Raw genomic sequence first — 115,917 nt, 5'->3', positions numbered from 1 at the left:
AAATGATGATTATTCATTGTTCAAACAGCTCAGTGCCTAAACACTTAATATATATATATATATTTTTTTTTTTTTTACATAAGATTAACCAACACGTTATTCTGTAGAATTCCCCTTCAACCCTTACTGCTTTAAATCCCGCGAAAACAAATAATGTGCAGAAAGTGCTTCAATACAAGGCAAACTTTTCGGATCTGCACACTGTTGCTCTCCCGATGTTTTCAGCATCTCCAATGTTATATAGAAAGCTGCCATTGGCAAAAAGGGGGCAATGCAGAGTTTGTAACGATATGAGCGCAAATCCATGACGATTGACGTTTGAGACGTGAGGTTTAAAGTTGTTGTAGATTATGGACCGTGATGGAAAAACTAACGCTCGCAAAGAAACTCCTCTGAAAATGACAAAATCACAACGAGGTCTAAACGCATTCTCGGCAAATAATTTGAGCCTCTGTGTCAATTGGACCTTCAATGAAAAGACACAACATTATCGAAACAGATGAAACGTCCGATTGAATTATCTGCTGCTTAAATACTGCGAGCGTGGTCGGGTTTAACTCAAACCTGCCATTTTTCAGGTTCGTTTCAGACCATAAGTTGACACAGTAACTAAACTGGACTTTCCTGATCTTTGTATCTGGAATCAACATTCCAGAATTCTGTGAATTTCGAGTTAAACGATATGGTTAACTCGCAAATCCTGATATCTGGAGCACACCCCAGGACAAGCAAGAGTCAGCAACAAGCAGAAACAGCGCAGGCTTACAAACAACCAGCAGGAACAAAACAGCTAAGACGCTGAAATGAACAGACAAAAAACAAAGAAAACAGCAGGGTATATGTAGGCAGGCAGATGATGAGGGGACGAGACACAGGTGTGCGGAACAAGCTTCAGGTGACGGGCGTAACCGAGTAACACGAGAGCGGGGAGGCAGGCGGGACAAGCAAACACAAGGACCTGTAAACAAAAACAAAAGACACACCCACACACACAGACAGACAGACAGGGAGAAACCAAGCAGCTCAGGCCAAAGTGCTGAAAATTTTTGTTCATTTTGGAAATGAAAATGTAAGAAGATTATCTATAATAAGGTATTATCAGACCACAAAGACATATAAATCCTGATGGTGGTGTTTTGTATTTATAATCGGTGTGTGAAACTAGTGTTCAGTGATAGCGATTCATATGATGACATATTATTTGATGCAAGCGTTTAATTTTGAAGGGTGTTAACATGGTTTTGAATCCAGTGTTTTGTTTTGCACAAGTTTTATGAAGTTTGCTGTGTTAAGAAACTGTTGAGCATTTTGTTGAGACTTTTGAGAACATGAGACATTTTTTCAAGATGTGAGTGTTAACAGTTGGGGAAAACTGAAATGCAGATATGCTCAGTTTCAAGCATTTGACACTCTGTCCTGATAGCCACTATAGGGAATATGTCTGCATTTAGCAAGACTGTAAACAAATTATCTTAAGGCTCAATTCTCTTTCTACAAAAGATGGAGCAATAGCTCAAGCACATTAGATCAGGGAAGACTTCAGACAGAATGAAAACATAATAGTTTTCATTCAGGTTATCCACAGTTCTCTTAATTGTCTTCAGCTTGTTCCCCTTGCCAAATATCTGGTTTGCACTTGTGGTGCAGGCAGTGGCACAAGCAGGCCCTTAGAGGGCGCAAGACTAACAGATACCGACCACCCAGAGCTGGGGAGTACCTCCGGTCAAAGCAAACTTGTGACGTTTCAGATTATTGTCTCTTAAAAACGCAAAGCGAGGAAATGACACGCCTTCAATTCTCACATAAGAAACTGATGAAGTGTGTTTGTGTTACATCTGGAAAGTCCAGCTCTCATCAGCAGTGTGGTTAATAGGAAACCCGGAGGCTGAACAGGCTAAATGCACAGGGCCCTGCACACAGTAAGAGCACATCAGCTGAGATTTCCAAGGGGAAGTCCTGCCTGTAGCCACTGTTGCCAAGCATGTAAATCCTCCTTTGTTTCCTACAACTCTACCTCTTTTAACCTTTACTTCTTTCCTGAAAATATTTCTTTCTACACATCTGTATTTATTTAAAAGCACCTTTCTCTACTCTTATACCTATGGTAGATGTGTAGCCAGGTAATGAAAATGTGGTAACATGAGTTCCAAGATATGAAAACAAGCAACATAATGGCTGTTTCCAAGTCAGAGCATGTTGGGTTTAGAAACACACAGACCTTAAACCCTCTTTCAGCAGCAATGTAGAACCTTCCAAGAATGCTAGCCACATGACCCTGTCATTGCAGACAGAGATGCTGGAGTGTTGAACTGTGAGGGGAAGATTTTGGTGATACTGCTGGGTTTGAGTAATGGTCTAAAACAGCGTTTCTCAAACCTCTCCTGGAGTACCACTTGCCCTGCATGTTTTAGATCTCTCCCTGCTCCAACACAGCTGATTCAAATGATCAGTTTGTTATTAGGCAGCTTCAGAAGTTCATAACGAGTTGAGCTTGTGCCTTCTCGGTCAGACCTGTTGATTCTTTTTCTTGTTGTTGCTTTCCACAAAGGCCGTGTGTGTCACTAGCCTGCCCGTCTAACTGCTCCCCTGGCAGACCCCACCCCCTTCCCCACCTGTGGCCACACCGAGGTTCACAAACTGGTCTGGCATCAGAGCAGAGGGGACAGGTCATCGTGCAAGGTTTGGCTTTCCTGCAGCCCTGGAGTGCCGTCAGGGACAGGGGTGGGGGATGTGAAGGGGTGGGCAACAGGGTCAGGAAACACCTGGTATCCTGTGTGTCCCAAACAATCACAGCTACATGCACGCATGTGTGGGTGGGGGCGGGGTTGCCTGTGCGTGCGGGGAGCTGTGGAAAGGGGTGGGGCCACCGGGAGACATGGATGGCCATAGTTAGAGGTTCCTTTTGTGCTCCTGTGCCATTATTGGTCTGTTCATGTCACTGCCCCTGCTCAGTGACAGTGTGTTATGACTTCCATGTCCTCGACAATGAGCGCACACATGGGCATAGGCACACACACATATGCAGACAGCTAGTGATTCTCAGTCAGGACTTTGGATACAATAGAAACAACTAAATAGAAACAACTGACAAGAAATAATACATAATATTTTATATGCTACAGAAGGCTTATGTATAGAAAAAGTTAATACAAAGACAGCAGCACTCCCTCTGTCTCTCTGTATAAACCTGGTGCTCACTGTGTGTATCGAATCAAGGCTCACTGGCTCTGAGAATAGTAGGGATTCGCTGTCTCTGTGTATAGAGTCGGTGCTCACTGTCTCTGCACTCAACCATACTCCACAGCTGGATGTAGAATGTTTTGTTAGAATATGTGATGCATCTACTACGTCGACAAAGTCAGCAGGAGGGCCACACTGCCAGTCAGTGATGCAGCCCCTTCTGGGCTAAAGCAAATACTATAATGGACTACAGTGAGTGTTGCGCTGTTCAGAAGTGTCTCCCATTCAGGGGGAAAGTGGAGTCATAATTTTTGTTCCACTTAACTTCTTAACTGTGACACACATTCAGTTAAGGAATCCAATTAATTAATGCACTGATATTTATGATTCCTTTCTAGTTTGCAGTGTTTTAAGATGAAGACTTAGTGTCTGCTGTTTATTTGGTGAGATGAAAAGGCACAACTAGGAGTAAAGTATCAGGTTTCTCATACTTCAGTTCAAGAATGCTGTCAAGAATGCTGTGCATAAAAAGAGTCTGAAAGCAGACAGTTGTTTAAAGTTATGTTAATTATTAGGGAGCAGTCTAGTTCACCAGCACAATAAGACCAAACACATGTGTTCAGATTTCCATATAGCCTATATTTAATTTTCCATTTGCCAGATGCTCTTATCCAGAGCGATTTACAAAGGTACAACAGTGAACTTATTGTAAGCAGACACATAAACAAGAGTACAGACAAGCATGTGCCTCACAAAACTGAGATATGTAAAAATTATATATATATGTACACGTATATACTTTCCCTTTAAGAATCCTCCCTGGTTCTCCGGTTCTCAGGTTGACGTCACGCGGTACATGGCGACCGGCTCCAGCCGCTGAGTGAGGAGGGGGGGGCGCTAGGCGAGGGAGACAGACGGGCCGCACGCAGACACTGCGGCTGCCGGCAACTTTTCCTCTCTTTTATTTTTCTTTTATTTTCCTTTTAGATTCGAAACTAAACTGATCCCAACACCCAAATTGATCGTTATCCTGCCTCCTCGCAACCGAAGGAGGCGAGGTCACACTCCTGAGGCTGTGTCCGGAGCGAGAAACGCAGATTGAAGATCCCGTTCTCCCGGAGCGGAGATCCGACTCCCTTTTGACCGTCGCTTCAAATTTTTAATCCGATCGAATCGAGATTCGTTCTAAACTTTTTCGAGACGCCACGAAATTCCGTGACTATTCGCGATCCGTTTTGATTTGAACATTTATTTGCGGTTTGGATTATTTTCATTTTTGTTAAGGACAGAGCGCCCCCACCCAACTTTTTTCTCTTTACTACCCCCCGCTCCCCCCCTCAGCAAGCTGGCATTGCCGTGTCCCGTCCCGTCCGAATCTGATGAGAGGGGTCAGTACCAGGTCGCAGAAAGGGGGGAAGTCGTAACAAAGTTAAGTTTGCGTTTTCCGCAATTTACCCTGATTCGCCAAGTTTAATTAACGGTTCTGGACATGGGTATCATTAAACCGGATTGAGTGTCTGAAGAAAAAATCCCAACAAAAGAAAAAGTGGCTGTCCTCCATTTCTGAGAAGGTAAGTCAATATCTGGCCCCACGAATAAGTTAGCTCGCTAGCTGGTTGGCTAAGCAGCTAGCTAACAAAAGTTTTGACTAAAGACAATTTGTTATTAAAAGAGGAAATAATGGATTGGATGGTGGATGAAAATTTCAACCCCATGATAAAAATCACGTTCCAATTATGTGTGACTAATACTTTTACGGTGCTCTTATGTTCAGACAGACTTTTACTTTATCGTCAGACATAGTCTGTCCGAATCTGGGAATGATCTTATCCAAAAAAACGTGTACAGACGGGCCCCACGCTCTCTGACCAGTAACACTGTCTGTCCGTCTGTCTGCCTGCCTCGAAGTCAGGTTGTCAGTGAGGCTTACCGCCTTGAGAGACTTCCAAACGTGTTCTGTGCTTTGCGATCTAAACATTTTGTTTCCAGTTTCCTCTAATCGGATTGAGTGTTGATAACTGAATTCCTAGCAGGAGAAGTAACAGAAGCTAACTAGCTAGCAAGATACATCTGGCCTGTGTGTTGGCTGGGTGGGGGGTCAAGTATTTTTTCCATTGATGGCACATTTCCCTATGTGTTGTTCCATCTGTTAATTTGCGTAAATGTCCACAGCCTACTTGATATTTGCCAAAAGAACAACTTTTGAAGTTCTGAAACAACCTGCTTTCTAGATGGTCTGCCTCCGTTTTCTATTAGCTAGTTAGTGAGCTAACGTCAACTATCTGGCTAACGTAACTTATTTTTTAAATACGTTTTGGCAGCAGACGATTTTTTTCGTCGGCGTTTGTTTTGAGAGGGGGGGGTCTTATTTTAAAGGGTGGAGTGGAGGGCGATCCATCGCTATCTTTAGCGAACGTTGAGAGAGGGTGTAGGTATGCGGCGCAGTGACGGGATGCCGCATTGTGTGCGTACAGACCGCAGGCGGATACCGGACTGACTGGGCCAGCATTGTGACAGCTGGAGCGACGGCTGGCGAGGGAGAGAAGGGCATTCATTTCACATTCCAGTGCCGGTCTTTACTTCTCTTCTCCTCCTCATTCTGTCTCCCTCGTCTCTCTCTCGGAACGCGTCATTCTGTTTGCACAAACCAAATGTGCAAAGAATAAAGTCACAGTTTAAATTACTGTAAATGTGTGTTTTACAATCGTAAGCCCTTTCTCATTTACCTTTCTTAATCCCTGCAATTTACGGACACTTTTTTTAAAAAAAAAAATTGGTCGCTCTCCTTTGAAGTAATTCATTCAGTTAGATTAAGAAAGAGATCGTGTCGGTTACAGTAGGTTTAGGCATTCTTGCCCGGCCTGTGGTCACACCGTCCTGCAGGTTGTTTACGGGATCTCTTCATGACGACATTTAGGTGTCATTGAGTAGGCTGTCACGTGCTCTAAATTAGTTTTGCGATTAGTGAAGTCGCGCTGTAAAGAAGCCAAAAGCGTTTCCGTCACTCCTCAACTTGCATTGCCTCACCCTAGGTTATTGCTTTATGGCTGAAGTCTGATCCCCCCCCCATCTTAAAGCTGATTGCCCCGTGATCCCCGTGATTCCGAAGCGGATACCAAGAGGTTACTCATCTTGTGTTTAAAATGCTTGTCCTGTGACGTAAGGGTACCCCCCCCCCCCCTTCGCTGGAACTGCATTCCTTAGTGTTCTGGCAGACAAGCCCTATTCTACCTTAGTACCATTGGAAGGGATCGCAGGAACTTTACAGCCATAACACACCCGTTTGATCTCCCGGCTAATGTCAATATTTGGGTAGCCCCTGCAAGTTTTGTGCTTGGATTGGGAGAGAGGATGCAGGATTTACAATATGTATTTAATATACATATATATCTTCTCATCATACTGTTCTCAAAGCCAGGCTAACACCCACCTGTGCTTTATCTTCTCGTGCTGAGAAGCGCATGCCAGGTGCTGGAAACGATCGCTCGGGCACCGGGCGCTGTTGTGTCAACATAAACGAAGGGGCAGCCGCTCGGGGTGGGGTGGGAGGTGGGTAGCAGACCGTGTTTACAGTTTGTGACAGATGGGCGAGCGGGTAACGCTAATCTGGCGTCCAGTTATGAAACCGTCTTGTCGGGCGGCGGGCGGGATCCTTCTCGGTTTGCGTGTTTATGAGGTGAGGCAGGATAGCTCGGCGATAAAGCACAAATGGAGCTCTGACGAGCATTGATTTGATTGGCCGGCTCCCGAGGTGATGCTGTTTACTTTATCTGGCCGGATGATTAAGCGTGCTCGAGGTTAGCTGGTATTGATCCAGACAACAACATGTCTTACCTCACGCCTAAAACACTAGGGGAATCGGACCTGACCGCATGGTCTGAGTGGCCTTCAGATCTAATCTGGTTAGCATATCCAGAGCAGTGTTGTAGTGTAGTTAATTATTCTCCTGTTTTGTTTCTTCAGATTTCAGATTATTCTGATTAGATCTGATCTTCTGTTTTCTTACCTTTGATGTTACCTTTGTTACCTTTCTTACCTTTGTTGTTTAATTTGGGGGGGTTGTTTTGTTGGTCCTTTGTGCTTGCTGTCTGTTCCACCTGTGTGCGTGTGCGCGTGCGCGTGTGTGTGTGTGTACGCCTGTGAGATCACCCCACTCTTCTAAGGGCAGCAGAGGAAGGGGATTGGTCTTGACGCTTGCTTTGTTAGGATTATTGATGATAAGTGTCCTCTGTCTTTTGCCTAGTGTTGTCAAAAGCTGCCTAATTAACAGGGTGCTGTAGTTACCCTAAAGGAACATCTGCAGATGTAATTCCCTTTGACGGTCCACCTCGTTTACGCTTACATTTCTTAATTTGGCAGGCACTTTTATCCAGAGCTTCTTACGAAAGTGCTTTCAACAGGGTTGGGCAAGTAGCCGTACAGATCCTGAATCGTTAGAGCCATCCTTTACATGTCACAGAGGGAATATGCAATATCATAACACGCTCAGCTATGACCAGTTTCCAACCTACTGTTGCAACAAGTGTGCATTGCTAAGAGTGTTTAGCACTGGATTTAACTGCTGCGTCTGGTCTCAGTGCTGCACAGCACAGCACAGAATCTTACTCAGGCGTGATGGTGAACATTGAGGGTCAGCTCATGCTCGGAGCTAATTAGAGTAGATGTTTTCCCATTTAGAGTCAATCATTAGTTTTTACACAGTGCAGTAAAGCTAAGGCAGTCATGTGGTTCCATGCGAAAGCCAAGTAAGCTGTTTACCCACCACCAGCTTCGTGGAGTAGTGCTCTCTCGCTCTAAATGTCTGTTTGGTTGCAGAGCACGATTGATTGATTTAGAATACACTCTCTCTCTTGTGGTGGCCGGGAGCTCCTGGATTTGATCAGTGTGCCATTTCACAGAGGACACAAAGGAAGGAAGCTGATGCTCTGCTGTAAAACTTGATAAAAGCTTGATGAAATGGTTAATGCCATCAGAAATGATGCAATTTGGTTTGTTTGTGATTTGTGTGATTCAGAGCTTTCTCTCCAAATTTTGTTCCCCTCTCAGTTTGATCCTTTACTGTAAGGATTTTAAAAGCCACCGCACTTTAATGACAGATTGTAGCAGATCGGGAGATGTGACTGTGATATTCAGCATTGTGCACATTGGCTTTAAAGGCAGTATAGGCAAGTTTATGTTCAGGCTGATGTGCTCTCATGCACACGGGTCCCATATCCTGATTTTAGCAGCTCCCAGTTCTGCAGAAACTGAGGATGTTTGTGTGTGTGTGTGTGTGTACATGTGTGTGTGTTTGTGTGTGTGTGTGATTTTGTGTGTGTGTCTGAATGTTAGAGACTCCAGGGATTGACACAGCACTTCTGTTGCGTAGCCATTTGAGCTATTCCATGTTTTACCAGAAACGGGTTGGAGTGGATGCCAGCTGCTTGTGTTTGATGTACACGTATCTGCTTCCAGTAAAACCTGGAGTGGTTCCAGCTGAGGTACAATGGGAGTGCCATGTCCAAGTTTTCTTCCGTAAACTTGTGTGTGTGTATGTATATATGTATGTGTCTCTGTGTATTCTGTGAGCATGCTTGGCACACATTTAGATACCAATGGAAAACAATGGGTGGACTTCAGCCATTTTATTGTGTGTTTTAGTGTCTGCTTGAAATAATACATTATTGCTTTTGCTACCTTTGCAATGCATTAGTGACCTGCTTGTGAAGTAATAGTTGGATGTTGTGTAAGTTACACTTCCTCAAAGCCCCTCAACTTATATCTCGACTGAACTGCAATGTGTTAAGGAGCAGGGCTTGTAACCAAAAGGTTGCTGGTTTGATTCCCCTCTGGGGCACTACTGTTGTCCTCTTTGGAAAAGTGCGTAACCCACAGTTGCCTCAGTAAATATCCAGCTGTATAAGTGGGTAACATTGTAACCTATTTAAGTTGCACTGGATAAGAGTGTCTACTAAATGTATAACAATAATGTAGTGTAATGTAATATAACTGGCTCTGGAGATAACAGAATGGCCATAATCTGCGTTACATTATAAGGGAATGTTGCACCCACCTCTGAAATGCATAGTATGGCCATTCCCGCAGGAATGTCGTGACCGTCATTTTAGTTTAATTGGCCCTAATGTGATGGTATGATCATCGTCCTATGAAATACTGGGAAATCCATAAGCAGACTCAGCTAGATGGTAGTGTTCCTGGTCAGTAATTGAAAGCTCCGTTCTGGGCCTCAAGTTCAGCAAAGGGTCCCACTGTGTCAGTTTACCCGCTAGGTGTAATTGCTTGAGGCTAGCCAGCCAACCAAATTAAGGCAGCTTCTTATCTCGCAAGCCAGCTATGTTTAGTGGATATTAACCCCTTCTAATAGATCCGTAATGTGAACACGCTTATTTTGGCCAGCTGGTTTTCCGCCTTTATAGCTTTGAAGGACGCAGGATGGCATTACATTATATTATATTATTTTCTTTAGTGGACGTTCTTATCCAGAGCAACCTATACAGGTTAATATTTTATCATTTTACACAGCTGGATATTTACTGAGTCAATAGAGGGTAAAATACCTTGACCAAGGGTACAACAGCAGTGCCCCAGTAGGGAATTGACCCAGCAACCTTTCAGGTATGAACCCCACCCTTTACCACTATGCTCATAGCTTGTGTGTTAATTGTGCATTTTGGCTAATTTGTGTCTAGATGTTGATTCTTTTCACATGGTTGAGGTATGGTTTGCACCTCATGAAGGATAATGCAGGAGAAAATAATAATGGAGTGGAAATGTGGATATGCTAGTACTACAAGGACCAGGCTAGTGGATTGGAATTTCCAATAGCCAGGATATAATTCTAAGTACTCGCTGTACCAAAAGCTAAATTTTGTAGGTCGAGACTCCACTTTTATGACCAGGTGCAATCCTTGAAACGAGCTGTTTCAAGACTCCTATAGAAACAGAAACTTTCAAAAGCTATGAGTCTGTGCGACTAATAGAATCCCTGGGATATTAGCGCTGCACACGTTTGTATTTTTAAAACGTTTGTTAAAGTAAAGCATAAACATTCAGTTTTGTAACATGGAAGTTCAGGAAGGTTTGCGCCGTGGCTTGCTGGGTTTTTGCTGAGGGTCATCTCACTTGCTGTCAGGTGTGCATGGCGGTTGTTATCCATGAGACCCGACTCCAGCAGTCAGAACTGTGAACGTGTCACCGCAGCCCCCTCTGGGAAAGCAGATTGCACCCTGGGAAAAAGCCTGGGGGGCTATGGAACAGGGGACAGCTAGCCCAGCAAGGAGGGGTTTTCTGTGCACGTGTTAGGTAATGTGGAGCTTTTACGTGTGTGCAGGACAGATGGAATTTCCCGTCTGCCTGTGAAGAACTTGCTTTAATGGCTTTTTTGGGAGGGACCTCATTACAGGGAAAACATGTTTAATTACAGATGTGCATTCCAGTGCAGTGTCACAAAGAGGCAGTGTCAGCACCATCCCTCTTTCCTCTCCTCCTCTCCTCTCTCTCTATTGCTTCCTCTCTCCTCATCTCCTGTCTCTCTATTGATCCCCATCTCCTCTCCTCTACTCTTCTCTCCTCTCTCCCTGTCAATCTTGCTCTCCTCCTCTCTTCTCCTCTGTTTTCTCCTGTATTCTTTCTCCTGCCCTCTTCCCCCTCTCCCTGTTTCTCCTTCTCTCCTCTTCTCGCCTTGACTCTCCTTTTCTCCTCCCCTTTCTCTCCTCTTCTCCCTCCCCCTCTCCTCATCTCTTCTCTCCTCCTGTCTTTTCTCCTTTCCACTCTCCCTGACACTCTTTGTCTCCTGCTCTATTTCCCTTCTTCTCTCTCCCCCTCTCATAAACAGAAACCAAAAGAAAGATGTGACTGCAGATTCTTAAATGGCTGAGTGGACTATATTCCAGAGGCCTTTGCTCTTGATCCAAGTTACATGTGCTGCACTGTGTTGCCATTTCTAGAAGTAGAGTGCAATAAAGTTATGTAATACCCCTGAGTGAGCAAATTGTGTCAAATTTGAGGAGGAAATAAAAAGCTCTACAAATGATGTAATTACTGTATACTTCACCTCAGAGTGTAGGTGCTCACTGTCATTGCAGGTCATATCAGGTAATGAGATTATGTTTATAGAGAAGAGATAAGCGCACAACCTGGAGACAACACTGCCATCCGTCCAGTAGTGTTGTATCCAGGGTGAAACAATCTGAGGACGTGGTGGCGGAGGTAGGATTTTTTTTCCTTTTGTTAGCTTCCCTAAACCTTGCTAAACCACACCTCAGGTCGAAGTTGATCAGCGCTGTATCCGACAACTCAAATCAATCGCTGTGCAAAGCCAGTAAACACCACCAATCCACACATCAGTCCAACTTCTTCACACCCAGTCATGTGAGAGTGGTTAACCTGCCGCAAAAACGCCATTGCTGTCTAATCATTTTTCTTCACCATTTCTTCTCAGTTTTGGCAGTCGAAGTATCAAGACCGACATTGAATAATTCTGTAATCAAAATTTGATCAAGTTAATTTGGGACAAATTTTCAAATTCACTTCAAAACGCAGTTAAATATATTTTTCATTCTAATTCAGTTATGTCCAAAGGTAGTGAGATGAACCAGTCCACTTCTTAGACATGTCAGCCAATCGCACGTGTGGGAGGTGTGACATGTCAACTAGAGTGTGGTGTCTTGGGTCATATGATGGGGGGGGGTGTGGTTGTGGTGAAATGAGTAGGAGATGGAGGCTTGCAGGTTTTGCCTGTCAGCCCTGATGGAGGAATGTGAGGGAAGCAGTAAATTCACCATTTAATGCCATTACTCTGCAGGACCCTGTCATGAGTCTGACTGTATTACCAGAAGGATGTGGAACAACCAGTTGGTGGTTTTCAGATCTGATAATGATACTTGTGAGACCAAGAAACAAACCAGCTGATATGGAGCTTCAGTTTATGTGAATATTTTGAAGAGGGAAATGTAAGATACTGGGAACTAGGAGCTAGGAACATATTCAGTTTAATCAGAAAGTTTATAACCAGGAATTAATTATGCCTTTCTCACCAATTAGATTGAGAATTTGGTAAAGAAATAATAATGACTGCTTTAAAAAAAACTATAAATTATCTACAAATATAAAAACAAAGCACAACAATGGTTAAAAATATACAGATAGAATATCATCTAGATTTGACCAAATGGCAGGCGTGACCTGGGCTCGGAGGACTGATGTAGCTAGGCATTAGTTCATTGACTGGCCGCTCTGATTTGTCCTTGAGACGAGCGCAGGTCTTCACTGCGTTGGGCTGGAGTGTTTGGGAAGGGCCGGTGGGCTCAGCTGTCTGACCACCTCCGCTCGGGCCGAACTCCGACCCCGTCACTCAGGACCGGCTTCCGTTTTGACACAGACCCAGACGGCGGCAGGTCCCGTGGGATTCTGTGCCAGGTCCAGTGGTTCCAGCTCTCCGGTCCACACAAGGCATTCCTTTCTCCTGGTTACCGCAGTGTCCAGGGCGTGGCAGTCCGCTTAGGGAGGTGCCGGGCGCAGAGAGCCTCGTCACTTTGTTCCTTTAACGTCCACCCCTCCCCCACTGGTGACCACGGTTTTATTTATTTTATTTTTTTTCTGTTTCCACACTTGTAATTTGCATTCCTCAGGCTGAACGTGTCGCAAAACAGATGTTTCTTGAGTGTCTCCTGTCCTGTCAGAAACAGATGAGCGCTTTTTTCCCCCTCCTCCCTCCACCTCTCATGTGACTCACCAGCTTGTTTTTCATGTGTGGATAAGAGCTGGAGCCCTGGCCTCTGCCCTCACTGACTCTAGAAAGTATACCGATGGGGGTCCAATTTGAATAAATAAATAAAATATCTTGATTGAGTTGAGTCCATAATTCACAGGTGTCAGGAGACAGTCAAGGGCAGTATTAGCCTGTTAGCCTACTGGATAATGTGTTGGTTAGTTCATGTATCCCTGCAGGTGGAATGTATCTGCTGGATATGAAATTTAGTGTGCACGTCATATGTCCGAAGACTTGCTGTGCTTAATTTTCGAGCTTTGAGTTAAGATATTTTCACTTTTTTTTTTTTTTTTTGGAAATGTTAAATAAATTAAGCCCCCACTAGATATACTATCATGCTATTGTTCTGGGAAATAATATAATTGACAATATCTCAGAGAAATGTGTCTCAAGGCCATAGAGATCCCTGGCTTATTAGAAGTGTTCAGATATTTTCATTTGAGGGTGTTCCAGTTAATATATCGTCATTTTTACTAAGTAATGGTCACGTGTGCTCATTTCTCATTTAAAATTCACCATGGAAACACAGGAGCTAAGATGTGGTTTCCCTGTTTTCCTGAGAGCATTGGCATTACTGTGCCCACAGTCTCTGAGTAGGGGTGGAATTGAGAGGTTTCCTCATGAGGTATTGCAGTGTCTCCTAAATGAAAATAATGTATTGTAATTGATGAATAAATGTGTGAAAAATAAGGTAGAATAACTATTTTTAATGCAGAGCCTCATATATTTATGCAGTTATTTATGTATGTTAGCATGCTTCATTTTACCTGAAATGTTAACCTGGAGCTCTGTATGTTGGATAATGAAAAATGAAAAAAGCATTCTTGTGTGAAAGGAATTTTGATTCTATGCATTACTATGCACCGTATTTATATGTTAGAAAAGGAGTAAAATCTGGAGAATAAAATGCTGCCAGTCCAGAACTATGTCACAGTTTAAAAGCTTCCGGTTCTTCCAGGTATCCCAGCACCTTCCAGAGTAAACAGTCATTTTCCAGGTATTGAGAAAATGTCAAAATTTCAAAAAACCGAACCCCTAGAATGCTTTGAGCCGTCAGCCGTTAAGCTACAGTGCTGTGTGAACTTGTAAAAATCATACAAATGCAGATCAGACAGAATTTTATGTGATTCTAACTGGGTATTGTTAGGATAATGACATGAAATTATATAACAGCCAACACTTTTAGTAAAAACGAAAAAAGAACAGAGGCTGAAATCATAATCTGGCCATTCATGGGTTAACAGGTTGCCTCTCCACCAGCAGACGTGGGAGTTCCCCCTCTGTGTCTGATGTTTGCTTTTTCATGTTGTAACTATGTGACTACTTTCAGATCTATTCCTAGGCTGAGTTCCTTCGCCCTTTTGTTCCAGTGCCAGGGTGTTTTTAAGCACAGAACTGTAACCTTTCTTAAAGAGCCTGCAGGCAGTTCTTGCCAAGGGCAGGCAGAAATAATGTGTGTATATATAAATATAATGCTGGGCTTTACTCACGGCACGGTCACAGATAGAAGTTCGAGGGTGTCTTTGATTCTGAAGTTGACACCAAGCTGTGAATTTTCACAACGTTCCATGCGAGAGAACATTAACTGCACCACATTCTTTGTGCAAAAGTAATTGCAAACTGCAGCTGTCCAATACTCCTATTGAAAATCTCCTCAGAGTTTGTGTTGTGCCACAGATTTCTTGCTTATATCTTGCCGAAGGACTCAGCTGGTCAATTAATTAATTTAGATGAAGACATCCACGTAGTAAGACTTGCAGTGGGTGGTGTGCAGAGTTGAACCATGACTAGGGCTTGATATCCTTTAAAATTTCTCGGTATCGGTGCCGGTACCAAAATGATACTTTTTTTCGGTACTTCATTATGCTCGTTGTTGTAAGCAATTTTTTTTGACAATAACCAAAATTTTCATTTCATTTGACAAAATAAACCAGCACTTCTAAATTTCCACAGTGCAACGAATTTAGCCTATTGTTCTCTTACTGAACGACTGTATGAACAGCTTTTATAAATAATGAAATATGAAATGTACAAAATTATTTTACCATTTTATTATTCTACCAAACAAAACGGTTTACGGTCATATTTTCAATCCATTTATAACAATAATGCCTAGGTAGCTAATGCTAGCTAGCAATGATTTGTGAATCCGTGTGGCCTGAACTAGCTAACGTCAGTGAAAATGCGGGTTATGAAAAAAATGACTTTATTTGTAACGAGCGAATAACATGTAATATTTATGTAACAGCTTTATATGCAGCTCACAGGAATTAAAATAACAATTATATATATATATAGCTTTATAATGAATCCTATTGAAATTAGTATAGCTGCCCAGCAAGCTAGCAAGCACAATTATAAGTGACAACCACTGCGCTAATGTTTCTGAAATTATCCGCTTTTAAGCACTGACAAACATTTGCAGCTAGTTAGCTGTATTTTTGTCTGAGATTTTTAGCTGAGAAGCCATTACAATGAAGAAACTAGCTACATATCTATGTATCAGAATGTCAGTAACCTTGGTGTAGTTGCCCACTCATTCATTCAGAAAGTTAAAACATTCAGGCCAGGAACTCCCTTGTCAAGGGAACTGTTTATGATAGCCTTGATAGCTACAAGACCGTCTGCGCTCAATTATCATTGACTGGCAAGTGCTGGCTCGATCCGTATATATCTCAATGTTCATACGCAGATCAGTAACCATTAAAGTGCAAGTCTTACGGCTGTAAATTCTTGTTTTCCTGTTCCAATCTTCTTGGTGTATGCAGTGCTGTGTGCTGTCAGCCAGTCAGAACCTTTGGTGCATTTTACAAAACTTCTGATATTTGATGAACGATCAAACGAGAATTTCTTTGTGAGCAAAGCCTTAAATGAGAAAGCTAATAGGGAGTCCTTATCACAAAGTACCGATTTTGATACTCGGTAGTACCGACGTTACCATCCAACGCTATTTGGTCGGTGCTTTAGAAGTACCGAGCCTCGATACCCAGCCCTAACCATGACCACAAAAGGAACGAGCAGTTCCCATTGGAGGAAAAGCGACTGAGACACGTGTGTGTGATGAATGGGGAGCACCATCTTCCCAGCACAGAACTACTAAAAGGCTACTAAGCCTAGACAGGTAGTGAATTTAATACAGCTTTGGATCCAGAGGTCATGTGTCAGTAGGCGGATGTGCGCAGATCCTGGTGCACCCCCTGCCGGATGAGGGGAGGGGTCTGAATGACACTCCCATGTGACAAGTGGGAGGAGTCGGCCTCTGCTTGTTGCTGTGTCGCGTGGGGCTGTAGTTTGCTCTGCTTCTCCAGGGCTGTGTGTAATACAGGAATATGCCAGCTATGCATGTTACGCAAGTCCGGTTGGGGGAGCAGGGGGATCTAAGAATAGGTCTGGGGGGCACTTGTCGTTTTGACTCTGGCTGGTGTCTGGCGTGACAGAGATTTAGGTCCCTACAAGAGAGCATCTGAGCCTCCCAAACGTAATCAAGACAAACAGTGTTGGAGTTGCAGTGTGGTATAGCGGTAAGGAGCAGGGCAGCAGTGTGGTGTAGTGGTAAGGAGCAGTAACGTGATGTAGTGGTAATTCAAGAGTAATGGAAAGAGAATAACACGTTATTATAAAAAAAAAAAATTACATGCAGATGGACCTTTAATGAGTGGCCATTGTAGTAGGACATAGGGGTTTTGAAGGGTTTTGTCATGTTGTTGTATGTACGCTACATTTTGTGAGGTTACGCTACTGCTTTGTGTGTGTGAGTGACAGAGAATGGGTGCGTGTCTGACAGTAGTGCAAACTCATGGTGTCCCGTAGGCTATATAGCTGCAGAGCTCACGGTGTCCCGGACAACCATAATTTAATGCTTCAGAAAAAATTAATCACTGTCAGGTCAGCAAAGATTTGTGTTTGTAGATAAAGCTTAGTATCATGTCTTTTCGATGAAGTTACACCTAGATCTGTGAGGGCTTTACCGGCCAGCACGGTATAGTCAAAATCCATACCGTAGGGCAAATTGATACTGGTGTACTTTCTATACTGTTTAAACCGTCCACCCCTAGCGGTAAGGAACAGCAGTGTGGTGTACTAGTAATGAGCAGTGCAGCAGTGTGGTGTAGCAGTAAGGAGCAGGGCAGCTGTGTGGTGTAGCAGTAAGGAGCAGGGCAGCTGTGTAGTGTAGCAGTAAGGAGCGGGGCAGCTGTGTAGTGTAGCAGTAAGGAGCAGGGCAGCTGTGTGGTGTAGCGGTAAGGAGCAGGGCAGCCGTGTGGCCAAAGTGAGTAATACCTAGCTAGTACATTGTGCACACTACACTTCTCTCAATATTTCCGTGTGTGTCGTTGTGTATTTGAGTGTGAGGCGTTATTAACATCTCAGTGCAGGATTGCAACAGCTTTAAGAGAGTATATGAGTGTATGTGTTCAGTGTTAGTAGATCTGTGGGTTTAGTACAGTGTGTATGAGCATTTGTGTGTGTATATGTGTGTGTATGTGTGTGTGGCATTATGGGCCTCTTGGTGTGGGCTTGTTACAGCTCTGTTACTGTGTATGAGCACATGTATATGTGTCTGTGTGTGGTATGGTAAGCCTCTCTGTGTGGGCTCGTTGCAGCTATAACTGCATGTATGTCCTGCGGTGTCATGGTTGCATGCTGGCAGCTTGCCAGTGCGGTTCACCTGAACATCTGAGTCATCGGAAACACCTGTCTTTGCCTCGAGCTGCTGGAGCTGGCACCTCTCTCTATCTCCTGCCCTTTCTCTCTCTCTTTCTCTCTCTCTTTCACTCTCTGCCACTCTCTCTCTCTCTCTCTCTCTCTCTCCCTCTCTGCATTTCATCCAGACAGGTGTGGCTGCCCTCTAACAGGATTAAAGGTGCAGTGTCTGGGGGAGTGGAGTCACGAGTCTATACCCTGCATTTTACACTTGTTACCCTGAGGTTATACAGGCCTTCCTGCAATTAATCCTGCTCTGAAATGAAATATTTCCCTTGGAGAAGAAAAAAAATCTCAGAAGGAAAAAAGCATAGACTTACCCTACGTTCACACCAGGAGCGGCGAGAGCGTCAAATTGACCGGAAGTCATTCATTTTCTATAAGAGCCAGTGTCTCGGTGGCGAGCAGCGGCATGACCGTTGGCAGCGTGTCTTGGGCGGTGTGGGCATCAGAATAAAGTTGAAGTCCGGGCAGCTTTATGGTAATGAGCTATGCCACGGTTCGGCGGCAACCAGTCAGAATTTAGAAGTGCTCCGCTCTAGAGAATTCTAGAGAACACAACCATGTAAACTTTTGTTCCCACCAAACATTAGTTCCCAAGCACAATGGATGGAGAGGTTGATAGGCTACATACAAATTAACGTTAATGTTAAAGACCAAGGCTAGTAAACCTATAAACTGCTATAAACTGCATGTTGAAATTTGACTTTGCACTTAGCGTCAACACAAAAGTCACACCACTCAAATGGCTTTTAATTAGTTTATTTCATTAGTTTATTTTATTACCAAACATGTCATTATAATTGTTCACTTTTTCCTTCATCGATTGATTTCTTACCTTCACATTTTAAAGATTTCATGAGGTTAATTTATAACAATTCAGTTCATCCCAGAAGAACTTTTATTGTTGACCATTTGATGATCGTTAGCAGCCTGTCTGTGTATGTGTTTGTGTGTGTGGAGGCAATAAAAACTGCTCCTGGCTCCAGAGTGGCTCAGTCAGCTCAGCCCTACGGCCTGGGTTCAATCCCTGCCGTGTCATCAGCCGACAATGACCTTAAGCCCACTGGGCCACAACAAATCGGCTTTGTCCCGCTGGGGAGAGGAGCAAGTTTGTCAGACGGGTCTCCTTGTTTTGCCTCTTTTGGGAAACTTGAGGCTCGTCAGGCACCAGTTAGCTGCTTGGATGATGTCAGTGGATACACACTTATCCTCCAGTCAGCTTTCACTCTACTGTGGTGCACTGTGGGACTTGTAGTGTGGAAAGTAATCGCTGTAAGCATGTGGGTGTATTGGAGGACTGTATTCGCTGTCTTCACTAGGGATGCACAATGATATCAGCACAACATCGGTATTGGCTGATAAAAACTTAAGAAGTTAATTATTGGCATCGGCAGATATGAAAAATTCTGTTGATGTGCCGGGCTGATAAGGTGACGCGTTAACTATGCGCACACAATGACGGTAAATGTTTATTATGAGCGCCAGCAACAAGCATGTATGGAAGTATTTCGAAGTATTTGAAACAGATAACAAAAGTGCTATTTGCAATGATTGTAAAGCACCAGTGATGCGAGGAGGGGTAAAATATATAGCTAAGTTTCTCACTCTGGGAGGATGCTAGCTGTGTGCTGCTAAGCTTTTCTCTGTTTCTGGAGGGTGCGTGAGAAAAATTTTAAATAACACGGCTCCGGAAAGCAGAGATGACAATGGGAAATAAGTCAACCCGCGATTGCGGATTGAGGAAAATATACACTGATTATGACCGTGAGAAAAAAGCCATCAATGTTGCAGTGCAGAGAGAGAGTGCAGAGGAAGCTGTTTGGATTCTGAGGGCAGGAATGGCAAGGTCCTGGGTTTTCCTCAGTATCAGGTGTGCGGTCATGGTGCATTCAGGGGGATTTAACTGGCTGGTGGAGGTCAGAACAGTGGTACGACACCTCCCGTGTTGGTAGGTGGGGTGAGTGCATCTGATCCAGGGGGCTCTAACATTGAAACCAAGGTGCACTCTAAGGTAGATGTTGGCGAGACTGAAACAGCAGCTTTCGGGAAAAATTGCCCTGGTGTTTCCTGAACAGACATTCTGAGCGAAACGCCACATCCAGGCATTTGGACACTCCAACATTAATGGGCCTAACATTAAACTGGCTAGATGTAACATTTGTGAATGCACCACGGTTCACAGATTTAGAAATCGCACCTGAACCAGCTGGCTAGCACTCCTCACAAGCTATCAAAGTGCAGATCTTACCTAGGTAGTCACTTAGGCACACCTAGAATATAATACTGAAAAATGCATAACTGAGCTGACAAGGCTGACAATGTCAGAGCGATGTGATATGCTTGCAGAGAACCTTGATTGGATCTGAACATACCATTACTGCTACCGTCTTCATCCAATGACCTGTTGGTTTTAGTGATTGTTGACATGATCATCTCGTGCCGCATTGGTTTGATCGTTGAGGTGATAATTCACTGAAGGTGATTTCCATCTGAATTGCCTGAAGACTGAACAGCCAACAAAGCTAGTATTGACCTCAAACCGTAGAGGTTGCTGTGAGGACTTGTCAGGTGCAGCTTCAAATACCTCCCTGGGAAAGCCTGCCCAGAAATACACCCAGCATACCAAGCAGATTGAGATCTGACAGCAGCAGGAGATCCGCTGTGAAAAGAAGGCTTCTTTCTGCAGGGTCAGTCCAGACCGGTGCTAGGAGGTGCTGTTGGATGAGGCCCAGTGACACGAGTGTTGTTGTGTCTGTGTTGTTTTCAAGTGTTTATTTCTGTTGTGGCTGCAGAGGTGTCTGTTTACACGGCTCTGAAGGGCCCCGTTTTTGCTGTTTATACTGCAGTCCTTACTCTGGCGGAGTAAGGCGCTTACACACGCACATCTTTATGACAGGCTTTCAGAGCATGATGCAGGTCACGGCCTCTAGCTGTTGTGCTTCACAGTGCCAGTACGCCAGGCCAGGCTGTGTGTAATGGTGCAGAATTCTGCAGGATGGTGCCTCTGTCTGTCTGTACTGTAAGGTCTGACTCAGCAGCAGCCCTGCTTAATACCCCCCCCCCCCCCCTGTCACATGTCTCCCATCACTCCTTGTCCCCCTCCGTCTGAGTGGACAAATTCCAGCTGACCCCCATCCAGAGCACCTCTCTGTTTATCTTCTGATGTTACTAGGGCGACAGGGCTGTTTCTTAACCATCCCCCCCTGTTCCTTCTTCTCTCTCTGCCCCTGTCTCTGAACACACAAGCCTGTCATTGTCAGAGCGGAGGAGATTCTGTGAGCTGGAGCTACGGCTTCATCGGTTTCACACAGCAGCACCAGCAGCAGCAGCAGTGGTGGCTCCACCATCCCGCCTCATGTCCAACTGCCATAGCTCCACCACTCTGTGTTCCTCTCCCTGTCTGCCAGCGCCATCCGCTCTGCAGCCCATATACCTTGACCACACGTCTCTCCCCCTGTGTCCCGCCCCCTGATCCATATGTCTCTCCCCTTGCACACTGTGTCTCTCCCCCTGTACGCCTCCCCTTGTGCCCTGTGTCTCACCCCCCTGGGCCATTCTTAGAAATCCTCCCACTCCGTACTGCATGACAGGCTGCGGGGACATAGAGAACCCTCTCAGGATAACTATAGATAAGCATCTCGAACAGCAGCCCCATGCATTCTGTACTTAGGCAGCCCAGTGCGTTTCTGTGCATGCAGCGGCAGCAGGGTGAAGCAGCTGAACCCAGGAAGTGCCCTCGGTTCTTGAGCAAAGCGCTGACAGCAAACACTGGATAATGCATAAAAATGTGGAGTATGTAACTTGCTCTGGATGAGCAAGCAAGTAACATAATAATAGCGTTATGCGCACATTCTTGGCCGTTTCCACCTCTGTGGTACTGGGGCAGGTCTGCGAGATCTGTAACTTTAGAACCGCACTGTGGAGGAGGTGAAATCTGAAAGCCTCATCTAACAACAAAAATAACGAGTAACAGTGAAACTTTAAAGCTGTGTATTTTACTACAGTTAGTAACCATGTCCCAGTAAAGCTTGTAAACTGTGTTCTTTACATGGCATCTCCACACAAGCCTGATGCGTATTCTGTCTCATGCCTGTGCTGGCACGCTCTTCCGACAGCTGGCCTCGGTTGTTTTAAGCACGGCTTTCTAATAGTTCTATAACTGTAATGGGCAAATTCTGTGTAACATTTCAGTATGATTAATGCAGTGCACACTACTGCAATCTTGAAAAGGGAGAAAAAATCGAAAATGTACGCGTTCAATCAAACATTAAAAGGTGAACAAGCGAGCGTGGTTATGGCCACGTGTTTGTGGTCATGGTCACAGTGATGCATGTGCCATTCCAGAGCATCCAACAGGGCAGTCTGCTGGGTTAATATAGCGGTAAGTCGGTCAGGGTCGTGTATTTTCGTGGTGTTGCGCGGTCGTGAGTCATCCGTGAAGTGGCGTGAAGCTGTAAAGGAATGATCTCAGCCTATGCAGTGGCACAGCTCAGCCGTCCCACACTCTGACCGGTCCGCTCTTACAGTCCCACACTCTGACCGGTCCGCTCTTACAGTGATGGTCATTGCATCTGTTTGTGCTTTGCCAATTTCTCTCAGAACGTCTGTTTCCCCCAGGTGCAGCATTTTTGCCCTAAGGCAGTAATTCAGCACTGAGCCAATGTAGCAAAGAGCGCACTTCAGTATCCCAGACCCACCTTCTTGCTGCTTAGGAGCTTGTGTCCAGATGTCAGCTTTCCGGTGTGAAATGTTGTCGGTCGTGGAGGTGCCAGTCAGATGCACCGCTTGTGCAGGTGGATATTGACTGACTAGGCCCCATTCAGCCCTGACAGGGACACTCCTGCCTTTCATCATTCCAGCGGCCTCCTCAAGTCTACCCTGAGGTATCTGTGGCATTTCTCCTTTCCAACTGTAATGAGTGCACATTGTCCCCAGTTTTTTACACCCACAGCTATACGTGCGTAAATATGTAAAAAAAGAAAAAAAAAGAGAGAGAACACCGTGGCTGCATTTTCTTTCACTGGCAAAGGGGGTAGCAATACTAACAGGTTAATTAGCCGCTAGCTGAGGTGGTGACAGGTACAGGAAGAGCCAACAAGAGCTCTTGCTGGTTTCTCTAGAAGTTGAGTTTGGCTGCTAGTAAGACCTGGTGTGGCCCAAACTGTTCCGCATTGGTAGTGCCCTTTCCATTACTGAGTCTAGCCACCTGTCTTTCTGTCAGCGTAGCCTAAAAGGGCTGTAATTCCCGCAGACTCCTCCTGCCCGGTGGTGTGCTTTTGCTGAAATTTCACAGCGCGTTTTGACAGCGTCAGCACGACGCGGCAGAGCTGGCCTCGGGACGTCCCGCACGCGATCCCATTTCAGCAGCACAGGTGCTTTGTGGGTCTAATTCCGGCTTTGTGGACGCATCATGGTCGCATTCCTGTCCGCATTGTTGTGCGGGTCTCAGCGCCTCGCCGCTCCGCGCCTGCTGTTCTCCGCTTCCCTGCACACCTGGCAAATCCGCCGAGCAGGGGGAGGCGTGGCTCCATCCAGCTCCTGCGGCGTTTCCCCTTCCCCCTTGTACATTATGGGGAGCAGTGTAGCATAGTGGTGAGGAGCAGCACTCGTAACTGAAAGGTTGCGGGTTCGATTCCTCGCTGGGACAACTGCTGTTGTACTCTTCGGCAAAGTATTTAACCCAGAATAGCCTCAGTAAATATCCAGCTGTATAAATGGATAAAATTGTAACCTATATAAGTCACTCTGGATTAGAGCATCTGCTAAATGACAATAATGTAATGTGATGTAATGTATGTTTGATGGACTGTAATGACAGCATGAAATGCCAGTGGAGTTCAGCCCAAACTCCCAATGCTGTCATTCGAACCAGCTGAATGGTGGTGTGTAATGGCCACCTGCTAAACCATAGCTATGATCACAGCTAAACTCCTCTGCTCTGCTGTGCTTGAAGGCTGTCTTCATTTCACACGTCCCCAACTTTTTCCTCATCCTGCAGTCGGGCCCAGTTTGTCATTCATTCAAGGTTAACTGATGCAATCTTGTTGACACAAGTTGGATGAATAATCAAGTCGGAATCTTTGGCCTCTATCTTGACAGTGTTTTGCTCAGCGCATGGATAAGGAATGTGCCTTCACTTGCAATGTTTCACATTCGTTAGGTGGGCAAAGCGGGAGGGATTGGTTCGCAAGTCCGAAATGAACTTTTCAGTCCACCAGCCAGGGTGGAAAATTCACCAGCCAGTAAAAATAATTTATTACGAATCAAGGGAGCGCCACATTTCAACTGGATCCTATGGCAGCAACACAGTAAAGCTAAAACACCTAGCCAGCAACGTAACATCACAGCTAAAGCATGACCGCTAAACCAGAGTAATGTTTGCTACTACTACTAGCTATTTAGTCTGCTAGCTAGACTTTATCTCAATAAAGCTGGAATCAAACTTACTCACAAAGCCACTCAAAATCAAGGGTCTCCCCGTTTTCCAAAGGCATGCACCATTCTGAATGTGGTGCTCATTTGCTGCTGTCTGTTTACTCAGTGGAGTTAGTGTCTCCACATTTTTGATTGATAGGAGAGCCAGCCATCAAAATATGCAATGACAGACATGATAAAGGGTAACTACCTCTCAGACCAAAATGACAAGTCTTTCTGCAGTAGACTAATTTGCATCACAGTATCATACGTAGCTTGGGGTTTGGACAACCAGTGATCGTACAGACATGACCAATTCCACATTTCATAACCAGAAAATGACAGGGGACCTGCTATTGCAGTAAAAAACTAATAGGTACTGGACTGAGAGGGGTGTGTATTTGGGCATCTTGCATTTTTATTAACTAACATAGCAGGGTTTGATAAATTTTATTTATTTATTTATTCACACAAAAAGTACTCGCCACAGTAGCTGTTGACCGGCAACCTTAACCTGACAAAGAGAAAATCTATTTGTGTTTGCAGACTGCCAGGTGTTCCTTTCAGACCCTGGTTCACTGTCTACCATTATTCCTGGCTGAAGCCATTTGTTTGGTTCATGTTTCCATCACTTCAGGCATGAAGCATTATGACTGGTCCTTGTTGTTTCTACCACTGTCTTTGATGTAGCTCTTTCATTGGTCCATGTTGCTTCCACTGCTGCCTCATGGAGTCCTTTGATTGGTCCATGTTGTTTCCACCTCTGCCTCGTGGAGTCCTTTGATTGGTCTATGTTGTTTCCACCACTGACTCTTGGTGCACTTTGATTGGTCCATGTTGTTCCCACCACTGCCTTGTGGAGCATTTCCTTGAGAGTAACGCTCTTTCTAATCTGTCTCTCTTCCCCAGGTCTTTTGTCATCACAAAGCTCTTCTTGCCAACACCCCCCTGAACAAAATGGCCTCCGCCTCCGTGAAGGTGGCAGTGAGGGTGCGGCCCTTCAACTCCCGGGAGACCGCCCGTGATGCCAAGTGTGTCATTCAGATGCAGGGCAGCTCCACCTGTAAGTACCAGACTCTCCCATTGGCTGTGCAGGACACAGACCTCAGCTGACAAATGACAGGTTTTGACACTACTTTGATGCAACTTTGTTTGCAGCAGTTGATGTAACATCTTTGGTGCTGTCCATTAATCTGTGCTTTGATGCCTACAGTTTAGAGGAAATGGAATATTCCAGTGGACTGAACCATTTTTAAAATCATAGGGGTTGTGTAACCTTGACTGTTAACTCTGATTAGCGCACAGATTATAATTTTTTTACTATTAATATTGACTGTTGGTGTGTGATGTCAGTGTGTATGGGCTCCTTAATAAAGCAGCAATCTTATTGCATTTGTAACGAGCTCTTTGGCCCTCTACCTCCTTTCTAGATGGGGCTGGAAGGATTTTTCTCATTTCATTAGAACTTGTAACCCCCCACCCCTACCTGGCTGATGCCATGAAGACACCACTCCCCTTTTTATTCCACTAAACCACCCAGCCCACTGCACTATTCCAGAGCCAGAGCCTCAGAGGCAAAACACCAGCCACACACACACACACACACACATAGGCACACACACACAGGCACACACACACACACGCACAATTCAGCAGCTAAACACTGTCTCCCTCTGTAGTCTGGCTCCCACATGCCCACTGTTTCATTGAGCGATGCAGACAGACACACATTAACAATGGGAATCAACATCAGCAACCTTCACACAGAAACAGCACGAACAACGCTCAGCCAGGCACAGGAGGACATGCCACTGCAGCCTGAGGGGCTGGCAGGGAACATTACCGCAAATAACGAGAAAAAATCACAAAGTGTTAGTAATAATATTACACTGTATTTATAAAGAGCTACTCCAGTAAGTCTCTTTCCTGTGTGCTTTTCCAAGAGCCCAGAGGCCAGAATTAAAACATGTGCTGAGTGAACCCTCACACAGTGTAAAGCATGACATTGTCTGGATGTTTGTGCGTGTGTGTATTTCTGTGTCTGTGTGTGTATCTGTATCTGTACACGTTGGGTGAAAAGCTCACTTTCCCCAATTCTTGCACACCAGGAGATAGATGGTGCAATCCACCCTCCCCACCCCTCCTCCTCCCTGATGGCACAGTCCAGTGAAACCCAACACCCTTTCATATGCTGCTGATAACCAGCTGACATTCCCTGTATGCAGTTCAGCGTATTCCGCCCTCTGTCCACTTTGCTGTGAATTCAGCTCTCAGGCTCCCGAGACACAGTCTGTTTCCACCTTCTGCCCTTTAACGGTCATCCAATCCCGAACACTGCAACAGTTTAACCACAAAGACAATGCGTAATTCCTCTCTCCCTCAACTTTAATATCCCTCCACTCCCTTCCTTTGTCTCTCTCTCTCTCTCTCGTTCAAAACGTGTCTTTGTTCCTCCTCCTCCTCCTCCTCCAGTTTCACTCCTTTGATGTTTGGCCTCCTCTCTCTCTCTCTCTACCCAGGTGCCTCACCATAAGCATATCCTTTGTACACAGTGTTTTAAGACTACCACGGGGCCATTTGGCTAAGTGTTAATCGTCAATGTTTCCCTAAAATGATGTCCTCATTGCAGGAACTCGCAGTATTCGTTAGCCTCCTTCAGTGGTCCTGCAAGCATGCCTACCTCTGCTAAATGTAGCATACCCATCAGCCACATGGAATACCTGGTAGACAACTACACCTGGAGCGACCCACTTTCAACCCCACCTGACCTACACGTGGCTGTAAGCGGAAAGGTCATTTTTTAGCACGGCCAGATTTAACCCGGGTACACGTGTGGGATACAAACATACATACACACAGAGCGCACTTGGATACTGGTGAGGGGAATTTTAATGTAAGATTTTTAGATAGCCAGGACCAGTGAATCCTCTTGTTGCTGTGGGACCTATGTACCTCTTTCTTTCTCTCATTGTGCCCCCCCCCCCCAACCCCCAGCTCCTTTCAAGCTGCGGGCAAAGAGGAGAAAAGACACCTGATATGGGAGTTTACCGAGGGAGAGAATCACAGAACAAACTCTGTCCCCCTCAGGTTTTAAACTGTTCATGATTTAAGAGAAGAAGCTGAACATAGAGAGCTGGAAAATGCTTTATGCTAGATGTCCACGCTCAAAGCTAGCGCTTTTTGCTGCCAGTGCAATGTCTGAATTCCACTTGCAGTGGTTTTCAGGCCAACAGAAATCTTGTCTTTTTCCTTTTCATCCAAACAATCTGACGCCTCTGGCGTTCCGAAACGGGCAGTTTTTCCCGCGCAAGTGTCGGAGGCTTCAGAATGACTCATGGACTTAACCGTCATAACTGTGCTTCAGTATTATGAGGTGCAGTAATTTCAGGAATATGTTTCCAACCACAGACTTGAGTTTTTTGTCAGTTTGTCAGAAGGTTTTGGTGCTTGGATCACTGGCACACAAGACTACTTACAGAAGTCTAAATATGGCTAGTAAATCCATGTAGATTCATGGAGAGAATTTATCAACTAGGTTTCTTAAAATCAAGCCTGAGGTTAAACTGTCATGGTGAAATATGTTTTCTTTGTACATGCTAATACTCCAAGTCAGCAAAGAAGCCCGATCTTCCTTTCCTTTCAAAACTCATTTTTCAGAAAGTTCATTTTCGTGGAGGTGTGAGGGAGGCCAAAGGCCAAGGGCCTCAAGGCCTTTAGTGATGCCATGATACCAGTATTTGGAACTTTGATATGGAACTTTGGAACTTGCAGTGAAATATGACAACTGTTCAGTTTCATTATATTCTATACATATAAATGCCATAGCAAAGAACAACAAAAAAACATCAGAAAATGGAAAATAGTGGAATTTTGCTTTTATAAATGTAAACAATTTTGACTTGGCTGTAGGTCAGATAGGTCTGGAGTTGGAAATATAATTTGCATAAAGCAATGTGACATAGGAAATGTCCATATTTCAATAACCGTTCAACTTGATTCCTATTGAAACTATTTAGCGCAAGTTCAATGTAGGATGTGGGTTGGGAAATCTGATCCTAGATCAGCACTTAAGAGTGAGTTCTGTGTATGGTGTCCCTGTACAGACGTATAGGGAAACTGTGTTAGCAATTGATTCCGTGTTTTACATGGAAGCAAAGAAGTAATTTTCATAATGCAAGTACAGACAGCTCTGATACCTTTTGATCATATCTGCTAAGCTGTGATTATTTCTTCTGCTGTTTTGGCAGAACCAAATACTTAATGAAGCTGGGGAGCTGTTTTCACATCCATGATCAACCTGATACCTAGGCAAGAAAGACCACACCAGCAACAGTACAGAACACACAGTACAGTACAGTAGCATCATAAGGGACAGCTTGGTAGGCTGTGGGAGGGTTGTTATTGAACCAGCTGATACTCCCTTTATAAAGACATGCCCATTCTCAAGGAGATGTTCCTTCCCATGGTCCCAATGCTCCACAGTGCCCCCTCTTTGCCCCCTCTGTGCCCCCCCTAATGACGGCTTCTGGCATATTCAGGATTCCCGCCGTGCTGGGCGTAGCTTGGGGCTGTTGGCAGGGTGGGTGCTGTAGGTGTGGGCACAGGGGCGTGAACGCATGCCTTGCATGGTTCTGCACCCAGCCCTGACCGGGATGCCCGGAGCCCTCAGCCCCCCACGTGCTTGCCTGCCTGCCGGGGCTGCACCGGGCTGGGGCCCCTGGCAGGCGAGGGCACGCCCAGACCTGTGAGGGGGCCGGAGGCGGGGAGAGGCTGCAAGGCTGTCAGCCCTGCATTTTCCCTCTTTGGTTTTTTTTTTCCTCACATTTTCACTTTTTTGGGAAATGTCACACGTACCTTAGTGTCACCTCACCTATAGCATCCTCTGCACCCGTGCTGAAGCACCAACGAGCGCGAGTCCCTCAGCACACCCACATGCTCAGGGACAGGAACGGTCTCCTTAGGTCTCTTAGCCTCTCACAACCACCTGTGGGTCACGGGGTGCCCACCCTGCCCTGGCAGAGCCAGGCCAATCATGTTCCACCACCATGATGTGGCCCCGCCTCAAACCCAGCTCTGAGCTGTAGGACTTGGGTGCTTTAGCCAGCTAAGCCGACTGGAGTATCACCACTCCTCCATGGTGCCTGCGCTGTGAACGAGGGCCCGCTTATTTGCATTTGTGTGTGTGTGTGTGTGTGTGTGTGTGTGTTTACTAGCTGTGGTCTGTGGCTGCTCCATTGCCACTGCGTTCAGTTCGGCTTGCTCTGGCCTGCGGGTGAGAGGCTCCAGCAGCCCAGAGAGTGACTGTCAGGGCATGAATGAGCACGAGCCCCAGGGCATGTCTGTAGTGCCGTTTCTATGTATAGGGCCCTGTGGAATCTGCCTACATGAACCATGCCATCCGGGTGCAGAATGGAATATGCCGACCCAGGGTCCCACCTTATAAACAGTCACATCGTATTTATCAACTGAGGGAAGGTGTTTCACAAATCAAAATCCCAGCATGTACTTGGCTAGCTGTGAAAAGATAACTGCAGCAACCTCAAGTTAAAAACTCATCTGGGGAATTGCTGGACAGCTAATATTGCAGCAGGTTCCCGAATTGCTGACAGACAGAACGCTGGCCCCTGACAGCCATACTGGGGTTGGAGGAAGGTTTTGCAGTTGTCTGTGAAGTGCCGGGGACGTTGAAGACCAGAATGTACAGAGAAGAGAGCTGTCTATGGGGCCTGACAGGGCAAAGTGTATTTTACTCTTCTCACAGACATCCTATCTCTTTGCCATCGCAAAATAGTAAACCGAAATGAGGTCTTTATATCATTCTGCACATGAGAGTATATCATCTGTCTGGGATAGTCTTTTTTCCATTTTATCAATTGTTTTCTTTCCAGTTTCTTAAAAAAAACATGAGAAAATATACACAAAAATGACCCAACTTGGAACGTGGACTCACTTCAAAGGCTGTGATGCTTCTGTGCTGAGTGAGATGGTGTGTGTGTGTGTGTATGCGCCTGTGTCTGAGTGTAGAATGAACAGGTCTGGTGTGTGTGTGTGTGTGTGTGTGTGTGAGTGAGAGTGAGTGTTGAGTATAAGGAGCAGGCCAGCTCTGAGTGTGTATGTATGAGAGAGAGAGTTTAGTAGAAAGAACAGGCCAGTCTGAGTGTATGTATGAGAGAGAGAGTTAGTTTAGTGGAAGGAGCAGGCCAGGTTGCTCTAGTGCCAAACCACATTGCCGGTCTGTCCCAGAGGAGAGGAGAGCGAGGGGCCAGCTGCTCCCCCTCCATCTAAAAATAGCCCGAGAAGAGGGGAGGGGCTGTAGGCGGTACGTGCCTCTGTCCTGTCGCCATGAAAACAGGCCTCAACACGGGACATGTGTGTTCTGGGAAAGGAGCCACTGCAACCCCAGAATGCCTTTCTGCATGCTCCATGAGTCTGAAATATTCTCTCTCTCACTCACCGCTCGCCCTCAGAGGAATCCACTGACCACCACTGTGTTATTATTGTTATTTACCTCAGTGCAGGCGGACCCCCCTCGCCCTCTGTCTGAGAGCGTCCCATCAGCTCACGTCCTGTCTGTGAACTCTTCCCCAGTTCCTGTCCAGTCTTACCACCAGGTGGTGTCCTATTATCATTCTTTCTGTGAGCTGTTCCCAGTATCCTGTCTGTCTGTCCACCAGACACTGTTCTGTGAAAGTCCAACCTGTGGGCTGTCCCCTGTTTCTGTCGACCCTGTCCACCTACCCATAGATAATGTCCTATCGTCATTCTTCCTGTGAACTCGTTCCCATTTCCTGTTACTATGTCCCAGCAGTGACCATGTCCCTTGCTTGGTCTGTTGCTTGGTCAAGGTGCAGGGTTTTTTGGGAGCTCAGTAAATCCCAGTTCTCGGCATTAGCAGCCAGGACCCCCACCTGTGCCGGGGCGGTTTCTCGTAGCTCCCCACTGATCTGAATCCTCTCCCTCTCTCACACGGCAACCTTGGGGACCCCGTGACATGAGCGAGGTTTCCTGTCTCATTACGTCATCTTCCTGTGAAATGCAGCTCCGAGGCTGCCTGGCCGTGACTCACCGCGCTAACGCTAGCGCTAATGTTACAGGAATGGAATGAGCAAATACAGTTGGGTTTTTTTCACTTTTTTCGTTTTGTTTCCTCTTCCCTCTGTAGTGATGCGGGATTGCCTCTCCATTGTTCTCTGGCTCTCCGCCACCATCCCAGCTCCTTCGATTACACTTACATTACCTTACATTACATTACATTATTTAACATTGCATTACATTACATTGCATTCATTTAGCAGATGCTAAGGTCCAGAGCACAAGAGAACAGAAGTGTTTCCATCCAAGTTAAATGAGCAACAGTGTAAGCTAATGACGCTCTGAGTGGACCAGTTCCGACTGGCCTGCTTTGGACCTCAATGCTAATTGTTTTCAGGGCTCGGGGGAGCTCAGGTTACTGTCGGGGTTGCAGTCGTGTCCTCGGTGGGTCTGCTTAGGGGTACATGTGTGCGCATGCGTACAGGCGCTTCTGTTTGTAAGCTCTCCTGAAGGCTCTTCAGCCAAAGCTCTCTTGTCCGGCTCCTGACCATTCCCGGCTGTGTCATTGCAGGCATCTCCAACCCCAAACAGCCCAAAGATGCACCCAAGAACTTCACATTCGACTACTCCTACTGGTCGCACACCACGGTGAGCATGCTGTGAGCAGCGAATGCTGTTCGGTTTAGAAATGAGATCACATGGACAGGTTTCTGTTTGTAAATACTAATATTTTCAGATATACATACATTTTACATTGTAGATATAGATTTTATGGATGTGACTGCAGATATACTTGTGTGTGTATAAACCAAACTTATATAGATATTGCACTCAGAAAATAATATGTTGAAATGTTTCATTTGAGATCTATGACACACGTGCCTCTCTCTCTCTCTCCCCCTCCTTCTTCTCTAGCCCGAGGACCCGGCCTTCGTCTCCCAGAAGCAGGTATACCTGGACATTGGGGAAGAGATGCTGCTGCACGCCTTCGAGGGCTATAACGTCTGCATCTTCGCCTACGGACAGACCGGCGCCGGCAAGTCCTACACCATGATGGGCAAACAGGAGCCTGGCCAGCAGGGCATCATCCCACAGGTACAGCGCTGCTGGAGGAGGGCATCATGGGAACTGTAGTTCCCACCTTGGCATGGAATGTGCACCAAAGATTGTTTGTTCATAGCCTCAGTTATGTCTGACAAATATATACTGTCACACTGTTTTTCTTCTCAACAAATTAACTTCAAGGGGAGTGTGTTTGCTTTGTTGGCATTCAGAAACGTTTTTTTTTGTGTGAAGTTGCCAGCAGTATAGTGTGTTGAGGCCTTGATCATTGAACAGAAGTGGGCAATGAAATCCGTATCTTTAAAATCGTTAGCATCCGTCTGTATTTGTTTCCATGCATTCATTCCTCTGTGTGTGTGTGTGTCTGTGTGTGTGTGTGTGTGTGCGTGTGTGCGTGCATGTGCAGGCAGGAGATATGTGATCACAGTCTCCATCTCTTGTGTCTTCCAGCTCTGCGAGGACTTATTCAAGCGCACAGTGGACAACGCCAGCCCAGACCTGTCTTTCTCTGTGGAGGTGAGATCAGTCTGTCTGTCTGTGTGTCCGTCAGAGAATGGTCTGCCTACCCAGGCAATCTGCCAGACTCCCTGTGTACCATACAACAGTTGTTTTTACTTTGTTCGTATACATACTAGCTTCCGCTGAGAGCCAGCTGGTGCTCTGAATTTTGTAATGTAATGGGTGCTTTTAACTGATGCAACATTCTGTGCTGTTGTATCTGTCACTCTTATCCTTCTCTGTTCCCACGGTAATAGTTCCTCACCCTGACACTGGACAGTGTAGATATGTGGGCTCTTTGCCTGGTACAGTTTGTCATTCCACTGGCCTGATATTTACTGAGAGAATTGGGGTGAAGTACCTTGGCCTTGGTACCTTGGTAAAACAGTAGTGCCCCACCTGGGAATCAAACAGGGGTGTCAGCACACCATGTCAGCACACCTCAGGACATTTGGAGTTGTGTAACAGTAGAGTGTGATTGTAAATGTGTTGGCTTATCTGCTGGAAGTTTTCAGTAATCTAGCTGGGGCAGCTCACTCATTCTCATCACTCACACCCCTCAGAAATCACAGTATTTGAAAGGACATCTGAGGTAAAAAAGGCACAAAAATGGCAGTTAACTTCAGTTTACTTGAGTGACCTGTGAACTGGACATGCTGAAATCTCCAGACAACAATTACAGTCCACCTCTAAAGGTCGTTTCGCACGGAATGAGCCTTTAGCTGACTAAAGCTGGAAATGCCCCGCTCCTGACCGCTGCACCACACTGAAGGCCTGCAGGCAGGCTGGCTTGAAAGCCATAGACACCGGGATCCATGTGATCTGTGGATGTAGCCTCTTCCCTCCCTCTATATCACATTTTGTGAGGCTCCATCAGTTCTGCGGCAGGAGTCCTTAGTTATAGCCCTTTCCGGGTCATCTGTTCGCACAGCGTGATGTTTACTGAGGCCTTTCAGGTTAAGTGCCCCCTGCTGGTCGTTACAACAGCAGCGGCTCTGTCTGGGAGCTGACCCGGGCAGAGAGCATTGCTCCTCACCGCTCCTCACCGCTCCTCACCGCTCCTCATCGCTCCTCATCGCTCCTCACTTCTCCTCACCGCTCCTCATCGCTCCTCACTTCTCCTCACCGCTCCTCACCGCTCCCTGCCGCTCTCTGCCGCCCCTAGGTGTCCTACATGGAGATCTACTGTGAGCGTGTGCGCGACCTGCTCAACCCCAAGAGCAAGGGCTCGCTGCGGGTCCGCGAGCACCCCATCATGGGCCCCTACGTGGAGGACCTGTCCAAGCTGGCCGTCACCTCCTACAGCGACATCGCCGACCTCATGGACTGCGGCAACAAGGCCAGGTGCGGCAGCGGGCGCCCGCGGGGGGGGGGGGGGGGGGGTGGGGGATGACAGGGCATATTTCAGAGAACCGACCCACGGCCAGTGTTCAGTCCCGGGGTCATGAGTTGTCACCACACCACATGACTTGAGTACGTGCGCAGCGCAGTGCATGAGATCTGTACAAGTACAGTACAGTGCACTGCAGTCATCACTGGCCCCTTTGCTCGCACGCCACAGGCTATATCACAACAATCGCAGGCCACAGATCATGGTTCGAGAGTGGCAAGTCCTGCGAAAAAGATCCTAATTCTCAGATGCAGCCTGGGGGCCAGTAGAAACAAAAGCCCTGTTCCCTTGACTCACCTCCACCAAAGGCTGGTCCCGTCGGTGACAGATCTCAGGGCTGAGGGCTGTGGCTGGGTGTCCGTGAGCAGAGGGCACAGGTTGGCTGTCAGTACTGCAGTAATAAGCAGGTCCTGGACGCTGCGCTGGTTTCTGTTTGGCAGGACGGTGGCTGCGACCAACATGAATGAGACCAGCAGCCGCTCCCACGCCGTCTTCACCATCGTCTTCACACAGCGCCGGCACGACCAGATGACCAGCCTGGACACAGAGAAGGTGTGTGTGTGTGTGTGTGTGTGTGTGTGTGTGCGTGTGCGCAGCGCGTGCACACGCACGCTTGTATGTGATCACACACATATTTTTTTTGTGTGTGCATGTCGTGGGAACAAGATGGAACAACCTTGTCTGAAAGTACACATACATGTATGTGCATTCCTTTTCAAATCAGAACCATGACTCTCATGAAATCTAATTTCTCAAATCAGATTGCAGTAGCTTGTGGAGAACTCCCAAACAGCCTTGTTGTTTTAGCTTATCTGTGAGCTGCTGTTCACACTGAGCCAGCAGTTCATAAAACCTGTGTTTTTTTTATGAGGCCATCTTTCAAATAGTTTGAACTTTCAAAGGCCCTATCTGTCCTCATGTATAGGACGTTACAGCAGTTGTCACCTTTTACCACATTTTAACATTTACTGATTCTTTACTGCCCTCTGGTGATAGACTCATGTAACAACAGCCTTTGGTTTCCCAAATACATTGTATCCCAGATGCATTCTTAGCTTGGTGTGTGTTTTAAGTTCTCAGACAGTGTGTACATGAGTTTGTATTATTGAAAATGAGTTGGCAGTGGAGGTTGTTATTCTGAACCTGTCTCTGTCACCTGTCCTTTCCCCCGGCAGGTCAGTAAGATCAGCCTCGTGGACCTGGCTGGAAGCGAGAGGGCTGACTCCTCAGGGGCAAAGGGCATGAGGTTAAAGGTGAGCACAGAAGGTGGCCAGCCTTAGCTGGAGAGAGCAGAGCAGGGCAGACCTGCCGCCGGCTCATAACAGCCTAATCAGGTTTAAAACCAGGAACAGATTGGACCAGTGTTTGTTTTTTGTTTTTTTTAAAGTGATCTGGAGATAATATCACATGCCTGACCTCCACAGCTATGTGGTGCTGTCTGACTGTGTCTGACTGTGCTCTGTCACCCCCTGCAGGAAGGAGCCAACATAAACAAGTCCCTGACCACGCTTGGGAAGGTCATTTCGGCACTGGCAGAAATGGTGAGTCCATGCTTGTTATAGTGATATAAGCACAACATTTGGCGGCATATGGCGGCAGTGTAGCATAGTGGTTAAGGAGAAGGACTTGTAATCGAAAGGTTGCTGGTTCGATCCCCGCTGGGACACTGCTGCTGTACCCTTGGGCAAGGTACTTAACCCACAATTGCCTCAGTAAATATCCAGCTGTATAAATGGATAACATTGTAAAAAAAAAAAAAAAAGAACTGTAACCTATGTAAGTCGCTTTGGATAAAAGCGTCTGCTAAATGAATAAATGTAAATGTAAATGTAAACATTTAAAATCATAATGTAGCTCTGCTTACTCCACCTCTGCCCCCCCCCTGTGGCACTCATAGGATTTCTCCCTTACAATAGTCTTTAGGGGGCTCGTCTGACATTAGTGGACGCCCACTAATTTCACAATGCACCACCACCCCCACTCAGTAGGTGGAAGTAAAATTCTGTAGACCACGCCCCCTCCCCCTCAGTCCCCCCTCCCTTCGGTCATTCAACAGTTCCCCTTACTGCATTGCGTACTCCTACTATGCAGTCTGTACTATACTAAATGGAGAACAGGGGGTAGGCCTGGTGCTAGCCAGGGGAAAATTTCTTCTTTTTTTGCCTTTTGCTTGTTTGACAGTATAGAAAGTCATATGTTCATATGTTCAGTTGTCAACATCTTTTTGTATGCATACATCTGGGGCCTTAAAGCAACAAAATGAAAACTTCAAAGCTACATGCTCCCTGATGCCTGATTTCCCCCTGCCCCTCCCTTTCATCTTCAGAATTTTCCAGATAAAGAGTACAGGAATTAACACATTTAAAGCATGCAATATCCTGCAAAGAAACACCCCTGAGTTACAAAGTTCTGAGAGCCAGCAGGACATCGACTCAGATGTTCAATCACGAACCCAGTGAAGAGTTCCTGCCGGGATCATAAGTGATGTGTTATGTCAGGTCTTCTTCCTCTTAACGACTCCTCTTCCTCCTCCTATTCCCAGCAAAGCAGCAAGAAGAAGAAGTCTGACTTCATCCCATACAGAGACTCCGTGCTGACCTGGCTCCTGAAGGAGAACCTGGGTAAGACACAGAGAGAGACAACAGGAAACTTGTCACTTTTTCCATTCTTCTCCGCTTTGCTCATGGTGTCACATGTGTGTCTTTGCACATTGAGACCAAATGGTCAGTTGTTCAGATATTTGATTTGAATGTTAGATTGTTGTAATCATTTATCAGTGATGTGAATCTGGGTGAAAGGGCTTGTTCTGACCCTGCATTCATGCATCTGACAGGTGGAAACTCTCGCACTGCCATGATCGCCGCCCTCAGCCCAGCAGACATCAACTATGAGGAGACGATGAGCACGCTGAGGTATTGCTTTGGCCCGCAGTGCTCCCTGTCTGCCCCTGCATTCCCACAATCCCCCACTCTTCCACAAGTGCCCATGTCTTACTATGGCAATTTGCATATGCTGTCTTTGAGCTTTGAGGTACTGATTCTGATATATCTGTGGGGCAACAAAGCAGAAGCTCTGTGTTAGCGGTTACTGTAGTGGACTGCAGTGCTGTTGGCGTACATATGAGGGAGTGGCAGTTGCAATGTTGGAATTTTTGACCAAGCTTCCCACCTGCAGAAGAGGTGAGCTGCTGTTCCAGGTGTGTGTGTGTGTGTGTGTGTGTGTGTGTGTGTGTGTGTGTGTGTCTGTTGCCCCTTTTCCACCAAGGCAGTTCGAGGGCTGGTTCGGAGCCAGTGCCTAATCTCGAACCAATTCTTCGCATTTCGACAGCCAAAGAACCGGCTCTCGGCCAGAAAATCTGGTTCGAGAGCAGCACCAACACTTTGCTGGTCTAGAACAAAGAACTGCTACGTCAGGGGCTGGGGGCGGGATTATCGTGACCAGTAAGACCAACTAAAACTTTGTGACCGCCATTTTTAAAAAAATTCAGAGCTAGTGTATCATCTAGTCTGCCTAAAACGAAGAAGAAGAAAAAACAGTTTTATTTTTCAAATGTTTCGCCTTGTTGCCAGCCAGCTATGTATTTCTTAGCTGGTTAGTGAGCTACTAATTTCTCACATCAATGTTACATTTGACGTTCGTATCACTGATGTGAGAAATTAGTAGCTACGCTTGCTTGGTTAATGATAGCTGACCAACAGCTAGATAGCCCACTACTGTAACCTTGGTAACAGTAGCTAACGTTAGCATGCTACTTTCTCACATTGACTCACCTACCAATGTCACTTAACATTTGGCTTCACAAAAGGCTAACATTGCATAAAGTGTAGTGGACAAGTTTTTTTTTAAAGCACTGTTCTCTTGTTTTTGTTGTTTGTTCCCGCTAGCTTGAAGTAGCGGCTGCAAGCTAGCAAAACACTATGCTCACGAAACACCACAGATTGTCTGAAATTTGTGTGCTATTGCAAGAACTACAGCATGAGATTGTTTAATTAATAAGGATGGCAATTTGAATAATGTAGTGGCAAGTAATCCCAAAGCTTTCTCTTAAATGTGTCACATAGCTTTCTTGTGTTACAAAATTCAAATTACAAAATGGAGCTAAATTTAGTTAAATCGATTTAAATTACTGAGAATAAACTTTTAGGTTAGGTTGAGTGCAATGAACAATAATGTTTAGAACACAGACCTCACAAAAGCTGTGATGTGTCATGAGTGTCATGTGTCATAATTCACAGATTAAACCAATTGCATAAATAGAGTAAATGATTATACTTGCAAAACTACAATCTGCCCTGTTTTGCGAGCATAATCATTTACTCTGTTTACGCAATTGGTGTTATTCTGTGAATTATATGTTTTTTTGTTAATCAAGAAGGATAAAGGGGAACAGGTTGAAAGCAATGATAGATTTCAAGGTAGTGTTTGGGCTTCCCTTGTTTCCAGCTCGCCAGCTAGCCACCACTGCTAGCTTGGCGCTAGCGGGAAAGCGGAGACGTATAGAGATGTATACAGTGATGTAATGACTTGGCTCTATGGTGGCTCTCTAGCCCGTGGAAAAGCAAACTGGTTCTTAGAACATTTGCAAGTTGAACTAACTCTGAACTGGCACTAGCAACAGCCCAGAACTCGCACCTAGTTCGTGTTGGTGGAAAAGAGGTGTCTGTGTGTGTCTCACTCGTCCCTCCCTCCCTCAGGTACGCTGACAGAGCGAAGCAGATCCGCTGCAATGCTGTGATCAATGAGGATCCAAACGCCCGTCTGATCCGCGAGCTGAAGGAGGAGGTGAACCGCCTGAGAGAGCTGCTGTTCTCCCAGGGCCTGAGCTCCGAGCTCATCACCGCCGCAGGTACACACACACACACACATACAATCATGTACACACTCACGCTCACACACACACACACAATATCATGCACACACATGCTCACTCACACAGGGCCTGAACTCCAAGCTCATCACTGCCACAGGTACAGACACACTCATATACACGCATATACATACGTACACACGTGCATACATGCATAGTATGGCATGTTCATGTATACAAACTCAGGCACAGTCACTCATGTACCCATGGCCTGAGCTCAGAGTGCATGACTGCTACAGGTATGAACACACACTCATATACATGCTCACACACACACACACATAGTAGTGCACAAAAATACACATGCTATAGCACACTCACAGACTCTCACACACACGAATACACATATATTGTCATTCTGTCACCTCATACATACTCATTCTCATATGCATACAGCAACGCATACATACTCATCCTTGCCTTTTTCTGTGTGCACTAATATGAGCTAACGTCAGCTAAGCTAAGGCAGTTACAGCCTCAGTGTTAGTGGGCAGTATTTATGTGTCCATTCCTCAACACATAGTGAACATACCATTCCAGTCTGAACTGTTCCCACGCCCCCCAGGCTACGAGGTGAACAATAACAACCGTGGGCCGGCTGCGGGGCTCACTGCCCCTCCCCCAGGTGCTGGGACAGCTGGGAGCGGAGCCCCGTCCTCCCAGCAGCTCTCTGCCCTCGGGTCCGACCACACCCCCGACGGCGACCCCAACGGCACCGACCTGCCCCTCGGCCACCCGGACGAGTTCACCGGTCAGGAGGAGCCGATCAGCAAGGAGGAGGCGGTGGAGCGGTTGAAGGTACGGCCTGATGGGGAACTGCATCTCCGTGTTCCTGTCCCTGCATTTGCAGTGGCGCTCACACGCGTGACCGATCCTTCTCCCCTCCGCAGGAAACGGAGAAGATCATCGCCGAGCTCAACGAGACCTGGGAGGAGAAGCTGCGCAAGACCGAGTCCATGCGGCTGGAGAGGTGAGGCGTGGACGCCCCCCCCCCCGTTACCTCTGAAATCACGCAGAACCCCCTCCAGCGCCAGCCCTGCCAAACCCCGTCTCCCCCTTTTGTATCTCTCATCCCTCTTTCCATCACACTCTTTCATCTGTCTCTTCTCTCCGTGAAACTTTTTCCTTTCTTTCCATCCCTGTCTCCATCACACTCTGTCTGTCTCTTTCCCACTTCTCTCCCTTCCCCTTCACCTCCTGTAGTGGTATGGAGCAGGGCTCTTAACCAGAAAGTTGCTGGTTTGATTCCCCACTGGGGCACTGCTGTTGTACCCTGGGGCAAACTACATAACCTGCCTCAGTAAATATGCAGCTGTATTAATGAATAACGTGGAAGAATTTTACCCTAAATAAGTGGCTGAGAATAAGGGTCTCTTAAATGACAGTTAAGTAATGAAATGTAATGTGATCTCCTCATTCTGTCTCTTCCTCCTCCCTCCAGAGAGTCCCTGCTGGCAGAGATGGGTGTGTCCATACGAGAGGATGGTGGCACGGTCGGCGTCTTCTCTCCCAAGGGGGTGAGTTGCTGCCCCACCACGCCAGCACCCCAGGTTCCAGGTGAGCCCCCTCACCTGCCCCTTCCCCCCAGTTCACCCGTGTGGCTGACTGTGTCCCCTGCCTCCCATTTCAGACGCCCCACCTGGTGAACCTGAATGAGGACCCACTGATGTCCGAATGCCTGCTCTACTACATAAAGGAGGGGGTGACCAGGTGAGGCACGGAGTCCATGCTACCCCCTGTAAGGGTGGGAGGCGGAAGGGAGGTGTCCACTGACCCAACCGTTAACCTTAAACTGATGACTCTGCATTAGCCTCTTCAAAGGAGCAGTAACCAACACTTAAATCCCACGCCTTTTAGCTCATAGCAAATGTGACATTCATTTTATACTGATTGAACCAAATCTTAAGTTCTGGGACCACGTTGAAGGCGCCATCTGTTTAAGTCACATGGATAGTGCTAAGTGCAAGTTTGTTACTCCACTGTTAATAAGGAAGAGGACACCACCAGATTGAACAGTGTATCTAGCGCTGGGATTCAGTGCTATCAAAACTGGCACTTTAGGTATGAGTTTGAATTAACAATCACAAATTCAGGTCTACCTCACATTTTGCGTAGTAAAGCAAAGTTTTGCGCAAATAAACAAGGCAGTGGATTAAAATTCACTGTTCCCTCACCACAACACTGAGTTGAGCTGTAATCAACTCAATGAACTGGTTTTCGCTTGATGTGTTGTAATGAACAGGTGGTGGTTAAGAAGGTGGGCCTGCAGGTTTGATTCTGAGCCGGGGTACTGTTGTTGCACCACTGGGCAAGCTGCTTAACCTGGCTTGCCTCAGTAAATGTAATGCTGTAATAATGGATAACACATAAAAATGTTAGCTATGCTTCTTTGGGTTAGGGCCTCTGCTAGGAAAATATGCACTGTAGTTTTCCTCACAGACACACTTTCAAACCCACAGGGTAGGAAAACTCATTTAGGCGCCTTTTAAAAATTCCAAGTGCAGAGATACCTGTTCAATGGCAGCAGGTGTGGTCTGTCTAGTGTGTCTGTCCAACAGTACACTGTTCTGTGGCCATTGTGTGTGTGTGCATGTCTATATTGTCTGTCTGTCAGTCAAACCACCTGCAGTAAATGTCCAGTTCAGACATTCAGGTTTTATCCAAGACAGTTGTAAGGATGTGGGTTTGGATATATAGTGTGGATCTATATTATTGACTTTATTTGTTTATTGTCTGTTTCTGTCTTGCTTTAGTCTGGACTGTAAAGCACTTCGAGCTTTATGCACAATAGGTGCTGTGTAACTGAAGTTTATTGATATATGGGAAGTGGCCCCTGTGGGACTCGCTCTGTGCCCCTGCTATGTAACTGACAGCTCCCCCCCACATGTCTCCATGTGTTCCAGGGTGGGACAGAAGGACGTGGACATTCGCCTGAGTGGCCAGTTCATCAAGGAGCAGCACTGCGTCTTCTACAGCAAGGTCAACGACAACGGGGAAGGTGAGGCCGGGCCCAGAGGCCACTCTGATCCTCTGACCCGCTTACCCTCCACAGGGAAGGAAGGGGTCTGATTTCATTTCACTAAATGAAATCAGACAATGTTGAATTTGGCAATTTCTACATATTTAAGATCACCTGAAACTGTATTGTGGTCTTCCACCACCTCCTGTTTCACTGGGGAATAAAACTGAGGTAACATTCATGTAAAATCCCCCTCAATTCAATTCAATTCAGTTCAGTTCATTTTCATTTGTATAGCGCTTTTTACAACACAAGTTGTCACAAAGCAGCTTTACATTGTTCCCAGGCCTGAGACCCCCTGAGAGCAAGCCTAAGGCAACGGTGGCAAGGAAAAACTCCCTATCAGGAAGAAACCTTGAGCAGAACCGGGCTCAGAGGGGGGGCCCATCTGCTTCTGGTCGGCACTGGGCAGATAGAGTTAAAGACAAGTTATACAATGTACTTTAAGACATTTAAGATTGATAGACAATAGTAATTAACAGCAGAGTGATTATAAGAATGTCGTCTAGGATGTCCGGTTCTTGGAACGCAGTTGGCTTTGATCCCCTTGGCATCCATCACCATGGGAAAAGCCAAGGAATTGTCCATTCAGAAGAGACAAATGATTGTAAACCTACACAACTCAGGAAATGGATATAAAAATACATAAATAACAGAATATACCAGTAAGCACTGTCAGGGCAATAATACCCCCACCCCACAGCAAGGAGGGCCATTCACTGATCACAAGCTTGGGTATCTGTGCACCCGTCCGTTCCAGGATCAGTTTTTGCCTGACAGTCCCATGTTACAGACCAAAGGCATTCTTCTCCCTTTCTGCCCTCCTCACCCTTCCAACTGAGCCCTGATCTGAGATCATTGCTGCCGGTGTTGGGAGGAAATGTTCAGAGTTCAGCCTCTGAGCGGTACATGGGAGCTGTGGGTACACATAAAGTAACAGACACAGTTGTGATGACACTCTGTTTCTCTCTCCTCCTTGGTAAAGCTTGCCAGGATTATATTCAGGTACTGTTTAATGTGAGCATGTTTCCAGTGGCCTGTGTGGTGCTGCTACGATTCCCACCCCTCCCATTGTCCCCTCCCCTGTGCCTCTCCCTGAACCCCTGGCCTTGCCACTGCTGTGACCCTTTGTCCCCCCTTCATGCCAGCGAATTCCACATTCATTACATCCGTGTTCTCTCAGTAACTCTCATCCTTATTTTATTTCTTCTCCTTTCTCCCCCTCTCTCTTTCTTGCTCCCACTCTTTCTTTCTCTTTCCGGCCACTCCCTCTCTCCCTCTCTTTCTCCATCTCTTTCTCCCTTGCTTCTCTCTCCCTTGCTTTTCTTTCTCTCTGTCTCTCTCCCTCCCTCCCTTTCTCTTTCTGCCACAGTGGATGTTACATTGGAGCCCCTGGAAGGTGCAGAGACCTATGTGAACGGCAAGCAAATCACAGAGCCCATGGTGCTCAAGCAAGGTGAGCTCCAATCCAGCAGGGGGTGCTGTTCCTCTGCAGCATAACACCAAGCTCCACACCCCACACAAACAGCTCACACCACTGGAATTCAGATCCATGTTACCTGTGAACAGTTCTCCACAGTAATGAGAGGGTCAAACGTACCTTAGGGCCGAGCTTGTCCTTTGAGCTCTTCAGGTCCTGTGTTTGGACCAGAGGTTGCTTTAGACTTTCTCATTCTCTCTCAGGGTCGTAAAAATTCCATCATAATCTGTCATAAAACTTCCATAATCTATTATTACCTGTCATTTTAATTTTCATTTTTTAATGATAATAAGGCATATTTAATAGTATTTAATTTTCATTCATTCATTTTCATTTTTTAACAATTAATATACAGAACAAGCTTACGGATTATGCATTTATAAAGGCATGGAGAGAAAAGATGAACAGAGACACCGACCGTGAGGTCACTTTTCATGTCAACGCCACACGGGTTGGGTGCCAATACGGCACCGGTTCCTATACGACCGGTATCTACCGGACCGAATCGCAACGCAGATTTCGGTGCCATTTAAATGCCTGAGCGCTATCGACTGAAATATTTACCCTCTGGTGCTCCAAAACGGACATTACAGTACTGTAAACTGTTATTTAGCATTAAAGCTTTGTAGCTGGGTTAGGTTTTATGTATGTGAATTTGTTGTGTAAATGTGTTAAGCCTTTTGTATTTATTTATATGATTAAGTATATTTTATACAGTTAATATAGCCTTCAATTTCAAGTTCAAATTTGCCTTAGTAATAAAAAAGCCATTCTTTAATGTTGTCGACCGTCGTTTTGTGCTTTTTTTTTTTTACCCTTTTCGCACGTAACTTATTTTATGCTATGTAGCACGCGTGATACGCATGGTTCGTTGTGTTTTCGTTAGTGTTATTAAGCTTCTCATAGTTTTCACTGCCGCATTTGCTATATTTTTAAATGTTAAATCACTGTTTCCTCAAATCTAGAATTCGCTAGAATTTTTTTCCAATCTCATGTTCTAATCGCACCGGTTTTAGCATGTGCGCTAAAGGGCTGATCACACCGATGTGACCGTACAGGCATTGTTTAGGCACCGGTACCGTTTTAAAAGTATCACTTTAGCACCGGTATGGGAAAAAACCCAAACGATACCCAACCCTAATCTTCCCTCCTCAGCCACGTGAATTCCTGCTCCCACTGAGCCCAGTACTCCCTCTTGACCTCCTGCCACCTTCTTCCCCCATAACATTAGCTGCCGCTGGCTGATAAAATAAATTATCAGTATTACTTCCTTGTCCTTCATCCTCCTCCGCATCAATCCCTCTTTTTTCACCTCGTTTATCAACGCCATCACAATTACTGGGCTTTTTAAAGAAACTTCGGACACTCAGCTGCCATGACATTTTGCAGTGGTATGTAGCGTTATAGCCTACCAATGCGATGGCTAAAGCCAGCTAGACAACAAGGTCATACACGTGAGATCAAAGACAAGACTAGACAATAGCTAATTAATATGCACAATAGCCATCAACTGCACAGGGGTATGAATTACTTAAAGTTACGGTAGATTGCCCTCAAGTGTTCTAATCTGTCAAAATGACGGACAGCCTTCAGATTTTTCTGTCATTGTTAAAAAAAATTCAGTCAATGATGGTAAATATTCAGTTAACCCGACCTCAGGTCTGGACATAAAAGCTGCATGGGTTTTCTTAACAAGAGTTGGTGTGGATGTGGAGTTCAGAGATGTAGGGGCTTCTTAGGGCCTCCACAGGCTTTGTGGGTTTTTGTGGTTTCAAGCGAGCCTTTATTTATGTGGGTTAATTAAATGGCATAATCAAGACAGATCAATCTCGTAGTGCTCTCAGCCATTTGGTTACACAAATATACTTCTGTGTGTGTGTGTGTGTTTGTGAGATCATTAGTGTATCTCTGCTTACGCAACAAAATCAAAACAGAAATATATCTGCTGACTTGGAATGTGCAGTTTTCTACATTCTCGGAATGTGCATTCTAAATTTGCACCTGGGGTGCTGAGTGCTCTGATTCCAAACACCTGGTCGTTGGGGAGCACACCTGTTTGAGGCCCGGCTGCTTGGAGTTCCAGCAGCCAGCAGCAGCACAGAGCGGGGCGTTGATTTATCAGCCCGTCGCTGTGCTCGGGAGGCTAGTGCTGCCGTCCAATCCAGTGTCACCGTAAAGGTGTTTTATTTAAAAACCAATGATTAATGGCCCGGTGCTCGCTGAACCCAAAATGAATAACTTTTGTCCTCTGGGGGATGTAGGCTGACCTCCCCTCCTCCCTTCTTTGCCTGAATGCTCTCTCTTGACCTCCCCCCCACACACACACCCCTCTATCAGGTAACCGCATCGTGATGGGGAAGAACCACGTGTTCCGGTTCAACCATCCGGAGCAGGCCAGGCTGGAGCGGGAGCGCAGTGCCTGCGTAGACCAGCAGGGGGAGCCGGTGGACTGGAACTACGCACAGAAGGAGCTGCTGGAGAAACAGGGTATCGACATCAAACTGGAGATGGAGAAGAGGTGAGAGAAGAGGAGACTGGAAGGGGAAGGGTTCTGATATGACTGCAGTCAAGGTCGAGACTGAATTAAAACTCTCAAAACTTTCACCCACCTGCTAACTTAAAATTCTTTCAAAAATCAGCATAGTAATGATTTGGTGTTCGAAGCCATGCCTGGTCTGAGGACTTAATGAGATCATCTCAATGTGATGAAAATTTGACTGAGCGTAGAATATGAAGTTAATCTAAGTGGGACTGTATCAGAAAAGGGTTGCTTATTATCGAGTTATGTCCTCCAAGGTTCCATACTTGGCTCTTTGCATTTTCCTGTATATATGATTTAGATAAGGGAATTAGCTGAAAAGAGTTAAGGTGCTAACCTGGGGGGGGGTGTAACTATTCCTAGGTTGCAATAATAACAAAGGAATTTTTTTAAAAAGACCCAGAAAAGCCTAAACATCGGACAGGTGAAATTTATTTGTAAAGTCTGAAGTTACGTATGCCGATAATGAAAAGATCAAGCATTGCAGGGACAAAGTTAGAGGGTGCACAATCTGCACATTGTAAAATACTTCAGTGTTGTCTGTATCTGGATACTGGTCTGAAGAAGTAAATATGGCAAACATCATGCTGGTGAAAAGGAGCTGTTTGTCAAAGGAGTATATTCTGGAAATTTTCCATGTCTTCATTTGAAAAATCTACATCCTTAAAAGTTTTGGTCATTAATTTCACTTTTAAAAGCTGTGGGAAAAAGTGAAGGTAAATGCAACAACACAAATCCGAGGTCTTTGGCAGATGAGCCGTGAAGGCAAATGGGGCATTTTGCGAATCTTTGCTGATTAGATTTTAGTGTTTAAATTTTTAAGTTTGACTAGATCAGAAGAAATTCCAGGCCAAGACTAGAATGTTTTTACACAGATAAAAAGCATGGAATAAGTTGGTGTGGTTTGCAGTTGGAGGCTCAGGGATCTTTCTCAAGGCCAAAGTCAACTGTAGGCCTGTTCTGGCTGAGGTTAATGATGAGGGAAAAGGAGTTGCCTGTTCTTGTCCCGATACTTCATGTCCTGTCTGTCTGTCTGTCCCAGGTTGCAGGACATGGAGACTCAGTACCGCAAAGAGAAAGAGGAGGCTGACCTGCTGTTGGAGCAACAGAGACTGGTAGGAGACCTCACGCCTCTTTTAACACACACCACCTTCAGCGCCCCTCCCTTCACACACTACCGCCACCCCTCCCTATTACACACAGCATCTCACATTCCCCTCCACACACGCAGCATCTCATCCTTTCCACACTCACCTTCGAACTCCTCTCACACACCACATACACCCTCTCACTCCCCCAATACATAAACATCAACCTACCCTCACACACACACACACAAAGTACTCACCACCTTAGCCCACTCATGCACAGCATCTGTGAAACAGCCCACAGTCAGAATGAAAAAATGTAGCTCTTAATTACATGTCACAGTTCTATTTTTGGAGAGAGTTTTATTCCGGGTGAGAGCGACAAAAATAAGACTCTGAAATGTAATGAAATTGCATGTTTATTTTCAACTGCCACCATTCTGTCACTGTGTTTTACAGGGGAAATGTGCATGCTTAGGATAAGTAAGATTATTTTGGTCAGTTTGGACTCCTGACTCTGTTGGGTCAGGTTGGGTTGGGTGTAAATTTCAGGCCGGATTCAAAGTCTCTTCCCCATTGTCAGACTGTACTAAATCTGATTACCCTCAGATTGCAGGGTGCAGTGGCTCTCTCTGTAGGCGCTGTAGGTTGCAGGAGTCCTGCAGTCTGAGCTCAGCGTGATTCACCGCCTCCTCTTTCCCCCACAGTATGCGGACTCGGACAGCGGAGACGACTCAGACAAGCGCTCATGTGAAGAGAGCTGGAGGCTGATCTCCTCCCTGAGAGAGAAGCTGCCAGCCAACAAGGTCAGACACACGGACTCAGTTTCACACACGCACTGACTCACTCTCACACACAGCACCCTGACTCCATCTCCCACAGTCCCCACTCCTGATTATCTACTTTACTTACAGTATGTGTCTATGATTCCCCCCCCTCTCTCTCAAACAGCACAGTAGTTGTGTGTGTGTGTGTGTGTGTGTGTGTGTGTGTGTATGAGAGAGAGAGAGAGAGAGAGAGATAGAGAGAGAGAGCGAGAGAGAGAGAGAGAGAGCAAGAGAGAAATAGTCACATATACCCACAGCATGTTAACTCTGTTTCTCACACATAGCAGTCAACTCTCACACCGCACATTGACTCCATTTCTCTCATACAGCACACTGACTCCCATCTCACTCACACACAGGGCACTGACTCCCATCTGTGTCTCTCACACACAGTACACTGACTCCATTTCTCTCACAGAGTGCACTGACTCCATTTCACTCACACAGCACACTGACTCCCATCTCACTCACACACACAGCACACTGACTCAAATTTCTCTCTCTCTCACACACAGCACACTGACTCACATCTCTCTCTCTCACACACACAGCACACTGACTCCCATCTGTCTCTCTCACACACAGCTCACTGACACAATCTCTCACACAGCACACTGACTCCATTTCTCACACACAGCACACTGACTCCCATCTGTCTCTCTCACACACAGCGCACTGACTCCCATCTGTCTCTCTCACACACAGCTCACTGACACAATCTCTCACACACAGCGCACTGACTCCATCTCTCACACACAGGGCAATGACTGCATCTCTCACACAGCGCACTGACTGCATCTGTCACACACAGCGCACTGACTGCATCTGTCACAAAGCGCACTGACTGCATCTCTCACACACAGCGCACTGACTCCATCTCTCACACACAGCGCACTGACTGCATCTCTCACACAGCACACTGACTCCATCTCTCACACACAGCACACTGACTGCATCTCTCACACACAGCACACTGACTGCATCTCTCACACACAGCACACTGACTGCATCTCTCACACAGCGCACTGACTGCATCTCTCACACACAGCGCACTGACTCCCATCTGTGTCTCTCACACACAGCACACTGACTGCATCTCTCACACACAGCGCACTGACTCCCATCTGTCTCTCTCACACACAGCTCACTGACACAATCTCTCACACACAGCACACTGACTGCATCTCTCACACACAGCGCACTGACTGCATCTCTCACACACAGCGCACTGACTCCCATCTGTCTCTCTCACACACAGCTCACTGACACAATCTCTCTCACACAGCACACTGACTGCATCTCACACACAGCACACTGACTGCATCTCACACACACAGCGCACTGACTCCATCTCTCACACACAGCGCACTGACTGCATCTCTCACACACAGCGCACTGACTGCATCTCTCACACACAGGGCACTGACTGCATCTCTCACACACAGCGCACTGACTGCATCTCACACACACAGCACACTGACTCCATCTCTCACACACAGCACACTGACTGCATCTCTCACACACAGCACTCTGGCTCCATCTCTCACACACAGCACACTGACTGCATCTCTCACACACAGCGCACTGACTCCATCTCACACACAGCGCACTGACTCCATCTCACACACAGCACACTGACTGCATCTCACACACAGCGCACTGACTGCATCTCTCACACACAGCACACTGACTGCATCTCTCACACACAGCGCACTGACTGCATCTCTCACACACAGCGCACTGACTCCATCTCTCACACACAGCACACTGACTGCATCTCTCACACACAGCACACTGACTGCATCTCTCACACACAGCGCACTGACTGCATCTCTCACACACAGGGCACTGACTCCATCTCTCACACACAGCACACTGACTGCATCTCTCACACACAGCACACTGACTCCATCTCACACACACAGCACACTGACTGCATCTCTCACACACAGCGCACTGACTCCATCTCTCACACACAGCACACTGACTGCATCTCTCACACACAGCACACTGACTGCATCTCTCACACACAGCACACTGACTGCATCTCTCACACACAGCGCACTGACTGCATCTCTCACACAGCGCACTGACTGCATCTCTCACACACAGCGCACTGACTGCATCTCTCACACACAGCACACTGGCTGCATCTCTCACACACAGCACACTGACTCCATCTGTCACACAGCGCACTGACTCCATCTCTCACACACAGCACACTGACTGCATCTCTCACACACAGCACACTGACTCCATCTCTCACACACAGCACACTGACTGCATCTCTCACACACAGCACACTGACTCCATCTCTCACACACAGCACACTGACTCCCATCTGTGTCTCTCACACACAGCGCACTGACTGCATCTCTCACACACACAGCGCACTGACTGCATCTCTCACACACACAGCGCACTGACTCCCATCTGTCTCTCTCACACACAGCTCACTGACTCCATCTCTCACACAGCGCACTGACTGCATCTCACACACAGCACACTGACTGCATCTCTCACACACAGCACTCTGGCTCCATCTCACACACAGCGCATTGGCTGTTGCATCGCTGCACACACGGCCATCTCACGTCCAGGTGTTGCCCTTGCAGGTGCAGTGCATTGTGAAGCGCTGCGGCCTGCCCAGCAGCGGCAAAAAGCGCGAGCCTCTGCGGGTCTACCAGATCCCCCAGCGCCGGCGCATCAGCAAGGACCCCAAGCGCGTCACACTGGCCGACCTCAAGATGCAGGCTGTCAAGGAGATCTGCTACGAGGTGGCGCTGGGCGACTTCCGCCACTCGCGGCAGGAGATCGAGGCGCTGGCCATCGTCAAGATGAAGGAGCTGTGCCGCATGTACGCCAAGCGCGACCCGCAGGAGCGGGAGACCTGGCGCAGCGTGGCGCAGGACGTGTGGGACACCGTGGGCATCGGCGAGGAGCGCAGCCCCGGGGAGGAGGGGGGCGGCGGCGGGGGCGGCGAGGGCGAGGGCGGCAAGGCCGGCGTCTACGACCTGAAGGCCCACATCGACAAGCTGACCGACATCCTGGAGGAGGTGAAGCTGCAGAACAACATGAAGGACGAAGAGATCCGCGCGCTGCGCGACCGCATGGTCAAGATGGAGAGCATTATCCCCGGGGTCGGACCGCAGGTAACGAGCACGCTGTTTCTCATTACACATACACACACTGTATCCCTTACACACACACACACACACACACACACACGCACAGAGGAATGAATGCATGGAAACAAATACAGACGGATGCTAACTATTTTAAAGATACAGATTTCATTGCCCACTCACACACTCTGTATCGTTTTACACACACACTGTACCCTATACACACATACACACTGTATCCCTATAAACACACATACTGTATTCCTAAACACACATACACGTGCGCACACGTGTACACTGTGTCCCTATATATACACACTGTATCCCTATACCCTGTATCCCAGTAGACTCTGAAACAGCCTTTTGCTTAACATTAGTACCGCTGGGTCAGCGTCCTCCTTCAAATCCTGTCTTAAGACATTGCTTTTGCTAATGCCCAGAGTGGAGGATGTCCAGCTTATCAGGCTGAATAGCACTCCATACTTGCGTATTTTATTACATACTGTATAGCTCTGTGAATGTAAATGCCACAGTAGGCCAGAGAACAACTACACTCCATTCAGCATTTTCAGAAGTGCTGACATCAGATGAATACATTTCTGCCTTTCGTGATGAATTGGGAAGTAACTTTGTTTGCTAGCTTTGTCCCAAAAATTCTATTTAAGGAGAGTGTTCATGCGTAAGTGCAATGATCAGTACTTTTCTGTTTCTATATTTGAGTTAACTTCGAGCCCTGGAATAGCTTCATGCAGAAGAGCTTGTGGATTTTAAGTTCTGAGTCCCAGCAATTCTTAGTGTGCCTCAAATACAAATACAACTGTTTTCAGAAGCACAGTGAACAGAACATGCTGATGATCTGCGTTCATGGCCGCGTCCCTTAACTGTAGGTTTGATTTCAAAGGATAGCACACTGTTCTACCCAAAGTGATGGGACACCCCATCTATGGGTGTGACTATATGTCTTAACTACTTGTTTTTGAGAGTAACATGGGAGCATTGCAGTGGCCAGCATAGAGCCCAGACCTCAACCGAATAAAACATCTTTAGGATTAATTGGAACACAGAATTAGGGCAAGTCCAATATGGCCATCTTTACTTGTAGAGCTTATAGATGCTTTAAAGGAGGAATGGAGTGCAGTACTACCAGCTTTGTACCAAAAGATAGCAAATAGTCCACAACAGCAGTCATTAAAGCCAGTGGTGGGCCATTACACTGCTAATTTCCTGGCCTAAAGACATGTTTCATTCATCACTGTCTGTGTCTCATGGCATTTTGATAGTGGACAGTGGATAGGATAGTGTGTTTCTACCTGCTGTTTCCTGCCCTGTCTCATCAGTCCCGCCACTCGCTGCTCCAGGTGTCCGCATTTGGTCGGTATCACGGTGACATCACCTGGCCAGCCACTGTGGAGGCCACGCAGGTGCCATGCTGTAACGGCAGAGTGCCCAGCAGGGGTGCTGATGATCCACTTCTCACTTCTCACCCTCAGTTACTGTTTACAGCTGGAATGCGGTTTTCTGTCCTGCCCAGGGCTCTGACAGCGGCGGATTGCTCTTTGGAGCATGTGGTGCAGCTGTTGCTGATAAACTGCTGATGGTGGCCCTGTGTCTAACCCTCCCTCTCCTGTTTCCCCTCCGCGGCAGGACGATGGCTCCCTGGAGGACCCGGCGGGAGACGAGGGCGAGGCGGGCGGGTATAAGGGCGCGGGGGAGGGGGAGGAGGGCCAAGGCTCGATGGAGGACCTGCCGAAGGAGGTGCGCGTGACACGGCTGATGGAGGAGGACCCGGCCTTCCGCAGGGGCCGGCTGCGCTGGCTGCGGCAGGAGCAGACGCGTCTGCAGAACCTGCAGCAGCAGCAGATCACCAAGCGGCTGCGGCGGAGTGGGGGCGGGACCGGGGGCGAGGGCGGCCCCCACCTGCCGGGCACCGGCCGCTTCATCCCGCCGCAGGACTGCAAGCTCAAGTTCCCCTTCAAGAGCAACCCCCAGCACCGCTACTCCTGGGGGCCCGCCACTGCGTTCATGCTGGGGCTGGGACAGGGCGAGGAGGGCCAGGCCGAGAAGGGGGGAGGAGGAGCGGGAGGAGGAGGAGGTGGGGGAGCGGCAGAGCAACAGCAAGGGGAGGGGGACCCGCAGGGCGTAGCCGGGGGGAAGAACACGCCCTCCCCCCCTCCGTCTGCCCCCACCCCCAGCATGGGGCCCTCCGTACCCCTGCTGCCCCTCCCCTTTCCCATGCCCATGCATGTGCCCATAATCATGGGGCCGGGCGGCGGCGGCAACGCCCGCATGCGCACGCCCAGCCCACACCGGGCCTGGCAGCAGCGCAACCACGGCAACAACAACCACGGCAACCACTTCCCTCAGCAGCAGCAAGCGAGGCGGTACAGGAGGAACTCCCTGGACAGCTCCACCGGCCCCAACAGCAACAACAGCCAGGCTAACCACGGCAGCCCCAATAACTCCCCAAACAGCTCTAACCACCAGGGCCGGCCCCGCTACCGCCGGCAGTCGCCCAACCCCGGGCCCGAGCACGACGGCCACCTCCAGCCCCGGGACGGGGCGTACCCCAACCAGCGCAAGCCCGGCCACCACCAACACCACCACCACCCCTACTACAACCAGCAGCAGCAGTACCACCCCCGAGGAGGAGGGGGGCGCTACCCGCCCGAGGGGGACCTGCCCGCCCACTGGCAGCAGGATCGGCCCGCTGGGGGCTGGGGCGGGAGCGGGGGCCCCAACCCCAAATTCCAGGGCTACACCACCCCTCCCAGGATGCGCCGGCAGTTCAGCGCGCCCGACCTGAAGAGCAGGGAGACGCCCGTCTGAGGGGGGGAGGGGGGCGGGGACGGCCACACTGCGCCCCTCCAATCCCACACCTCGCCTCGAGCGCAACCCCCTTCTGTCTGGGGAGGGCACTGGTGCCCTGGCTGTATGTCCATGCACAGGCAACTTTCTTCTCCATGTGATTATCATTATTATTATTATGAATAACATTATTATTTTTGTCGGTTGTGTGTTTCTGTACCTCCGTTCTTTTCCCCAGTGTTTCCCTCTCACTGTCTCACACACACAAACACACACACACACACACACACACACACACACACACACACACACACACACACACACAGGGCCAGGCTGCAGCTCGGTCAGACTGGCAGGAAGTGGCCTTAACGCCGGGGGAACAAGGCATGCCTGTGTGTGTTTTTCTTCCTTGGCTTGCCCAGAAGGAGCCGGTCGATGAGTCAGATGAGAGAGGATGCTCTTCCAAAGACGCTCCCAGAGCTCCACACACACATGTGGGGGGGGGGGGGGGGGGGGGTCCATGGCTCACTCGTGAAACGGGCCGAAGCGTTGTCCCTCTCAACGCCCAGTCAACCCCACAGCACCCAGCCGCGAGTTTCTCACAGACGCCCTGAATTATGCCACTGTCACCAGATTCTGATGCTGCGTGGCTACAGCTTTAAGACCCTCGGTTTCCTTTCGCGAAGTCACACAGGACCGACTCTCAGAACACAAACCCAGGAATGCAATCTGCACACATTTTAACGTACCGTAGAACGAGCGGACGGTTCCAGTCGCTCAGCCTGAAGCTACGAAACTCTTACCTATACACCACTGCCCTCCACCCAAATAGTTTTTCTTCCCCATGTACTTGACACTAATCGCACAAAATTGTCCACTTTTATTATACTCTATTAAATTTTACATTGGAGCGATTTAGAGCTGGTGTAGTTTGGCAATTGTTTGATGTTTTTTTTTTTTTGGCCCACAATATATATATATGGCTAATATGTATGGGAGACTGATGTGTACATCTGTTGGGAATGCAGTGTCTGTATATGTTTGTGTGAGATGTGTGTGTTTACAGCAGACTGCTGAAGAATGGGGGGCGGCACAGGAGGGGGGAGGTGGGACTGGGGGGCGGGGCTGGGGGGTAATTTAACAGTTAGCCACTGAAACACCCAAAGAAATTTTGTCCTGTGTCAGAGAAACCAACCAGGTAACCTCCCCCTCCTCCCAAAGTGGGGAGACTGGCCTGGCTGACTCTGTCTCTGGGACGATACCTTGTCTGTAAACTGTAATCTGATTCCGTTTTTTTTTTTTTTCCTCTGGAGTTGCTGTTGATTTCAGTTTTGATTATTAGGCTTGCATTTTGAGTGACACAGCCACCATGATCATTGGGCGGGGACGTCTGAACAAACACAGCGTGTTCTGTGATCGTAAAGTTGGGGTGGGGCGGGGCGGGCAGACGTCGGGTCAGCTGGAAAAATGAGACACTTTTTTTTCTGTACTTTTAGCACGCTCTCTTTCTGGCTTGCGCCCCTCGTCGACCCCGCCCCCCTTCCCTGCAGGCATGCGCACAGGGACTGTGGTGCAGCCGACCTCAAACCTTAGAAGCATCTTATAGTCCCTGTCGCGTTGCCATGGTAACTCTACACGTGTGGAGTCCAGGACCTGTCCGCCTGCGAGCTGGATGGTGGAGTTATGGAGTGAGAAAGTGGGAGAGGGGTTTATTATTAATTCATGCTGATTAGCTGTGTTGTTTTTTGTTTTTGTTTGTTTTTTTTAAGTTGCTGCATTGATTTTAAGTGCGGGTGAGGGCTTTGCTGGTAACGAACGCAAAAGTGATTTTAGCGTTTTTTGTTTTTTTTTTTAGTTTGTATTGCGTAACACAAACGCGTTTGAATGCGGATTTCCAGCCGCGGCTGAGAATATTAGCAAGTCCTGCGGCCATTTTTAATGATGTGAAATTCATTCTGATGCCCCCTCCTCCACCTGCGGCCAGCCCAGGCCTTGGGACCTGCTCCTTGGAGGCGGAGCCTGAGACGATGGAGGCGTGGCCCTGCAGTGATGGGAGGGGCAGCTTTTACCACACATGTTTGTGTTGGGGTGTAGTGCTCATGTGGGCGCTCGTGCAGCGGGGAGTGTCACGGCGTTCATTTTAAATCGTTACCGAAAGGCTGGATTTTTAGAGCAAAGACCCTGTTCGCCATGACTCTGACTTTTCAGTTTGACAGCACTAAAGTGGGAGACTTTATTGGGGGGAAGATATTGTATTCAGTATGTTTTTCTTCTCACTAATGACCAACCTTTTAAAACAAGGTTTGACGTATTTGAAGTTGGGTTTGTACTAACACCTAAAGGGTGACGAGGGAGACATCGTAAATCAGAGTGTCCGCCAAGCCATGACGCTCAGGTTTATGTTAAATAATAAGTGGGAGGCAGTTTGAGAGCGCAGTGGTGGTTCAGTTCAGCTGGGTGTGGGAGGTTGAAGGGATATAGAGAAGTTGCATACTACACAACCACACAAACAGCGTAGACCAGTTCTGACATGCACGCACAATGCAGTTGCTCTCAGATGTGACACAAACTCAGATGCACAGATGAGCTCCTCTGCTCTGATTGGCTGGATGAGGTGTGATCGGGATTGGTCTAATTGTAGGCCACACCTAGATATTATCCACGGCGTGGGGAGGAGGCACCGTGAACACCAAGGAATCCAGTCGAAAAGGGGTGCTGTTATTGAGACCCGTCAGGTTTGTTCAACTTGTTAAATCATTGGGAGCATTTCAGCTTGCTGCTGCTGGGAAGTTATTAATGAACCTTTGAAATACTGAAGCTTTGTCGCTAAAATGGACACAGGGAAAGTCGTTTCGCTGAAGGAAGGGAATGGAGAGCTTGGTCAGAGTGAGGATTTCAGCAAGGAGGGGAAGGGACAGTGCTGAACTGGAGGAAGGGAAGGGAGTACTGAACTGGAAGAACAACGTAAGAGACTCTTTAACCTGAAGAGGCCTTGCCGGTGGCCAACAGGACTGAACCTGAGTGTCGGAGGGTTCGACTTTTAGAGACAGAGGGAGTAGCTGGTAGCAGGTTACCTGGGAAAGGTTAGCTATTGGTCAGAGAATGTGAAATGAAGCCGAGACAGCGGTTTGTGTGGATTCGGTTTGTGGCGTTGTGGTGGGGGGGTGGCTGCAGAGATGTTGTGGGCAGACACAGTGTGGCACACCAACTCGGACTATCCCGAGTCACAGTGTAGCTTAGGGGAGGGTTTCCACTCTGTGTGCTGCTAGCTATAGGCAGGACCGTGATGTCCCAGCCACGCCCGGTCCAGTTGGACCCGAGAGCATTTGAGCCATAAACATGCGTCGGACAGAACCGTATCGGGAGTTGAGATACCAGCGTACACATTTAAAGGATATGGAATGCCCTTGCTGAAGTTGGCTGAAAGGGAGGTTACTTTTCCAGTTGGGTTCAATGATATATTTTTGTCCTCCATGAGGACTTTAGATTGAAGAGGATCATTGGAGCCAAACAGGAGCGACTCCTTTGACGTGAAGTGTATTGTCCAGGTGTGAGACACAGGGCTGTAGTGATGAACAGGGCAAGGAGGAAATACAAAATGGGAGAGGTGGTGCAGAGGCGTGATAAGAGCCCACCCCAAATATAAGAAAAGAAATTTCACAGGTTGGTGATGCAGGGCGGACTTTTCTGGTGTTTCTATACTGCAGTGGAAGAAGTGAGTTTTTTATTTTGAAGCTGTTTCTGTTGATTATTTAGGACAATCTATTAGTGTGTTTCTGATTTTATTGGGGTTTTGCTTGTTTTTTTTTCGGTTTCTTGTCTACAGTCTTTTTTGTTTGTTTTGTTTTCCTACCATTTAATCTTACTGTTTTTTGTGACAGTAGGTTTTATTTTGTTGTTCCTATTTTTAATATTTCTTTTTTGTTTTCCTTTTGTGCGTTAGTGTGATTTTTCTTTGTGTCACCGCCCTGGCCGAAATGGTAATTCGTACTCCCTGCTGCCACTAGTCTACTCACCCATGTGTGGGAAGCTGCTATGGAAAGAAGCCTTTGCTTTCCTTACCTTTTCCCCCTTGGTGGGTCCCTTCTCTTTCGAGGGATTATACTGTAACGTAAAATATTAATAGTAATAATAATAATGATCCGAAGAAAGAGTGATAATGTGTAAAAACGCGTGTCTAGACATTCGGTGAGAGAGCAGCTCATGTGTAAGTGGACTGACCCAAATGCCGCTCTCTCTCTCTCTCTCTCTCTCTCTCAGTCCTGCGTTACTCTGAGCTTGTCCCCTTGGTGGGTGCCTGGACTGTCAGTATGGAACCAGCAAACCCCACCTTCTTCCTGCCTAAACTGAACTAGACCTCATGTCCTGAACTCGACCTCACGTGGGCGAAAACACCCCCCCCTTGCAAACTGGTCTCCTTCTCTCTTGTGTTTTTTTGTTTTTTTTTTTTTTTTTAGTTGGCCTTTCATTTATTTGTTGTTTTTTTTCTTGATTGGGAAAGACTGGGAAAAGCACGACTGTATAAGGTGATGACCCCAAGCTTGAAAACACGAAAAACATCAATAAAGGAATAAGTAAAAAAACACTGAACAGAGTGACTTTGTTGTATGGGTGTGTTTGTGGGTAGGTGAGTTGGTGGCGGTGGGAGTGTGTCTGTGTCTGTGGATGTGAGAGACCGAATGCATGCATGTGTGGTCCTTGCCCTCCTACATTTAGACAAGGTTCCCCCTGGCAACTGGATACAGGAGGTACAATCTCATATACCACAGTCCTCGCAAAAGGTGTCACAGGATTACAGAAGTTCTTCAGTGAGGTATCTTGAGCCCTGTTCATCACTGCAGATTTGTTTGCCAGCGGGGTCTCCCAGCCCCTCACCCAATATCCATACCTCAGTGAGAATCACGGGGTGATTAGCTATCACTGATCAGAATTCTCCAGAAGTTATCTTCAATTCCCCAGCCCTTTAACCCTGACAGATACGAGCACAACCATGCAGGGTTAAGATGTTTGTTTTCCAAAAGATGCCTTCCTTAGAAACAGAATGAAAGCACCGCAAGGACCAAAGGGAAGGCTAAATGCTGCTGTAGGGGGTGCCACTAACCTGTGTTTCATTGCTGCAGAATGGATCAAAGAATTGTGGATGTCTTCACATAAGGTTGGGGTGTGTTCTGTGGTGATGGGAATAATGGAAATTATAATGCAGGTAGAGGTCCATCTGTTGTTTCTATCAAAAACCAGGGTGAGGAAAGCTAGAGAAAGCAGGGATCTGTTGCAGATGCACAATATCTACACTGATGTGTGCTCTGTTTAAGATGCTTAGATTCATTTCATTTATCGGATTTGCCATCCATACCATGGATTTGTGCCGTAGGCTGAGAGAAGCAGACTGGAATTAGTATAAAGAAAGCTCTATGGTGTTTAAACATGCCTTCATATATAAGCTCACCAAGGTCACTTTGGATTAGAGTATAATATCTCATTTTCATGTTTAATGGATTTTTTGTCTCATGGTTTATCCTCTGAGTCCCAGCTGCGTTTATGAAAGTGCAACAGCCACTTGCGGTTAGCGGCTGCAGGAATGCATTATTGCAGTGTCCCTGAGACCCAGTAGTGTGCTGTGACCTTTAAGTACTGCCAAGCAGAGTTGCCATTGAGTTGTGAAGCAACGTTGAAAAATGTGATGCTTTTATGAGTTTTCAAACACTTTGCAGCACAGGGAGCTTTCAGGGTAAAATGTATGGTTATTTCAGAAATTACAAAGACAAAGTATAGCACATTTTACAACCAAGGTTGTTAGAAAGCCTTACAGAGGTTTTTCAGAGGACTGAAAAAAAAAACCCTATGGACAATCTGGGAGAAACTGAAAATTATTCCTTGCTCCCTTGCTCAATCAAATCCTTTGATTGAGTGAAACTCAAATACCTAAATGCAAAAATAACTACACATATATGGTGAGGTGTGTGTAAACCATTAGAACTGAATTAGCAGTCTGTCAGTGTCTGTCAGTGAATCAGTAATGTGACTCCCTCCAAGATGGACCCTGCCCTGCCAACCCCCTCCAGAGCCGTCAAAAATCTCAGTGCCACCCTGTAGGGCGAGGTTTCCCTTCCCAAACTGTGCCCATGTCCTGCCTCGCCTCTCACCTTTGCTGGCTACCAATCTTGCCTCACACCAGATTCAAAATATGTGCAAGTATCTGGGGAGTCAAGGACCTGGTTCCCCCCTACCTTCAGATTCAAAGTCCCCCTGCAAGCCGTCCCCTGTAGTGGTAAAGAGCAGAGCTTGAGATTGCCTGTTTTATCCCCAGGTGGGCCATTATTTTTGGTCCCTTGGGAAAGGTACTTAATCTGAATTGCCTCAGTGTATTATCCAGCTGTAAGTGGATGACATGCAAAAATTATAAGCTGTAAAAGTGGTTAAATCTGTATTAGTAGTTTGTGGTTCTTCCATCTTGAAACTGGTCTGCACAAGGCCATTATGTTATAAGAAGCTCTCACCACACACTTAAACCACATGAACATCAATTATAAACAGACTCCTCTACCTGCAGCTGAGAGTAAGCTGAGCGGAAATTTAGAGGAGGGACGGATGTTTTAGGCAAACAGTTGTTTTGTCTCTAAGGCCATGTGTCTGTCAGAGACTCAACCCAAATATAAAGTTAAAATAAATGTTTCTAAATTCATAAACCCTCTCTCTGAACAAACATCTCCCATAGTTTTCTTGTAGCAGCTGTGCAAGGTGACATATCACCAGTTTTACTGCAAGTTCCTACTAGGCATTATAAATAATTACACTAGTTTCATATGGTTTTTATGTTCATTTCTGGCGAGTTGTTTGCACAGGGGGAAAGAGCAACTTTGACCACAGGATTTAGAGGAGAATTCCTGTTTGTTAGGCAGAGATGAGCTAGGTTTGCTCTCATCTTGCTATTGAAAGAAAGTTTATGTTTGTGTGTGGGTGGGAGGCTATCGACATTATGTCACAATGCACTGACTTGGAAGCAGCTTTAGCATTTTACACAAAATATTCAGGGTTTGGATGAACTTATCCCGGGCTATTCAGGGTTTGGGTGAGCTGATCCTGGGCTGTTCAGGGTTTGGGTTGAGCACTGGGTGTCAGAGACGTATACTCTGGAGTAGTGACTAGGAATGGAGAGAAACTAAAATGCACCAGCTAATTAATTTTTTCAGTGTAGCCCATTTTCACAGGGTGAATTGTCACTAAGCACTGAAAATAGTGTGCTTCCCAGAGGAAACCGGGGGGAAAAAGGAAAACCCAGAGATTACTTGGAATATATTATACTCTAACCCCAGGTAAAGGTCGTGGATAGACTCCTGGAAAACAGTAAAAGGGAGCAAAGAGTGGAACGGTAACACATGAGGGTCACACAAATGGCTGTGGTATTTCAGCAGAGATATGGGGGAAACCTGATTTTGAGAAGATGGAGTGTGTGTAAATCCTACATAAACACAAGCACACACTTTGTTTGGTGTAATTCCGTTTGTCTTGTAAAATGATCCTGAAAAACATTCATTTTCATTTCACTTTTAACTGAGCCTGAGCAGTTAGACCTTAGAAAAGACCCAAAAAGGGGCTCCTGAGTGTCGTTAAGGCATTTACCATGGATAAGGGTTGGTAGGTCAACCAGGGTGTGTTGGTCTCAAAAGTCAACACTGCCGGAACAATTCAACTGAGAAGATTGCAGTTTAGAGGTTGCTGCGGTGTGATGAGCCTAGTATACAGCTGGCAATTCCAAACTAAGTTTACATAAAGGGAGAAAAAAGCACAAAACGAATTTGTTGCAATAGACACTTTTTCCTCTCAGAACAGCCACCCCTGAGCAGGTTTCTGTAACTGGTGAAATTAAAAAAAAAAAAAAAGCCATTTTGCTTTCCAAGCAGGAGCACGCATGTTCATGTGTTGCTTTGTCACTTTGTCCTCATCTGCACAGGAACATGTAGCAACTTTAACCGCAGAATGTAGTGACTGATTTCCTGATAGTCCCAGCATGTTGGACAGAGATAGGCTCATTCACTTCCTTTTACCCTGGCCTACTGCTAAGGGGGGCAGGGAGGGGGGATGTACAGTAAATTATACCCCCATGCTAATACTCAGTTTCAGGTATTTACCCCAAATATTCATAGGTAGGGTTAGGGTTGGGGCAAGCTTATCCTTGTTCAGGGGTTGGAGGTCGAGGTCAGGGTCACAGTTAGGACTAACCCCCCTACCCCTTTCTGGCGGGATTGTCAGGAAGTCTGTGGCATTCTGCACTGTGAGTGAGTGACAGGGTGATGTGGACAGGAAGTGAGACAGATCCTTTGAGAACATGGCTGTGTCCCCTAAGAAGAAACATGAGAAAACCTGTTTTTGAGAAGATCTGGTGGTGTGTGAAAACCAACCCCCACAGCAAACACCACCTCCCCCGCCCCGGCCACACTCACATTATGCACACAGTTCCTGACAGACAGAGTCTTCAGGAAGGACCCCCGAAGGAAGTGTAGAGGTGCTTGTGGATTTCTGGACAGATGATGCTGTGGACACATTCTTAGAACAACAGAAGAGAAGGAAGGTGAGGGTGTTCTTATTTTCTATTTTCTCCTGATAAAGCCTTTCACATGGTCTTCTGGGGGCTGAAGAAAAAGAAACAAAATGAAGTGAAGGAATTTCTTACAATTTCTCAAATGCACAGTGTTTTAGCAGAAATGGGCTTGACCAGTTACTTCTTGAACAAGAAAGTACAAAAAAGTGGACATTTTAAATGAGAAAATGTGTGGAAAACAGAAAGAGAGCACCCACTATCACTTGTCTGATTTCCAAGAACCAACACTACAAAGCACACTGATTGGTTGATTAGATTTGATTGGCTTGAGTCACCTTTCTCATCAGTGCTGTACATTTTGCCATTGATATATATTAGCCCACCAGTGCTACTGATTCAACATCTCACACATTCTGTGAACCATTTACAGAGCAAATGTTTCCTGGAGTGACTGGATGCCATGTGAACGGTTGTTTAGCAGAAATCTATTAGATGCATGTAAAAATTCTTTCTGTCTGCCGCTGGTCTCAGACATTGCTGATTTCATAAGGTTTGGCAATAATGGATGGCATGTTGTACCTTTCAAATACCAGTTTGGCTGAAGTGCATACAAAATAATTGTAATTAGGCCAAACTAATCCTGTTGATTTTATTGTTGTTATTAATGTTTCTCATTTATATGTTTTTTCCTGGAGTGATTTCCAATGAATGAGATATTGACATTGAATGCAATTATAAACAATTCCATAAATTTATAATTATTATTACGTACGGCTTAGATTTAAATATAATAAAGAACAAGATCCATGGGAAGGATTTATGAGTTATTTGTAAGATAAAAGAGCCCAAGTTTAATGCTATGCTTGAAGTGGAAATTTAAAAAAATACGAGGGCAGGAGAAATACATCATTTAACTGTAGCCAGTTACAGACCTGTCCCCAAATGGCTTCCAAGTTAAGTGCCTGACATGTAGTGACCCATGTTAAACTTCATACAGTATGACCCCAGAAACGACCAGCATCAATTCAGACATGTACCAGTCTGTCCAGACAGGCAGTATACACGTGTAGGCATGGATTTTTTTTTAGGATTTGATTCTGATATTTGATATTCACCAATAAGAGAGAGTCTCTAGAAGTAATTTGGAAGTGGCCATGATGAGAAGGTTAGTGGAATTTAGTGCCCAATTAGTGTTGCATTGTTTTTACTGCAGAGTGCTATGTCCTCATGTGGGATATTTCTCTAACTTCAGCCATAAATTCAGGGAAAAAAGTAACAATTCAACATACTACTCACCCGTGGCCAATGTTATACATCATTCAGCCCAGTAATGCAATACAGGAGGGTTTAGCACTTTCCTCATTGCAGACAACTTAGCAACTCATCGGTGCCTGATGATGCAACTGTTCTGAGATGCATCATATTTTATACGAGTGACAAGGACAGTTTTTTTTTTTGCAGATGTAAGTAGCTTTTATCTTAGATTTCAAACCTTGTTCCTGAATTCAAAGCACAAGTCTTAGCATTATGTAATTATTGCTATATTTCACCCCAGAGAGAGGTAGATTGTGTGAAATCGCTGTTGGATGCAGTTGAGTATAGGATTTAAACTGGCATATGGCTGTCTTCAGTGCCTCCTGTCAGTGTGCACTTTGATCCAATGGTGTCACTTCAGCCAATGGCTCGCCATTTGCCATGTAGCAGTTTTGTGAGTGGTATTGACTACTCTGCAAATAAAGCTTTTTTTAGAAAGTATATGTAAAATGAATAGATGAATATGTGTACATATGTGTGTATAGCATGTATACATGCATGCTAGGTGAGTTTGCAATATTTTCACAATGTAATCCATGCCAATAAAGTAATATTGAGTTGAATAGAATATTTCTGGGCTTTTGAGTGGATCAACTGGCAAGGAGCTTGCCTTGAGTGCCGGCCTAGCCCTATGGCCCAGGTTAGATGCCTGCACTGTCATCAGCTGACAGTGACCATGGGCCCACAGTGCTGGAATAGATTGGCTTCATCCCACTGATGATAGTGGTGGGTAGGATGGGCAGGGTTCCTCGTCACACTGCTCCCAAGAACCCCTGCGATTCGTCAGCTAAAATCATCACCTTATGCTAAGACCAGTATGGTGTGTATTGCCTTGTTTATTAATTGTTAGTCTCAGTACATCACAGACATATGGTACAAGGTCAAGGTGAGTTTGAGTTGAAGAGTTGTCCTGTTGTCCAACTCCTACAGTTCTCAGTAGTACATGAAGAAGAATAATCACACTATAATTAATATATTTTCTACTTTGTTCACCTGAGCAGGTGTCATCATGAGCATCAGAATGAGGTTTGTCCTCTCCCTCCTGCTTTTGTCTGATTTCTGCCTGCTGATGACCTACAGTTGCCATAGTGACAAGGACAAAGACCACCGCCCCCGTGTGAACTGCACAAATATGGGTCTGAACAATGTTCCGCCTGAAACTGATACATCCACAGAGGTCTTAGTCCTCACAGACAATCAGTTTCTGTCCTTGTCCTGGCGCTCTTACCAGAGCTTCACCAAGCTGCATGAGCTGGACCTCTCCCGCAACCAGGTGTCATCACTGGAGAGGCTCCCAGACCAGGTCCTCCCCTCTCTGAGGGTCCTCCATCTCTCAGACAACAGGATCCAGGAGGTCCCAGAGTCTGCCTTTACTGCTGCATCCAATCTGATGGAGATCTACCTAAGCAGAAACCAGCTGCACACAGTGCGTGAGGGCTCCTTCAGGGGCCTGGACAGCCTGGAGCTTGTGGACCTCTCCCAGAACCACATCCGAGTCCTGCCCCACTCAATGTCATCCCTGATGACCACCACCGTACTTAAGAAGTTTGACGTGGAGGACAACCGTCTCAGGATCATGCCGGACCAGTTCTTCTCTAATTTTCCTGAAATCCCGTATGTGTTCCTGTCCAAGAACCCCTGGATCTGCAGCTGCAAGGTGGGTTACCTGTCCTCATGGCTGGAGGACCAGGTCTCCAACGTGTACATGCACACGGGTCCCAAAAGCATCATCAATGACCCTGAGAGTATAGTGTGCGACAGCCCGAGTCAGCTGAAGGGTCAAATCATCATCGACCTGCAGAGGGATGACTACTGCTCTCCGGGTGTGATTGGTGATATGGATTCCACTGATGCCGTGACTACGGAATTGCCAACCTCCCCCAAGTCACACTTTGTCCCAATCACAACACCGTCAGCCCTCTCTCCATCTTCCACTGCTCTTGACAGCATCCCTACAACTACAGACGTCCCCATAACCCACCAGACCAGTGAACTCACCCAAACGGAAACCGTGGCACCCTACCCCCATCCCAGTGCCATAGCCACCCAGGACCAAATCACTACATCCACCACATTCCGAAGTACAACACCCACCATGTCTGTAACCACAATGCCCACCACACCTGTCCAACCCCAAACCACTGCACCCACCCAGGCTCACACCCTAACACCAACCTCGAGCAACACCATCACCAGTGTGACATCCAAGTCCCAGCTCATGACAACTGCAAGGTACTTCTACTTCATGACATTTTGGGTCAAATATCACGAGTCTCATGCAACAGAGTTTGCCACGTCTAGGACAGTATTTAAGAAGGAGGTAGTAGGGGAGGAGGTAGAGAGTACTGCCATCATCACCAATTCAAATACCTTTCTGATCACAGCCACCCCCAAGGCTTTTCCTCTGACAACTACTGACCCTCTGACCATGGTCCACCCTCCCACTAATGTCTCTGTAAACTGGGAGGAGAGAAAGGGGGAGAGGTCTGTGGTGCTGTACTGCTGGTGGCTGTTTGCGGGGTACCTCTGTCTCTGTATTCTGCTGGGCCTGTGGCTCTGTGCCACCAGCCTCTGGATCCTCAGATTCTACCTCTACACCTATTCGCCTCTTGCCCGGAAGGCTTGCAAGCGGAGGAAGGGCCAAGTGAGGCTGTTAGGATATCAGTCCGCAGGTGGGTCAGGGGAGAATGACGGGGGGGGTGAGAAGGGGGCTGGCGGGCCGGGAGCCATCTCACTGCCCATGGAGGGGACTGGAGGCGTGCAGGCTATGTTCCGCTCTGTCCTGTTTGTCTACAAGGGCGGGGAGGTGGAGGAGGCAGGGAAGGGGACAGGGGAGGGGGCAGAGAGGGGAGAGGAGCAGGGGGCAGGGCTGGGGGAGCCGTTGAAGTCTGAGCAGGTGGGGATTGCAGCCGGAGCCGCTGCACAACAAGAACCAAAGATGAGAGGGGGAACGGAAAGGGCAGAGATGGGAGGAAAAGAGCAGAAGGAAGTCTTCAGGAAGACCCTGTACAGGGTGATCAGTCAAGAGGAAGAGATAACAGGGTGGAGGGAATTGGAAGAGGGCCCGGAGCCCAAGAAAGGAGACGCAATAAAGGGGGTGGAGACAGAGAGGCAGGGATTGTCAGAGAAAAAGAGGAGAGGCAATGAGCGGAAGACCAGGTACAGCTTGATCCTGAGAGAGGAGAGGGTAGAAGGAGAGGAGGGGAAGGCAAAATCTGGGGAGCAGACAGAGGTCAGGGAGTCCACTGTTGGGAATGAGTGGGTGGTTGGAGAGTGGTTATGGAGGGACAAAGGGGGTGAAGGGGGTGGAGGGGTAACCAAAGAGGAGGACTGGTCATCCTTGATGCCCTTGATAGCTAGAGGTACTGACTTTAAGCCATCTGATGTGGACGACTCCGTTGCCACAAATCCAAGCATTTCAGAGACTATTCTCTAAACATCCTTGGATACATGTTGTTTGTCTGCATGTGGTCCTGGACAGCCTGACCAAAGCAAGGGTCTCAGATCAAAGCTTGGTTGTACATCAGCGGCAATGCGCAGGTCATTAGTCACTGGTCCTCTGTAGCAGAAAGAGCTGGCTGAACAATACTAGTCTGCCACCTAAACTCACATTTACCTGACACCAGTCCAGCATTATATTGTATGGATCTGCAGCATATTCTGTTTTTGCCCTGCATTTTGCATTGTTGGCTTCTGCATTGCTCTTTAGCGTTTGGAAGAGAATTATCTGCATAAATCTGCTGAATGTATACATTTTAACGGGATTTTTTGAACTGTGTGGAGACCCAATGACTCAAACTTCATCAGGATGGTAACACATCTTGTAACTAAGGTTCCATAGATAAGATTTTTAAAATCTGTTAGGTTTGGGCATCCAGTCATTTTCAGACTCAGTATTACATGCTACTGTGTTAGGATGAGAGCATGTTTCTGTGCATTATCTTAAAGTATTTATTCAAGCTTTCTTCATAATTCACACACAAACATTAAGTAACTGTGTGATGTACACAGAAATATTTGTCTCCAATAGGTTAGGTAAAGTTAATGTATTTTCTCCATGCTTTTGTGTTAATGCATTTAATATGTTAACAAGTTACTCAACTTTTGAAAGATGAAACATTAAAATGAGCACAAATGGGAGCAATGTCTGGTGTTGAGTTGTACTTTTTGACAGATGGTTTGAAGATGTTCCTTGGGTTCCTTTAGAATCTATATTCAATAGATCAAGCTGCATTTTAAGTTAAGATCTGCTATTTTAAAAGATGCATATTTTATATGTTTAAGGGGCACAAGGGTGCTACTGCTGATTTAGCATAGGAAATATTACCTCAGGTTGAGTGGATCTTTTCTAAACTACACCTAAAGGTGAGCATCCATCTATTTCAATTGTTTCATACCTGAAGTCCTAAAAATTTAAACTTTGCATCACCACGGAAAGAAGCTTTTTGTAATGTTACTTTAATCACAAATAATAATAGATGCCTGCCGTTAAGCTTCTATTTGTTCAAGGTAACATGAGAAGTTTTCACCACAGGGATATGTTAGAACACACTGCGTCCACACTAATTTTTTGTAATGAGCCCCAATACCAGTTAACAGGTACACCAATGAACACAGAAGCAAGTTTTGTTGTGGCTTTACTGTTTTTTTTTTACAACAAAAAGCATTACAAAAACAATTAAACAGTTCCTAAGTATCTCTCCAAAAGGATGGGGTGACAGCTGTGCCCTAGTGTGGCCCTGTGGAACCCCTCTGCTTCACCAACTAAGCGCTGGAGAATTTGGGCAGCTGGTTCCCCAGAATGACCCGTCTCTCCACCCCCTCCTGGGAGATGGAGGCCAGGCGCACCACCCCTCCGCTGGAGCCATCCCGCTCCATGGCCAGAGACAGGGCTGTGAAGAGGAAGGCCACAGGATGGACAGGGTGAGATAGGAGACAGTGAACAAGCAGCAGTGTGGCATGGTGGTACAGAACATGGTTCATACTGCAAAGGTTGCCGATTAGGAATCCTTACACCTCCCCATTATCATGTTTCAACCCTCTCCCTCTAACGCTAACCCTCTTACTCCCTCCATTCTCCAGTCTGCTTTTTAGCATGGCAAGTCTGTTCTTGTATTGCCAAAACATGTACAAAAACAGAAATAAGACACTATACAAGTTCAAAAAAGAAGAAAAGACAGACCAACATAACATGAACACTAAAATCACTCTCATATACTCTTTAAAAAAAAAATTGCCTGTTGTTCAACTCCCATCTGTCCATCCCTCCCTCTATCTCCCCCTTCCCAATTTTCAAACACCTTCCCCTCATCCCCCTCTCACCCTCCGCTGTGAAGCGCAGGCACTCCTCCTTGCTCATGCCAGTCTTGTAGTTGGAGTCCACGTAACCGTAGATGTAGGTGCTGCCGGAGCCGCCCACGGACACCGGCTGCCTCGTCAGCATCCCCCCTACGGGCACCGTGTACACCTGCGGGATGAGCGGGAGAGGTTACACTCCAATTCACATACACATGGGCGGTGGTCAAAGGCACGGGGCACACCACCAAAAGGCCAAAACACTGATTTAGGGATGAGTATCACAGAAAATATGACAAGGGGAGCATTAAGTTCCCCTGACACTGATATGTCAAGGTTACAGCCTTTTTCATTCAACCTCAGAAAAGGCCATTCACAACACTTACATTGCATGACCAACCAAATACAGATAGATAGCCGATTCGATACCCTGCTGCTACACCCTTGGGCAAGGTACCTGACCCACAACTGCCCCAGTAAATATCCAGCTGTATAAATGGATAAAACTGTAACCTATGTAAGTCACTCCAGATAAGAGCATCTGATAAATGACAATAATGGAAATGGGCAACAGTGCTGTAAAGGACCAACACATTTTCTGGGATCAGACCCTGCTGCTCTGAAAGAAACCCAGAGCGTGTTACAGAGTGCGTCTGGTCCAATGAGAAGGATCACTTGCCTGTCCGCCCCTCCTCTTGTCCCAGCCGGCCACAATGATCCCGGCCATCAGCTCCTCCCTGTACCTGTAGCACATCTCCTTGAACAGATTGGCGGCCGTCTGCACCAATGGGGGCTCGTCCAGCTCAATACTGGCAGAACAAGAGAGAGATGAGAGATTTGTCATTCATGCCAAGACTGACGCAAGACATCAAGGCCTATAATGCGGGAGTCTAATGGTAAACAGTATGCAGCACCAGAATACTTTCCTTAGACCCTGAACATTGCACGCATGACCTTGCACAATGGCCATTTACAGAACTGTGAGGTGCATAATGGTCGCTGTGCATCAGCCAAATGCTCTACATGAACAGAAGTTTTGACATGAGGTTTTGCTCTGTGATCTGATGAAAAGCACACTACAAAAAACAGCAAAAATTATTTACTGCATTAGTTCACAGTAGTGCTAGCAACAGTATTCATTTTGTCACAGATTTGCAGCAATTGACTGTGGAGTCATGTGAAAACCCCAAATAGCAAAGAAAGCGCTGTAGAGGTGAGCATGTCCCAGGTGAAGGTGCTAAAAAGGTGGACATCCCGGTCCACCAGCCGGTCTGTCTTCAATTATTTCATCCAAATGGTGAATCCTGGTGCTGTACACTCCTGTACATCACGCAGCCATGCTAAAGCCACACCAACTTCCAGCAGAGCAGTGATGACCTGCGGCCCCAAAGGTAGGGGGCAAGTCAAGAGGTGATGTCCTGGCACAGAGCCGGGGGCCTCACCTGTGGAAGCCCAGCTGGTAGGTGACAACGTCAGCAATGGCCTGGGTGTCGGCAGCCGAGCCAGATCGGCAGCAGAAGATGCGGTCGTGGATGGGGGTCAGCTTGTCCGTGACTCTGTTGGCAATGTAGGCGCTGTGGAGAGGAGAGAGAAGGGGGTGAGGGTGAGCAGTAATGAGTACTCTGCAAATGAAGGGCGAGCAGTGCATCTCTTGGTCTGGTCGCAGTCCTAGGAGAAGCCCACAAACTGCCATCTCTGCCTGCAGCTCTTACCCAGTGGTAGTGCGTGAGTCTGCGCCAATCACAACCCCTCCGTCAAACTCCACCGCCATGATTGTGGTCTGCAAGACAGCAATGGCAATCAATCAATCAATCAATCACTCATTCAAATAATATTTGTTATAGTGCAGTAGGGCTGGGCAATATGGCCTACAATAAATATCGCGATATTTTTAGGCTATATCGTGATACACGATATATATCTCGATATTTTGAAACCTCCTCTAAAGCACTTCATAAATGCTCAATTTAACCCTTTGATGCATACAATCACACCAGTGTGATGATTCTAATAGTCCCTGCTACATATGTCTGCATTAAAACATTCTTGTTTATATTCATTAGTGGTTTCTATTGGAACAATTTTAAACTTGCATGCAAAAAGGATGAAATCACAACCAAGTTAAATTTAACAAAACAGTATTTTGCTGCATATTTTGCAGATAACCATTGTTTGTTCAACATTTTCCTTGCGATACCAGGGCTCCAGGCTAACTTTTCCACTGGTAGCACTGGTGGTACCAACTTTTTCAGTTGGTCGCACCAGCACATGATTTGGTCGCAACCCTTTTTTTTTTGATACAGCATGGTATTAATCAGTGACCTTGCATGCTGATGAACAGCTGTCTTAATTTGCATACCATAGTTTTGCATTGATGTACAGATTGACAGTGACTCAAGACTTGATATTTGCAAAATATTTTAATCTGAACATTAAGTTTCGCTCTTACTGCAACCACGGGTACTGCGTTAGAATTTCACGTGGTTGCATTTGTGCGATTGCATGATGATTAGGCTGTTTTGCTGCCCCTCCAGCACAGGTACTGCATTAGCCATTGTGGTTGAAAGTAGTACTTTTTCTTCTTCACTAGCTCAGTCTGTCTCTCCCTGTCTGCACCTGCACTCATCATCATCAGTCGTGTCTGAGTCGGGACCTTTCGTTGGCTCTCCCTCTCCACCAGCCTCCTCCTCTCTCTCCTTATTTTGTTTTTTTTAACCCTTTCACGCATACGGTCACACCGGTCTGATTAGCCATTTAGCGTGTATGCTAAAACCGGTGCGATTAGAACATGAAATTGGAAAAATTCTAGCTAATTCTAGTTTTGAGGAAACAGCAATTTAGCATTATAAAATAGAGCAAATGTGGTGGTGAAAACTATGAGAAGCTTAATAACGCTAATAAAAAAATAACGAACCATGTAAGGTAACGCGCACTACATAGCATAAAATAAGTTAAATGCGAAAGGGTTAAAATAATCAGCTACAGACCGCTTCATCTTTGGAACACGGTAACAGCTTAATGGATTTTTTCGTGCGTTTCATCATCAGTGCACATGTACAGGCAGGGAGAGTGCAGGTAGGGAGAGACCAACTCAGCCAGTGAAGAAGAAAAAGTACTACTTTCAACCACAGTGGCTAATGCAGTACCCGTGCTGGAGGGGCACCAAAGCAGCCTAATCATCATGCACTCGCACGACTGCAACCACGTGAAGTTTTAACTCCCGCACTCTCAAAAAAATGGTCGCAGTTTGGAGCCCTGGATACCCAAACCACTGCCAGAAAGTGGATGCAGTGCTGTTTCTTTTCGGAACCAACTCATCCGCCTCAATCTTCTATTACCGTTTCCGAACTCAGCTCAGTATACACTCGCTTTGGAGCTTCACTTCTTTCGCTCTCTCCAGGCTCTTTCCCTGTTCCCTCCAGATACAAAAACACACGTCTCACCTATATACGTCACACATGCTTGCCCAGGGCTGCATCCGAATACTCATACTGCCATACTATATAGTATGCAAAAAGCAGTATGTCACAATCAGTAGGATGTCCGAATACTCAGCAGGCATTTAATAGTAGTCGAATGGTACCCGGATGACCTACTACATCTGAAGTATGCAAACGTACTACACTACACTATCCCATAAGTCAGCTGGAGCCCGAATAACTGAAGAAGAATTTCCCCGGGAAAAAGAGAAAGAAGATGGCGGTGTAGTCAACTTGGTTAAGCTAACAAATCAGATTGTTATGTAACATTAGCTTTTTGTTTTACCTCAGGTTGACAGTCAGCTAAGTAAAGCAGACTGATTTTTAAAACATTTAAACATGTAAACATCAGAGGTCAAAGGACAGGTAAGATGGGGGCGGAGTACGTCCGAATTGTGTCCTTACTACTTGCTCGCATACTCATAGAACGTACTACAGTAACGGTTGGGTAGTATGTTCTTAACCGAAGTTAGTGCATACTGAGTATTCAGATGCAGCCCAGGAGAGTGGTCTGGATGGGCAGCGAGTGTGTGTGGCATATACATGAGTTTTTTTCTTTCTGTGTCTGTGAGAGGGAGAGAGCCATAGGAGAGAGCGAGAGAAGCAAAACGCCAAAGCGGGTCTCATGCCAGCGGCTTAAAAAAAAATGACATGACAATTTGTACTCGACGTTCGCGATACAGTCATTTACTACATCCCACATAGAACAAGCCGCGATACTTTGAGTATATTCGATATATCACCCACCCCTATATTGCAATATTAAGGTTCTTCCTGACAAGCGCTATTAACTTAAAGACTGCTGCTGGCAGGACCATACCCTCTAGCCCATACCTATATAGCACAGATTTAGGCCTTTTTTTGGAGTTTGCTACAGAGATACCCACAATGATGACGAGGTTTGACACATTACAACATTTACTTCTGTACTCTCTTTTATTTATTTACCTTTATTTTACCAGGAAGTCCCACTGAGATCAAAAATCTCTTTTACAAGAGAGACCTGGCCAAGATAGTAGCCGTACAAGCTCACAACATATTAAAATTACAACATATACAACATAAAATACGACATATACAATATGATATACAAAAATCCACAACAAAAAAAAAAACATCTATTTAAACTCAATGGCCTCTCAAGAAAAACAACCACGTCTCATTCACCACATTCTTTATGATGCCCTTAAATTTATCATTGGATATAAATGTATCTAATTTTAAAACTTTCTGCAGATTATTCCATGTCCAAGGTGCATAGTAAGAAAATGCAGATTTCCCCAGATCTGTCAAAACCCAGGGTACATTAAAAAGCAACCACCCGGAGGAGTGTAGCTGGTAACTACCTGAGCTGAGGCAGAGAGGGGTACAGTGGTAAGCTGGAAGTTTACCCAGTATCGCTTTATAGATAAAAATATACCAGTGCTGTTGTCTGCAAGTGCTCAGTGATGTCCAGCCCACCAAATCATAAAGAATGCAATGGTGAGTAAAAGACTTTGCATTTGTAATAAAACATATCAATGCATGGTACACTGAAACAAGTCTCCATAAAATGGAGGAGACTGCATGCATATACAATATATCACCGTAATCGATCACAGGCAGAAAAGTAGCACCCACAAGTTTTTTCTCAACATTAAAAGTAAAACAAGATTTATTTCTAAAATAAAAGCCAATCTTCACTTTGAGCTTCCTAACTAGATTAGCAATATGTACATTAAATAAAAGCTTGTAGTCTATCCATATACCCAAATACTTGTACAAGGGCACCCTTTCAATGGATTTACCATCAGAAGTGAAAATGCTAAAATCATCAAGCAACTGTAAGTGAGCTTTTGAGAAGACCATGAACTTTGTTTTCTGAGCATTTAAGACCAAGTTTAAATTAAGCAGAGCAGTCTGTAATGACTGTAATGCAGTCTGAAGCCCTTGTACTGCCTGTGCTATGGAGGGAACATGCATAGAAATGACAGTGTCATCAGCATAGAGGTGTATTTTTGCTTGAATGTCCTTACAGTGTTTCCCACAGGTCTGAAATATACTTGTGGTGGTAGCTGGCAGAAAGGGCCGGCATTACTTGCTGGCACAAAAATGGACTACTACATGTGACAAACAACAAATACAATGTGACTCTTAACACAATATTTTGATTTATTGAATATTTCTATTAATTTCACATAATATATTTCACAGATCTAACCCCCCAAGCCGCCCCTCCATCTACCCACATGGGAAGAATAAGACAAAGTAAAAAAAAAAAAAAATTAAGAGTAAAACACTCTTTAGTCTGTACAAAGATGGCACTGTTTGTCAGAGCACTTAATCTTAATCTTCCTTATATTTAGCCAGGACAACTTTGCTGCATGTTGCGCAATGGTCAAATTATGTGTGCTGAATACATTCTTGACTCTTGTAGCTACCAAGGCAGCACAGTTGCTGCTTTCTTTCATAGAATTCAAAGCTACTACCAAAGTCAGAGAACAATTAAGCTGCTTACACATGACTAGCGTTGGGGCGTCAACGCAATGCTCAGCATAGGCTTGACGTGCCGCTCAGTCCTCCACATGACAAGCGTCCTAGATATGTAATCAGCGCTATTTTAAAAGTAGAGAGCGGGAGAAATAAGGCAAAGACAGAACCTCAAGTACTTACTCTCTCAACAACTTTGCCGTACATGTATTTCAGCAAACAGAAAAAAGCCCTGGCTGAAGGAGGAAAAGCGCCGGTAGAAAGTGGGTTCACGAAACGTTGCCGTCTCGGGATCTTTGATGTTTAAAATTACCCGTAATTTGTTGTTAAACTGTAGACATTCAAATTTGATGACTCAGAGTCATCTTCCAGATCAGCAAACGCTCTTTTAAATACCTCTTCCAGATTTATCAGCATACATCCTATCGACGTCTCGGAGATGTATGTGTGCTTACAGGGATACTAATACACTAGCTAGCTATCGAGTTTTTGCAGCTCTGTAACATTAATACTACAAACTCACGTTTGGATTTGGCACTTTGACATTACAACTAAGCTAGCTAGCTAACTAGCTAATAACCAGGGACATAGCAAGCTTCTGAGTATGCCTGGTATGTAGCTAATAACTATAAATTACAGCCGCATCTACAAACCTGGTAGCCCCATCTCAATGCTAACTTTGCACCACGCATCGTTTTTTATTTTTAGCGAGGTCGTGGTACCATTTTGAAGTGGTGTCATACAACTCTGAAAAGCCTGACACACGCAGTACAAGCTTCTCTGGTTTGTCCTCCATTTTGACTTTGATTGGATCTTTAAATTCAATGTTTATCTGTTGCGCCGCCCATGTTCCATTACATCACACTGTAAACTCATTGGTTACACTTGCAAAGGTCAGCGCAGAGCCGCAGAAAATAATCGATCGCGGATGGCGTCGTTTTCTCGGACGGATGAAAAATAAAAATAAAAAATGCTGAAATGGGTCGCCAAATATACTTTGGTGGCTGTTAATACACCTGGGCAGCCCACCCAAGTAAAGTCTATGTGTGGGAAACACTGCCTTACCCAAGTCATTTATAAAAATAGAAAACAAAATTGGTCCCAGAGTGGAACCCTGGGGGACACCTTTGGTTATCTCTAGAAAATCAGATTGGTAGCCCTCTGCATAGACACACTGGGTTTGATCTACAAAATAATATCTGAACCATTTAACAACCTTAGAACAGAAACCAACATTCCTAAGTTTGTTCAGCAGCAATTCATGATCCACTGAATCAAACGCCTTAGATAAATCCACAAATAAGGCAGCGCAATGCTGCTTTCTGTCCAGGGCACCAATGAGATCATTTGTCACAACCACAGCAGCAGTAATTGTACTGTAACCAGTTCTAAAAACCAGATTAAAAATCAAGTAAAAACTGTTTTAACTGCAGGTGCTCACACACAAACAATGGACTGACTTGGCTGCCATCTTGGATTTTAGATAACATCATTTATGCACAAATAATTTGCACACAATGTCCTATGGCCAATCAAAAACTACCTAAACTTGTATCATTGTGCTAATATTTTTTAATTCTGTTGCTGCTGTTCTGTCTTAATTTCCTACCCATTGCATCCCTGCAAATACTGCAGTACCACTAATAATGCCCATCACCATTGGTCTGTCCTGATTGTATCATGTCATCATATTCAGCATATGACTACATCTCTTCTTTGTCTGCAACTGCAAACTGACTCCATCAATACACAAAAGCATTAAGGGTAACATTACAGCCAAGACTGCCGAGTACATGTCAGTAAGGCCACATTTAATCAAGGAGTTTAGACAACAACTACTCAATCACACTGTATATTTTTTCTTAAGAGCTACACAAGAGGTGAGGCGGGAAAGATATACATGTTGATTAGTGAGAAATGTATACTGCAAGTTTGGTGAAACACTTATCAAATGTATGCAAGACCGGATTGTAAAGACGTTTGACAGTACCTCACTTATAATAACATAACTATATTATGTACTTTCTAAAACTGTGCCCTGAAGAATGACACTGCTACATTCCTGTTCTCACTCCGGGTCAGTGTGGCCATGCTGGGACTAGCAGTTACAAATGTGTATATATGTTGTTCAGCAACGTATATAAAATGTGATGTAAAAATCACAGGCGTTTCCAGCTGCCACCTCAGGCCATCTAACTTCATGTTTCATGTCACATTGCAACTTTAATTAGACCATACTGCCTTCACATTAGGGGAACCAAAGAAGAATGGAAACACTTGAGCAGCACCGTTTTGGAATAACTACTCGTAAGGCTGGCCGATACGGCCTAAAATTTATATCACGGTATAATTTGAAGCACGGACGATAAGGGTATATATCATGGTATATTCGTTTTTCTTAAAATTTCAATATAACTGCTTCTGGAGGGGTAACGCACTGGTATGGCAACTATTACTGTACTCTTAACGGTATTACTAGGACATCTTTCACATAGTACTGAGGTATTTTAAGAACATTTATTGTGCAAAACTGCAATAAATAAAAAATACAACCTTTTCTCAAGTAACTTGCATCTCTGAAAAACACTTTTTCATGAAATACAATAAAATCAAGCTGCACAAAGTTCTCCGTTTATACTGCCCACCCCTAACTCGGTCTCTTTAGGGTGTATGAGGTGATGTGGACTGAAATGTGAACTGGCAAAGCATCGATATAAATATTAAGTACAGTTAGTTACCTTTACGTTGAAAGCGTTTTTTCAAGGTAGCTTATTCGCTAATGTTAGCTAGCTGCACTTGCTGCATTTGAGTTAACTGGGTAGCCGAGATAAAGCTTCACAGCTAAAAGTACATCACTGGTTATGGGAATGTATTAGCTACCTACTGACAGAAAAATACTGCTCATGCTTTTTTACCAACGATTTGTTGCAATGTTGCTAAACTCGGCCACCCGCTTGCTAACTAACGTTAGCTGGTCTACGCTATCAATGAGCAGATTTGCTGTCTCATACAAGAGGGCCCCATGGCAAGAAAATAAGCCGCTTTCCATTTCTCAGGCCGATTTCAACACCTTAATTATAAAACAAGTTTTAACGAATTTACTCACCCCGGTGGTGACCTCCTCACAGAGCCACTCGGGAACCAAATTATTTGAAGTGGAAAGATGCTGAGACCGACTCATTGCCATAGCCGCCGCCATTTTGTTTCGCTATAAACGTCTATCAGCGCGGTGGTGAATCCCGATCTTGAGGAGTAACTTGAACGGAATCCCTGCCTCTTTCACACCGGTTACGCAAATTACGTAGTTGGATAATCGCGTTAGGTCACACCACGTGACCAAAATACTGCACAGTAATATTGAATTCTGTGCTTCCATTGCAATCTCTATGATGACTGCGAACACGTTTATCTGTACTTATTTTCTACATTAGAAATCAATTTTGCACAAATAGTCCATGTGAATGTATCATTAATAAGCATTTTTCTTTTATTAGTAGTGATGAGCAGAAACTTCACCCTGCATCCGCTATTGAAACCATTAGGGTTGTCTGATAAAATGCCAGACTGGACTACTGCGTTTATCCACTCGTTTAAATGAATAATCGTAAGAATTGTGCGCTGTTCAAAACATTTGAACTCAATTTTTTTCCTAAAGGTGATATATAATTGCACTGCAAATATTTTGGTATATTTTTTTTACCACTAATGGTATTGGCTACGCAGAAGACACTCTCAGTAATGCTTGCAGTAAATCAATCGTCAGTAGAGGAACAGGAAGGTTGAGGTAAACAAAATTTCTCTCGTCTTACTAAACGTTAATCGCTAGGCCTTCGGTCGACGTTCACAGGTACAAAAAAGCAGTAAATAATTTGACTTCAACAATGACATTTTCAGCATATCGTCATAATCAGGGAAAACATGGGCTTTGTAGCGAACCATTTCGAAACAATTAAAGTAGTGAGCTGGCTAGCTATGCAGACCGGCTTACTAACCACAATTCGCATACGATAGCTGGGCACTAGCTCTGTGTATTAATGTAACAATGCCATTCACTGCATATTTGTACGTTAATATATGTCTGTTCAATCGAGAGTGATTATCTTCGAAACAGCTGTGTATATTTTTAGCAGCAGCTAGCTAGTGCTGCCGAGACGAAATACATTATATTGCATTACATAACACATGTATTAGATATAATGTTACATGGATTAATCATGCACGTCTACGGTCATTCAGGACACAGCTACTAATTTATTAATAAGTGCATGTAATACGATCTTTAGTACAAATAGTAATGGACCACAGTATGAAATGTCAAATTGTCGCCACCTGTACATTACTGTAGATATTGTTTCTGCTATACCCTGGACTCCGTCACTTCGCTAATAGTCACCGTAGCTGATTTTACTTCAGCTCAAGTGTTGCCTTTTGATGAAGAATTGACCAGTGTGTCACCGTGTATTTCCGCTTCCAGACCAGATGACTGTCCATAACCTGTACATCTTCGACCGAAATGGCACCTGTCTGCATTACAGCGAGTGGAATCGGAAGAAACAGGCGGGCATCTCCAAAGACGAGGTAAAGCAATCATCCTCCCCTCTACAGCGCAGTACCATCGCTAAGCCCTTTGCGTTACTCTCGCACACTGGCTTTCAATGGTCCGACCACGCCGTGTTGTTCTTTTTTTAAGACGTATCTCCAGCAGCACAGTTCGTTACATTCCTCAATCTGTTTCGTTGTAGACACATATAATAATGTCATACCTGTGTTGGAGGGGGAGTTTGCAACTATTGACGTTGAAGACAATGTATGCACACAGTTTTAAATGTATGTGGTTCTAAACCTACAGAATTTGTCATGAGCACTGTGTGAAAATGTGATACATGAAGCACACTGACCTGGCGTTGGTTAGCTACCGTTGTTAGTGATGGTTGTGTTTACCGTTAGCCTTAACCTGCTAGCTGACTGATCATCTTGCTAACTTTACTGTACCATCATCACAAGCGTACTTTTTCTGGAAAGACAATTGAATTAAACAGTTACACTGTAAGTATAGTTATAACATGTACATGAGAAATGAGCAATCTAGCTACCCATAATAAAATGCCGACTACGTTTGACTAAGTTTGAAGGTCACCCATTTTCCCAGTGAACACCTGAGATCCATACAGCTCTCCTTTTCTTGGCAGGCAGTTCATAAAATGTTTTGTTCTTAGCTTTCCCCTGTCTACACGTGCATGTAAAAGCACATGAATGTGTCAGCACAGTTTCTCTTTTCAAAAAAAAAAAAAAAAAAAACGTTTCCCTGGAACAGCGTACACTTTCAGCTCAGTCATTATGTGGCAGTGAAAAACAGGCAGGAGTCCAACAGGAGTTTAGTATTATGATGTCACGTGCAGAACTCTGGGTGAATTGGAGTTTATTAAGCCCACTTCTCAGGCCTGACTGGTTAGGACTGTCTGTGATGGTGACTGACTCATTTCTCCTCCGCTCTCTCTCAGGAGTTCAAGCTGATGTACGGGATGCTCTTCTCCATCCGCTCCTTTGTCAGCAAGATGTCTCCCCTCGACATGTATCCTGCATGTTGCGTGTTTGGGAGGAGTGCAGCTGCTCCTATAGTGAGGGAGCCATTCACATGTGCTTGCTGGAGTTGGAGTGAGACCAGCATACAAATGCTGCCTCCTTCTATAAACTCTACGTTGAATGAATAGTCGACTTGGTCACACTTCATTGAGAGTGGACAGTTTACTGGTCGTTGTTCAGAATAAGTGAGTAATTGACCCAGTCGCTCTTTATAATGGCTGAATAATCAACCCGGTCACTCTGCAGATGAGTGAACAAATGACCCGGTCACTGTCAATAGGTTGTTAGGTGGGGATCTCCAGAGAGAAGAGGGCTCACTTGAATATATTCTGTCCTTTTTTTCCCTCCTCTTTCCACTTTTTCCCCTCTGTCTCCCAGTTGATCTGACTGGATGGACTCTCCCTGAGTGTGAGTTTGCTGTGTCTATCCGTCTGACTGCCTCTGACCTTGGCGGGTGTCGCAGTGTTCCCCTCTCTGGGTGGGTGACTAAGCAGATGATGGTGATGCCCGTGAGACTGCCCGTCTGGAGCGTTCTGCGTCCTTGCTCTCCCCTGTGCATGTCTGTGTCTGGATTCGTGCTGTCTGTGTCGTGCAGGATTGGCTCTCCCCTCCTCCTGCCCTGTCTTATTAACGTGCATGAGTGCTGTTCACCTCTACTGATGTGACAGTGTGTTTTTGGAGAGTGCCACCTCTCTGGGGGTTTCTCCTTGACTCCGTTACGCCCCCAGGAAAGATGGGTTCCTGGCCTTCCAGACCAGCCGCTACAAGCTGCACTACTATGAGACGCCGACGGGGGTGAAGGTGGTGATGAACACCGACCTGGGCGTACCTAACTGCAGGGATATTCTCCACCAGATCTACAGCACGGTGAGGAGCATGCATGGGCGCGCGTGTGTGTGTGTGCATGCGTGTGTGTGTGTGTCTGTGTGTCTCTGTCTGGGTCTGTGTGTCTGTGTTCATCTCTGTGTGCATATGGGGCCTTGTGTGTCTGTATGTGTTGTCCATGTATGGGTGTGTATGTGTTGTCTGCTTGTGTGAGTGTATGCAGTTTTAGTGCATGTCTGTTTCCTTGTAAAGGGCTTTTTTCAGGTTAAGATGACAGCTGTGACTGTGAAACGCTATGAGGAGTTTGGATTGTAGTGTCTATGTCTGTGACAGCTGTATGTGGAATGTATTTGTGCTCTGGCTCAAGATTTATGTTTGGTGTGTCAGTGCTCTGTCTGCAGGTTTTTGTTGGCTGTCTGTAGATTTATATAAAGTGTGTCAACACTCTGCAAATTTGGGAGAATATATTGTACTTTTATGCAGAGTGAATTAATGATCTTTCTGCAGATTTAAGTGGAATATATTAATTTGCTTTCTGTGTAGATGTATGTAAAATGTACTCCAGATTTATATGCAGCGTGTTCATTCTCTCTCTGCAGATTTATGTGCAGTGAGTTAATTCTCTCCACTTGCGTGTGGAGTGTATTGACAGTCTCTCTCTCTCTGTCCACAGCTGTATGTGGAGTACATAGTGAAGAATCCACTGTGTCCCTTGGGAGAGACTCTACAGAGTGAATTATTCAACAGCAGACTGGAGTCTTTCATCAGAGCCCTGCCCTTCTTTAGTGCGCGTGCTGGCTGAGAAAGAGAGAGAGACAGATAAGGAGGGAGGGAAAAGGAGACAGGGAGGGAGAGAGGGAGGGCAAAAGGAGACAGGTAGACACAGTTGGACTGAGATACTAAGATGGAGTCCCAAACTGCTCACTCCCCCCTCTCCTGCTCCCCCTCTGATGTTCTGATACGTGCGCAGCATGAGGATGCTTTGAGCAACTAGCTGAGGCCTTATGGGAGATATTTTATGCCGAGGGGAGGTGTGGGGGGGGGGGGGGGGGGGGGGGGTTTAGCAGTTTGGAGCACAGCCACAGGGGGAGGGAGGGAAGGAAAGGAGAGCAAGTGGCCGAACAGACGGGTAAAGACAGACACAGACAGACAGACAGACAGACAGACAGACAGACAGACCCCTGAGGGGGTACACAGTCCTTAGACAGACTGACTTTGAGAAAGACACGTACTTGGACAGAGACAGACTGGATAGAGGGGATTGATGGACAAGGTGTGGCAGTAGGACACAGGCTGACCATCACACGCAAAAGACAGAGAATGATACACGCCAACTGTCTGACAGACTTACTTGTATAGAGTAACACATTACGAGATGGATACAGTTTCTATTTATTTTTTTGTTTGTTTTTTTATGTGGCCATTTACTCCCCAATCATTCCCCAGATAAGTGAAATAAACATTGTGACACTGTACTGGGTCTCAGTTGTTCATTTCCAGCTTGTTATATTGATGGTGTTTTTTTATTATTATTATGATTTTTATTTTTATGAATGATCATAAATTGTTCCTTTTCAAAGATATTTAACGCAGAGTAAAGTCTTTGCCATTTGGAATACCAAATTCACAATACACAACAGGAATTGGTTCTGAATTTGTTGAGTGTCTAAAATAATTCTTATGAGGCTGTTATCTTTGCTGCTTTCCATTTACAGTCAGTTCACCAGTATATTCATTAGTAGTTGTTAACATCTTATCGGAACTTCCTTTTAATTTTTTAAATTCCAAAGATAATTTGAATTTTTGTTCTGATTCGTTCAAGTCGTATGCCTCTTGTATCTACCATAACTGCTCTTGACTTCAAACTGAGGCACCACTTCTCTAAGCCAATCAGTAAGCAATGAAGGGATTGTGCCGACGTCAGCCGCCAATCTCCAGGATGCTAACTGGAAGCCCACTTGACCGCCGTTGCGTGACTGACCCCCGCGCTGACACCTGAGCTCCTCAGGGGCAGAATGAGTACATCGCAGAGAAGCTTCTGGCAGCTTGAGGCGATAATCACACACTGACGGCTGGCGAGTCCTCTGATGTTCCCCGTGCTTCATTAAACCCCTCCTCTCGCACCGACCCTTTGGCCTTTGCCATGAGTCACCAGCGGCGGCAGACTCTACGGGGAGATTCGTACCACTGATATCGTGACTAGATAGTCAGCTCCGGGCGCCTCACTCTGAACATGCTGTCTCTGCCATTGTTGAAGCTATTAGTTACTTGCTCTTCGTAAACATTCTTGGAGACTTGTGGTCTAAAACTGAACATCTGTAGCAAGTCTAGCACCTCGGACCATGCCAGAACCGTGTAGACAAGGAAGTCTGGAGGACACAAGGCACAAGAGCATGGTGTAGAATTTCTATGGTTTTGCCTTGTTACAGTTGTCTGTTTAGCCCTCTCCATTTGCAGGGGGTATGTTCTAGAGATCCCACAAAATGGGAGCATCCTCTCACACTGTACCCTATTGATAAAACTTATGCACAAAGGGGATTCCCCCCTGAAAACAGGAACATTTTTAGTATGCAGAAAATGCAAAATATATGGTTAATACACACGTTTATACAAAAGTGTTATAAATACATGTAAATATCCAAATCACTCAAGGGAGTGTGGAATTGCTTAGCCTTCCACAGGGTGGGCACAGATAATGAAACCATGAGTTCCTTCAATGGTCAAAAAACAGTCAAAACCATGAAGCGTGACTATGGTCAACTGAGGGTCTCCTGTCCAGGGATCTGCCAGTCAGCTGGTTATAGGGAGATTCATTACATAAGGCCCATTTGACCTCCTTACAGATTACCAGCATCTGTCTTTACGTGAAACATGCAGGCCAGCTGGCTCGACATGCCTTTCTCTGCAACAAGGAGGGAGTGGCATTCCTCATCAACAATGTACCTCAATGCACCACTGCCCAAGTAACTGGCCCACTGAAATGAAGATAAGGCTCTATCTGTCAGACAGACCCTTCAGGCAGCACAATGCTGCATGAACCCCCACCCCCCCCCCCCCCCCCCCCGCTTTTGGTCCATCCTTTCACTGAGCATTCATCAATATGTGCTGCTGAGGTACCAGTGGGGATATGAGTCTAGGTTGCTGATGTAGGGTGGAGGTGTTAAAAGTACATTTTTATACTGTTAAAAATACACTCTGCAGTGTGCCCCCAAGTGGCTCGGATGGTAAGTACCTTTTGTTTCAAGTGCAGACTGAGCTCTGTGTTCAGTCCCGATCGTGTCACCAGCCGATGATAACTGGGAGCCCAAAGCGGCAGAACAAATTGGCTTCTTAGAGGTGAGCAGGTCAGCTAGGGGTTTGTGCATTTCGACATTCACCAGCAAATCCTGGTCAGTCGGGCGCCCACAGGTCTGCCTATGTAAAGCTGCATGTGAAGTGTCTTTCCCTGACTGATGTCTGCACAAGCTTGGCATGGAGAACGCTAGAGTGTGAAGAGGTGGTGACATCACATGCTTCAGAGGCATGCTAACATTTGTCTGCATCCTCCTGGATTATCAGTGGGGGCTGCAGTATGTGTGTGTGTGTGTGTGTGCATATACTTTCATGTGCGTGTGTCTCTTTGTATGTGTATGCAGCTGCTTGCGCATGCATGCATGTGTGTGTCCATGACCTTGTCTGATGCTCCATGGTTGGGTGCTATATACTGGATATGCACTGATGAATGTGAATGGATATGTGATTTGCGTTGGCGTGCACTCTAAAGTGCCTCAGTATATGTGTGTAGGTGTCACTTGAGAGGGCATTTGCTGCGAGTCTACTGTTGTTAGCCAGCGTGTGGCCCTGCGTGTCTGCGTGTGGATAATTACATTCAGGAATAAATCTATCTGAAAACTGGTCCTCCAGCCCCTGGCACTATGAACATCTTGGCTCTGTTACCTAACTGACCAGATTAGCCCCGACTCCTAGAGTGCCCTCACTGGATAATTACATAAAGGCCCCAGTGTGATCAGATCTGTGACCTGAGGGCGGCGCTCCTGTTCCACACTCTCACTCACACACTCACACAACACCCTCTCATTACAGTTACAATTACACTCACATTTTTAAGTCAGTCATTCTTATCCAGAGTAACTTCCAGTGCAACTACAAAGTACATTTAACAAAACACATATTCAAACAAGCTGATCATGACAAAATGTACATGATTCAACATGTAAAAATCACAAAAAACACAAACATCAAAACTACAATACATGAAAGTTACATAAAAGGGGGATAAGATCACACTAGGGTAGATGCAACGACGTACATTTTGAATGAATTTATGTATTAGCGACGTACCATGAACACTCTCACTCATTCACTTAGGGCCATATTCTCCCATGCGCATAAGTCCAAAAAAGGGCACAGCTTCAGCCTACGTGTATTCTCCCTCATATGAATAGATTTTTACCAACCAACAACACACTGATGTGCTCAACACAAAACACTACTATGAATATCTTATCAGGTTTATGCCTTTTGCATTTTCAGTGTTACACTGTAGCCGGTTGTAAAAGATTGTTACAGTAATTGTTACAGTAACAAAAACATTTTTTCCCAAAATGCAGTATTTTGGAACACTTGAGTTTTGTATGTAACACTTTACGTACCCAACAGGAGAAAACCAGGCAAAACATTCAGTAAGATAAAGGGTTTCCTGTAAAAAATAAGAAAATAAAAGTGGCTCATTTTTCAAAACTCTAAACACAAAAGACAAAAACAAATGCAAAATGTAAGAAAAAAGAAATGAGACTGCATCCTGCCTCCTATTTTGGTCTGGCCACAGCACCTCATCTACATCACAAGTTCTCCCTGGCTAAACAGCAGAGAAAGAATCTTCTGGAGTGACAGATCCAGCCACCGAAAGCCCCCACATCAATGTCACCACATGCATCCTCCATTGCCTGGAGAAGATGCATGCATGCGAGGGGATGGTGGTCATACACCTTCCGTCGCCATGCCGAAAAAAACTCTTCAGTTGGGTTTAGTAATGGGAATATGGTGGGAGGTATAGAACAATAAATTGTGGGTGGTTGATGAACCAGTTGCAGACCAAAGCAGCCCAGTGGAAACTCACGTCGTTCCAGATGACAACATATCTGGGCTGCTCTGATCCATCCCTCTGCTCGGCTGGAATGAGGATGCCATGAAGTGTGTCCAGGAATGGGATGAGACGGGCAGTGCTGTAGGGACCAAGGTTGGCATGGTGATGGAGGATGCCTTGCTGGCTAACGGCTGCGCACATGGTGATATTCACTCCATGCAGTTCAGGGACATTCACAATGGCACGGTGGCCAATAATGTTCCGTCCCTGTCCCCTTCCTTTGGCAAGGTTAAAGCCAGCATCATCAATAAAAATATAAATGTGCATCCAGCTCCAAGATTCTCTGAAACAGACAACAAGACAATATAAGACATAGAGCTAGAGCAGTCAGTACAGTGAAGCACAATACACTGGATTACAGTACTGTAATGTGTCTACACCGATGAGCCAAAACATTATGACCACCTGCCTAATATGCTGTTGGTCCTCCGTGTGCCACCAAAACAACACTGATCCGCCGAGGCATAGACTCTACAAGACCCCTGAAGGTGTCCTGTGGTATCTGTGCTGTGATATCATAGTGTGTGCATTGTTGAAGGTTGGGTTTCTTCTTCATCCGAGCAGGATCTAGGTAAGACTTTGCTTTTTAATTTGCTTAGAGTAGCCGTGCGTTCTGTTTACTCTGTTGTTGTTTGTAGCAAGACTTCATGGTAGGTTCAATTGAGTTTGCTTGTTTGGTTAGGATTCATTATCAATTTATAACTGCATGTCAGGGCTCCCAGGTGGCTCAGTCGGTAAAAGCACTCGTTCCGAGTGTAGACTGAACGCTACGGCCTGGGTCTGATCCCGACCGTGTCACTAGCCGACAGTGACTGGGAGCTCACCGGCGGAACACATTGGTTTCATTCCGCCGAGGATAGGGGTGGGTACGTCAGCAGGGGCTTCGGTACATTAGAAACAGCGACCCCTGCTGGTCGATCAGGCGCCTGTGGTCCACATGCCAAAGCTGCATATGAAATGTCTTCCTCCGTCTCATCTCTGTGCCAGCTTAGCTTGTGGCTAAGCGGCTGACATCACGCTTCTCGGAGGAGGGCACATGCTTGTCCACGCTCTCCCAGATTGACAGTGGGGGTTGTGCAATGGGACCGAACATCGATGACAAATTGGGCATTCCAAAAAATTCAGGGAATTGACCATTCCAAATTGATGAGAAAATGGAAAAAAAATAAATAAATTATAACCGTGTGTCTTGTTTGGTAGTGTTGCTAGTTTATATTACTTGGTAGTCTTAGTTACTGTCACGTTATCTGTTGAGTTGCTAATTTGTGTTTGTTTGTTAGTATGTTAGTTTTTTGCCACTGCCGATTTCTGGTTTGTTCTGGTTCCTGAGGGGGCGGGGCTGTAGCCAGCTCACAAGCCACGAGTGTTGTGAGCCACAAGGCTCTTTAATTGTGTTTCCACTAAGTGGCAGCTGTAGCGGCAGCTGGAGTGGTCTCGTCTTCCTTGTCTTGTCGTACAAAGACTCGGTCGGACTAAGACAAGGGAATCTACCTGCAAGGGAGTTTACCCCTTGTAAACTGCACATGACTCTTCTCTATCGACGACCAGGCCCTCTGCAGTCGTTTCTAGATGAACTGGACACCCTCCTTAGCTCCTTCCCTGAGGACAGCACTCCCATCCTGCTGCTTGGGGACTTCAATCTTCCGCTGAACTCTACTCAGCCTGCTGGTCTCTTCCCCCTCCTCCAGTCCTTTGACTTCACCATAGTGGAGTCCCCACCAACACACAAGGCTGGCAACCAGCTGGGTCTTCACAAGAGGCTGCCCTGCTCCTGATCTCACAGTCACACCCCTCCACACCTCTCATCACTACTCCCTATCCTTCTCCTTCCCTCTCATATCCTCCCCTAAATCCTCTGCTCCCACCCCGTTAGTGTCAGCTCAACACAACCTTTGCACCCTCTCCTCAGGTGCCTTGTCTTCTGCTGTGTGCTCTTTCCCTTCTGCTGAATCCTTGTAATTTCTCTCTGTTGACGAGAAATCCGCTACTGTGCTCTCTACGCTGTCCTCCCCCCTGGACACTCTCTGTCCCCCTGTTACCAAACCAGCTCATCTGTCCCTTCCTAGTCCCTGACTGAAGGATTGCATTCGTGCAGACAGAGCCAAACTTCGTGTGGCTGAAAGGAGATGGTGGAAATCAAGATCTCCAGATGACCTACCCCATTTTCACTCTCTTCTCATTTCCTTCTCATCTACCCTATCCTCCGCTAAATCTGCCTTCTTCCACTCCAGGATCCACTCTGCCTCCTCTAACCCTCGCAAACTCTTCTCTACATTCTCCTCCCTCCTCTCCCCTCCTCCTCCTCCTCCCTCATCCCTTTCTGCTGATGACTTTGTCTCCTTTGAGAAGAAGGTAAAAGACATCTGAGACTCCTTCCCCTTGTCTCCTTCCATTTCGGATCCCGCACCCGCTGTCACTCCCACTACCTTCTCCTCCTTCTCTCCCCTAACTGACTCTGATGTTCTACAACTAATAAAATCCCACCATCCCACTTCCTGTCCTCTTGATCCTATCCTTTCTTCTCTCTTTCAGTCCATCTCTGAGGACATTCTTCCCTTTATTTCTTCCTTAATCAACAGCTCCCTGTCTACTGGTATAGTTCCCTCTGTTCTGCCATTACTAAAGAAACCTACTTTAAATCCAGCTGATGGAAGCTGCTGTCCAGTATCTCTTCTACCATTCCTCTCTAAAACCCTCGAACGTGCAGTCTATAACCAACTTTCTCCCTATCTCCTCCAGAATAACCTCCTGGACCCGAACCAGTCGGGATTCAAAGCCGGCCACTCCACTGAGACTGCCCTCCTCGCAGTCACAGAAGTGCTTCACTTGGCCAGAGCGAAGTCACTCAGCTTTGTCCTCATACTACTTGACCTCTCCGCAGCATTCGACACTGTGGACCACCAGTTTCTTCTCTTGTCCCTTACTGGAATAGGCTTTTCAGGATCTGCGCTCACATGGTTTTAATCCTACCGGTCTGAGGGAATCAGTCTCCTGCCCCCGCCCTTTCCAGACTGGGGTCCCACAAGGTTCCATGCTTGGCCCACTCCTTTTCTCCCTTTACACTAAATCACTTGGACAGGTTATCTCTGTCCACGGTCTTTCCTACCACTGCTACGCAGATGACACACAGTTGTTCTAGCATTAGTCATCTCGCAATGCCTTACTGGCTTGCTTGCCGGCCTGTGCTACCAGATCACTTCAGCTGGTTCAGAATGCTCCTGCACGCCTGGTATTCAACCTCCCAAAACACTCTCATGTCACTCTGCTACTCACTGCACTTCACTGGCTGCCACAAGAGGCTCTGCCTCATCCTACCTTCAGTCTCTGATCACTCCATACACTGCAACCAGATCTCTCCGCTCAACCTCCTCTGGGCAGCTGGCGGTCCCCTCATTTCAGGAACCTGGCAGCTGTTCCACTCAGCCACGTCTTTTTTCTGCCCTTGTTCCGAAAACCCACCTTTTCAGAATCCACCCGTCCCCTATTGTGTAACTTGTCTGTTATGTTATGTTTTTATATTTTATGGTATGAAATGTAAAATAAAATAAAATTAAATTAAAAATCTTCTGTACTAACCTTGTCTTTATGTTGGAGGTTTTGTTTGCAGATTTCTGTTTTATTGTTGCAGGATATACAGGAGCATGGTACTGTAAATAATTAATTTGCATACCTACTGCAATCTTTTGCTTATGAGGTAGTTAGCCAAACCTGATTGATGCACTATTGTAAGTCACTTTGGTTTAAAAGCTGCGAAATACCAAATTGTAAATTGTAAATTGTAAATCTGGCACCAAAACATTATCAGCAGATCATTCCTGTAAATTGCGAGGTAGAGCTGCCATGGATCGGACTTGTCGGTCCAGCACATCCCACAGATGCTCAATCAGATTGAGATCTGGAGAATTTGGAGGCCAGGGCAGGGGTGTACCTGGTCTGCAACAATGTTTAGGTAGGTGGCACGTGTGAAATTGACATCCACATGAATGGCCGGACCCAGGGTTTCCCAGCAGAACATTGCCCAGAGCATCACACTCCCTCCACTGGCTTGTCGTCTTCCCACAGTGCATCCTGGTGCCATTAGTTCCCCAGGTAAACGGCGCACATGTACATGGACATCCATGTGAAAAGAAAACGGGACTCATCGGAACAGGCAATCTTCTTCCACTGCTCCAAGGTCCAGTTCTGACGCTCGCGTGCCCATTGTAGGTGCTTTCAACAGTGGACAGGGGTCATCGTGGGCACTCTGACCAGTCTGCGGCTACGCAGCCCCATACGCAGCAGGGTGCGATTCACTGTGTATTGTGACACATTTCTCCCGTAACCATGATTAAAATTTTCTGTGACTTGTGCCACAGTAGACCTTCTGTCGGTTCCGACCAGACGGGATAGCCTTTGTTGCCCCCGCACGTCATTGAACCTTGTGCGCCCAACACCCTGTCGCTGGTTTATGGTTTGTCCTTCCTCGGACTACTGTCTGTAGGTACTCACCACTGCTGACCGGGAGCACCCCACAAGCCTTGCCGTTTCTGAGATGCTCTGACCCAGTTGTTTGGCCATAACAATATGGCCCTTGTCAAAGTCGCTCAGGTCTTTACTCCTGCCAATTTCTTCTGCATCCAACACATTGACTACGAGAACTGATTGTTCCCTTACCATCTAATCTAGCCAGACCTTGACATGTGCCCTTGTTTGGAGATGATCAATGTTATTAGGGTCACCCGTGAGTGGTCATAATGTTTTGGCTCATCGGTGTATACAATGCTGATATGATAGTAAATTCACAGTATAGTACTTACTTGCACATACTCATAGCGCTGTTCTTTAACCCTCTCTGAGTTTCACTCAAATGGCACCTTGTAGACCTCGTTCCTCCAGATTTGGTTGCTCTGTAATACCCGGTCCAATGTAGACAAGCCCACCTGGTGAATGTTATTGAATATTGTGTTGTCTGCAATTATGTGGTTCTGGATTTCTCATAGTCAAATTGTATTGTTTGCCACCACCATGTTCACAATAGCAGTCTCCTGTTCTGGTGTGAACAGCTGGTGTCTTCCACCATGGCCTGGTCATGTCTCAGTTCTGCAGAAGATATAAAAAATATGATATGTTTGTTTACAGTAAGCTAAAATAATTTCTTTTTTTCAATATGAAATGACATTACTGTAGCATTGGCCAACAATCACTGAGTAACATAGGCCTACTGATATGTCGGACTGCAGCATGCTGCAGTATACATACATAAAGAGCAGTAGCATGGTGTAGATAGTAGGTAATTTACCGGTTCTCATTTCTGAATGTACGGATGATAGATGCAACCGTGTAGCCGAACTCTCTGCCCTCTCAAACTCATGCTGTTATTGCTTCTCAATGTAAAACATACCCTACACATGTACTCTCCACACAAAAAATGTTTATGCTGAGAAATATATCTATAGAGATTATATTTTTCTTTTTTGTCTCAACCAATATGTTTAAAATAATGTAATGTAAAATAATGTAATTTTAACTATTGATTGTTGCCTTTTTGGTATATCGCATATATTATATATTACATACTTCTGATTTGCATTCACATATTTCAGTTGTATTTGGAATATATTTGTCAGTCTGAACAACATATTTCTCAAAATATGACAATAAATTTCATTTCTGCATTGGTAACTAGCACATGCCCTCATTCACACGAAGTACTGTCTTTAATGCTTTCTCCAAGCGTGTGGACACACTCACTCATCCAGCTGACACTGCCATATAAAAGGGTTAATAAAGGGGTTAAATGTCATATTTTGTTCATTAAGTACAACTCCAGAAAGCCAAAATGAGCATAGCAAAAAGCTTGCATTAAGCATTTATAACAAATAAAAATACATAGGTCTATGGTATGAAGTGTGATAATTAAGCTAAGGTTATTTGTAATAAAAGAAAAATGCTTGAGAATAACACCATTACAAGCTAACATCATTATACACTTATATTTATTTCCAAATTTGGCTTTGAAATGTTTCGTAGGCCTACTATTATTGATACCGTCGCCTACGTAATCTGTTTTTTAATCAATGGCATTGTGTGAAGCGTTAGCTAGCCTACTAATATGAAAGAAATAGCCAGAGTACGTATATTTAACATGTTTCATACAATTGCCTTTACTCCAGACGTAGTACCAGGTTACTGTTTTAAACGTTTCTTACAGATAATGGCCTAACAATCATTGCTTTGCCTTACCGAACGGTATGCTGCCAGTTCACACACAAGCCACCTGCTGCTGCCAACGTGTGTAAATTCCAATTGCTGCTGTCAGTGGAAGTTCTGATGATGCAAGGGGCTGCTCTCGCACCTTCTCTCTCAACTCTCACACACAGCGGACACTAAATAACAATTCTAAACTGAATTAAGCATGCACTCGTCTCAGAGGAGAAGTTGTCAACCACTGATTTTTTTATCCAGTGGTATTTAGCTTCAAATTTTATTTTTAGCTATAAAAAAATTACCGAGGTCCAGACCTTGGTGACTTCAAAGCTGGTTACGGGGATGGTGTCATGTAGAAATGAATGTCACATGTCTGCCAACATAGCACCGGGGTTCCTCTTGCCAGACTGTGTCAGGTATAACATACATGAATGCTTAATACAGCTGTTGTGCCATGCTTATACAGGCTGTCTGTATTTTTTATGTAGTCCCAGTTAATATATAATGTGACCTATATTTCCATCCACCATCCATCTGATCACTTCATGGTGGAATCTACCAGGTAATATAAGATGCCCTTGTGTTATCTTTCCATCCTGCCATACCATGTAATCAATTCACAGTGTTATCTACCAGGTGGTATCTGGTTTCCACTTGTCCATTGATTTTGTCACCTTTGAATGACATGCCGCCACCTAATGCAATTTCCCTCCCGTTAGTTCAAAATTAGTCTGACACGTCGGAGGGGTGCTTCTGAAACAAACCGCAGAGAGTCTTGTATGTCTCTGCATATCATCCACTGCAAACACACCCAGCTTGTGCTCCAAAACTGAGCCCTGGGGGACAACAAGGGAAAGCAAAATTGTTTTAATTGCAAGGTCAGGTAAAGGCTAAAGTATTTGGACAACAATCAAACAAAACATTTCCCCCCCCCCCTTTACGGGAATGCTGCTTCATGGAATTACATAGAAAACGGAGATGAAATGTTTCTTGCCAGCTCTCTCCTCGGTTTGGTTACCTTTTTGCCCAAATTCCTATCTAGGTAGATGCCAGCGCCCATACTTTGTAATAAGGACAAGATAAAGTACTTTAAAATAATTCTAGAATGAGTACAAGCCCTGTATTGAGATGGCAACGCTGGGATATTGTGTACTTTCTTTTTCAGGCTTTAGATGTAATACCCAAACTGCTGTTGTCTCAAAAAGCGGCAAGTATGTTATGGCTTGTTTAGGAAGGCCCCAAGAGCAGCGCAGCACAGCACTGGTCTCATATGGACACATTAAAGACTTTTTTTTTAGCATGAGACAATAAACACAAATAATCGAATCAGTAGGACAACGAAAGATCTTGATAGGGGCATGAGATTTAGATGTTGAGTCCAAATAAATAAAATACTTTCAGTCCGAAATTCAGAAATTTCAGTCCGTTTCACAACTAAAGCCGAATACCCCAGATGAAGATCTGACCTTCACTGCTGCTTCTGAGAGCAAACAAAGGGAACTGATTCACTTATTTTTGTGAATTTCAAAGACACTTGTGTAAGATCACCCTACCATTGAATAATTGCAGCAACGCGATAAAGTTGCAAATTTGTGAACGGTCAGCATAGCTGTTGAAGTGAAAGCCATGGTTACACATAATCACACCCAGCGGGAGCATGTGCAAGCAAAACAAGGTCTGAGGATAGTCTCCTGTGGGACACCACGGGACATGCCAGCAGCACAGTGGTAAGGAGTAGGGCTGAGCTAACTGAAAACTGACAGGTTATTCAATTCCCAGGTGGGGAATCTGCTTTTTTTGTCCTTGAGCAAGGTACTTAACCCAAATTGCCTCAGTATATATCTAGCTGTATGAATGGATGACATGTAAAAATTGCAAGCTATGCAAGTCACTCTGGATAAAAGCAACTGCTGAGGAAATGTAATGTATATATATATAGACACTCCTTGAAGAAGCAAAACACTGTCTATCATTTTGACACAAATGAGACTGGGCCAAGACGACACCCGACAGATAGTCCCAATGTTAAGTCGATTTAGTAAGAATTTGCTCCCAAGCCAAACACATTACTCAGCACTTAGCAGAATTTAGGCAGACAGATTAATTGCACATTTTATCGTAGCCTAAGCCCCTGTGACTGACTTAGCTGCTTAAACTCCAGGCAGTACTCCCTGTTCCCACATCACTCTCTGTTCCCAAGCCACAGTGCTTCTCCAGCACGTACAGTCTTACATTTATTTGACATATTACATGTGTTTAATGCATGCAGACGGACAAATCCAGTGTCCAGATACCTGCTTTTGCACTGAACTACTAAATTGTGAAGTTCCAAAGCCTGGGCAATAACCATATTTTTTTAATGTAATTAAATCAGACATAGCATCTGTAGGGGATTGTGTATGGATGCATGGGTGCATCCTAAGAAGAACACCTAGCTGCTTGGTTGTTATTGATTGTGGGCTAGCTGCAGTCTTAGCTTTGTTCACCTCTATACAGTACACTCCACATGCTTATGCAATTTCCCATTTCAAATGTCATTTCTGTAACATTATGCTATTAAAAACATCTGGGCTATAAACATTGTTATGGGTTAGCAAGGCTGGAGGGAAACCAATTAAATTAATGTTTTCACCAATCCTGTTATTACATAAATAAACATACTAATCACTTATATATTGCATTATTACATAATATTCATTGTGTTCTCGTGGCAGTGACAAATCCCTCCTTTGCACATATGTGCATTATCAGTACAGTAGAGTATTTCCAAATTTCCTGATTCAAAGGGGTCTCAGGTGCAGGGGCCACTTGTACTACATGTTTTTTGTTTCCTTAAAGGAATTTTATAATAGTGGTTGCTTCGGGAGTAATCCAAGTCTGTGAAACTCTGTGAAAATCTGTTGTCATGTTCCAAGTGCAGATCCTTAGCAAAATAAAAGAAAGAAATAATTTGACTCACGTCATTCACACATTGAAGGATACATTGTCAGTGTATTGAGTATTTGAGCCTGCAACTTCCAGGTCACCACAGCACAGTGCCATTCCGATCCTGCACTGCCTGTGAGACACAGCTGTGTTAAACTTTAACCACAGGCTATTTGGCAGTCTATTCAGCAAATGACCAATCAGCTTCAGATTGTAATGTCAAAAAGAAACAAAATAGGCGCACTGAAGATTTGGAATGAATTCCATTTTAATTCAGTCAATTCACCAATAAAAAAAAATCAAACATCATTTTCCATAAAATGATTTTTCAAATTTCTGTTCATTTCTTGAATAAACTGAATTGAAATGGAGTTTATCTCAGGCCTGGTAATTTGTCTGTTTTTTCTCTGCAGTATGTAAAGAAATCACATTGAGCTGGAGGGAAATCTGTGGGTGAGCTACAGCACTGCCCAGGAAGTTTAACATGATAACAATGACGTCAAATTTACACTAAATTACATTTCTTAGCTAGGGCAACAGTTTTGCCCTTACAAACAATATCAGACAGAGCTGGTCCATGCAATGTTGTGTTCTATTGGACCTAGCCACTTCCAGTTTGACCTGAAGCAGTGCTATGGGACATCTTCATAATGGAGAATTGCATTACGTTACATTACAGCTGCTTAGCAGACACTCTCACCCAGACCAATTTACTTAGTTTAGAGATTTCATTTGTAGGGAAGGATGTTTTCTGAGGCAATTCGGGTTGAGTGTCTCACTCATGGGTACAACAGCAGTGGCTTCCTGGGGAATCAATCCGGCAGCCTTTGGGTTATGAGCTCTGCTCCTTTCTGCTGTATCACACAGCTGCCCAGGGCATTCGTGCAGTTTTGAGTCTCCGCTATCTGCCTCCGTCTCCTGAGACACGCAGATGCGGAGCTGTGAGGCCAGCAGGGACCCTCCAGAGGCCTTGCCTATGTAAAGGCCTATGAGGCACTGCGGGTTATTTGACCTTGAAATGCTTTGCAAAGTTTGTCCCTCTGGTGGCTCAGGGCCTTCTGCATGATATCTGGCATAATCCTGGATGAAAAGGTTGGTAATATAATCTCCGCCGCGCTTAATCTGTCACAAAACATACTGCCGCTTAGCCGATGGACGTGCGTTCTTCCCAAGAGAGAGCTGCCACAACTAACTCAGGGCCCTGCCGTCGCACATGCAAACATGCACATGCACATTCACACACTCATACACACTCACATGGACATACCTCTACTGTTTTACATATTGACACACAAATGGTACCACACTCATACAGACATACACACATACAGTACATAAATAAACACGCTCAAGCACAGACACCCACTCACACAGATTACAGCATCCTATTTATAGGTAATAATACAAAAACAATGTAAGACAGACACTTTGCATATATTCACACTCTCTCATACACAATACACAGGAATACCTTTTCGATTGTCACACCTTCACGAAGGAATTAGACATGATTTTTGTTATTGAAAGTCCATTTACAAGAAAGACTGGGAAAATATTTCAAAGCTATTTTGTGATTCATTATGACCAGATCTATCACCTGTGATGTCAAAACCAGGAACCTGCTTGCCTGTAATGCAAACAGTTGGGCAGTAGTGATGGAGAGGAGATCAAAGAGGTTACTTTTCAAGGCTGACACATAGTTGTGTTTCGTTCTCTAATGCACAGATCGCGAAGCACTTGGAGTGCTTAAATCCCACAGAACTCACAGACCCTGAGAAAAATAAACTGTCTAACAGAAACAGTTCATTTGATGGCCATTGCTGTAGTCTGTAGTTTCAACGTGGTCTGTCGTCTTCTGGGGGGGTGTTAGCACGGAAAAGCAGACTCACAGCAACCTGCTATGCACTGCGCCGCCGTGTTTCAATTAATTCATCTGAGTCTAATCTGAACTGATTTACCAGCTCCCGGATTTATCCTCGAGGGGGTATTCACTGCAGGGAAGTCAGGGGAGCCCGTTGTTCAAGGGCACAAGGCACATTCTGTTTTTTCAGATTCACCTCAGACGGTGCAGTGGGTAACTGGGCTGGACCCCTAGCTGCACTGTACTGTAAATGCATACTGTTCAAAAGCGCTGCAGTGGCTTTTTCACAGTGGTTATCTAAACAACAGCATGTGAGTTCCTGTTGTTTCAAAGTAAGTGCTGTGTTGTTTGCCCCCTTTGCACTGAAGGGTGGTTGAAAGTCGACCTGAAACACTGATGTCAGATGGAAGTGTGATAGAAATGGGATAATCAACTCATTCAATGCTATAATGACATTGCGTAAGAGGGCTCTGTGCCCCTCCCTGTAGCTGGCCTCTGCTCACAGGGGGGTGGGGATTGGGGGATGTGGGAAGTGGGATGAGGATTCTGCCAGGCCCAGCTGTTGGTGTGATAGTGGACAAATAAAAGAATGGCATGGGTCATGGGAAACACAGTTAATCCCAGATGAATGGCGCTCTTTAAAGCCAAGATGACTTGGATTGGAGGGGAGCAGACCCTATCGCCACTGCTTGTCAGGTGATATGAGCAACACCGCCCCCCCCCCAAAAAAAATGGCTAGGCTAAAAATAGGAGGGGCTGACAGAGAGACCATACAAGTCCAGCAGGCAAACTGAACGATTCCAAAATTGATCGCTGTGTCTAGTGAACTGCTGGGTTCTGTATGACACATAGGGCTGTTTCTTTCTTTTTTGTATAATGTCATTCGGTGCAATACAATCCAAAACAACCATGCAAATGGAACTTTAGAAGTTGACCTAACAGCCTAAGTGGGGATTAACATGGGCTGATGCAAAGAGAACTGTGAGAGCAGTGCTTGTTACATCTTGCAATTATGTCATTTGATTGATAAGCTTGTTAGGACACCTGGAGTGTTGGATTGTGTAATTAGAGGGGCATTTTAATGTTGTTTCCACAATATATTTAGCCAGTGTCAGAAGTTTCAGTCTCCAGTGAACTGGACAGGACAACCTTTAGGTTTATGTTGTGTCTCCACCACCTATACCAGGTTTATTTTTGGAGGGATTTGATTGACTGGTGCATATATCACATACCATTTCAAGCATAAGTAGGGGATGAGGGGGCACACATGTCAAAGTAAAGCAGCGTCCTGTTCAGCTTCAAGATGGTGGAGCAATCCTTGTGTTAACACAGGACACCTACTGAAAAAAACAATGGCACAAAAAGCAATAGTGATAGTGTCGTAAGTAAGTTTTCCTTGCTCCCAAATAGGATAAAAATAGGATAAAAAACATGTCATTGTTGCTAGAATTATGGTGATGCTGACTTGAGAAAAGTGTGACATTAGAAGAGCATGGAAACTTTGGTTGCCATCCTTTATTCGTGGAGAATTCCATTGACAAATGTTGGCTGACATTGAATAACAACGCAATCTACCACCATATTCTTACCACTACACTACAAGGCTACTGCATAGCTGTATGTTACATTCCAAGCTTCTGTTCCCTTTCAGAGCTTTAATCACACAGTCAAGACGCATTGAGCTATCTTATACCTTAAGGCACCTTCCGTCATCCACAGAATATTAATCAAGTCAAATTTTCAACCCACAGTCCTTAGCTTTTGCCAGATCTGTTTCTGTTTTTGCTTCAAATAGATCAGCTGTGATTTTAAACTAGCATAACAGAGCCATGATGATTGGCAGTAATGGGTCTAGGATCTTATTGGTGAATCCCAGTGCCCTGTATCTGGAGAAATGTTTGGAAGCCGGCACAGCAACATGAGCGCTCACATGAGTGCTCACAATTCATTTCTGAGCCAAGATGGAAGACAAGAATACAAATGTAAAAAAGCAGACAAAAACCAAAGAACTTGACTACTGAAGAAACATCCAGCAGTTGTGCAGAATCTTACAGCAAATTGTCCTAATGCCTGAGCTATATGGTCATGGCTACCCATAAAGTATAATCTGAGCAGATCTATCATATGAGGGGGATTACTTGTACATAGCATACACTGTCATGGAAACCTGTAACGGCTTTGAACCAGACATAGGTCCGCTCAATGGTTAACCAGTAGGTTGTGGCTCACTGCAGTAAGTGGGGTTATTCTGAGGGCTCAGCTTCAGGTGGTGTTCACTACTATTCCTACCCTTTTACATCAGCAGTGGAACACCTTGCCTAAGGCTGCAGAATAACAAAAGCCAATGGTCCCTAGCCTATGAATAACTCATGCACAACCTTGGTGTAACATAGTGAGAACGTTATGGCCACCTGTGTGCCAGGTGGACTAGACATGTCCCTCATCATTTTTTTTTTCTGGGATAGGAAATCAGTTCTGGTCTCCTGCTTGTTTCTTATTCAGAATATTGAGAGGATTTTGTATTACTTAAATACATCAAATAAGATAGACACACTGCACACACTGACACATGCACACACGCATTCACTGACTTACTGTGAGTTGCATGTGCGATGTCAGTGGAGATGCATTTATCTTTTGGTCAGGCTCCACTCTGCCATGCTGCATTGTGGGATTTGTAGTTTGCAAGTATATAAGAGAACTGCATTCACAGACTGCGCTGAGCTGAGGCAAGGCTCACTTTCTGGTGTATGTGCCAACTGGACAAGAATGAAGGGGGTGTCACAAAGAAAATTTAAAAAAAGCCAAAACATGGTAAGTGCAAAGTATCAGAACTCCAAGTGAAGCTGACATTACAATCACGGTCTGAACCAATTTCACAATAGGGACAAACACTCAATAGCAGATGTGGGTTGACATTAAGACTTTTTTATATCATAATAATAACTATAAATGTGATTTTAACTGAACAAGCTCCAAGCCTAAGTCAGAAGCCATGAAACAGCACCGACACAATAGCAGATGGTAGATGATAATACCCCAAAAAACAAGGCATTCCCAAAGAGATGAAATTCCAGGAATCCCAGTTCCAATTCACTTGAAGTCAAATGGCAAAATAAGTATGAATTTACTGTCATTCATTTATAAAAGAGAGAGAGTCAGAGAGGGAGAGAAAACAGAGATAGGGAGAGAGAAAGGGAAAGATGTCAAATGGCAAAATACATATGAATTTGGCAGTGAATTCAAAATTCTATATTCTTATCCAAGCACAAGAACAAGTAATCAATTGAGCATTTGAAAAGTGTCATTGTTTATTAGCATAAACACATCTCCAACAGCACATACACAAGACTTACAAGAGATTAACTGTCAAGAGATATCAGATCCAGATTAGCATTTAATTAAGAGCAATAAACCAGGATGTGCACTCTGTCCCCAGATCCTGTGTTGGGAAACATTAAAATACAGAGATTTTATTAATTGCATAGGATTAGGCCTTTTTACCAAAGGATTAGGCAATTTCCTGATTTTCAGATGCTCTTTAATGTCAATGGTCAGTGTCTTTGCTCAGTCATAACCATTCACAAAGAATATCATGCAGCTGCAGACACACACATACACACTCTCACATATAGACACAAACACTGTCTCTCACGCACACACCCCACACACACACATACACACACACCATCTTTCAAAAACACACAGACAGAGCACACACTCACTCCCACTCACACACCGTGCTAATCCATCCCTCACTACCCCTGGTCAGTGAGTGCTGCCCTTCCCCTGTTGCTAAGTCCAGGATTCTCCTCTCTATCTGCAGCCAGGCAGAACGCACAGATGTTCTCTCATGGCAAAGTCCTTCCCCATCCAACAACAGCCAGAAGGGGGGGGCAGGGACGAGTCAACAAGAGGTTCTCACTGCAGTGCCTCCACAGGGGGGTGGATGGGGGGCTCAGTAAAACAAGGAGTGACACGTTTGGTTTTGGGCCATGTGCATTTTGGATAGAGGTTCAACATCAGAGGCATCAACCCCCCATCAACCCACAACCCCCTGCCTGCCATTCACTGTATGCCTGAGCCCCAGGGCACTGCTGTGACCAACAACCCCCCCCCCAACACACACACACACACACGGGTTGTTATTATTGGTGCCTGACCATTGGACTGACCCTGCCATGGGAACTGATGTTCCATAGATATGGATCTCCCTCTGCCTGTCACTGATTTTTTTTATTTATTGCTGTTGCCTTAAGAGTTGAATGACCTATTGAAGGGCAAAGGGAAAGTCATATCCACAATTTATGCGCCTTGGATCCTCAAACCTTCAACCCCTGAACCCCTGCAGCTAGTTCCTTCCCACCAGCCTTACCTGCATCTCTGCTGTATGCTATATGATATGTATAGCTGCCTCTACCCTACATCAATGTATTGGGGACTCAGGTCTGTAGTAAAACGCACTGTCAATCAGAAATCTATACCACGTTGTTGTGCATGTTAAGGGAGGAGGAGAGGGTGCCCAGCCTGGCCCCATTCCCTTCGTTTCAGTCCCGGTCCCCTCTGTTAATCGGCTCGCATTAAGCTTTTTTTTTTTCAAAACTGAAGGACATCAATGTAAATCCCTCCCTGTCATTCATTTCAGAATGAGGAAGCAAGAGAGAGAGAGGGAGAGAGAGAGAGAGAGAGAGAGAGAGAGAGAGAGAGAGAGAGAGAGAGAGAGAGAGAGAGAAAACAGATAATTTACTGTCATTCATTTATGAAAGAGAGAGAGTCAGAGAGGGAGAGAAAACAGAGAGAGGGAGAGAGAAAGGGAAAGATGATGACAGTGAAAAAAAAGAGACAGAGAAAGAGGGACAGCTAGAGACACCTGTTTTTTGGCTCTGTTGCCCAGATATCTGTCTGTCTGTCTGTATGAGCTGGCGTAGGGTCAGATCTAATCTAATCTGGATTGGGAGAGGACTACAGGGGGAAACTGAGGGTGAGAGGGGTGTATGAGAGAGAGAGTGGAAGACACTGAGAGAGAAGGAGACGAACGCTTGTTGCTAAATTTTCCAAGCATCTGACTGACTGAGCGCATGAGCCCACGGATTACATTCTGGACTGGGACCCAGTGTATCTGGCCATGAGGGGGAACTCAGAGTTGGACCCCAGCCTTCAGATCCGGAAATAGAGGAGGACTTTTGGACCAGTCAGTTTCCAACTTTGCAAGGAAGGACATCTCTTTCCTTTCAGGATTGTGATAAAACAAAAACTCTCCAAGAACCTATACTTAGCCTATGTTCATATGGACGTTTGCATATTGTTATAGATTCCATGGTTCCACTGATATTTTATATTCAGAAATGACATTGACTGTTTTTCTGTGTTATTTTGGTAAACGCAGGCCACACCACAGAGCTTTGACCTCAGCCAGGCCGATGTTACCTCGGGATGGACCTATCCACTCAGGGTTTGGAGAGAAACCAAACTGACACGAGGAACATGTTCACATACGGGGTGCTCCCGGACCATCCGGAGAACCCTTTTCAGTCCAACTTTTAAAAACGACAGGAGTTGGGGCTTGTGGTCGTCTAATGGGGGATGTATGTGTCGCCCCAGCTATTTGATAGCAAGTATCTGGGATTATGCCATTACCCCTCCCTTTGTGTTTAAATAGCTGAATTGGGAAAAGTGGGACTGGTGTGTTTGGTGTGAAGGGCGGGGTGGGGGACAGATACAGTCATGTTTGCGGGACGGGCGGCTGGGACGGCCACTGGGGGCAAGGGGGGCAAGTACACAGTGGAGGAGCTGTATGGATTGGGCAAGAAGCCCAAGGCGGCGGCGGCGGCAGCGGTGGCTAAGATGGGCTCACGGACGCGGCCTGCCCAGGGTGCTGGCCCAAAAGATGAGTCGGGGGTCCTGGCGTCACAGATCCTGGAGGCGGCCCGCCGGCTGATGGAGAGGCGTAGGCTGGAGCTGTACCTGTGTGAGTGCGGCATCTCGTTGGCTGACTGCGTGGCCAGCCGCACGGCCATGATGTACAGGTGAGAGGCCCTTTTCCCAGCATACATGTGGAGTGGCTGCGCGGGGGGGTGCAGGGGGCAGTGTTATGTGGCAAACAATGCTTGTCACTCCTGTAGGTAACTGTTGAAATTCTCCATTGTGATAACATTGCTGCAACATTGCGGAAACATTGTGAAGGACTTGCCACACCATACAGATTCTTACCTGTGTAATGCCACAGTTCAGTTCAGGGTTTAAATTTGAGTTAATCTGAACTCATGCAGTCATGCTTCATAAATTGTCTGATATATTTACACACTTACTGTGACTGTGACAGGGAATTCAGGCCCTTTTTAGCTGCAAAATAGTGCAATAGGAGCACAGCAAAGGACAAGTGACAACTCCAAGAGGTACTCCTGAATATAGAGGGTCACAAACAGAATAGAAAAGAAAAGGAGTAATCTAAGATTGTAAAAGGAGTGAAGTTCCATATGGCAAGAAAGATCCCAAAAACAGAGCATCCTGAGGCTAATGTTGAGGTGTGTCGATTAACATGATTAGCATGAAACGCTAATGGAACACTGGACCATATAAGAGCCTATATCAGACAACCTCTGCACTCACACAGTACACACACATGCACATGGCTATAGTGGCTGTTTCCACTCTACAAGCCAAACAGCGCAACAAAGTGAATTAAGCACCACCTGGAGGATGGGCGTGTCTCCACTGATGTTACCAGATCGGTTCGATGAGTTTGAGAGCAGTGAGATGAGGTAACCCCTGCCAGCAAAGTCACCCCTGTCCCCGGCGGAATGAGACTGATTTGTTCCGCTGCTGTGGGCTCCCCCGTCATCGTTGGCTTGTGACACGGCTTATCTAAAAGCCGGTCAGTGCTCAGACTTATCTGCTGGGGTGCCCCAGAACTTGTTTCTTTTGCTAAAACTGGAACAGGTGATACAAAGTCCATATTTGGTGGGAAAGACAGCTGAACCTAAATCACAACTCAGAGATGAAGAGTCCAGTTTCCTGCTCCTGCTGTATGCTGTTGCCATTGAACAGTGTAGTTAGTGACATATTACAAGTCAGACTGAGTAGAACAGAGGTAACTGTTCTTGACCTGGGGTTCAGAGAGCCAGACATCCAAATCATGGACGTCCACTGAACTATGTTTGTTGTGAGTTTTCCAGCTTGATAATGGAGTGATGCTGTTGCCATGAGTGTACCAACATTCCTGAGTAAAGACATCTACTGTCTGAGGTGGCAGTGTGGTGTAGTGGTAAGGATTAAGTAAGGTACTTAATCCACAATTGGCTCAGTAAGTATCCATCTGTATAAATGAATAAAATTGTAAAATATTTATAAAAAAAATGTATAAAAATTGTAACATACGTAAATTTCTCTGGATGCGAATGTCTACTAAATGGCAGTAATGTAATGTTAATTAAAAGTAAATATAACTATTGGAAAAGACTGGGACCAAATCAAGCATGTTCATTTGTTAACTGAATTGCAATAATAGTACTGTGATGCAAATAATTAAATAAATAAAATAAGCCTTCTCATACAGACATATCTGTAAGATAATGCAGAAACAGTCCTGTTTAATGATCAGGCAAAACGACACAGTGCTTTCACAGTCATTTGTGGCAAATGGAATTTTTATCTGACATCTGGCTAATGCTCAGGGAATGGAGAACTCAGCTTTAACATTAGCGCATGCTACTGCGGAAGCTCTTATCCCATTGTGTCTGTTCAACTCTAAACTGTTTTCCAGCGCGGATCAAGGCTTTCTGGGAAATATGGATTTATGCCCGGAGTGATTTTATCCAGATGTTGGTGTGTCTGGCGTGGTGCGGCTGCGGTCCTGTGGTTGTCGGGTGCCGCCACCTGGCAGTGATGCTCGCAGCAGCATGGTCACTGTGGTCGTAACCCTGCAGCAGGGGCTGACCGCTGCAGCCTAACTGCAGAAACGCATAAGGAAAACTGTGCATGCTGGGCAGCTCACAGGGTGTGGCAGTCTATGGACAAACCAGTCACCCAGATAACTCCAAAGACATGCCATATGTTAGCCAGATATTCAGCTTCGGCATTCCTTTTATCCTGCATAACCTCCACATCTTGGAGCTTCCCATAGATAACAAAAGATTTCCATGCTGTCTGATTTGCTGTGCCAGCTATGGATTTGCTGTGCCAGCTATGGATATGGCCACGCCCTTTCATGAATACCAATAAGCCAGCAGATCAGAACATATATAGCTTCACTAATGGCAGAGACAGTATTTGTTAACATTAAGCACGCAGAGCTGAATCTCTGGTCAGTTGATAGAACATCTGTGAGAATGTACAAAGGTGCCATGTTACAATATGGGCACAATGTTGTGGAAAGGAGGGGTACAAGTGATACTCTATTGCCACATAATGACAACACAAGGTTTCCGGAGGGTATAACAAGCCCCTGGCTGTCTGCCATTACCTTTTCTACTAAATTCATTTACAGTCTTGGCACAGGTAGAGTTGAATTCAATTGAGAAACAGCTACAGAGTGGCACAGAACTTTGACATTTGGAACACTGGCATTCTTTGCTGGAGTTACCCTTCTCAAAGAGTGCCTCAGAAATGCAAGTTCATTAGATATTCCCATACAATTAAAGCATAAATATTCCTACTGATGTGGTTACAGCAGCACTTTACTTGGCTTGGAGTCCAATGCAGGGATCGCACCTGGCAACAGGCAGAGGTTGTTGAACCCTTATTTGGCCTTCACAAAGAGGGAAAGGTAGCAGGGAGGTGGGATGGAGGAGGGATGCCATGAGCAGTTGGTGCAGAAAGGAAGAAGTGAGAGGGGTCTATATACTCATGAATGGGACCACTTTATCTAGGTTTGGTTATTACAACAGAGAAAAGTTCTCCTGATTCTTCAGTCTTCAACTTCCTTCAGCATGGACTCAACTCAACAGCTACCATTTGCCAGCTCAGTACATTTTTAAGCAGCCAGCAAACTATTCTTTGGGAAAGAATAATCAATACCCATTTTATTATTGCTGAATTATAGTGTGTCCTCTTTAAACGAACTGTGTCTATGACTTTGGCTTTTTTTTCTGGAAAAATGTCTGTTGATAAATCCGCTGTGATTGACCATTTCAGCATAATGCTAATGAAACTCCTCTAAACTTCACAAACGTTCATACCTCCTGTTTCCACCCCCTACACAAAACAATACACTTTAACGCACCAAATCGAGACAATTGTGTGCTGAACTGCTGTCCTGTGTTCGACATTCTGGCCTAAATTGCATTAATTCTTCATGTGATTACAGTGAGAGATTGTTACATCTACACACATGGCACAGATGCACCAGTTACCAAATACAGTACTGCATATACCTGCGGGCAGAGGGGATGGGTGTTTTTTCTTGGCGCATTTTGGACACACTCCTCTGTCATTATTTCTGTGACTTGGCAGAAGTGGTGGCTGTCTGCCAAGTTTGCCAAGTCTGCCAGTTAATTTGCAAACTAACCACCCAGCAGTCCTTACAAAATGTTGTTGAGCAGGCAATTCTTACCCTAGCAAGACAGCTGTCTTTCGTTAAGTTGAATGCAACAGGCAAAATCTGTAGAGCCAAAAACCCTGCTTGTCGACATTCCTCTTGAATTGGTGTTTAAATGACTATTGATACATTTCACAGAGTGAAACAGCAGCAACGTGTTGGCAGCTCCTTCACAGCCAGGCTATTTCAGGAAACAGGACCCCTGACCAAGCTAAAGCACAGGAAATCTTCCGGAAGACATGAAAGCTCTCAGATGTCGTTGATGACTAAGAACATTAATCATTATATTTGTCAGCTTTTATCCCTATGGAACCATAACTTTTGAAACAACATTAAAAATTGTTTCAATATCTGATCCAGGCTATGGCTCACTCAGCTTGAAGGTACGTTGTATTATTAATAAATCTCTAAGCCAATGCCAGGACTGAGTCACAGTGACTATACCATTGATTACAAAGACACTCTACAGTACAGTATTAAACACAGTAATTTTAGTAACAATAACAGCATTTTGTTTTCCAAGTGAGGTTTATGAATAAAAAGAAACATTAATTAAAAATACTTAAAGTCAAAAACCAATCAGCTCAAAACTATACAGACAGACAGACAATGAATAACCAGGGACAGAGTATCCAGTGAAAAGCACAATTAAGGTGTAGCAGTGAGGAGCTTGTGACCCAAAAGTTGCCGGTTCAGTTCCCAGGTGGGTCGCTGCTGCAGGACACCTGAGTGAGGTGCTTAACCTGAATTGCCTCAGTAAGCATCCAGCTCTAATGATGGGCATCATGTCCCATTGTTGCTCTGAATAAGAGCGTCTGCTGAGCAAATGTACCATAATGAATTGTATTGTGGTTAAGTAATTGATTTCAAATGGACAGGTGCAGGTAACTGTGCAGGTAACAGTACATCTGAGGCTGTTCTCTGATCAAAGCATTACCTTAAAATGCCTCTACATCTCTCTTAAGTTAGTTTTACAATGAATCTAAAGCCAGTAAAAAGTATTTGAAGAATATGAAAATGAACACTAACAAAGTGGTTCATTAGATATATGGCACTGAACACCTTTCACATAATAGCCCTTAAAGGCTGTTTTTCATTATAAATAATTGGTATATACGTATGTCCAATCAATAACTGTACCTGGGTTTTTTAGTACGTCTTAATACTGTCAGGTGATTATGACTCACTGAGAAGCCTCAGGACCCTGCTTTCCATTTTCTGTGGTCTCATCAGGGTCAGCAGCTAGTACAGCATTTGCAATTCATTATTAGTGCTTTGCTAAAGGTATCCAGCTGTGTAGAGCTTCTGTGTCTGTACTTTGTGTTGGTGAATCAGCTTCTCTGTTGATTGTTGTTGGTGATGATTCAGCCTTCTGTGTCCACAAAGAATGTAATGGACTCTGTGTGAATATACATGAATTATATGGACTGTCAGGTTCCGCTGAACTGGGATCAGTATGTGCTAGCCCTGCTACAGTAGCTCCTCTGCTGTGCCCACTCTCTGAGCTCTCAGGGTCACTGGAGCATTGGAGCAAGGTAGCCTCAAGTGAATGCTGCCAATGTTTCTGTGAATTGGTATGTGTGTGTGTGTGTGTGCATCAGAGAAAGAGACAGAGATAAAGTGTGTATGTGTGTGCTTTTGTGTGTGCATCAGAGAAAGAGACAGAGATAAAGTGTGTATGTGTGTGCTTTTGTGTGTGCATCAGAGAAAGATACAGAGATAAAGTGTGTGCGAATTTGTGTGTGTGTGTGTGTGTGTGTGTATGCTTTTGTGTGTGCATCAGAGAAAGAGACAGAGATAAAGTGTGTGAAGTGTGTTTGTGTGTGTGTGTGTGCATGAGAGAGAGAGAGAGTGAGAAAGTGTATATTTGTGCTTGTGTGTGCGTGAGAGAGAGACAGAGACAAAGTGTGTGTCTGTGTATGTGCATGTTTATATGTGTGAGGGTGTGTTTATGGGTGTTCGTGTGTGCATGCATGCGTATGTGTTTCTGTGCTATCAGCCATAGCCCATGTGCGTGAAAGCCATGTCGCCCATCTCCACAGCAATCAGCTCTCTGCCACTCTCATCCTCGCTCTCACCTAGCGGTCGGAGGTTAACAGCAGCCATTAATCTTCTCTGATTGGTTTCTGATGAAGAACACAGCTGCGTACACAATAATAGTAGGGCTAGATGCGATTATAGTTTTTATTCTGTTGTTTTTATGTTTTTGTCAGTTCAAACGCGCTCACATGTAAGAAGAATGAATCCTGGTAGGAATTGCTATAAATCTAAAAATATAATTTACAACAGATAGTTGAGCATGTACAAATTTCAAGACATGCAAAAGGTGCAAAAATATTATATTGTGGGAGCATCAAAGGACTTGCCCATTGTCCTGCCTTTTCTGGAGAGATTTCTCATTGGTCCTTTCCTCAGGTTGTGATTGGTAGTTATCCAGTGGGCTTTATGGGCAACAGTTGTCCTTCTCCAGCTGTTTAGTTGTAGACACACTCTTTCGGACCGTGGAGAGGTGTGTCCGGAGCAGGAGTTCCAATTGAAGGCAAACACACCCACCAGATGGAAACAGGCTCACAGCACCAGAGTGGCAGTGTCAGGGGCTGCAGTTTCTATGGCGATACTCCGTTGTTGGGTTCCACTGGGTGCACTGGCTCGGGGACTGTGCAATTTCTTTCCAGGTCAGAAACATCCATACGTCCACATTAAATGTCAGACATATTTATATATCTCTTTCTTTCTCTTGCCCCCCACCCCCCACCCCCCACTCTCTCACTCTTTCTCTCACTGTAGCTTTTGCTGAGTTTCATGCATAACGCACTGTCTCTCACACATTTCTGCACGCACACACACAAAAGACAGAGGACACATGCTTTCACATACCAAACATCACCACGCTGCAGCTTGTCCCTCTCAGATTCACAGTGGGAGATGATTAAGTTTGGAGCTGGATAAATGCAGAACAAATAAGCAGACTCAGAAAGAGGAGGTGAGGGGAGATATAGAGAAAGGAGCAGGGGGAGGTGGGAGTAGACTAAGCACAGAGGGAGAGAAAAAGAAAGAGGAGACCTGAAGGGGAGGAATTAAATGCGTGTGTGTGTGTGTGTGTGTGTGTGTGAGAGAGAGAGAGAGAGAGAGAGAGAGAGACAGACAGACAGACATACAGAGATAGGCTGCCCTTATTACTACTGCCATCTGTCTGTAATCCACAGGCAAACTGCACTCTAGCTGTGAATGTGTGTGTGTGTGTGTGTGTGTGTGCATGTGCGTGTGTGTGTGAGAGAGTGTGTGTGGGTACGTGCTGGTATCAGAACAGAAATAGCACTGGAGTCTCTTCCAGGGTCCAAGTGCTTAGACTCTCAGCACTGGGAAGATGATGTGGTGAGTGCCCCAAAGTAGGGACTGCAGGTTCAGGTCCCAGATGGTGCAGTGCTACTCTGCCTGGCTGCTGTGCCCTTCAGCGAGTTACTTTTCCTGGACAGCTCCTGTGGACACAGCCCAGTAAGTGATAATGTTAGCTTACCATGTCATTGCGTTCAGTGGCAGTGTATGTAATTATGGATTTTTCCCACTGGAGGGCAATGTCGAGCACACTGTGAAATTACATGCAGACTACTGATTTCTGCATTGTTGGGCAGAATCATTCAACCACGAAGGCAGGATTTTTAATGGGATGTTAATGTTTCTGTTGAGCATGTAAACTATTCATGTACTTGTCTCTGTTTGTCTTCATCATTGTGTGTGTGTGTGTGTGTGTCTGTGTGTGTGTACCTGCTTGTGTATGACAGTGTGTGTGTATGTGAGTGTGTGTTTATGTGTGCTGGTGAAAGAGATTGTGTGTATGTGTGTGCCGGCACATGTGAGAGGGTGTGAGCATGTTTACATGTACGTGAGACACGGTGTGTGCGTGTGTGTGTGTGTGTGTGTGTGTGTGTGTGTGTGTGTGTGTATTTTTGTGTACATGAGAGAGTGTATAATGTGTATTTGTGTATGAGAGTGCTTTATGGCTGTCTGTCTGTGTCTCTGTGCTGCGGCAGTGGTAGCAGTTGAATTGTGGTAGCAGTGGAATTGTGGTAGCTGTGGAATGGTGGTAGCAGTTGAATAGTGGTAGCAGTGGAATGGTGGTAGAATGGGATGGTGGTTGCAGTTGAATAGTGGTAGGATGGGATGGTGGTTGCAGTTGAATAGTGGTAGCAGTGGAAGGTGGTAGCTGTGGAATAGTGGTAGCAGTGGAATAGTGGTAGGATGGGATGGTGGTTTCAGTTGAATGGTTGTAGAAGTGGAATGGTGGTAGGATGTGATGGTGGTTGCAGTTGAATAATGGTAGAAGTTGAATAGTGGTAACAGTGGAATGGTGGTAGCAGTGGAATGGTGGTAGGATGGGATGGTGGTTGCAGTTGAATAGTGGTAGCAGTGGGATGGTGGTAGCAGTTGAATAGTGGTAGCAGTGGTAGTTCTCTCTGTGTCTTGCACTCTCTCCTGAGGACCTGCCTCTGCCTGCACAGTCCGTCTCTCCACTCCTCAGCTCTGAGGCTGAGTCAGCACCGCTCCCACTGCACTCCCACCCTCCCACACACACACACACACCTAAACATATGCACACTGTTACATACTCCCACTCTCTCCCTTTCAGGAAGTGTAACAGTGTAAATTTGCATGCGTACATGAATGTCTGCATGTGAGAGTGAGAGTATCTACATGTGTGTGAGTTTATAAGTGTGTGTGTGTGTGTGAAAGTGTTTATGTGTGTGTAAAACGGTTTGTATGTGTGTATTTATGTGTTTTGCAATGTGTGAGCGTATGAGTGTGAATGTGTGTATGTGTTTGTGTGTGTTGCAGTGTGTGTGTGAATATGAATGTTAGTATGAGTGTGAATGTATGTATGGGAGTGTGTGTGCTACAGTGTGAGATCCTGACTGGGAGAGACAGCTCTCTTCTTGTGCCTCTGCCGGGTGACCTTGTACGGGAGGCGAGCAAGGCAGCTATCAGCATCAATAAAACATCAACACTCTACTGGCTTCACATACACCTCTTCCCACAGTGCATTCTCTTTCACCTGGGCACATCATTACAGTGCTCACTCTGTCTTTTACCTTTCTCTCTCACCTGGACACACAGACACCTGCCTCTGCACGCTCTCTCTTACTTGGACACACAAACATCTGCCTCCACACATTCTTTCTTACCTGGACACACACCATTTTCCCAGCATTCCTCTCACACACCTGTTTCCTGTTTCCTTGGTGAGTCACCTCGGTGTCTGTGATTCAGCTGATGAAGAAGCATTTTGTCCTTGAGCATTACGCTGTGTTAACTGTCTGGTGATTCCTCACCTGCACATTGGTTATGCAAGCCAAAAGTCAGACACAGATCTCTGCCCACCACCCCCCACCCCCCCGCATCCTAATCTCCGCAGGTGACTTCTCTGCCTCCAAATGACCCATTGTACACAGACAAAGGGGTCTGATAGCTTTCTTTTTCTTCTACTGCCCACATCGACCACTGTGACTAACGACTGTGAATAACCAGGTCATGATGTTCTTGTGTTCCTGCAACTGTGTGTTAGCAGGTGCGAGTCAGATGTTTATGTTCCTATGGTGCGACAAGAGAGGCAATTAGCTTGCTGGGCTAAGACCAGGATCCTCCCAGGTCTCTACATTTACAAGCTCAAACATGCTTCTGAACACTGCCATGCGTGCAACCCCACCAGCATATTTATCAACCAGTGCTCTTCAGTACCATCCTGAGCATATTCTTCAGGGACAGCTTTCAGGCTTCTGCTGCCAAAAATGAGTTCTCTGACAAGGGGATCTGTTTAAGACCTTCTCAAGGGCTTATATATACTTTATTACACTGTGCTGATCACAGCTTAACACAGTATTCTAAGTATTGTCTAACTAAGGTGATGTATAATTTTGGCTGTACACCCCGGCATCCTGTTGGCCTTTTTAAACTGCTTCAGCAGGATGTCTAGCTCTTGACAGAATTGGATCTGCTTCAACATTAAGTCTTTTTCGTATTATGCGCACTGTAGATTTGTATCATCCATAAAGTATTCATGCCTTATATGTAGAACTTTGCATTTATTAATATTAAAATTCATTTGTAAAGAATGTGTGTGATTCTGTATTGTATTTGAATCTTCCCAAATTATTCTGGATTAGTACATAGGAGAAGGTACAATTCATACAATTATTAATTCAATGAACTCAATGATGAAGTCAGTTTTGAGCATGGCTGGAGGTAGGCCCTTTGATCCCTGAGAGACATTAGTTTCATGATGAGTGACTGAAGTAGTAATTTATCAAAGCTGTCTTGAAACTGTAAAGGTATGTCATCAAAAGTCTGACTGGAGTCCAAGGTTTTTGTAACATCCTCAGAAAACACTCTTTCCATTCGGAATGTACACTATATAATCCTATATAAGACTATATTTAACTAAGAATAACACTGTGTTATCATGATGATTTGAATATTTTGCATGAAAAGCATATAACTGGTTTCCAGAAGCTTGTATTGTCTTAATATATTGCCTTGTATCTAATCTTAATGATTTTCTAATTTTTTGTCAGTGATTTATAGATTATCTCAGCAAATTCTTTAAGAACCACATAATATAGTCCCTTTGGACCTGCTGTCTTTTTTCAGTACATCAGTGTCCCTTATTCCAATGTTATCTATTATGTTGGTGACATTATCAGGTAATTTTATGTCTTGTAATGTTTTCATTTGTCAAGTTTTCAATAAAGTAATAGATGAGAGCGTAAGCAATGTCTTGGTCGTTAAAAATCAGAGCCTCTTCTCTACTTTTAATCCGACCACATCACGGACTTTCCTAGAGCACATTTTACAATAGGCTGGTTAGTTATTCTCAGACCTTTTTTACATTAACCATATCTTAAAATCTGCTGTTTCCTTCCATTTCAAGACTTCTCCCTCCACTGTGTTTATCCTGACCAAAATGAACCCTGTTACTCATCACACATTGCTACTTCAGCCTCAACAACTGACATCTATCAATAATAATCAATAATACCACAGCACAGATGTAACTAGAGCAGTTTGACCCCTGCGGGATGCCTCTCCATTTTCTTGTCCCCTGGTAGGTTTTAAGCACGAGGGAGATTATGACGGCCTCTGTTCCCCACGAGAGAATGATAACTTGTGGCAATGCTACTGATTACTAGATTTTGGGAACAGGATGGGCGCAAACTCCCATCAGTTCTTTTCAGAACTATTCCTGTCATCCCCTGAAGCTGTGCTCTTAAAAGATGTCACCGATCTCAATCTCACGCCACACCCATTGTGTGTGTTTTAATATTTCTGGCCAGACTCACTGCAGACAAAAAAGATTTACCTCCAATGGCAGCCCCTCTCATTCTCTGCCCTGTCATTGATTGGATTCTGTCTTTTCTGCATATGGCATGTATGAAGCTTTCAACAGCACGGGTGCATGATGCTCTCCAACCTCACGAAGCAGATGAAGTAAGATCTCAGCTGTATTGAGCAGAAGTCTACTTTAGCTGTTTCTGTCCTCAAACTCCTTCAACTGGGTGAGATATGAGATCAAGTAGGGAAGGAGAGGGGTAATTGGGTCCACGTCTCGAATGAATAATTGTGTAAATAATGGATCGCAAAAAAGAGTATGATGTCTCCATCCATAACTGGGTCAGTCTGTATGTACAGTGTTATCCCTGGCCCTGGTCCACAGGCCCACCTCCCTGTTCATGTATTGACCACCCACTCTTTCTGGCCCATTTTGGAGAAGTCAAACATGCTCTGAGACTTTATACACTCAACAACAGAAATAGAATTACTAGATTGGGGCTTACTCGTGGGAAACAGAAAGTTGAATGAGTGCAAAAATTGGGTGGCCGCATTTGAGTGAATCAAAGCTGACTCTTTTTTCAAATTCAGAAGTGATTCTTCGTCTGCAGTGCTCCTGTTTCATCTGGGATGTATGTGTCCATTTGAGGTGCTGTATTATGCACATCTTCTTACAGCTTTTCACAAACCTAGTAATCCTTTATCTGTGGCACAGCCCATGCTCATAATTGGCCTTATGCAGGCCTGGATAAATAGAAAACACCCCACAATTCAATTCAATTCAATTCAACGGAAACAATACAATTCAACAGAACTTTCACGTTATTACTTTACGTAATTTGTAGCTGGAATGTAGTTTGGACTTCCACAGATGTTCTCTGAGCTACTTGATGAGCAGAAGTTGGTATAACCAAGTAAATTTGAATGATTGATGAACTGAATGATTGATTGATTGATCAATTGATTGCTTAAGCAATTCTATCCATGCTCGTACTCAGATAGAGTATTGCTAGCAAGTTGCATTTTTCACTCTTGATCTTTAGAAGAACTCCCACATGTGAAGTCAAAGAGAACATCAATCCTGGTGTCACCTTCAGAGGAATTTGTGTCTTGGAGACATTCACGCGGTCTGACAATATGCAGCTCTTTCCACACGATGGTCATTATGTATCGCGTGATTTATTCGGCCAATTACAATATCGTCATACTGTGAGAATGACATCCGGCCATGAGTATGTTTTCATTTATTGAATGGATTTTTTCCTTATTACAGCCCAGCTTTGTCAGCATACATCACAACAGGGTATGCTCCTCCTGCCTTACGGACCAGTTTTTAATTTAATTTTTGGGGGAGGAAAATAGCAGGTGATTACACCACAGCCCCAGTATTGTGCTCTGTGCTTGGAGCATTTGCATGTTATATATCCATTGCAGACATGACAGGTTCGCAGCTGCATGCGGAGACGAGCGGTGTTTTGAGGGCAGTATATTTTGACACTCTTCTGTAAGGACTATTATCCGCATACTTTGTGTGGAGGGAGAAGAGGCACTGGTCGTGTTTTGGGGGTGGGTGGGGGGTTGGGTATAATACGGCTCGCTTGTCTCCCGTTTCCCTTAGACCACGTCTCTCCTGCCTGCAAT

General features: G+C 45.4%; 4 protein-coding genes across 7 annotated transcripts; 3 read left to right on the top strand and 1 right to left on the bottom strand.

Moving 5' to 3' along the window:
* The first annotated feature begins 4,081 nt into the window (after positions 1–4,081).
* On the top strand, positions 4,082–58,330 carry si:ch73-375g18.1 (kinesin-like protein KIF1C). 2 transcript variants are annotated; one of them, XR_005005523.1, is made up of 24 exons: positions 4,082–4,751; positions 24,977–25,130; positions 31,671–31,747; positions 32,015–32,194; positions 32,612–32,677; positions 33,825–34,003; positions 34,490–34,601; positions 35,225–35,302; positions 35,525–35,590; positions 36,592–36,670; positions 36,883–36,961; positions 38,744–38,895; positions 39,482–39,714; positions 39,807–39,886; positions 40,358–40,433; positions 40,547–40,626; positions 41,820–41,914; positions 43,308–43,391; positions 45,753–45,933; positions 46,997–47,069; positions 47,750–47,848; positions 50,485–51,021; positions 52,639–53,956; positions 58,060–58,330. XR_005005523.1 is itself a non-coding variant. In XM_036547792.1 (23 exons), the coding sequence occupies exons 2-23, from the start codon at positions 25,025–25,027 to the stop codon at positions 53,818–53,820; spliced, it is 3,894 nt and encodes a 1,297-aa protein (XP_036403685.1). In that variant the 5' UTR covers positions 4,082–4,751; positions 24,977–25,024; the 3' UTR covers positions 53,821–54,082. The 2 variants fall into 2 exon arrangements, 1 of the variants encoding a protein (XP_036403685.1); XM_036547792.1 differs by lacking the exon at positions 58,060–58,330 and having other exon boundaries at positions 52,639–54,082.
* Positions 58,331–62,274: 3,944 nt separating this feature from the next.
* On the top strand, positions 62,275–66,594 carry LOC118791146 (platelet glycoprotein Ib alpha chain). The gene is made up of 3 exons (XM_036548423.1): positions 62,275–62,368; positions 64,654–66,467; positions 66,562–66,594. The coding sequence occupies exons 2-3, from the start codon at positions 64,662–64,664 to the stop codon at positions 66,592–66,594; spliced, it is 1,839 nt and encodes a 612-aa protein (XP_036404316.1). The 5' UTR covers positions 62,275–62,368; positions 64,654–64,661.
* Positions 66,595–68,336: 1,742 nt separating this feature from the next.
* Positions 68,337–78,108, bottom strand: psmb6 (proteasome 20S subunit beta 6). Its single transcript, XM_036548759.1, has 6 exons — positions 78,002–78,108; positions 70,660–70,727; positions 70,390–70,521; positions 69,627–69,756; positions 68,975–69,119; positions 68,337–68,544 (listed from the first exon to the last, which is right to left on the bottom strand). Exons 1-6 carry the CDS (start codon positions 78,092–78,094, stop codon positions 68,417–68,419), a joined length of 696 nt encoding a protein of 231 aa, XP_036404652.1. The 5' UTR covers positions 78,095–78,108; the 3' UTR covers positions 68,337–68,416.
* Positions 78,109–78,636: 528 nt separating this feature from the next.
* Positions 78,637–82,324, top strand: trappc1 (trafficking protein particle complex 1). 3 transcript variants are annotated; one of them, XM_036548941.1, is made up of 5 exons: positions 78,637–78,679; positions 79,370–79,473; positions 80,397–80,467; positions 81,207–81,345; positions 81,977–82,105. In XM_036548941.1, exons 2-5 carry the CDS (start codon positions 79,375–79,377, stop codon positions 82,103–82,105), a joined length of 438 nt encoding a protein of 145 aa, XP_036404834.1. In that variant the 5' UTR covers positions 78,637–78,679; positions 79,370–79,374. The 3 variants fall into 3 exon arrangements, with proteins under 3 accessions (XP_036404834.1, XP_036404836.1, XP_036404837.1); XM_036548943.1 differs by lacking the exon at positions 78,637–78,679 and adding an exon at positions 78,682–78,742; XM_036548944.1 differs by lacking the exon at positions 78,637–78,679 and having other exon boundaries at positions 81,977–82,324.
* Positions 82,325–115,917: the final 33,593 nt, after the last annotated feature.

Source organism: Megalops cyprinoides, chromosome 16 (genome assembly GCF_013368585.1).
Source record: "Megalops cyprinoides isolate fMegCyp1 chromosome 16, fMegCyp1.pri, whole genome shotgun sequence".
NCBI classification, from domain to species: Eukaryota; Metazoa; Chordata; class Actinopteri; order Elopiformes; family Megalopidae; genus Megalops; species Megalops cyprinoides.
The sequence above is the reverse complement of the archived record's forward strand: the minus strand, read 5'-3'. Positions and strand labels throughout refer to the sequence as shown.

Excerpts from the sequence above, each read along its gene's own strand:
- trappc1 (XM_036548944.1), top strand. The coding sequence starts at position 79,375 with ATGACTGTCCATAACCTGTACATCTTCGACCGAAATGGCACCTGTCTG. Across the intron at positions 79,474-80,396 it reads CGGGCATCTCCAAAGACGAG|GAGTTCAAGCTGATGTACGG; the intron begins GTAAAGCAATCA and ends GCTCTCTCTCAG. Across the intron at positions 81,346-81,976 it reads TCCACCAGATCTACAGCACG|CTGTATGTGGAGTACATAGT; the intron begins GTGAGGAGCATG and ends CTCTGTCCACAG.
- si:ch73-375g18.1 (XM_036547792.1), top strand. The coding sequence starts at position 25,025 with ATGGCCTCCGCCTCCGTGAAGGTGGCAGTGAGGGTGCGGCCCTTCAAC. Across the intron at positions 25,131-31,670 it reads GATGCAGGGCAGCTCCACCT|GCATCTCCAACCCCAAACAG; the intron begins GTAAGTACCAGA and ends GTGTCATTGCAG. Across the intron at positions 41,915-43,307 it reads GGTCAACGACAACGGGGAAG|TGGATGTTACATTGGAGCCC; the intron begins GTGAGGCCGGGC and ends TTTCTGCCACAG.
- psmb6 (XM_036548759.1), bottom strand. The coding sequence starts at position 78,094 with ATGGCGGCGGCTATGGCAATGAGTCGGTCTCAGCATCTTTCCACTTCA. Across the intron at positions 70,728-78,001 it reads GTGAGGAGGTCACCACCGGG|ACCACAATCATGGCGGTGGA; the intron begins GTGAGTAAATTC and ends GCTGTCTTGCAG. Across the intron at positions 70,522-70,659 it reads GACTCACGCACTACCACTGG|CGCCTACATTGCCAACAGAG; the intron begins GTAAGAGCTGCA and ends TCCTCTCCACAG.
- LOC118791146 (XM_036548423.1), top strand. The coding sequence starts at position 64,662 with ATGAGCATCAGAATGAGGTTTGTCCTCTCCCTCCTGCTTTTGTCTGAT. Across the intron at positions 66,468-66,561 it reads AGGGCGGGGAGGTGGAGGAG|CCGGAGCCGCTGCACAACAA; the intron begins GCAGGGAAGGGG and ends TGGGGATTGCAG.